The sequence below is a fragment of the Ixodes scapularis genome, unplaced genomic scaffold (genome assembly GCF_016920785.2).
Source record: "Ixodes scapularis isolate PalLabHiFi unplaced genomic scaffold, ASM1692078v2 PGA_scaffold7__128_contigs__length_106722199, whole genome shotgun sequence".
NCBI classification, from domain to species: Eukaryota; Metazoa; Arthropoda; class Arachnida; order Ixodida; family Ixodidae; genus Ixodes; species Ixodes scapularis.
Window position 1 is genome coordinate 52,695,579 of NW_024609882.1, and position 144,179 is coordinate 52,839,757.

The window sequence follows — 144,179 nt, forward strand, 5'->3', positions numbered from 1 at the left end:
CGTCTAGGAACCTTGACAGCTAGTGACGGAGGTTGTCATCGTCTCCGGCCACGACGAGAGAAGGGGAGAAGGAGGAACTCCCCTCTTCCCGAGAATCCCTTTTGTGTGTCGCAGAAGTCGCTATTGTCCCCCTAGAAGATTATAGAAGATGAACCCGTCACTCAAAATTCGTACAAAAGCAGCCGCTTCAGTGGCTGGAACGACTTTAGAACGACTAGGCCATCCTCTCGACGTCAGCCTCGCCGTAGCTTTGCTCGTCTTGAGACGACCTACGTCACGACTGCGTTGGATGTCACGTGCTCTAAGCTGGGCCTTCTCCGAGCGCTTGCCAGAGTGGGCCGTTTATAACGAAAAATACAGCCACCAGGATCAAAATACAAACGTGCGATTGTCATTTACGAATATTGTGGATCATATTCAAGCTATTTTTGAACACGACGGGAATATTTCAAATTTCGTTGAAGTATCCCTTTAAAGGGACACTGACAAGGTATTTATGCTCGCCGAGGTTTTTAGTTGTACGTGACATATGAGCGTTCAACTACCCAGAACAGAATTTGCGGCTCGAAATTCGGTTTCTTTCCGCCCGAAAACCGCCGATCAAGAACTGGCCGGTTCGAGTCTCGCTCACTCTCTTTTTCGCGGTCACGGGCCGTTTTCTAAGGTATCGATGCGACCACCAAATTTAATCAAAGTCGTGGGTCACTGAAGGCACACACTCAATATTAAATATAGAAAAAATATGAAACCCATTTTTTGTGGCTTCTAAAAATCTGTAAATACGTTGATTGCAAAAAAAAAAAAGTTCCACAGACAACCGGAAGCATTCTGTGCGTTCGTCGTTTCGCGTATCGTGGGACTCGCGGGGACGGCGATGGCAGCGGACGACGGGCGTAAGACCTCTATTTCAGAACTGTCGTTCGCGGTACCGGCGAATTCTGTCTACCGTTAAAAGAGAAATTTGGGACCGATCAAAAGAATTGGTATTCATCCCGCACGACACACCCGGCCACCAAGCCGATTTGCGCGAAGACGTCGCCGAGCCGTCGCTCCCTTCTCGTGGCTGAAGACATCGCTCGCGCAAACATCAAGCACGACCTGTCTACTTCGAGTTGAATATGCACGCGTACGATTTCTTCACTAGGTGCGAATGTCCCCAAAGCGTGGTGCTTCCCGACTTCGAGCCGGGAGTGCTTTTGCTAAAGAAAAATCGACAGCAAACTTTCCAACTTACAGTTACGGGGTGAGTTGTTAGTAAGGAAAGAGATCCACCATAAAAGAGGCGCCTCAGTAGCTCAGTGGGCCGTCATGCACTTAACCTTGATGAGGCCCAGCCAGATTGGGGCACTCTAAAATTTCTCCGTGTTGCAGCTGGTGTAAACCAAAAGTGCGTAGAAGTGTTATTTCTGCTCGGGATGCATGCGATTTGGAGATCCCGTACAGATCACACGCTCGTTGAAGAAAAAGGCAAGCCTGCTTGGAGCCATTTTGTCGAAGGCTTTTCCTACACTAGTAACCTGTTAGAGCAAACGTGCATGCCCGGCTTCGAGCAGTGGTCCGTTATGCAAGCACGTTTAAAAAACTACATGGTGAAAAGAGACAAGTTCATAAATAGAAATTGTATAATGCTCAACTGATCCTATGAAAATTTGATTGGGTGGGTTTCTATACATGTGTGGCTCAGGCAATGGCCAAGAAGGCCAGCTTTTAACTCTGTAAACAAAAACGTTAAAAAAAAAAAAAAAAGCCTCAGTAGCTCAGTGGGTAAGACGTCCGGTCCACACGCGGTAGGACCAGGTTCGAATCCCCGTGAAACTTTTTTTTTTTTTCAAACATTTTCCGATGTTTACATATCTTTTTATTTTTTTTTACAATCATCACTGAAGAAACAAACAAAAAAATAACAAACAAATGTTGGGGACGATACTTCGCTGAATTAAATGGTATGGGATTTCCGTTTTGACACCTGCGAGCTCAATGTAATCACTTTCCACAAAATGCAAGGAGCATATAAATCAGGTAGCGTCCGCTTTCCGAGGTGCCCGTATATGTTCTACAGGAATTGCAGCCAGCCATTGGTCCCGATCCCGTTGATCTTTCGGAAACTCTGTCGCACAATGCCACCTTTTTTCGGATGCAGGACATGTGAGCCACCTCTTCACGCAACATCTTGGGTGTATTCTTTTCGGAGCCGATCATGGAAATTCACCACGGGCACTCACTACTTATCTCCAACCTCTCAACGTACAAAACGACTCATCTTGGAGTACGGAACAACGAGCGGAACAAACATAACTGCAAAAGAATCGCACGGCGAGCAGTTCCCGCACGCCGCATCGCACGCCGCATATCGTGTCGTCGTCTGCACCAAAAAAAAAAAAAAAAAACGCACGGTCGGGTGTAGCCACGTGACTTCCGCCACTCACTCTCTTCTCTCCACTTCTCCGACCTCCGTCGGGTTTCGGTTTCGGTTTCGAGCAGTTGCGGCTTTTGGCTTTATTAAAAAAATACGCTACTCTGTTGCAAAATATTAATTGGGTTGTCCTCCGACACCATAACGAAGCGCCTGGCAAAAAATTAAAAAAAATATTGGGGGGGGGGGGGGGGGGGGGTGTCAGTGTCCCTTTAAAGGGGCCCTGCAATCATATTTAAGCGTCCACCTTTTTTGCGGTTTCCACGTCTCTTGGGGTTCGGGCAAGCCAGCGGGCACGGAAAGAGTAACTAAATATCAGTGCGTCATATTTTAACCCGACGACGCGGAAACCTCCTTCACCGACGAGGGCGACCCGCGGTACCGAAAGCGCGCAAAATGTGACGTCTTTGGTCCTGGGCTTACTACTGGTCAAAGCCGCTCAAAGCTTCTTTTTAGTCGAAATACAAAATATAAGTGGCACGAACCGTTTCAAGTATTTATAAAAGTAGCTTTTGTTCAGTATTTTAGATCAAAAAAGAAACGAATGCAGTTCATAAAGTACGGAAACAAGAAATGACCCGCCGATATACCCGCCACCAAACGGTGGAAAAAGCGGCGCATACTAGAAAGGAATAGTGGGATCAGGCGCCGACACCTAAAGGTCCCGGATGTACGCGGCGGCGCTGCGGTCGTATACCGGCTCGAGGATCCGACCGGTTCCAAGCGTTCCCAAGGCTCCCGGTGCGGGCTTGGTTGGCGATTTAGCCCTTTGGCGGTATGGCAGCGCGAAGTGGCTCCCGTTCTGAACTGATCTTTACCCCGTGTTTGCTGTCGTTTGTGGCCATTGAAGTGTCATGCCGAAGTAGTATTTAATCGCGCGGCAAATGTAATGAGAGCCGCTCTGGCTGCCCGCTGCATACAGCCTATCCAGAACACGCTTCAATGGCGCCCTCTCGCGCCGTCGACTCGGAGTGCGGCAGCCGTGAGCGCTCGATGAGCTCACTACTTCTCCTCTAGTTCACGGCCACTGTCAAGCAACTAAGGACGTCATGAGAGAGGTTATTTTTTGCTTGTTTTTGTAATTTTAATTTGCCTATAACTTTTAAAATAAAGGGAATTTCGAGAAAAGAAAAGTTTCACTAAGTTACTACGTTCAGTGCGCTCAGGTTCGGTGCCAATTAAAAATTAGTAAAAAGGTAATTGCAGGGCCCCTTTAAAGGAGCGATGCAACAATTTTTGTACTCAGCGCAAATACCGCTTAAACCGAATCCCTAACGTTAATGACCTATGAAACACGCGTTCGTTTTTCACCCCACGCAATAGAAGTCCCAGAAAAAAATTAAAGAAAAACGAGCAGCGTTCACCCCCTCAACTCGCAGCCAGAACAAGCGGCCACGTGATCTGGAGCCGATTATATGCCGCCAATGTAGATCATAGCCACGCGCTGGGGTTGGCAAAGCGCTGGACACGCGCTGAGTTCCAGACATTGTTATGGCTCGGCTGTTGTCGTTGCAGCGATTGGACACGGGTCACTTCCCGAATGTTTCTCGAGCTAGCAATTATCACGAGCCCAAGTCGAGTGCCCACGCAATGCTCGGGTTCAATCTATAAACCGCATTGAAATATCGTCACTTGGGTGTACTGCGATCCCCACGTTACGTCATCAAATTTTCCAAAGAAGAGATTGAATGAAAACGATCGCTTTTGTCCTTGAAATTACACCGCAACAAAGGAGTTTCTTGGCCAGTGGCATAGCGTGTGAGCATCCTTGAGTCCCAGGTGTGCCAGTAAGCTCGTGTCAAGTGAAAAACATTCCAATTGAATATCGTTGCACCGCTCCTTTAAATCGACCGGAAAATTCGGTTTCTTAACCTATCGCGCTGCGACTTTGTGCAGCGTTGCCCACAGATGGTGTTTTTTTTTTTTTTTTTTTTGTAAAATTTGCTAAGAGCGAACTTACATGAGGAGAAAGTAAAGAAAGGAAAAGGCTGAGATCCTATGGAAGCGCAGCGACGCCACCGGTCAGCAAACAACACGGCGCCGTTTCGCACGGGAGACAAGAGATGGCGCAACGAACGCCGCCAACGAACGAGCATACGGCACCAAGAGCCAGCGTCTTTAGCAGACAATCTTTTCGACTCAAAAGCGGCGCGCGTCCTGCAAACGTCGACAGTCGCAGAAACAAAAACAGGCGCGGTAACAACAAGCAACTGCAGTTCCTTGTCTGCTAAAAACGCCGGCTCTCGGCGTCGTCTGCTCGTTCGTTGGCGGCAGTTGGCGTCGCGACCGCTTGCGCCATCTCTTGTCTCCCGTGCGAAACGGCGCCGCGTTGTTTGAAGACCGGTGGCTTCGCTGCGTTTCCATAGGAGCTAAGCCTTTTTCCTTCTTTACTTTTTCCTCAGGTAAGTTCGCTCTTTGCAAATTTTACAAAAAAAAAAAAAAAAAATGCACCATCTGTGCGGAACGCTGCACAAAGTCGTAGCGCGATAGGTTAAGAAACCGAATTTTGCGGCCGATTTAAAGAGCCTGCCGTCTCCTTGAATCACCCGGCAGAACGAAACATCAACGGCCGGGTCATCGGGCACCTTGTAATGTGTACAAAGCTCGGACACAGACGCCAGCGGCCAGCTTACGTACTGACATCCCCTGTGACTAAATTTCAGTACGTGAAAAGGCTCTTTTTAAACCTGTAGCAGACGATACCGTTGATACACCGGTAGCAGACTAAATACTCGGCGAGCGCTGGCGGCGCGGACGGCCAGCGGAGCAGCGGAGTGATACAAAAGTGCAGGCGAGATCGCGTGACCTATTGCCGGCGTGTGATTGGCTCCGGCCACACGTAGCTTTGGCTGCGCTCGGACGGAAGCTGAAACGAAGTATAACTCTCGAGTGTGCGATTCAAAATTAAAATGAGATACCCAGAAACCCGTTGCAGGTGCCCTGAAGTCGCTGGCGCAAATTTTGAGGAATGTATTTGGAAAAGTATTTGGAGGAGACCAAATACATTTGGTTGTATTTGTATCTTGTAATCAAATGCTTTTTCGGAAATGTAATTAGATTTGTATTTAAATACATTTTTGACGAAGTATTTTGTATTTGTATTTCGATACATATTTGCATGTATTTTGCCCATCCCTGCTCTCTTCGAATGCAGATCGGGAACTGTTTAATTAAAATTTCTTTCGCAGCTGCATTGTAAACTGGCCGAGAGTTTAATAACTGCGACTCTAATGGTGATGGGAGTTATTTTCCGAAAGTTATAAAAAACACCTCTCAAAAATTCAGGATTGTGATCACCATTATTAAAACAATATGCTCCGAGAAACTAAAGGCAAATTCCACTGGGCGTTTTGGAGCGCGCCGGGATCAGTTGACCAAAATATGGACTGGAGCACACGATCCGAACGGAGTCGCGCCGCCTACGGATCCCCAGTGGAACATGACCATTGCTCCAAGATCAGCGGATGCCTTCAAGTCATTCAACTGCCCGGGAATCCCCTTTCCGTGGCCGCCGCAGTCGTTTCGAAGACGTTTTCGCAATCGCGGCGCTAACATGTTTTCGACGCACGAGCGGCAGGAACGGCTCAGGCGCTTCTAGCAAAGATTGCCGGAATGCCCGTAGCGCGGTAAATACCTTATCTTCTCCTTCCAGGAAAACGAACCGGCTGTCGAGCCAAGGGGTAAGCAAGCGGCCCTTACGAATTCTTCTGATGTTGAGACAATCTAGGAGCCCAACCCGCGACGTGCTTGTTCTTCTTCTGAGGCGAGATGGGTGAGATCAGGCGAGATGCCCCACGAGAAAGGAAGTGACATGTTTGCGCCGAGGGCTGGCCCAGGAGTGGCTTCCGGTTGAATCCGCTGAAATCGTGGGAGCGACTTTTCCCGGATCCAGACCGAGATCTGGAGCGGGAGCTAATCCAAAACGACCAATGAAACACGTCGGTCTCGGTCCCGATCGCCCAGTGAAATAGGCTCGCTCCAGAAAAGTCGATACCGGCGCGCTCCAAAACGACCATGGGAATTCGCCATAAGGAAGATGAGAAGACAGAGAGCGCGCTAGGACGCCAAAACGACGGGCTTTGACTTTAAATGAACACTGGGTAGATATAAAGCTAGCTGCATTTGTTTTCACTGCACTCCTCGAACGAATTCAAATGCCTAATCCTAATCCGTTCATTTTAAATTATATGAATTAACTAATTGATTTCTAGCGCGTTCCACATTTGACGGTTTCCGACATTTGCAAGATTTAAACATGATAATAATGATACACCTCCACGCCCGGTAGGCTACTGCAGACTTACTCTAAATAAGAACTAAAATGTTTAATAAAAAAAAAAAAAATATTGCCGTGCCGTTATTTTTTTTTTTTTTTTTTCACTAATACAGTCATGTAAACCGAATTTGTGTTTTGTGGGATCTAAAATGGCGCGTAGAATTGTCTCGAGAGCGAAAGTAGGGACCGATTTCAAAAGGAGCACTCTATGAGTGGCAGCGATTACAACTCTGTGATAATGTGTTAACTTAAGATAGATAACCTGAACAAAATGATTATCTTAAAGGTAGCAACTGCAGACCGCAGCGTTTAACACGCTTCCGCCACTTCTCCCAGCTGATTTGTCGCACAAGTTTGCTTTCATCTCAAATAAGTGCACACTTAATTCAGTTTATTGAGTATTTGATTTTAGAACTAGATGTAACAAGAAATTAATGCAATAATTATCTTGACCGATTGTATATGATATTGTGCTCTACGGTATCTTGCACCGCATAGTTGTGTCAACATCTTCATGTTTCACCATTAATTTAATAGGGCGAACACTTTGAATTATAGCTCGTTTCGATGCTGCGCGTTCGCCTTTGTCTGCTTTAGTCGAAAGGATACTTTCTCTTTATCAGACGGCCTTGCAGCGAGCATTAGTCCAGTAAGAATTACTCCAGGAAGCTTTTCTCTGTTGTTTTGAACACGCGTTTCAAAATTGTCTTGGGTTCCATTAAACCCTCATTATTAATCATTCCTAAGGCGCGAAGAAGCGCTCTCGTGACACGGCGCTCTCTTGTCGCGCGCTCTCTCCTCGGCGCTGTAATGTCGGGCGCTGTCGCGTTGTGCAGCCCTACACAATAAACCTAAAGTTTAGGACTTCCAGCAAAACAAATAGTAATTCGATCCAATGGCATATCAACAACTTTAATATTGTTTCATATTTTCCTTCAGACATATACTTTTTTATTATTTAATCTTAACATATTTTTAAAGGACCTTAAAAGCCACACTTTCCCGGTTTGTGCACGCGAGTTATGCGGCTCTTGGTATATAATATAGGTGGCTAAGTGTAATGATCCGACGGCAAATTAAGTATACCTTATTAAATGTTTAGTAATGAAAATAAACAAAGGGGTTCAATAGGAAACTTGCCGAGCATCATAAAAAAACAGCAAAGCAACCCTCTTTTTAGAAAGACATAAGGCAGGGGAAACACCTTCCGGCATAATAAAGAAACACGCAGTTTCGACGCTTTTCTAGGTTTCGGTTTCTTATCGGAGAGCATCTTTGCGCCCGTGGTCGTGCTGCCCGGTGGTCGCTCCTTAGAGCCATATTATCACCTCCCTTGTAAAATGGAGGAAAGAAAACCGTACCTTTTTTGCGCGTCTCAGCCACTAGAGAGCAGGACTGCTGGCACAGAGATGCTCTCCGACAAAAAACCGAAACCTAGAAACGCGTGCAAAATGAGAGTTTATACGAAACATTCTAAAAAGCTGCCTTGTATTTTTCCGAAAAGAGCTAAGTTAGTGGTTTTTGACGGAACTCTCTGAGATGTTGCCCCTCACGATTATCTTTCTGAAAAGAGTTAAATCATTGGTTTTTGATTACGCTCAGGAATGTTCTGATTGGGACCATGCGTCTATTTTCGGTAATTTAAATAATTAATCAGTAACTTTTAAGCAGCCGACTGATCGTTACAGTTAGCCCTCTATACTATGTCACCCTGGCCGTATACTTACCTACACAAATTGCATAAAGGTAGTTTCACTGCTCTTTAAAACAACTCTGTCAGGCTTAAAACGTTCATTGTGTACTTAAAATAGCAAGCAGGAATATATTTGCAGTGAGGGTAAGAAGAGTAAATGAAGTGTTGATACTAAAAAAATCTATGCGCCCCCCTAAATGACGGTATCAGTGACAGAATTTCATAAATTAAGGAAATACCTGAGAGATGTGGAACGCTTCCGCATATATTATTCAGCGTTTTCAACGCAAAAAAAAACCGCCTTGAATGAGAAGAAACCACACGAAAAGTGTGACACTTTTGTAGATCTACACCCACACACGAAGGTTCATTATTTGAAGGGGTACTCCGACCAAATTCCCCTGGGCTACACCAACCAACTATATTTTTTGAGTTACAGGCGTTTACCCTTTCTGGTATCCTATATTGTATCACAAATTTAAAAATAGGTTTTGTGAACAATGCATGGTAAACGCTGCCAGGCTTTGTGAGAATCGAGGAGGCAATGGTTCTGCGGAAGAACGCTTAAAAACAGCGACCTCGAAATATCGCGGTGTTGGGCATTGGCTGCAGTCTCAGCTCCACGGTGCCTCTGCAACGTGCATTCTACATCATAGAGTTCACCGTTTTTTGCAAAATGAGCTAGGAACATGATGGGATCCAATGGCGTCTAACTGTCAGGAGAGCCAGACGCCATTTGTGTGTACTGACGGCTACTTCTACTCACAGGTTCCTTCGAGCCACTACTTCTACGGTGTAAAACTAACACAGTGAAGCGAACGTTTGTGGCACACAAAGTTCCGGCATGGTAGCATATGATTTTACGGCCAAGCTAGGTATAGGTCCCAGGGTGTACAGTCCTCGGTCATTACTACGAGGCGAGATTGTCAAGCCTTGACGGCACCAAGCGATAAGGCTCGCAACTGCAGTACTCTTGACCGTGCATGAACTATTGACGTCACGAGTGCTATACGCAGTGAGCTTCCCGCTGGCCGTTTTTGAATCGAGGGATAAAAGACTGACGCTCAAGTTATTTCATTTCCGTAGCCCTTAAAAAAATAATAATCGCCTGCGAGAAACATAAACAAAATTTTTAAAATTACTTGAAGCTTCTACACAAAAACGTTTTACAGGAAGAAGACATTTTAGTGCAATATTTACGCCGGTACCCGCAATTTCTCTGGGGGTAGCTCTGCTCTATGACGCGCCCAAGAACAGAAGGTGCTTTGTATATAAAAAAAAAAACAAAAAAAAACACGCCTCTCATTGTACAAACAAAAAAGTTGCCATGTGGAATGTCGGTTTTAAGATAGTGTGTCTGTTCCGCGATAGAATTTGTTCAAAATATATTTTTATATCTGTGGAACAAAAGATGTAGATTAAGTAATGTGTCTCTATTTATAACACTAATGGACCTTTTCCACATACCGACGACACCAGGCGGTGGCTGCACGAACTAAAATCGAGGAAGTGACCTACCTGCGCTACCAATCGATGATGGGAGCTACGCTACCAGTTTCTTCGCTCTCTGAGCAGTGGCGTTTGCCCAACGCGACTTTAAATAGGGTCATCCGTGGCGTCCACCCAAACGTCGTGTTTTCCTTTCCGTCGACGTTCTTTTTTTGTGTAACACAATTATATATATGCTGCAGTTACGTGTTCTACTCGCTGATATACAGCCTCCTTTCGAATTTCCTCGATTTTTCGTTCTGACTTCCGCCGCTTGGCATCGGGCGCTCGCGTTTGCGCAGAACGCTTCTCGGAAAAGGTTCATTGTCACTTTAACTTTTACCCTTTACTCCAAGACTTTTTTTAATATTCCAAATGCGAGTCAGCTCACATTCACCGATGTATTCAGAGGAAGATTTTCTCAACCGACGTAGTTCGCATTAAACATTTTTCGAAAGTTCACGCCTTGAGAGGCGTTTTACGACTGCATTTTTAGTAGCAAGATCAACTTAAGCGTTGCGCCTTACGTCAGTTGCTTTATTATTCTGCCTTGATTTTCTAATTTCCGTACGCGCACATTGTGATTAAATATGTCGTTTTATTTAAAACAGGACCCGCTATTCTGCGAATTGTGTAAATGCTGTAATTGCCACGATAGTTCTAAAATAGAACGTGAACTTGCAGAAAAGAATTTTAGAGCCATTTGGCTAGAAGCAAACAGGTGTTCGCCTACTAGCTTCAGGTTTGTCCAGGTACGTCACATTGTAATAGTTCGCAGTGGAAACAGAAGACTTATAGCTTATTTTTGGTGGGAGTGAATGACACGCAAGTTTCATTATAGCGAATGAAGCACGGGTTAGGGATCAATCTCATTGCTCGGCTCATTCGGGTCGCTCTCAAAAGTACGGGTTTTGCAAAACATTTGCGGCACGTGGCACTGTGTCGTGTGTAGGAGGCGAGTCAGTGCGTGGTCGCGGTCAAAGTCTGCGGCGACTGCGCGCATCATGCAGCTGTGTCGCGGCGGCTGCTGTTGCGTTGGGAGCCGACTGTTTGCAGCTGTGTAGTGCTGGCCGCTGCTTTTTGTTTTTCGCAGCTCGCTTGTTTGTAGGGTTCGTCCGAGACGCCGCTTTATTGTCTGCCTCTGTGTGTGGATCTCAGCGCCGCATATTTCTCTCCAGCTGCCGGTTTCTCCTTCTATTCCACTTGTTTCCTCCGAGAGTGGCCCTCGACCGCGTCTCCCTTCTCCTCTTCTCTGCCGCGCCATGGAAAAGTTCTCTATATTCACAAGGCATTGACGATCTTCCTGCATGGCCACGCAAAGCGACCGTCGAGGGCCGCAGAAGAGCGCGGGAATAAAGGAAACGCTCGCCATTTTAACGTCCTAACAATGTTTTCGTTTTTGATTTTTGAAGGCCTGATTAAATGGCAAAAGTGTAAATTTTACACTACATTTGCTCAAATAATGTGATTGTAGAACACAGGCATAGTATTAGTGTATACATTTAGTGGAGTAGAAAGTAGAAACGCAGCATTCATGTCTTAAAGTTTCCAAATAAGGCTTTCTTTCAGGTAGCGCATTTGGAGTGAGAGAATCATCCTTGGAAAATGGATTGTTTTTTTACAACATATTAACTCTAAAACGATGCGATTAGAAATTATTGTAAACGATAGAAACAGTACAGTACAAACAAGTCGGCATTATAAACGCAAGCGACCTAGTTCTTGCATGACACTAAAATTGCGGTATTTCAAAATTATAACTATTTGTCTGTACGCATAAACGTAATTCACGGGAAAACGAGCGCTTGTTTAATCCATTTTCTATTTGTTATTTTGTTGTCTTATTTTTTAGTTTATGAATGAATCAAAGTTTTTGAACGAGTGTAAGCTTTACTCAAAAACATAAGCTTAAGCAAAAAAAAAAAAAAACATTTGTGGAAGAACATGCGGATAAATGAAACGTATCTAACTTAGCAAGTATAATACATAACCAGGTCAGCCACACAGCAGGACACATCCTATCGACAGCCGTCCATCATTCTTGTTAATGGTGAGTAAATATAATAATATAGTGTGTCACGGTTTTTAATAGACGTCACTAGGAAACTCGAACGTATGCCTGTTAGTAGCCACTCTAAAAGTTTCCACAAAGTCGAACAAAATCACGTGTACGTCAGTTCTATTTTAATATTGTAGCATCACCATAATCCCAGGCAAATAACAAGTATGAAAGAAAATACTTCTAGCGACACTCATGGCTTGCTCAAGCCATGAGAAGGGTGACGAAAATGATGCACATATGCGTCTGCAGCAGACTTAGGAGGTAATCTGTTGCAAGTAGCAGATCACTTGTAATCCGTTACTTCTTCTAGTTTTTGTAATTGTCGCGATATCTTTTCAAAGGAATTTGTAATTTAATTTCGATACAATAATATTGGTAACGGCTTAGTTGAATTCCTCGTTACTTTTTAAAAATATCAGCATAATACAGCAACTGGAGCAATACGAGCAAAACACTCAGCACCATAAAGAGAGCAAGTTTAACAAAATAGAAAACATCAGGAATTAGAAAATAGCCACAAAAAAAACACGATTTTTTTTTGTATGACCGGTCACTAGAAGCACTAGAAAAACGAGTGAGGCATGTACAAATATAAATTTCGGTACCTTGTCAGCTTACAGGTGAACGGAATGCACCTACACTCTTTCTATTAAATACAACATTTTATTTTTACAAGGACTAACTTAATACGGGCGCAAAGGAAATGAGAAGCAGGGTTGCAGAAGATTTTTTAAAAAAATATCGAATTAGCGTTTCTATTCTGTTTTCGATATGTGTACGGAAAAAGTAACGTGAAAGTAATTTGTAACAAGCGTAAAGTAACCCGTTACTTTTCCGCGAAAGTAATTTGTAACGGTAATCCATTACATTTGAGGCTTCGTAATTTAAAACAAACATTGACTACACAGATACTGCCGAAGCCTACAACTTGACTCGTCACCGGCGAGGAGGAACTACACACCGTCACTGCGTTGGCAACACGTGCCGAAGAGCGCAGCGCCCTTCAGCAGCCATCTGGACCTACGAAGCTTTAAGAAGCGACAACAATCCTTGTCCGTCTTCAGTTCGCCAGCGGTGCTTTGCCAACAAGCATCTAACGAAGAGACATTGACTACGCAGGTGAGAGCCTAGCGGAAGCGAACCTTTTTCTACGCTCCTTCCTTCCTTCCATTCCTTTAAAATACAGGAAAACAGCCATGTGAGTAACTTGCGGCTAAAGATTTTAATGAAACTGGAAGGCAATTTTCATCTACGCTTTCAGCTAATCACAAAAACGCAAGAAGCATTAATGGCAAAACAGACGCTCTTGAAATATTTTTTTTCTTCGCTTTCTATACTTTTTGACGTGGTTATCTTTACCGAAACATGGTTGAAGAAAAAGGATCAATCGCCGCATTTTTATAACTACAGCCGTGCCAACTTAACGAGGGACAATAAAATAGGTGGGGGAATTCTTAAATATGTTAAAAAGAGCGACTCTTATTCAGTAGTTTACGCTTCCACGATAATAAACGAAAATGTTGAATGCCTCACGGTACATCTTGAAGGACCATTAGTTGCTGCCGTGTACCGACCCTCCCAAGGAAACAAAAGCAGTTTTATTGAATTTTATGATCGTTCGCTCGGCTTTCTCACTTCAGAATCACTCCCATATATCTGAATGTGTGATATCAATATTAATACACTCTCAGACACACTACATGCGACAGACTTTAATAAACCACGATGTGCTACGGCTGTATAAATTTTATAACGCTGCCAACTAGGGTCAACTTAGAAAGTGCCACATCAATCAATATCTATGTAACAAATTTAAGCGCAAGTAATGCCATGGTCGGAATATTCACCCAAGATATTAGTGACCATTTCCCCATTTTTGCCTAGCCTCTATTCCCAACAATTACAAATAAACAGAGCAAGAATCATTTCAATATCGCAGGATAAGTGACGAAGCACTTCAAAAGTTCAAGGACATAGTTGAAAATAAAGACTGGAGTGCGTTATATTTTGAAGAAAATCCTAACCTAGCTTATAGTGAGTTTATAAGGAAAATGAGGCAACTATATGATGACGCATTCCCCCTAAATATTAAAAAAAACGAAAAAACTAAGCTCGCAATCCAAGAATTGACAATATTCTTTATAAAAGGATAAAAAAGAAGAACAATTTGTACTATCGCTTTACCTTAAATCAAGATAAAAACGTACTAGCCGAATTTAAAAAAAAAAGTATGAAACAAACTAAATCCTGTCATCAAAAAAGCAAAATCTGGGTATTATCTTCGAAAACTTGAAGGCATCTTCGATGACTCGAGAAAAATATGGGACACCCTGAACAACCTAACAAACACGAAAGGCACACAAAATATTCTGGAGGAACTCAGCATAAACAACAATAAGATAAGCGACGTTGAGCTAGCTGACAAAATGAACTAACATTTTATCAATGTAGGAGTACCAGAAAAGCTCCAAATGACAAATCTATGCAATGATAGAGTAAATGGTCCTTGTACTCCCGGGTCAATTATGCTGTCGCTGACAACTACAAGTGAAGTACAAAAACAAATAATGGGGCTGCAAAACAACATAGCTGCAGGACTTTACAAAATAAAGGTGTACCAATAAAGAAGACTTCATCTACAATAAGCAAGATTCTATCGAATATCATAATCAACATGTTTGTTACGGTAATTTTTCCTGGTGACTTCAAGGTCCCAAGAGTAAACCCTGTATACAAAGGGGGAGGCGAAAATCACCTGAAGAATTGTTGTCCCATATCGGTGTTGCCCGTCTTCTCAAAAATAGTTGAAGGGGTTTTAAAAAATAGGCTATTAAACTTGTTCAATAAACATAATGTTATCACCGCAGCTCAGTTTGGCTTTCGAAAAGGAAAATCCACCAAACTGGCACTCACAAACATCAAGGATACAATCGTAGATAATATCGAAAACAAACTACTTACCCTAGGATTATTCTTAGATTTTAGAAAAGCATTCGATACTATTCAATATAACATCCAGTTTCATAAATTTGAAAATTATGGTATACGTGGTGTCGCGTTGAAACTTATATCATTATACCTAGAAATCCGCTTTCAATGTGTTCAAATTAAAAATGTATTATCAAGCAAGCTAGAAAACATGTGTGACGTCCCTCGAGGTGCCATTTTGGGACCAGTATTATTCCTCGCATATATTAATGATGTCATGATCATTCAAGATTCAAGAAAGTTGGTCCTGTTCGCCGATGACAAAAATGTATTTTTCAATGCTAGGACTAAATCTGCTCTAGAAAAATCTGCAAACGAATATCTAACAAAGCTGTCGCCCTGGCTTTAAAATAACAAATTACAACTTAATATGGATAAAACCATGTACATTATATTTGGATCCGTAAAATAAATAAACCCTGCGATGGCTCGATGTCCATTAAATTTGAAGAAATAATTTAGTCTAACAAGTGCAGGATCAAATATTTTGGGTGTTTGGTTCAATGAAGAGTTAAAATGGATAACCCATGTTAGGAAACTGAAGTCAAAACTAAGCAGGACGGTTGGTTGCAAAAAAAAAAAAAAAAAACTAGCAACGATTGCTCCTTTCTAATTAAAGAAATTGTTGTATTATACTTTGCCCTATTCTAAAATATGCTACGGAATTTTGGTAGGGGGCACAACTGGTGTATCTAATTTCGCCAAAATTATTCTTATACAGAAAAGAGCGCTACGCCTGCTCGAAAACTACAAACAAAATAAAATCGAATTTAATAGCTTATACAACGTCAGCAAACACGCAATTCTTAAGGCAAACCAAATATATCACTTTAAACTATTGCAAGCGAGATATAAGAAAAGACTTTGTGAAAAAAATCAAGACCGTTCAAATAATCGATTTACATTTCGACATGGCAAAAGAAGAAAGCCGAGCATGCGCACAAACTACGGAAAAAAATGAGTTATCAGGCACCAAATTTGCTGAACCAGGTTGACAATCATCTCGTTTTTTCTGTTACTTATCTAAAATATAAGCAAGCTGCAAAAAGCATTCTTATAATACACAATATCACTTACTCATAATCACCAAAGTTAAACCTGCTGACCTATATATTATATTGATGACTGAGGTGTGTTATATGTTTAACATTACTTCACCATGTTACTATTCTCGTACGGATCTGGAATACGTCTTCTACTTGTTCTTGTTTTTCCTGATGACCACTTTGGTTTTGCGTAAAATATATGTGTATTTTTCTATTTTTCCATATTTTGTCTCTTCTTGCCATTAAGACTGTTATTTTCAGAGCACCAAAGGGCTGTGACAAGTGTTGATGTTGCTTGTACTTCCAATTTGATCGCCTTATCCCTTGTGGATCTGGAATGAATCTTTTACTGTGCTTTAGACCATGCTCTTGTTTCATTCGCGTGACAATTTTGTTATGCCTGAAATATATTCACCCTTAACTGTCCATATTTTTATGTCTCTTCTTGCTGTTGAAACTGTAACTTTTTAGAAGCAACTCAGGGCTGAAAAGTGTTACTGTTGTTTCTGCGTCCAATTTTATCACAATTTTATTTGACCTGTATTGCTATTTCTGTGTTGCTCGGCGTTTAAGTCACGGAATGTTTTGCTGGTGTATTTCTTAGCGTGACAAATGTACTCTGCGTGCTCCTCTAAACTGTTCAGGAGGTGCGGGCCCCGTCACGCAGAAACGCCTTTTGCCCCTGCCTCCCTACCCGGCATCACCGCTGAGAATCTAAATAAATAAAGAATGACTGAATGAATGAATAAAAACTGTAATCCATTACATGTTTCAAGTAACGAGCATAAGTCTGGTCTGCTGCGGAAGTAATAAAAACGGAAGTTGGAATTTTAACGACATACGAGATGATTCTCTACGTCCCCATTCTTACTGATTTGGAGAACCATAATCTTACTTGCTTATTCAAAGCCTGTGTGGGCATTGGCATACATTGACCGCCCACAGATGAAAAAGAAGAAAGGGAGAAGGAAGGAGCTCGGGACACGAGAGATCAACGGGCTCTCAAGCCGCGCGCTCGACCGTTCCGGCAAGCAGTGAACATCACCTACCCGTTTATCCTTGTAAATAATGTACATAAATATGTAGTGCCAAGACTTTGGTTCCTACATATCTGGTGACCCGGTTACTCCACCATCCCTGACCGTCTTCATCGAAACCAGCCTCACCATGACCACCAATCAAGAGGGCGGAAATATCGCGGCGGTTCGTCTTCGCCTTCCTCAGTTCTGGCCATCTGATCCTCTCTTGTGGTTCGCCCAAGTGGAAGCGCAATTCGCCACAGCAAAAATCACCGGACAACTTACGAAATTCCACCACATCATCGCAGTTTTGTCACCGGAAATTGCGACAGAGGTGCGGGACCTCATCCTCGCTCCACCACCCCAGAACCCTTATGATACCCTAAAAGCTGAGCTGGTGAGGCGAACATCCATTTCTGAGCAACGACGGCTCCAACAGTTGCTGACGTCCGAAGAACTTGGCGACAGGACACCGTCCCAAATGCTTCGCCGCCTCCAGCAACTACTCGGAGACTCTCCGACCACTTTTGATCCCTCGCTTCTGAAGGAATTGTTCCTCCAACGTTTGCCGGCGAACGTCAGAATGGTGCTCGCACCAACAGCGAATATTTCCATGGACGCCTTAGCTCAGCTGGCGGACAGAGTCGCCGAAGTGGCCTCCCCTAACATCTCTATGGTTGCTTCAAGTTCCCACAAATCAGCAACCGACGCTTCAACACATGACGTTCCACAATCTACTGCTATGGAGGACATGCGGCAGCAGATCAACCACCTGGCGTTGCAAGTGAACGCACTCGTAACAGGGGCTGAGTCCAGATCACGACATGAGTCAAGATCCCCCTCAAGACGACGATCTTCAAATCCACCATCACGAGCTGGTTCCCCTCCGCCAGGAATCTGCTGGTACCACTGGAAATTTGGCAGCAAGGCCCAAACATGTCGCGCGCCATGCAGGGCGTCGGAAAACTGCCCAGCGCCCCGCTAGAGGCGGCCAGTCGGAGCGCTCGCCATCCCACCCGCCTCTTTTTCGTAACCGACCAAAACTCCAAGCTACGCTTTCTCGTTGATACGGGCGCCGAGGTGAGCATCCTTCCCGTACCGCCAAGCATCCATCCGAGTAAGAGACAGCCGTGTACATTGCAGGCTGCCAACAAGACACCAATTGCAACTTATGGAGAACGTTCCCTCACCTTCGACATAGAGCTCCGCAGAACGTTTCGCTGGGTATTCCTCATCGCTGCGGTTTCCTACCCCATACTTGGAGCTGATTTCCTCCGTCATTACCACCTCCTTGTAGACATGCTTCGTCTTCGCCTGGTAGACGACACCACTCGTTTGACTGTACAGGGAGTAAGAATGACGTCGCCTCTTCCTCCCCCGTCCATTCCTCATCACTCTCCGACACCTTACGATAGACTTCTTAATGAATACAAGAGTCTGAAGTGTCCTAATAATTTTTCGAAACCGGTACCACACGATGTGACGCATCATATTGTTACCACGGGTGCTCCCACCTATTCTCAACCACGAAGGCTGGCTCCAGAACGTCTCAAGATTGCCAGGGCCGAATTCGAGCATATGCTTGAATTGGGCATCATCCGTCCATCCTCGAGTCCATGGGCCTCGCCCCTCCATATGGTGCCTAAGAAAGAACCTGGAGACTGGCGCCCTTGCGGAGACTATCGCGCCCTTAACAACGCCACTCTTCCGGACAGATATCCAATACCACATATTCACGACTTTTCGCTCTCTCTTCGCGGCTCCACTATTTTTTCGAAAATAGATCTCGTCAAGGCCTACCATCAGATACCTGTGGAGCCGGCAGACGTTCCCAAGACGGCCGTTACAACACCTTTCGGCCTTTTCGAGTTTCTCCGGATGCCGTTCGGACTCAGAAATGCAGCCCAAACCTTTCAGCGGTTCATTGACACCGTCCTTCGAGGCTTGCCTTTCTGCTTCGCATACGTCGACGATCTACTAGTTTTCAGCCAGGATGAGACCCAACACGTCCAACACCTGCGGCAGCTGTTCCAGCGCCTCGCCGAATATGGAGTCAATATTAACCGAGGAAAATGCAAGCTGGCAGCAACAACACTCGAATTTCTGGGCCACGAAGTTAACCAACATGGCATACGACCTCTCACACAAAAGGTGGAAGCTATCAACAATTTCCCAATACCTAAAACCATTCGCCAACTCCGGGAATTCCTTGGGCTTGTCAACTTTTATAGAAGATTTGTTCCCCAGTGCGCCGCAGTCCTGTCACCGCTGACCACACTCCTAAAAGGGAGCAAGCCCCCGTCAACCCCCTTAGAATGGACTTCGACTGCAGAGCAGACTTTCAGGCGAATTAAGGGTGAACTGGCAAACGCTACACTTCTTTCACATCCTCAACACGACAGAAAAACGAACATTATGGTCGACGCCTCTGAAGTTGCAGTAGGTGCCGTTCTACAGCAGTTGATAGAGGGAATCTGGAAGCCTATTGCTTTCTTTTCGAGAACGCTCACATCAGCGGAACAACGCTACAGCACCTTCGGGCGCGAGCTGCTGGCGATCTACACTGCTATAAGGCATTTTCGAAATTTTCTACAAGGCACGCAGTTCTATGTACTTACGGACCACAAACCTCTCACATACGCCTTGCAAGGTGGCAGGGACACATATTCACCTCGCGAAACAAGGCACTTGGCTTACATCGCCGAGTTTACAACCAACATCCGTCACGTGAAAGGCGTCGATAATCCTGTAGCCGACGCGTTGTCCCGGTGTGCTTCGTTTTCTGGCGGACTGAGCTTTCCGCCCGCTGTCGATTTTGATGTCATTAGCTCAGCGCAACAACGGGACAAGGAGCTTCAACAGATGCGTCAATTCCCTGGTCGACTCATATTCGATGAGATTATCTTACCTACGTCTACCAAGAAAATAGTCTGCGACCTGTCAACAGGCACACCACGACCCTTCATACCCACCGACTTCCGCAGACAAGTCTTTGACTCCATGCACGGCCTTTCCCACCCTGGCATTCGGGCTACACAAAAAATTATAACTGAGCGATTTCTCTGGCCCGGAATCAACACAGACGTACGCGGCTGGACCAGAACCTGCATCGAATGCCAGAAGTCGAAGGTCCAGCGTCATACTTACGCGCCACTTCAGTCATTCCCAACTACCACAGAACGTTTCGACCACGTCCACATCCACATTGTGGGAACCCTCCCACCATGTGAGGGGTTCCGCTACCTCCTTACCTGCGTCGACAGGTTTACCCGTTGGCCGGAGGCACTTCCAATCCAAGACATCCGAGCGGACACCGTGGCTCGCACCTTCATCCAGGGCTGGATTTCCCGATTCGGCGTCCCATCCACTATCACAACCGACCGGGGACGTCAGTTTGAGTCTGCACTTTTCCACCAACTACTCTCACTTTTAGGAACAAGCCGCATTCGAACAACAGCTTACCACCCCATGGCAAACGGCCTCGTCGAACGCTTCCATCGTTCACTTAAAGCGGCCCTAATGGCGCAACCTGAACCAAACAGATGGCATACAAGCTTGCCCATCGTACTTCTCGGATTACGAGCAGCTTTAAAGAAGGACCTTGGCTACAGCCCAGCCGAGCTGGTATATGGTTCAACTCTTCGCCTACCAGGCGAATTTTTTGCATCCGCCTTACAAGAACCAGCTCCCGATCCCATGACATACACAAACCAGCTTCGAACGATAATGAAAAACCTCCGGCCCACGCTCCCACGCACACAAGATCGAACTGCAGTTTACGTCTCGAACGACCTCGACAACTGCAGTCACATATTTCTGCGAAGAGACGGAACCAAGAGGTCCCTGCAACCACCGTACTCTGGGCCTCACAAAGTACTTTCCAGGGCAGCTAAAACTTTTACCATCGACTACAATGGACGGCAAGAAACCGTTTCTGTTGACCGCCTGAAGCCAGCTCACCTAGAATTTCTTCCTAATGCAAACGACGCTGCCCATCCTCATATCCTCACCGCTTGCCCAACCACTGACCCCTGCTGCCTCCCTTCAAGTCAATTCCCCCGAAGTCATTCGATGCGAACTAATATACTGCCCCACAACTTCAACCGTCACGAGCCCTGCGCGCCATTTCAAGTCAACCGATATGGCTCCAGACACTTAGGAGCCAAAACGTCTGCGCCTGCCCTCGCTCGCGCCACGAGCGTGATACAGCGCAAACGAAAAGGACCTCGACAAGTTTCGTGGTGTTTAGCACCTACTCACATATGGGACTAGCACAAATAAATGTCTATCTTCTTCTGTTGCGGCGCAGCGAAGGGAGGGGAAGGTGAGTATTTGTGGGCATTGGCATACATTGACCGCCCACAGATGAAAAAGAAGAAAGGGAGAAGGAAGGAGCTCGGGACACGAGAGATCAACGGGCTCTCAAGCCGCGCGCTCGACCGTTCCGGCAAGCAGTGAACATCACCGACCCGTTTATCCTTGTAAATAATGTACATAAATATGTAGTGCCAAGACTTTGGTTCCTACACCTGTTACTACAATGATTAGTGCTGGCTAGTCCCAGGCGCCTGACTTCGACACCCTACCATCAAACTTTGCAGCGGTCCAGAATTTTTTCGGATGCTACCATTTTGGCCCAAAATACCCAACCGTAAGGCAAATCCATTTTGAGGCCCAGATCCGTCTTGAACACATCACAAATCAGAAGACTCAATATCTATAAGCCCTCCTCATTGCGACACAACATTACCGAAGAGCTAGCCTACGTACTTGACACACTAGTTCCGGTCAAACCCTTCGACCAACTGAGGACCGCAATCCTAGACATCAAGATTGAATGGAAAGCAGCAGGCTCCAGTAGCTCCTTCACATAGAGGAGCCCGGTCACAGCATCTCCCAGCTTCTCCGCTTAATTCGTCAGCTTCTAGAAGCCCAGAACCACGACACGAAGAACTACCTTCTACACAAGTTGCTTTTGCAACGCCTTTCACAACCCATGATATTGTTTCCAGCAGCGGCCGAAGACTTATCGCTCGACAAGTTCTCCGAGCTTGCCGACATTGTCGCAGCGTGCTCACGGGTGCGATCGTTGACGCACCTGCCAGTCTGGCCCACGTATGTCATACCACACGTCATGGGGATTTCGTACGCGAAACCAGTGGCGCAATCTACGTACCTATTGCTGTGTTTAGTAGTGCACTGATTTGAAGACGGCTGTGTGAATTTTTGTCTGGCGACAGAGTCCCGCCATCTTATTGGGCGCTGAAAAAAAATGAAAGCCGTTTACAACTCCCGGTAACACCGAATTAGAGCGCAGCTCTTGAGGAGGTGGAGGAGGGGAGGGTACTGAGGGTCACCTGCTCTCGGGGCGGGGGGTGTCACGTGACCCCCGAAAAATTTTTCCGCTAGATTCAGCGGGGACTTTTTCCGCTAGATTTAGCAAGGAATTTTTTCCGCTAGATTTAGCGGGGAATTTTTCAGTTCGATTTAGTGCGAAATTTTTTCCGCTAGACTTAGCGGGGAATTTTTCCCGCTAGATTTAGCGGGGAAATTTTTCCGCTAGGTTTAGTGGGGAATTTTTTCCGCTAGATTTAGCGGGAAAATTTTCCGCTAGATTTAGCGGGGAATTTTTTCCGCTAGATTTAGCAGGGAAATTTTTCAGCTAGATTTAGCGGGGAAATTTTTCGCTAGATTTAGTGGGGAAGTTTTTCCGCTAGACTTAGCGGGGAATTTTTTCCGCTAGACTTAGCGGGGAATTATTTCCGCTAAATTTAGCGGGGAAATTTTTCCCGCTAGATTTAGCGGGGAAATGTTTCCGCTAGATTTAGCGGGGAAATTTTTTCTGCTATATTTAGCGGGAAAATTTTGCCGCTAGATTTAGCGGGGAATTTTTTCCGCTAGATTTAGCAGATAATTTTTTCCGCTAGATTTAGCGGGGAAAATTTTCCTCTAGATTTAACGGGGAAATTTACCCATAATCCACCGCGCGGTTACGCCGACGGCGACGCCGACGCCGCTCAAGCCGGAAACGGGCGCCTAAGAGCTGCGCTCTAAAAACTACCGGAACATTGTAGCACTGGGCTATCTTTTTTAGATTGTGCGTGATATTGTGCGTATACAATGACAACAGGCCCCACAGCCGTCTTCAGATCCGTGCACTACTAAATCGTCTGCGAAATCCCCATGACGTGTGGAATGACATACGTGGGCCAGACGGGCATGTGCGTCAATGATCGCACCCGCGTGCACGCTGCCTCTACAAGAACGACGCCTTCGGGGCATCTCGCAATTCACTGTAACACATGCTCGCGCATCCCGGCCTTCAATCACACAGAGGTTTTAGCTAGATACAAAGATAAAGTGTCGCGAGAATTACATGAGGCATTTGAAATTAGAACCAGGGAGAAGAAATGCATAAGTCACACGTCCCTATCTTTATCTACAAATGAGTTTGACTTATTGAAACGCGGGCTGAGCGGATGAGGAGAGGGTTTTTGTGGCTATATAACGTGTGAATTTTCAATAAACTTCAGTTGAGAGTGCGCCTTGTCTTGTTTCCCTTCGTCTTTGTCCCTGTATCTTTCTGGGCGCTTTTTGCTTGCAAAGAACCAACTGGCCCAAATCTCCACTTTATTGCGGTTATGGTGTAACGTGACCATATGAAGTCCTATGACGTCAAATCGGTGGACATCAAAATTCTCTCTGATTTGGCGCAAAAATCAATAAAGTGTAAGTTGTTCAATCCTTAAAGCAAGAGTTCAGTGTCGACTAGTCGTGTTTGAGCTATCGGAGCTTAAATACCGCAATTAATGCATTATAGAAGTATGACTATAAAGGCTAATGATTATTTTATTTTCAGGGTTCTGCTGTTGGATCTTGGTTTTCAACAAAATAAAAACATGTTACTCATAATTTTCGCCGCGGTGTATTTTTCCTCGGCCGTTCAAAACGGTAAGAAGAGTGAGACTAAAACAGCAATGTTTCTGCTTTTAACAATCAAGAATAAAGATGCCGGGTATATTTCTAATTTCAAAACAAAAATTAAGGATCCGTTTGGCAATGGCAGTTTTCTTTATATTTAGTAATTAAGTGATAGTGTTTTTTTATCTCTTAATAACCTTCTTTTCCGAAGGGTCAATGTTTCGACTGGATTGGGAAGAAGCAAGCGATAAGATTAACTGAACATAAGCTCACTGTTACGCACGTGCAGACTGGTTATTCATGTTACGCGCCACCGAAGTACGGAATATGAAATTATGTCTTGTAATGCAATCCCAGCCTACAAGATTCTGATATTGAAGATACGTATGATAATCAGATCAAGTGAATTCATCCGCTTTTTAAAGCTTCTTGAGTTTTCATATTTTAAATAACGTCGTAATGCGTTTGAGGCCTCATATTCTACAGGGGATGATGGGGTTGTTCACAGTGACACAGTTCGTTTCAAAAGCACTTTAAGCTGATTTCAGATAAGATCAACCAAAGAGTGGCTGGTCGTCATTTTTAAATCAACTGATATTTTTTTTATATGCTATTGTCTAGTGTCTGGTATAAACGAATTCACACTTAGTTTTGACCAGAAAAAATATTTGGGGACAGGAAAAAAAAAACGCATGAAGAGGTGGACAGTTCCATTAACGCGCACTGATGGAGGGGGCACGTTTAAGAGTGAATAACTACAACGATAACAGTAGAAAAATGTTAATACTTTTTTAAACGCTAACTACGGGTGCAACTTGCTTGTGATGTAAAGTTATATTATTTATTTAAGTTTTTCTTTATTTTCCTAACAATTGCCACACATGCCTGCTCGAACGACAAATGGCAAAAGTTGGAGGTCTGTATCTCATGAAATAATTTGATCATTATTATATACGTTGTACACAGTATTCTACTTATATATGGCTATTATGAAAAAAACAACTACTAATAAGGTATCTGAGTGATACGGTATTCTGGATATACTGAGGCAAACATGGAGAAAAAAATCAAACAACAAAAACTTTCGATGCAAATAAAAAAAAAAACACCACCTTCGATCTTTTTTTTTAATTTGGGTACCCTTTCATACTTTTTTCGGCATTCATTTCCATTAAAAACATGGTGCATTATTTTATTGAGAAGAAAGAAACAACTCCCCAAAATAGGGTCCTTTTTCAAGGCCTACACTAGCAGTGCCCTATACAAGAAGTGAATCTGAGTTCCAGTTTCATAAAACTAACTCACATTTTTTATATATTTTTATTCAGATGGGGCTATTGATAACTATAGCAATCGTTCACACAGTAAAAGAGGAGAAACTACTGTGTACAAAGAGCTATCATATTACGAACTAGTGATCCGAGAAACGATCCTGCAGGCATCGGCCGCTGGGAACATTGTTTATTTTACTACGGCATTATATGCTCCTCTCTCCTACCCTGTATATACACCTCTCTCTCTTATATATATCCCTGACTTATATCTAAAACAAAAACATAATCAACCATTCCCTTTCTGCGTGATTAGTGTTCTGTGTCTAGCAACAATCTTTTCCTCGCTAAACTCCCGATTATGGCGGAATAGTTGACGGAAGTAGCAGGCGACACTCGTCGCTAGTTGGGGCAAAACGGCCGATACAATCTTTATTTCGCATTTCCCCGCTCGCTGTCAAGGATGAGGGGGTTCGCTTCAACCAGCAAAATATGGCCGCGGATGCCTCTTTACTGAGCAGTAGCTCCTGTCGCCATCCCACTCGCTGCCTTCGCGGGCGATAATATCAGGCGCAAAGAGGCACACCGACAGAAAGCAGAACTCGCAAATACTCGAGCTGCTCCTAAATACAATAGAGCGTAAACACTGTCGCCATGTTTACCTAGGAAAGGTTAACATGGTGACAGTATTTATGTTTTAGGTAAGGAAAAGCATTGCGTGTGGTATGAGTCGGATCCTTACACGAGTTGCAGGGTGAGACCTGAGAACCTGTCCGCTGCCCTCGTGTACTTCACGAAAGACGAGCTACAATGTTCGCGCCAAGGTCCCAAACAGAAGGACGTGATTTCTGTCATGCTCGACGGGTAGAAAAACGTTCGTGCCAAAGCGCTTCTTGACATGCTCAATCCAAGAGGCCTTTCGTGTATACAAAGACAAGCATCCCGATCCGGGCGTTGTGCTAACGAAATTTTATTCCTTGTGCCCTAAATAGGTCAAATATATAGCACACCAGGAAGTGTGCTTTTGTGTGCGCTGCGCAAATTATTACCTTTCTATGGCCGCTCTAGAGAACGTTATAGGCTCAACATTCACCACTGGTGAAACGAGCTCACCATTTCTGTGCGACCCACTATCAAGTCTGTGTCTCTAAGGAGACTGAGATCACTGCCCAAAAGGCCAGTCTCTTACACTCGAGGAACTTCATATCCTAGAGGATGAAGAGATTGTGCTTACAACATGGAAGGGCGGCGACCTTGTGGGAAAAAAATGAGATCCTGAGACTTTACTAAAAGTCGTTCAAGTAAAGATTGAAAGTTGGATATTTCACAACCCTATCCGACAAAAGCAAGATGAAGATATCTATAATGAAAAGCAGCTGCATGCAACGCGGGAGCTTTGCCTTTCATTTTGGTTTTGCTGAAAACTGGACCATTGTGCTTCCTGACAAAGAAAAACTGCCTAAAAACTGATGAAAAAGGTTACAATATTTACATGTGCAGTGACGACAAGAAAATGTACAAACAGCGGTGCTATCATTAGTGAGGGCCTGGGTGACGACGTCGCTCTCACGTGCTTGGCTCTAGAAAAAGTGAGAGTAGATTGAAGACAACGTTGCGGTATACTCGCACGTGACGTACGTAAGTGACTAAACCGCCAGTCATTATAAGAATCGCTTTCAACTTCTCCAGTTTGCACAGAACGATTGCCCAGAAGCCCAGTGGTTATTTTCTGCATCTGGACATGGGACAATGCATTCGGCAGAGTTGGCGTTCTCGTGAAGCGCCAGGCCACGCTGAACAACCTGAGAGGACGATCAATAAACCCAATTCAGAGGGCCAGGACAATGGTGATCGTTCCATTTGAGAAACTAGGTGCATCTTGCGTATCTGGACGAAAATGACCTTGTTCGGTATCGTCAAAAAAAAAAAGAGTGGCTGACGGTGCTCGTTTTTCCTAGCATTCAGTCTTGGCACGCGTGGCGGCTGGGCAAGTCATCAACAAAAGGAATCTGTTACATATATGTAACATGGACAGTCGGATCTGGTTTGAAGAAACTTTATTAAATGGGTAAACCGAGGAAAGCCTTAGTGTAAAGTTCCTAATTTGGTGCCCCGAAAACTGCTCATTTTGAATGCAGGGACATCGTATTTATCACAGTTTTCTTCGCGGGGTATTTAACCTACTATTTTACTTGGTGATAGTTTATAATCTTTATTTGATTACCATATGAGAATCGCGAAACGTTATATTCACGCAGGATAAAATAGCTCGGCTTGCCACGATCCATTCGTTCTCCGACAGTATCGAAGCTCTCATAGTCCGGCGCTGTGGCACCGCTCGCCTGCAATGGTTTTTCGCCGGAAATACATAACTAACCTAAACAATTTTGTATTCTATCTTTATTTTTCTGCGTGGCAGTAAATTTGTTTCTTTTATATTAAATGTAAATTCTACTGGAAAGTAAAACTTCACAGTGCATCATCTTTTCTCGAATCACTACTCTCTAATATGATACCTCTTCGTACGCTGTATGTAAAATGCTGTATATATTTTCTCCTCACGTTTAGTGTGTGACCGATATCTCTAGTCGTCAGTGACCTCATCTAAATAAGAATATAGGAAAACTGTGTGTTAGTTTCCTGAAACTGGAACTCAGAGTCACTTTTCGTATTGGGCACTGCTAAGTGTAGGCATTGTAAAAGGGCCCGATTTTGGGGAGTTTTGTCTTCTTTGTCGATTAAATAATCCAACATGTTTTAATAAAAATGAATGCTGAAATACAGTACGACAGGGTACCCAAATTTTAAAACAAATCAAAGGTAGTGTTTTTTTTTTTAATTTGCATCCGTATTTCTCGTTGTTTGATTTTTTTTCCTGTATTCCTAAATATATCCCGACTATCATATCACTCAGATACCTTCTTTATTTTTTTAAATAAATGACATATATAAGTAGAATACTACCGGCAAATTATATGATAATAATTAATTTTATGAGATACGGGCCTCCAAATTTTGCCATTTGTCGTTCGAGCAGGCATGCTTGGCAAATGTTAGCAAAATAAATTAAACTTAAATAAATATTACCACTTTATATTACAAGGATGCTGTACCCATCGTTTGTTTTTAAAAAGCATTAAAATTCTTCTAACTTTATCCTTTTAGTTATTCACTTTCAAAGGTGCCCCCTCCATCAGCGCGCGTTAATGCAACTATCCACCTCTTCATGCCTTACGATTTTTCCTTTCCCCAAATTTTTTCTCTGGTCAAAACTAAGTGTGGATTCATTTTTACCAGACAGTAGAAATGTTATATAAAACTTTAGTTGATTGAAAAATGCTGACCACCCACCTTTGGTCAATGTTATCTAAAATCACCCATTAAAACTTTCTAACAACCCTGTTATTTTTTTGCAGCGCTTATTTCTAAAGTTTCTTACGAACATCTGACCTGTCTGAACCTTATAAGCAAAATAGGCGAAATTGCCTGTCGTCTCGTTGGGGAGCAGGTGAGTTTAATAAAAAGAAGAATATTAAGATTTGAATAGAGTGATATGTTCACTGGAGCACTGCTATGACCTTTGTTAATAAGAAAACATGGCCAAAATGTTTTCCACCTGTGGCGTTTGTAGTGTATAAGAAAATCAAACCTGCTCAACTTTCGTGGCAGCCATTGCTATGATTCACCTGTTTTGTATATTTGGCAGCGTATGAACCCGGTCTATCTCGAATGACCAGTAATGACTAGAAGCCACTTTTTTATTATTAGTTACTTTTCTGTTTCTGGACAGAGCACGTTCGGACGGCTGCTAATGGCTGTTTGTCGGTATTATCAGTAAATTGTCTCTTTATGTAAAAGGTCAACCTTCAATGGCTATTATTTACTTTATGTTTTCACATTTCTTTATAAAGCAGATATTAATTGGCCACACATGCCCATTTGTCACTCATCTGACTTATCTATTTGCTCACGATATTGATCGGCTTCCAATATATAATATCGAAAAAGAGTCACAATTTTGATGTTTTGGTTGATTATTGACCATGTTGACTTTCTAATGTCATTAAAGGCAATTACACCCATTTTTTGAGTTCCTCGGCTTTCATAAACGAGGTTTGCTTCCGATGGCTCATGATGGCTGTTTCGTTTTATTTGGCGATCCATAGCCTGTTTAGATTCCATTTGCTATTTTTGGCTGATTGTTTACTCATTTTTGTTGTTACTATGATTGACTCTAATTTGTTTCTAATGGCTACTCACTGTTTATTATGAACTATTTTTATTATAATTGGTTATTAACGGTTACTACCCAGGTAGCACCGAGTTTTGGGCCAAAACTTGGCTTTTGTCTGGGAGTTTAGGGCATTGAAAAGCCCGGAGAAGCCAAAGTAGAGCCAAACCTCACCTCCCTTGGCAACAGTTTGGGTATTTTGGCCCTAATTCGCCAAAAAAATGCCAAACTTAGGCTTCACTGCCTGGTAGTTCGGCTGTCATCTGGCATCTTTGGGCCGAAATGGCCTAACAAATGCCAGACTTAGGCTTACTGCCCGGTAGTTCGGTAGATATTTGACATTTTTGGGCCAAAATCGCCAAACTAATGCCAAAGTTAGGCTTCACTTTTTGATAGTTCGGCTGTCATCTGGCACCTTCGGGCCAAAATTGCCACAGATGTGCCAGAGTTAGGCTTACTACCTTGTAGTTCGGTTGACATCTGGCATCTTTGGGCCCAAGTCGACAAACAAGTGCCAAAGTTAGGATTCGCTTCCCGATAGTTCGGCTGTCATCTGGCAGCTATGGGCCAAAGTTGCCAAACAAGTGCCAAAGTTAGGCTTCGCTTCCCGATAGTTCGGCTGTCATCTAGCAGCTATGGGCCAAAGTTGCCAAACAAGTGCCAAAGTTAGGCTTCGCTTCCCGATAGTTCGGCTGTCATCTAGCAGCTACGGGCCAAAGTTGCCAAACAAGTGCCAAAGTTAGGCTTCGCTTCCCGATAGTTCGGCTGTCATCTAGCAGCTATGGGCCAAAGTTGCCAAACAAGTGCCAAAGTTAGGCGTCGCTTCCCGATAGTTCGGCTGTCATCTAGCAGCTACGGGCCAAAGTTGCCAAACAAGTGCCAAAGTTAGGCTTCGCTTCCCGATAGTTCGGCTGTCATCTAGCAGCCATGGGCCAAAGTTGCCAAACAAGTGCCAAAGTTAGGCTTCGCTTCCCGATACTTCGGCTGTCATCTAGCAGCTATGGGCCAAAGTTGCCAAACAAGTGCCAAAGTTAGGCTTCGCTTCCCGATAGTTCGGCTGTCATCTAGCAGCTATGGGCCAAAGTTGCCAAACAAGTGCCAAAGTTAGGCTTCGCTTCCCGAGAGTTCGGCTGTCATCTGGCAGCTGTGGGCCAAAGTTGCCAAACAAGTGCCAAAGTTAGGCTTCGCTTCCCGATAGTTCGGCTGTCATCTAGCAGCTACGGGCCAAAGTTGCCAAACAAGTGCCAAAGTTAGGCTTCGCTTCCCGATAGTTCGGCTGTCATCTAGCAGCTATGGGCCAAAGTTGCCAAACAAGTGCCAAAGTTAGGCTTTGCTTCCCGATAGTTCGGCTGTCATCTGGCAGCTATGGGCCAAAGTTGCCAAAGAAGTGCCAAAGTTAGGCTTCGCTTCCCGATAGTTCGGCTGTCATCTAGCAGCTACGGGCCAAAGTTGCCAAACAAGTGCCAAAGTTAGGCCTCTCTTCCCGATAGTTCGGCTGTCATCTGGCAGCTACGGGCCAAAGTTGCCAAACAAATGCCAAAATTAGGCTTCGCTTCCCAATAGTTCGGCTGCCATGTGGCAGCTACGGGCCAAAGTTGCCAAACAAGTGCCTAAGTTAGGCCTCTCTTCCGATAGTTCGACTGTCATCTGGCAGCTACGGTCCAAAGTCGCAAAACAAGTGCCAAAGTTAGGCTTCGCTTCCCGATAGTTCGGTTGTCATCTGGCAGCTATGGGCCAAAGTTGCCAAACAAGTGCCAAAGTTAGGCTTCGTTTCCCGATAGTTTGGCTGTCATCTGGCAGCTCAAGCCAAAGTTTCCAAACAAGTGCCAAAGTTAGCCCTCTCTTCCCGATAGTTCGGCTGTCATCTGGCAGCTACGAGCCAAATTCGCAAAACAAGTGCCAAAGTTAGGCTTCGCTTCCCGATAGTTCGGCTGTCATCTGGCAGCTACGGGTCAAAGTTGCCAAACAAGTGCCAGAACTAGGCATACTGCCTTGGAGTTGGTCTGATGAGGTATTTGATGTACGCGGGTGGTCTTCATCTTAATTAAATTGAAATCAAGTTTTATTTGGCTGGCCACTTTATCTTATTTTATTGACCCGACTTTTTGCGATGCGATCTAGTCGCGGAGAGGCTGAGCCAATCAACGGTGTTCGGAGCGAGAGTTTTTGAGAAGCGACTTGCCAACGAAGACGTTGGACTGGCTCATCGCGCACGCCAGAGTGACCATCTAATTATTATTTTTTTTGGGGATGCGATTTAGTCGCACCGCGCGACTGCTTACATCCCCGGTGTGAATGCGCCTTTCCAGAAAGTGCTGCCATCGAACTAGCGCTGCGCGAGACTGATGTGCGCACGTCTCCTCAACAGATATCATTATTAGGCGGCACATTGCAAAAGCGAGCGTGGCCCTGTGCGTGTCTTGTATTGCGATTGAGCACTGTCAAATCCTAGCGATAACAAAAAACGGAAACGACCGGGGCTCCGTGGTGCCGCTCCCGCATCACACTTGGGGAATTAAAATGAAATCTCGGAACTTGTACTATTTTAGCCTGTTGGTACTTTTTAAACATTTGGAAAGTGGAGACATATAAGGGACGATACAGACGGGACAATCTTTCAACTTCAACAACATTTATTTTCGGCTTCAAGCTCAAAGCCCGCCCGCTCCGTGGGAGTACCGGAAAGTGAATTCTCGGGGGAAGGAGAGGAGGCGGAGGAAGTGTACGCGATCCCCCTGTCCTGCGGGGCCAGGTACATCGGGCAAACGGGGCGATGCCTCGACGGCCGACTCCGAGAACATCAAATGGACGCCGAAAGAGCTGCTTCTCAGCACCCGATCGTCATTCACTGGAGAAAATGTCCCGGCTGCGCTCCTAATTCACCGGCACAAAAGCCATGGGAAGCCACTGCGAGCGAGTCGGGAGAAAAATTATTGAGGCCTATCGGATGGCGACAAGCCCGCGCCCCTTCCATTTCGCTCTCAAGAAAGGAGATTATCGTTTTGAGGCCCACAATGGAAGCCGAACGTTGACAGACTAGGCAAAGAGACAAGGTCACCGGCAGAAGCGGCCTTTCCTTGCATTCCGTTCCATTTCATTCCAGAGAGGGGGGGATACACTATCTCCCTTGTAGCTTTGGCTGTACAGCAGAGTTTGTTATTTTGTTTTTTATAAGTTGTTTTCGTTTTTGTTTTTACTCTAAAGCGTCGAAAATGCAGAGGGAGCTTAGCTGCGTTGTTGATGCCCCTTCGACCTCGCCTTTTGCAAATCCTTCCCACCTGCTTTTTTGTGACCCGCTTGAAGCAAATCAAAACGGTGGAGTGAAACGCGTGACCTCTCTATGTAGGACGCGTAGGACAAAAACGTTTGGAAGAAAATATGTCACGTGACTCTCTCTGTCACGCTGATGGGATCTCTGGGGCTGCTTAGAGTGCCTTCATGTTCGCTTTGAGGGACATGAAGGCACCCTAGGGCTGCTGTTTTTGCCGTTCGCCTTGTTATGGAAATAGGCGGGTCACGTAGGTCCGGTTTTCGAACTGCGCTCTTCAGTGTTCTGTTGCTTTCGTGCGTTGCAGACGCGGCCGTGTTTTTTCGACGTAAACGGCCGGAATACGTCCATGCCAATTTTTTGGTAACAGGCTTTTTTTTTCACCGGAGATCGTGGAATTTTTGTGATGTGTTTTTTGGACACGCTTCGACAAAAACTGCTCTTCGCCGACGACGAGATGTCAGTTGAATGTGCGCAACCTTCTTTCTCAAGTGTGTTTGTGGGGTGCCTGAGTTGGATTATGCATCTATCAAGGACTACATGATATCGCTCTTTTATTAGTAAGTACGCTGCAAGCATGCTTCTGATAGTAGTCCTGCTTTCCTCTCAATCTCCGCGGTGTTTTTTGTGTGATTAGTTTTGCTTGGCATGAGGACAGTGTTAATTCTGTTTTATAATTTGCTTTTCGTTTTACAGAGAAGTGTGACTTTTGTAAATATGTCTAGAATACACTGTGTGTAATGATAGTGGTTTAATAAACTTCTGGGAGCGATCGAAAAAATTTTGTTTGTCCGTATATGTGATTGGATGTGCAACAAATGATATGGAACGTACACATACTTGCACGACGTTCGGCCAATACGAAGCAGACGCATCGTAGAGTATTCGGACAATATTGCGCGAACGCTAGGCCGGGGCAAAACGGCTATACGGCAATGCTTGCCGGATATCAAACCGTGGTGGAAAACTGATCGTTTGAGTGATATTGGAACCGAGTTTTGGCCGGTACTGTCACGATACTGCAAAGTATTGCCGTGCTGCTTTGGAACGGAGGTGATGATATCTGACCATCATGTTTCCAACGCTTATTCAATATAATTCTCTTCTGAGGCGCGTGAAAGAGCACTTCTGTGACACATTAGAGATATTCCAAACTTGGGCAGGCCGCTTGGCTTTCTTTGCCACTATTGGCACTTCAGTGGGTAGCCAGAGAAGAGCCACACTTCGGCATACCCCGAATCGCCAAATTAAGATTTACTGCGGCAGTTATGGCTCAAGTATGGCACAACTTTGGCACTCCTGTGGCGGACCAGAGAAAAGCCAAGCATTGGCAAATCTAAAATACCCGAATTAGGCGTTGCTCTGGCAGTTATGGCTGAAGTATGGCACCAACTTTAGCGCTCCTGTGGCGGACGAGAGAAAAGCCAAACTTTGGCACGTCCAAAATACCGAAATTAGGCGTTGCTCTGGCAGTTATGGCTGAAGTATGGCACCAACTTTGGCGCTCCTCTGGCGGACTAGAGAAACGCCCAACCTTGGCATGCCCCGAATTCCCAGGTTAGGATTTACTATGACAGTTATGGTTCAAGTATGGCACCAACTTTAGCACTCCTTTGGCGTACCAGAAAAGAGCCAAACTTTGGCATGCCCTAGGATCGCCCAACTAAGGCTATAGTTAGGCTCCGTACTTTGGCACTGATGAGTGCCATGGTGCAAAAACCTAACTGCGCCAAAGTTGGGCCCTTATGTTTGCCAGACCTTTGCCCAAGTTGGGCATTCCTCTGGCGTGCTACCTGGGTAATAGCTATTTGGGAGTATTTAGACCTACTTGGCTTTTCATGGAAACGCGTTGCTTCCAATAGCTGATAATGGCGTACTGTCAGTATTCTAATAACTCCGCATGTGCAAGGACAAGGAGGGTTTTCAAGGGCATTTTATTTCCCTTAATTTAATATAGAACTGCTTTCAATAGGGTGAAAATGGCTATAAATAACTGCTGTGACCTATTAGGTTGCTTATGGATCTGGTCGGTTTCCAATGTATGGTAATGTAAACAAGTCACAAGTACGAGAATTTTGGTGGATTAGGGAGCAGGTTGACATCCAATGGCTATTGATTGTAATTTGACACTTGTTAGGTATTTGGTTCTTTTATAAATCAGGTTGGCTTCTGATGGCTCCTGATGGCCATTTATTTTTGTTAGGTTTTTATAAACTGTCCATTTTACATAGACTATTACTGACTCATTGTCTACTAATGACTGTTTTAATCGCAATAGGACCGATTTGGCTAGTATTGGCTACTAATTCATAATTATCGGCCAAATTTTATTATAGTAGGCCGTTAATTGCTACTGATGACTATTTGTGAGAATTTTAATTATTTGGATGTTCATGAAAACTGACTGCTTTCAAATGCTACTAATAAGTATCTGACTGCATTTAGAGTCAGTTTGAAAGCACGAGGACAAGAACAGCCTTGAACGAATTTGAAAGCATATTAGACAACATTTTGGTTAATCTTTCCTTACAGAAATAGCAGCAATGTCACCAATTTAAATATACATTAATGGCCTCAAGCCACAGGTAAACCACTGCGGTCGTTCCAGTTCACATTTTATGAATAACCTCATAAGTGAATATTGACCACCGCATGTTGTACCATACCTAACTGTTCTCTAATCCAAATGTAAAAAAGAGGTCCAAGAATATCACTAAACATAACTAGGGTGTAGCAGGATTGCTTGGTTGTGGAGGAAGCTCCGGCGGCGACTCAGCCAGGAGCGAGTAGGGCTCTAATTATTGCTCAGAACCCACTTACTTGTTGCTCTCCTTATCCGAGCAAAGTCCAAGAGAAGGCACAACAGTTTAGTTCAAGCTTTACAAAAGGCACCCACACAATCCATTTGAACAAATTCCAATTTGGCTTTATAGAAGTTTTCTTAATGCACAATATATATATATATATATATTGATAGACAAATAAGCATAATATACGAGAGATAAAAGTCATAAAAATAATTTAAGGTATAATTCCACCAAAAGACGCGCAGATATGTCGAAATATTTATTTATTACGTTGAATGATAATGTTTTGTAGAGCGGGCCAGGCAGCAACTGCTCGACCAGGATGTCTGAAATTTTTGTCGTATCCTTACAACTGCTGTTCATGTTCCTTACTTCATCATGGCCTTCACTAGCAGGGGAAAGCAACACAGTCATTGAAGGCAACATCACATCGGCTACATCTACGCAGGGTTTGATGGAAACGTGCCGGCTATCGTTTGGCTACTTCACAAATACTGGGCTAAATCACGTGTTTCTGATGGTGCCTATCCCGCTTCAATATATTTTATCATCTTCAGCCATTAACGCAACTTCAACGCCACTTGATACAAAAGCGGCAGTAACCTTCCACGTTGTCTGTAGGCCAGGCAGCTCCTGTCCATGTTCCTGGCAGCATTCATGGCATTCACTGGCAGGAGACAACACAGACATCGGAGGCAACACCACATCGGCTACATCTAAGCAGGCTTTTCTTGAAATGTGCCTGTCATTGTTTCGCTACTGTACGAATATTGGACTAAGTCAGGTCTTTCCGATACTGCCGCTATTTCTTCATTTCATCATTTCGTCTTCAACCACCACCGCACTTTGAGCCCATCGGAAACAAAAGTGGCAGCAACCTTCAACTTCGTCAGTGGGCCAGGCACTAACTTTTGAAAATTTCGTCAGGCGCGTAAATTGGGACATTGACTGCCAGTCAGGATGCACCCCGGTGGCACGTCCTTTGATGATCCATCAAATTACATCTGAGTGTCATTGATAGAATGTCCCAAATTTTGTATGCGGTGGTCTTTGGTGAAACATTCTGGATGGAATATGTTATCGTGTCGCTGACTGAGCTTACAGAACAGCTTAAACAATCTGCAGCATGGCCAGAGAAAGTATTACATACTCTTGACTGTGTCATCGGATTACAGCAAATCCACCGAAGTTGAAGAACCAACCACAAGGACAATGCAAAATCAAACCTGTTTTTTTTTAATATGTCTCATATCAAAACATGCTTTGAGCAATTCTTTGAAAAAGTTAAATAAACAAAGCGGCACAGCTAAAATAAATGAACTGAAATTGGCTGTTATATTAAAGCTCTTCGTTGCAGAAGTTTGAAAAGGGGTTGCCAAAATTTATAATTCCAACTTCAAGCCCGTGTTAATAGAAAAGTAGTGCAGTTTATTCTGCTCCTTGTGAAATTCACCCTCTCAGCTGCCTCTGATTGGCTGGCCACCCGTTGTCACTGCTGTCTTCCATTAGTGCCTCACCGCCTTGTAGCCTCGCTTGCCCGGCTCACCTCGCTGTTTTTCAGGCTAATTTTCTTCATCCCATGCAATACTCCTGAAGCTAGAATGCTGTCCGTCAATTGTGGGATGATTTTTAAAGTCTTTTTTAATGTTACATTTCAGAATTATTTCACTATCGCTCAGTCCAACTTCCAACGCATCACCGTCGTGAAGACAAGCGAAAACCATTTAAACCAACTGTAAATCCCACCTTCCTCGCAGAAAGTGTTGGCATGTGGATACCTGTGAGAAAGGGCAGGTGATAGACAAGTGAATTGTGTTGATTAAGTGCTAATATGTTGCTGGAACATTTACTAATCATGCTTTGTGCACAAATGGCTTTAGTGTGAATTCAAAAATTGTGATTGCGGGGAACCTTGTAGACTAATGAATCGTTCCAATGTTTGACAGATTGCATGCATTCGCTAGAAATTTTTACAATTATAGTTGCCGTACTTACACTATTGTAAATAAACCCCCACTGCATTGCCCATCAGCAACAAATATATATATATATATATATATATATATATACAGGGTGTCACAAAAGAAAATTTGCACGGTCTTTTTTACCACAAAAATAAACTAGGCATCTCCGCCCAAAGATAGCAGCGCTACACTGTTAGAAAATTCAATCAATCTACGTGGAAAAAACCGAATAGAACATGTCCCATTTTCTGAAAATGCATATAATGTGCTGTTTGTTTTCAAAAACGGGAACTGTACCATATGCATTGAAATGTGCTATTTAAGCAATAAATATGAGCTTATCCGTATCAATAAAAAAAGCCTTACAAGGTTACAGTTTATAGTCGGTTCAACTGGTATAAGCGAATTGAACGCGCCCAAAAGCGCCGGATATCCAGCAATTTTTATGGAACTCTAGCAGATCGCGGAAGTACAGCGGCCGTGAGCCGTGTTACGCCGCGCGCAGGAAGACATCTCTCTCCCGCGCATGCGCAAGCCGCTGCCGGCCAGCGTGGGCCCGCGGGCTGCGGAGTGCTGCTACCCGTTCGGAAGGCGAGTTCGACGTTGTTTTCGCGTCGTCAGCGGCGTTCTACGGTGCGTAGACGGCTTCGTTTTCCAAGGTACGTATACGTTAAGTTGTTCCTAACGCACTGTTAGTTTACTATCTCTAAAGGTGTCGTATATTCCAAGTTCGGGATGCCCATCGCGTAGCGTCTCGTCTTTCCAGCCGCATAAAGCTAGGCCTTTTATAGTTCCTGATTCGGGGAGGCATACTGCCCGACCCTACTTAGTAGTTGGGCACTAGGAGAACACGGTTTCCGCAATATTCCCGCATTATTATGCCAAGCCGCTGTCAACATGCGTGACTTCAGCGCGTCTAATTAAACAAGTTTCGCCGCCAACTTCAGCCTCACATGGTTCAAAGTTCAGCGCTTGAATGGGGGGGGGGGGGGGGGGATGGGGCAATCGGAGAATGAGGGAAGATCGGATTAGAAGACGTGAACATTGGTCACTTATGTTTTAAGGAACGAAGTATATTCCTAAGGTAGAAAGCGTAATGTATTCTCAATACAGCGTTCGATAAACGGAGCTTGTTTTTAACTTTTTTTTTTTTTTTAATGCGTCTGAAAGCATAGTGGAGCTCTGCGTTCCTCAGCTGCTTGACCGTGTGAGCGATCTTGGCAGCTTTCCGAATATGCGGCCAAATAAAGGTAGCACCTGCTTGATGCAGAGAAATAATGCAGGCTTTTGCATCTTAGGAATAGCTACACATTATCGTGCGACATTTTGAGTCGCCCAGTACACTTATCCGCGCTGTGCCAGTAATCAATCATTGTCTTGCTAATACTCGTGTGCGCGCCGCGGATGCTCCGTCACTCCGAATGTTTTGTGGACTAAATTGATGCCATTTTTTCGGGACGGATATTTCCGAAATAACTTGGGCTACTGATAGACGAATCGAATATACTTCGATATTACCCCGGTCGAGTCGAAACCTCTATTGTAATAGGTGGTATTCGCCGGACGCCACATTGGAGCACTCTGAACGCTGCGCATGCTCAGAGTGAACTCCCGCTTATGGCCTGAGAAGGACACCCTTTTTATGTAGAGTAATGCTACACGCACGACGTCGTGCAGCTTTACCGGAAGTTGCTGTACGCACGACGCGCGTTAATGTTCTTTCATTGGACGACCCGAATCCTGGCCATAGTGGCAGAGCTTCGCTCTGCCAATACAAATTACTGCAGAGCCCTCAGACAAATATTTTCGCCCATCATGACCTAACCAACCTCGCAATTCACGAGCTTGCTCGTGAATTTGCGACCAGACTCGCGCATTGTGCATGCAGCCTCGCACATTCATGAGCATGCTCGTGAATTGTTATTGGGGTTTTGTGTGTCAAGTTCCCTTTTTTTTTAAGAGGATTAAATTTGACTTGTTTTCATCGCTTATCAAGTTCATTCATCGCAACGGAGTGCTGTTTTGCCTTGTGAATTGAAGGAAGATACTGCAGATATCACCAGAATAAAGCGATAAAACTCATGGGTATACATGCTATCCGGAAGAAACTGAAAATCTCCTCCCCGGATAAAAACTGAAAAGGTGTGCCATGTTTGAAAATAGTCTAACTCCCGAAGTCCTAGGTATTAATGCTCTCAAACGCAATTGCAATCATAAACGTTTGGTTCAGCGTTCCTTTATGACTAAGAAAATCGATTTTTTTCAGGCAGAATCATCTTCGACTGCCACTGGATGGCACCAGGTGCTTCGAAGGCATCAGCTTCCTCTCTGCCATGGAGCTGATGTACTGTTGTCTCAACCTAAAGTACCCTGCTGAGCTGCCAGCAGCGTTGAAGTTTGTTTAGAGGTAACTGTGAATGTGCCTCAGTTATGAAAATGTGCACTGTGAATTTGCTTTGGAAAAATATATCGTATGGACAGTTATAATTCCTACAAGTGCTGGAATTGTTAAGTGGATATTGCATTTCGTGTAGAAATAAATAGGCGATTTATTTTTGTCTGGGAAGCAGCAATAACTGATAAGTAATTTTTGACAGCGTTAATGACATAAAAGGCCGTTGGCAATGTTATCGTGTCCTTGCCAACATCCTACGCAGTTTGGCGTACCTTTGAATGGTGGTGTGCTCCTCAACGTACTTCCGACAAAGCCAATTTGGCTCAGAATTGGAGATTTCGAAGACTGTAGACGACTTATTTTTCGCAAGACCCTAATTTTCCCAAATCGCCTACAATTTGCAAAAAAAAAAAAAAAATGTTCCGCGAACAATTTTGGTAAAACGTAAACACATTAGGATCTATATTGAGATCCCGCCCCATCGCGAAAATTAGAACCCGCGAATTATTCCAAGTCTCCAACTTTTACCTCAGTCGCGAAATATTGAGCCCGCGAAAAAAAAGTCGTTTACAGTATAGGGTACAAGTCAAAAAGTTCAAATACTGTTTTCCTTTGGCAATGTGCAATGTTTCCGAAACTTATAGGAACACACCAAGTGTTCATTACCTCATAAAAGTGCTAACTTGACGGTGGCCGAACGACAACTATAACATGGCGCTTAATGCAACAATTTTGTGCGCTACGTCATAGATTGATGTAATCTCCAGAGGTAATACAGTCGCGTGCTCCTTTGCTGAGAACTGTACATATACAAGTTTTTTTTTTTTTTTATTCTTACAGATTTGTTTAAAGAAAGCCATGTAAGCTACACTTATGCGGTTTGTGCGAGTGAGTTATACGCCCAGGGGGACATTATGTGGGTGGCTAATCTTTGCGATAGGCCGGCTAATTAATTAAAATTTGTTAACTTTTTAATTAGTGAAAATAGACATATGGTTCCAATTAAAAACTTGCTGAGTGTTATCGAAAACCATTAAATCATTAATTTTCAGTAAGACTTTCAGCGCGTGAGAAGTGTAGTAGTAAAATAAAGGTTACCACTTGTGGAGCACGTACAAGGCTAGCGGTTGCGGTAAGGCGCCCGCGCGATTTTTCTGTTTCTTAGCTAGCCCCAGCCTTGTACCTGCTCCACGAGTAGTGACTTGGGCGCACTGTTGCGCTTCTCATGCGCCCAAAGACTATAAAAATTACTGATCTAGGGGATTTGAACGACGCTCAGCAAATTTTTAATTGGAATCATACGACTACTTTCACAAATAAAAATATAATTAAAGAATTTCAATTAATCATCCGACTTATCGCGAAGATTAGCCACCCCTATAATGTCCGCCTGAGCGTATGTATAACTCACTCGCACAAACCGCAGAAGTGTACCTTTCATGGCTTTTTTTTAAACAGATCTGTAAAGAAAAAAAAAAAATAAAACAGCATAGCAGACGCATAACGATTCCTCGAACGTATTGCAGTATTTCCATGTAAATATTAAGGGTTTCATTCAGCTTGGTCACACTGTCGCTGAGGCATTGCCAATTACATTAAGCAAAGTGCAGTGTTGTACACGTTCCTCAATAAAAGGAACGCAAGCTCGTTCCTCGTTCCTTCCAATTTTTGGAACGCGTTCCCGTTACAAGTTCCATGTGTAAAAAAGGAACTCGTTCCCGTTACAGTTTAAAAATGAAACGTATCGTTACATATACGTTACATTTGTATTTTGCTGATTACCATATTGAGTTAGATCGAGGAAATTTTTTTTATCTATCCCATCAAATGGGAACATAATAATTTGAATGGCGTGATGGAAGAGCACAAGGAGAAGAAAACAGGCGGAAGCAGGGTTTCATTTTTTTTTTACATAGTCAAGTTTAAAATGCTCAGCTTTTAACCGTATTCATGTTTGTGGTGGACGATTCAGACCAGCCAAATGTACTGTTACGCCGTATTGCACGAGCGTTTCACAGCAACCTAACAAAGCCCCTTTGTTTGGGAAACTGAAACGCTTCTTGAAGAAAACGAGTTGGAGGTGAATTCTGGTGCATTTTTATCTCGTGAATCTGAATATTTAGTTTGTTTTCTTCCCCGAATGTATAACTAAACACAAGAAAGCACGAAAAACATCTGACTAGTCGTGACGTCCTAATAAGATCTTTGTGTCACCAAGCGCGTGCGGCTGGTGTGGGCAGCGCGTGCGATTGCAATCATGCCAGATCGCAGATTCTCCTGAATTGACACAAGCCATGACCTCTCTTTTTGTCCTTTTGTGAAAATAGCAAGAGTGCACGTGCATATCTTTGACAGGCGCAGAAGATGAGTAAGACTGAAGATCCCGAAAACTCCTAATATGACGTCACGCCCCGGGAAGGAGGGCCGGGCTTCAGCGGTATTTTGAAAGTTAATATCTGCAGCCTTCGTGCACCAACTTGAAATATAATTTCGATATTCGCGATCCTGGAAGCCAAATGAAGACAATTTCCGTATTTTCCTTAAATACATAACTGTTTCAGTTGCCCTTTAGCAACAGTTTCTTGTCGGTGTTGCTGTCCGAAAGACGAGCAAGTGAAGAAGAGGGTAGAGCTTTTGGAAAATCAGTCTTGAAAACTACAAGTCCTTCTTTGTAATGGTGGGATTCGTTGTTCAGTTTAAAGGTGGGGGACAGGGGGAGGATGAATAAAGATTAATTTTTGTGTATCTTTTAAGTGGCCAATGTTCGGGATACAGGGTTCTGTTCGATGTCTGGTAACCTGTTCTTTTGTTGTAACTGTAGGTCTCTTTCCTGAAGTTCAGTGATGGCTGTAGTCGGTCTTAGATTTCTGAGTGTGTGAGAATTCGTGGAAGCAAAGAAAGTAACTGAGTTTAAACTTCCCTCTTTCTGTATAGTTTTCTTCGTATAAAAGTTTTGCTTTTTGTACCGCAGTCTCGGACACTGAAAAAAGAATCAATGTCCACTAACTCTCCTGCACCCGACTGTTACCGAACGAGATCCTGCTCTTCGTAAAGATATTGTTTTTATACTTTTAGAATTTCAATTGTCCTTCTTAGAAATAAAAAAAAAATACACCACTGGACGAAAAAAAGGAACGCCGTTCCATTTTCCGTTCCAGTAAAAATGTAACGCGTTCCCGTTCCAGTTCCACCAATGCAAAATGGAACGGCGGCGTTGCTTCGTTCCTTCTAAAAGGAACGCGTTCCAGGAACGCCGTTCCTTGGAACGCCGTTCCGTACAACACTGGCAAAGTGTCTAACTTTCGACAGCAATTCGGGAAAAAAAATGTTTTGTAGAGCAGAATATTAGCCTTAGGGTTTGTGTTTGTTTAGCACGTTCAACAGCAACCTGGAACATGTTGAACCATGTTTTTGTTAAACTTTGCACTAAGAAAGGCAAAGGTCTAATGTTAATGTGCTGCTTTCTAGACACCCTTATTTACAATTCGCTTGGCGATTCGCAATTCGCTTTACAATTCTTTACTCACATTAATTGAATGTGCGGCAGTAACTGCGTGACCTGCTGGGGAGAACCGTTTCTTTTTAAATCATATTATTACGTTGTAATATAATGAAAGAATCAATATTAATCTGGTATTCAGATATATTGTCATATAGAACCAATACTATGACTTATGCATCGTACGGTGCGTGCGACTTATATTTTAACCCGCCTTAGTATCACTCGGTTACAAATGCATGAGCCCTTGTTCTGCAGGGGCACATAAATATATTTGTGACCGGGCTATGCTCATCAGTTAGAATAAGTAGTATGAACCAAAAGACATGAATGTTCAGCGTTCTAATATTACCCAAAATATTCTGCTTAAGCACTTAAGGCAAGCTTTTTTCTAATATTGCATTGACTGGTGCTCTGAATTATTTTTTTAACCGAAGTATTGTTGTGTACAACGTTACTAGGCAGGCGAGCTGGTTAATGACATTCTACAACCCGAGATGGAGGCTACGAAGACATACGTCTCAATTGAGACGGACGTGTTTGTCCTCCTTTGTAGCCTCGTTGTGTGCTGACACAAGATCCAAAATGTGTCCAGTTATTACTAAAAACTGGTGCCAGTGGAGTGAAACGTTTTTTTTTTCTTTTTGTGCGTGTGTACAGCCAAAATCCGTCTTGCTGCAAGGATCAGACTTGGAGGCTCATGGTGAGTGCATGGACTGTCCAAATTAAGGGCGTTTGTCTCGGCTTGAAAGTATATTATAGACAAGATTTAGAATTCGTTCAGATTGGACTACTAACCGATAGAGAAGTTAAGGAAAGAGTCAGGAACTCCTTAGCTTCTGTTAGACATCTTCCTCTAAATAATATTACCCATTATTTAAGTGCTCTTTCTTTCAGGAAACTCGTGGCAATGAACCCACAAGAGGGGTCCCCGCAGTCTTGAAGAAAAGTTGCTCTGGTGCATCTGAATGAGCAGGGAGCCCTCCAAGAGTTCTCAAAGTTCCAAAAGAAGTGGAAAGAAACTTCGGTGCTTGTTTAGATTAATTTTTCTTTTCTATTGTTAATATTACTATTTGTTGCCATAGGCCAAGATGGTTCTTTTCGAGGTGTAGCGTCACCATAATTTTTTGTGACCTTTTTCTTTGGGAGACTGCTCACTTTGATATTTTTTGATGTCTGAGCTGCCCAAATATATTTGCGGCACGAAATGTTTTTTTTATTGTGTATGTGTTCTAGTCATTTAAAAGAAAAATAAATGTAAATATTTTTGAAGCAGCAAACTGTTCAGTCTTCTTCGCAATGGGTCCGTTGCTATGGTTTTGAACCAAAAGGACCAAGCGTGAACTTAGTTTCATAAGGATGTTTACAAATGTTTATATGCCCTTATCCCCGTCACTACATGTACAATGCTCTCTAAACTTGACGTAGCATGCGAGCACTTTGTCATAGCATTCCTGGCTGTTCTATTGAGTATATATGTCATTAATTCATTGTTCTGTTTTCAGATAGTGCTCGCATTAGATACGACAGTTCAAATTTTCCATACAAGTTTGGGGAGTATTTCCGCATTGCAGGTAATTTTATGTTGCAAAGACTTGCATCGAGTTACGCCTGCAAACTGTCAGGACATCCCTGTTTTGCATGTCACATATAAATTTTTTCAAGGAGAAGCTTGGCATGTGACATACAAAGCCCGGATGTACTCGTGAATAGCGGTAGTAACATAAAATGGGGCGAGTACTATTACAAACAAGACTGAACTTTTTCCGTACGTACAAGAAATGTAACCTGTATCATTTTGGACGCATTGGAACATGTGATATACTTCGTAAAAATGGTACATGTTCTGGCATGGCTTGCAACCGAACATGTGCTGCTGTATGCCATGAGGGTACATATCCTGTAGCATACAGTACTTGTTCTGTGATGATGGTGTATGGAACTTGTTGTGGCTGCCCATACAACAACAACATGTCCCGTACTAAAGAAGTATGGAACATGTGCTGTAGTGCGGTAATACGGTACATGTTGTGGCAACAAGGTTAGCATGTATGTGTCCCGTACTTTGACAGGAGTTTTCCTTACAGTGTAGAGGTCACAACCAGACGTTAAAGTTTCAGCCCGATCCGATAACTTAATCAAAAGTTATAGGTGATTTTCTGAAAATTTCAATGTCAAAATGGCGCCCATTTTGCCTGTTTTCGGTTTCTGGTGCCATAGAGCCCCATGTGTTTTAAAACTCCGTCGGCCGCCATTTTCCCATTGAAATTTTCAGAAAATCACTTATAACTTTTGATTAAGTTATCGGATCGGGCTGAAACTTTGGCATCTGGTTGTGACCTCTAGCGCTATTTTTGGGTGGAGAATGAGCGTTAGGCGATGCCTATTTTTCTTTTTGCGGTAAAAAAAAAGTGTAAATTTTTTTGCGACATTTTGTATATATATATATATATATATATATATATATATATATACATAGAGAGAGAGAGGCACATTTCACGCCAAAAAAAGTGAGAACGGCACGGTATGTCTTGCGAAAGACCAGCGTCCAGCAAGCTATCGGTGCCTTGGGACGTGCATGCACGCGCGAGGCGCATGAGATGCCCGGGAGTTATTCAAACTAGGATGCTCACGTGAGGGGCGCGACAACTGAAGTTGCCCCGTGTCGTCTCATTCTGTCTGCGACAATACTCAGTTTCACGACAACCTTCTACGAAATGGAGGCAAAAGGAGGACGGGGAGGGTGCGAATCTTCATCACCGCCTCAGCAACAGCACTGTCCGAAACCAATGTTATAAGGCAGGGTGGCCAGATGCGGCCGAGCGAACAAGCAGATAGTCGTCCACAACCAAGTCCAAAGAAAGCGGCGTGACCTTCGGGAAGAAGCCCAAAACAAGCGGAAGTTCAATTAATTTACACATTCTTGAAAATAGTTTATTAATAATAAATTAGAACAATAACTAGCTCAAATACGAAGGCGAATAATCAGCGTGGCATGCCACTATCCACAGAGCGGATAGTGTCATGGCACGCTGAGTAACATGCCAGCTAGAGCTCCAGTTCTGGTGTCGTTCTTGGAGGCAATGACTCGGTGAAGCCCATGGTAGTCAAACGTGCACTGGAAAGTGGCCGAAAGTTCCTCACGTATTCTTTTTCTTTTTTTGCCTTGTGCTGAACGAGGCTGGCATGAACAGCGCGGATCTTGCACTTGCAGTACTTGCACGCAGCTTTATTATCATCTCCGGTGACTGGTCGTAGCCAGTCACCGGAGAACTCTGTTTCATTTTCCCACACTTTACAATATCTTTTGCCATATTTTGATAAATTCGAAGCCATTTTGCGCAAAATACAATGGCAACTAGACACGACGACCGCAACTGCAGACCGGCAAGATGGGCAAGGGGGAAACAGAGCTCTGGGGGCAAGGTGTCAAAACATTTTTGAATAGATTGTAATAGTTTTGTACTTTGTGACGGACGTTAACTTGTGCCACCTAACCGCTGCGCCAAACGGTCATGCTGTTTTTCGGGGTTTTGACGACAAAGGCGCTGTCATTGAGCACGACGAGCACTAAAATAACAATATTTGCAGTTAAAACGCGAATAAGCCCAAAAAACGCGACAGGCGACAGGAAAAATTTACCAGTGACTCAGTGAAAAAAGAAGCCGAATCCGCTTATAATAAGCGGAACTGGCGACCCTGTTATATGGCTGTCTTCCTCTCAACGGCGACTGAACTCACGCGATTCCATCGCTATTGAGGTTATATCAAAAATAAAAAGCGGATATACACGACTTTATAAGTAAAGATTATACTTAAACAGAGAAGCGCACACCACATCCGTATCGGCTTCTGATTTTCGTCACCTCACAGTGCCATTGGCGCTGTGCCTGTTGGCACCGTTGTCGTCGCTACTTTGTTTCCGTTCGCTGCTTTGTCGTTTCACAGGTTAGAAATGGCTACTTCATGGACGTCGCAATTGGAAACTTTTCTTGCTTTACCGGATCGTTTCTGGACACCGTTGGGGACCACCGTCCTGTGTAGGCAAGCCCCACAGATTGTTTTGAACTTTTATTTGAAGTTACGTCGAGAATCGCCAAAGGCGTCGTAAAACAAAGTTCTCTAAAGGATCTCGACGCTGACCGACGTTTCAAAGACGACTTTGCCTTGAACAAAGGAAAAGTTGGTTGTGTCAACAGAATGTGTGCTGTCAGTGGCTTCGCCGCAGCTATTTAGAAAGAGCAAAGTCCTGAAAGCATAGTAGCTGCTCGACTCTTTCAGCCTCCATATGCACGGGAACCTCGTGCACGAGTACTTCCGACGAAACGAGAGCCCTCCTCTGGTCCAGGTAAGTTTTAGGAGTCTAGTAAAAATTTACACGGCTCCGTATTGCTGCATTATCATAACAATTTCATCACCACATTTTATTTATAAGGCGGAATTTTAAATATATAAGTTCCCGAGCACCTTATGCACTGGGTTAAGAAGGGCGATCCGATAATGTCAGAGTCGCACGTACAACGTCGCTTCTGTAATAATCCTCGGCACAACACCTTAAGTATACGGTTTACCTTGTTCAGAGTGATGTCCCAAAATTCTAGCTTAAGTATCCAATTTGCCATAAATAGCAGTGACACCAGAAACCAAACGTCTGCAAACATTGCCATACTATTTATAGAATGCCAAATAATGACGTGTTTTTATTGTTTTCGTATCTGTAGTTGCTAGGCAAAGTGAAGGAAGCTGGGTTGGGCGGCCTCAGCCGTGCATTCCTCTGGAGAGCCCAGCGGAAGCATAGATTTTAGTATGTTCGGCGCAGCAGGAAGCCAATGCTCTTGGAACGTGCGGAATTGGTGGCATGGCGAGCAAGGTATCTACGCGTCATCCACGATTACATACAGCAGGGACGACATATCTGTTACCTTGATGAGAGGTGGCTGAACGTTGGCAATATTAACAGAAAGGTATGGGAGGACACTTTCGTGCAGTCTGCATGGGTGCCTTCTTTTTGTTTTCATTTATTTACCTTGCGGACCCGTGTCCGGGTATTACACGAGGAGGGTAGGTTAAAAGACAATTGTTTGAACACAGAAGTAAGAAGGAGAAGACTCACAGTGGAGGTCAAGAATTCGTCTGGATAGGAAGAGCGCCTCATCATCGTGCACGCTTGCAGTGAAGATGGGTTCATCAACCGTGCTGTTGAAGTCATCCATGCTAAAACAGGCACTGGCAATTACCACCAAGAAACAGATGGAAAGCGTTCCGAAGCGTGGTATCCCTATTGCAAAAACCAGCAAAAGCTGGTCCTAGCATCCCAGCTTCCTGCTGGGTTATTGCTCCAGCATGCCCAGCTTGCCGCGCTGGTCCCAGCACAAGCTGGTCCCAGCATTCTAGTTTCATGCTGGTCCCAGCATCCCAGCTTCATGCTGGGTTACTGCTCCAGCATGCCCAGCTTGCCGCGCTGGTTGGATGCTGGGTCGTGTTGGGTGAGTGCTGGGCCAGTGCTGGGTCATGCTGGGTGAACTGCCCATGCTGGTTAGGCTGGTGTACTTCCCAACCATTTTAACCAGTTTAAATGAATACACAGGATAAACAAGCCAAACCTTTCAGAAAAGCCAGCTCGGCATTTAATTTATTATTGTCGTATTCGCGGTCTGCTCACATGAGCTCAGATTCTACACATCCACTGCGCTGACACAGTACTAAGCGGCGCACAGATAGTAGTTCTCGGTGCAAAACAAACAATGCTATTAAAGCTAGATTGCTTAACCCTCAACACGAAAAATACTAGAGACACGCCAAAAACAAGCAATAACAATACAAAATACTACACGGATGAGAGAAGCGAACCTGGGTCCCGCCCGCAATGAGGGAGAAGCGTCCTCTTGCGTAGTCGGCAGAGGCGAGGAAATCCGTGTGGCTTTAATGGCTGTCGCGATACTCCTCGGCACCCCCGTCATTCACGAGCTCACAAACGTTAGAAGACACGAAACGACGCTTCAGTCGGGGCATCCGACTTCTTCCCGCGCTGAACGGACTGCCGCTCGCTGTCTCCTTAAATCCCGCTTCGCTTGCACCGCCGTTCAAGTAGTCGCCAAACAACGCGCACACAGCCGTCCTTTCGAAAATGTGCCCAGGATAGCCAAACGTGTCTCAAATTCTCCGCTCCTACCACACACTCTCTCTTTTTTCTCGCACACAAAGGAAGCTCGCAGGGTGCCTGAAGCGCCCGGTCGTCTACCAAAAACGAGAGGACAAAGAACAGGACGTGGCATCTCCCCACCCCAGCCGACCTTGGCGCGCGGGCTCCCGGCAATGCCAGTTCGACAAGCTCTCGCCGACCTTGGCGTGCGCGCTCCCAGCAAGACCAGCTTGAGCCAGCTTGGGCCAGATTCAGAACCAGCTTGAACCAGCATGACCAGCTTGAACCAGCTCAAGTACCAGCTTGCCCATCTGCAGTGCCAGCTCGAACCAGCTTGAACCAGCTTGCCACGCTTGAACCAGCTTCAGTACCAGCTCGAACCAGCTTGCCCAGCTGCAGTACCAGCTCGAACCAGCTTGCACAGCTGCAGTGCCAGATCGAACCAGCTCGAACCAGCTCGAACCAGCTCGAACCAGCTTAAAAACCAGCTAAAACAGCTTGCCCAGCTTGATATCCTTGCTGTTTCTTTCAATAGGGATGTTTCAAGTTGATACCCAACCTGAGCTCAACAGCGTGATTGTGACGAACAGTGCGTCCTACCACTTGGTCAAGTTGTATGCCTCCCCATCAAGCCGCGCGCGAAAGAAGGAATTGTGGTCCTGGCTCACCCCACTCGCCGTTCAGTAGTGCCCGAAAATGCTGAAAGCTGAACTGCTGGAGCTCATCGCCAAAGAGAGGAGCCTGAGACCCGGCCTCAACATGTATCGCATTGGTTCAACCGCTCAGACGCCTGGAAGCATTGTACTTCGTCTGCCACCGTACCATTGTTAGCTCAATTCTTTTGAGCTCGTCTGGAGTCAGGTCAAGAGGCATGCGGCAAGCCTGAATACGACGTTCAAGCTTAAATCTTTGAAACTCTCCTCCCTGCTGCCATCAACCAGGTGACTCCAAACAACTGAGCAGCTTACGTAAAACATACCCTGACCGCCAAGAAGTGGATGTGAGAACTCGGCGGCTTGGGCAGATATGTCGTAGAGAGGGGGTTGGTGTCGTCTGCGAAGAATCCACCAGAAATGACTCAAGCGGTGACTCAAGTGATAACCTGGCCTGTGAATCACTTCTTTGCTATTGGATACTTTTCCAAGCAGCAGTGCTAATGGGCACCAGAGGAAGCTGTCTGGCCTCACTAATTTTAAACGGCTTTTTCAGAGCCACCAACATATTCAAAACGAAGCGACTCCAGGCGCAACGCCACCCGTGTTTCTAGTTTCCTGATTACTGCATGACTTAATCGCGTATGTGAATTAAATACTACAAATAATTTATTCCCATAAGAGCCTGGTAAAATAATGACTGAGTCGATGTGCGTTTCTATCTCTTGAAATTGAGCCAGATAGAAAACCGAGACTGCGCCACTTTTCACTGAAACTTGGGCGAATATTTGTGTGTTTCTTCCACAACGAATCAAACAGGAATGGGTTTATTTGATACGTGAAAAACTACTGAACAGGCGGCTGCGGTAAGTGGTTGAAAAGTAACTTGATAAGCGCACATTTTTTTTGTGTTTCTTTTTACGTGGATTTGACTCATTTATTTGAAAAAGCTGAAATACTCAACCTAGAAATATATGCGAGCACAGTACTACCGGGTGATTCAAGGAGACGGCAGGCTCTTCAAATCGACCGGAAAATTCGGTTTCATAACCAATCGCGCTACGACTTCGTGCAGCGTTGCCCACAGATGGTGCATTTTTTTTTTTTTTGTAAAATTTGCAAAGAGCGAACATACCTGAGGAAAAAGTAAAGAATGAAAAAGGCTTAGCTCCTATGGAAACGCAGCGACGTTACCGGTCTTCAAACAACACGGCGCCGTTTCGCACGGGACGCAAGAGATGGCGCAACGAACGCCGCCAACGGACGAGCATACGGGACCGAGAGCCAGCGTCTTTAGCAGACAATCTTTTCGACTGAAAAGCGGAGTGCGTTCCGCGGGCGGCGACAGTCGCAGAAACAAAAACAGGCGCGGTAACAACAAGGAACTTTCTTGTCTGCTAAATACGCCGGCTTGTCTGCTAAATACGCCGGCTCTCGGCGTCGTCTGCTCGTTCGTTGGCGGCAGTTAGCGTCGCGACCGCTTGCGCCATCTCTTGCCTCCCGTGCGAAACGGCGCCGTGTTGTTTGAAGACCGGTGGCGTCGCTGCGTTTCCATAGGAGCTAAGCCTTTTTCTTTCGTTACTTTTTCCTTAGGTAAGTTCGCTCTTTGCAAATTTTACAAAAGAAATTCACCATCTATGGGCAACGCTGCACAAAGTCGTAGCGCGATAGGTTAAGAAACCGAATTTCCCGGTCGATTTAAAGAGCCTGCCGTTTCCTTGAATCACCCGGTACATACACACATGTAACACTACTTTCAAAGGTAACTCTCAAGTTGAAATTTGTTTTCTAAGTCAGCCAACTAACCACAAACAAAAATTGAAAACAAAGTGATAAATGTCAACAACTCATGGGAGAGTGATTTTCTCTGTAGGAGTTGGGAAGGGGAAGAGAATTTACCTTCCCAACACCTACCAAGAAAATCACTCTCCCGTGAGTTGTTGACCAGTCTTCTGCAGCGATCCCTATCGGCATGATATTTGGAACTTAACAAAATAATATAGGAAGCAGAACCTTGGAACTAAAATAGCTTATGTAGATCTACTGCGCTTGTTTCTAATAGTAACGTAACTGAAACAAAAAAGAAAAACGCGAGAGTGTTTTGTATCCTTGCAACCCCAAACATCGCGATAGCACCGGATGATGGTGAAAATATTTGACGTTATTAAATCTAAAAAAAGAAAATTGCTGCCATTTTAACTATCGGCACGGTGAATGTCTAATCCGCCGATCAACCGTTGAACCCACTGCGCTTCCCGCAGACTTGCACGGTTCGGGTGAGCGCTGGTATTAACACCCACGTGATGCGTAAGTGTGACTAGCGCGATAATATTTCTTCTACCCAGTTCGTGTTTAGCACAGACTTCTCTGTCTGCAACACTACACGAAGCGGAAAAAAGATGTATAAATGTTTTTTTTTTTTTCAATTATATTTCTATTTTGATTAACTCCTCTCCGCGAAGAACATGGCGTTTGAACGATCCCAGCCGTTTAATCGACCGCTGTCGTTCTAAAACACCCATTACAGACTCGCGGGTAAACTGAGCGTATGTTTCTTCATTAACTGTTCCCGAAGCAGTCGCTCCTCTAGCGGAAGAAACTTTTGCGGCGGTGGTCGTTTATCTGAAGTTGATAGGTTTCACAGCAGACGACACTTCGAAAACAAACGACAGCGGTTCCTCCGGCTCTCGCATTTGGCGCAGTGGCACAGCCACTCCCTTTGACTGCTGTCACGTGCCTCGCTCGAAAGCTCCTATTGGGTCGAGTTGGCCGTGGCCTCCACAGTTCGCCATTTCATTGTGAAACGGAGCATAGAGACTACGATTTGTCTGCACTGGTAATGTCATTCCCGTTGCCATCGCTGCTAAGTTTTCAAAGCACGTCATCGGCGTAGTCCAACGTCTTCCTTCATACGATACTTTTTATTTAAATCGCAATAGCGGTCGAGGTGGTGGCATATGTATATTAGTGAAAAAGGCTTTGAATTGTGCACTAATACAATCTTTTTGTGCCATTACGAGTGATTACGAGTTTCTGGAACTCGAATTGCAAATTACGACACTTGCTCTTTGTTATCGTCCCCCGAACGGTGCTATCACGCCCTTCCTAGATTACTTGGAAACATTTTTCTTGTTAAGTGAATAGAAATAATTTCGATTTTATTTGTGAAGGAGATGTCAATATAAACATGCTAGCAAATGGCTCTTCAAAAATAAGGCTGGATGTTTTGTTGAATTCCCGTGTTCTTTTTTACGTCACCTATCTTCCTACAAGAGTAACACACAATGCAGCATCTCTAATTGATATTTTTTTTTACAAATATAAGCTCAGACCGAACTAAATCGGGAGAATTTGCCTATAGCTTAAGTGACCACTTACCTATATTTGTATGCACAAAAGTACATGCACGTAGAAAAATTAAAGAGTTGACACGCTTAATCCGACAAATGAAGAAAAAAAATCTCAGCACAATTTGTGAAAAAATTGCCGAGGTTTCTTGGGATTCCGTTTTCAGATAAAATAATGGAAACAACGCTTATGAAGAATTTCTTAATATCTTGAAGCCCATATATGCATCTAGTTTCCCCCTCGTACATATAAAACAAAATACAAAAACACGAAAGCCCTGGGTAACTGCGGAGCTTTCAGCAAGAATAAGAAAGAAAAAACATTCTATTCAACGTTTTTATTAAGACTAAAGATCCAAAAATACTTCAGGAGTTCAAGTCATATCGAAACCGCCTAGATAAAGACTTAAAAAAAGCGAGGCTAGATCATTTTCTCAACTTATTTGGTTCTGCTTCTGGGTGTATTGATCAGATGTGGAAAAGAGTTAATTCTGTTTTGAATTAAAGGACTTCCCGTGACTCTCTTCATAAGATAAAACTAAATGGTATTGAAGTGTCCGGTAAACCGCTTGCAGATGGATTTAATATTTATTTTGTGAACGTTGTGGATAAACTGACGTTAAATACCGAGCTTAGACATGTTTCACACAATGATAGATCAATTGTTCTTGAACATGTAAGTGAAGAGGAAGTCGTCGATATATTTAGAAATTTGAAAAAAATATTAATGCTGAAGATACTGAGAGCATGCAGGTAAAGCCATTTAAACATGCTGTTTTCTCTTGCACCATGCATAGCGCATATTTTTAATGTTTGCCTTAGTCAGGCGGTCTTTCCGATAAAAATGCAGGTTGCTCGGGTCACAGTTCTTTTTAAGAAAGGTGACAGGAATGACATGGGAAATTACAGACCAGTATCTATTCTACTAGTACTCTCAAAGGCACTCGAAAGAGTTATTCTTAAATGCTTTAATAAATTTGAAACAAAACATCACCTGCTAATTGATTCCCAGTATTGGTTTCGTAAAAACCTCAGTACGGAGCTTGCTCTACTTGTGCAGAAAGAGCACATTCTCTCCGAATCAGAAAAAGGAAATCTAGTCTTAGGTCTGTTTATAGATTTCACAAAAGCCTTCGACAATATTAATCACGAACTTCTCATACAAAAACTAGAGCGATATGGTATTCGGGGAAGAGCAGCATCCCTTGTTCGATTCTATTTACAGCATCGTAGCCCAATCGTTTGCTTGGGTGACTCTCTATCGGACCCTTTACAAGTTTCTTCTGGTGTACCACAGGGGAGCATTTTGGGCCCCTTTCTTTTCAATATGTATGTAAATGATACCGTAAGTATTTCTTCTAGTGCCAAATTTATTAATTATGCGGACGATACCAGCATACTTTTAGCCGGCAAATTACCCGATGAAATAATTGACCTTACGAATTCGACTCTACTTGGGCTAGAAGACTGGGCAAAAAATAATCGTTTAAAAATAAATATTGAAAAGACAAAAGCAATTTTATTTCGTGGTAAAAACAAGAATATAATCACAAGCAAAGCAATTACCTTAATATCTGCTCCTGTCGAGATTGTGCCCTTTTTCAAGGCATTAGGCGTCATATTTCAGGAAACATTGTCTTGGGACAATCATATAAATTCAATGATGATTAAACTGTCCCAGATCCTCAGCGTGACATATTGGAATAGGTATAGACTCCCACGTAACATTATGATCATAATATATATTTCACTATTTACTTCGAGACTCAACTATTGTCCTTTAGTCTGGGCTTCGTCCACGCAAGAAAATCTTCTGAAAATACATATATTACAAAAAAGGTTTCTGAGAATGGTAGAAAAGGTGCCTAATGATTATCACACACAATCCCTATTTACAGAATATAATGTAATGCTTATAACAAAAATGTATGATTTCCGCCTCTGTAAGCAATATAAACAAGAAACAAGAAATAACATTTGCCTTTTAAGAAACTTGGCAAGACTAAAACCACATGTTGCAGTACACAACGCGCGAAAAAATGAGCCTTGGAAAATAGAAACCTGTAGAACACTATACGGCTTCGAAATGATACAAAACAAATTACCAAGATTATTAAATAAATTACATGATAAAAATAATCAGCCAGGACATATTTATTTTAAGGAACTACGTAGCTTTTTCAGGATGCTTTAAACTCTTATACTGAAAAAATAAGGTGGGGGGGGGGGGGGAGGTGATTTGGTTTCCAGGAACTTCTCTTTTTTAATTTTTTGTTGGTCGTTTTTTGTGTGTGTGAATCAAACGACTTGTCACTATATGATAATTTTATTTCTATGATGTACAGTTTATTATGTGTTGTGTCGAAGCAGATTCACCATTGCGTGTCCATTTTTATTTTTATTTCTAATGTGTACAGTTTATTATCTTTCTTTTGTATTTTTATTTTTTTGTGTGAAAAGATTCCTCACAATGTTTCCACTTTTATTTCTATAGTTTATTATCGTATCTTGCCCCGACGCTGCCAGTATTAGGGCCTTCGGCTTTGTCAAGCTGTCTATGTGACAGTTTTTTCTGCAGGCGTCCTGCATCATGTATTTTTGGTGCAAACTAAAACATTATTATTAATATTATTATCAAATCTCACGCTTTGCAATTGACAGCATCATCCGCACCTGACACACTTGCTATGTGATCGCGTTGCACGTCACGCGTAGGGGCCGATTGCGTACTTCTACGGCGTACGTTCCAAGCCTTACTTCTAACTCCGGAAGGCATCTCCACTTATCCAGATTTTGGCCCGCGGAAGCCTCGCTTGCCGTCACAGTTAAGGTCCCGCGCCGTTGCAGACAACACTGGAACACTACCCCCTCCGATGGGTTGGACTTGCATCCAGCAGCGCAGTTCGTAGTTGCTTGTGAATAAAGTCTGGCCATAAACGAGCACCAAACACGTAAACTGCCTGGATCACGCATGTGAATTAAAAAAAATGTAGTTGGCGCTCCAGCATGATCTCGACACTCAGTCAAACGATGTACGACCATGAATCGTGCAAAATCTGCGAGAAAATGACGCAAGGAGTGAGGCGTGAAATATGGCTGTTCCAGCGGCCAATCCGGAGTAGTTCTTATAGAGAAGTGCCGCCAACCCCCGGAGTCGGGCGCTTCGTGCTCTGTTGACCACCGCACATTCGGGCGAATTTGCGAAACGCAATCAATAATACGCGTTCCCTCAAATTTAAAAAAAAGAACTTGTAAAATCCGATGATGGCTGAGGTGGCTGAACCGAAGAATTGCTTGCGTGAGCTGAGCCAAGAACGATTACGCTCGGTCGGTTATCAAGACTTCGGAGGCACCATGTCAAAGGAGAGTAGATTTGACGAAAAACTTGGCGACTTTCACCGCTGTTCCCGACGGAAAGGCTTTCGTGTCCGCGTACCGGGAGAAGTAATCTGTGGTCAGGATTATCCAGCGGTTCCCCGACGTCGACGGTGGGAAGGGCCCAAGCACCCATTCTAATATGTTGGAATGGCGTAGTTGGGGCCGATATTGGTTACAGGAATCTCGCAGGTGTCGTCGGAGGTTTCTTATGCCATTGGCACTCGTGACATGACCGTGTGTAGAGATGAATAGTCTTGGGGAGTTTTGGCCAGTAGTACTTGTCGCGAATCAGGGCAAGTGTCCTATCCTGCTGTAGCCGAGATGTCCAACCGTTGGGTCATCGTGGCACGCTTGAAAAAGTTCTTCTCGGACGCTGGTAGGGGTAACAAGTAGCCAGGGAGTTTTGCTGGTTCCGAAATTGTTTCTTAAGAGCACGCCTCACCGCATGACAAAGCTCGATAGGTCCCGAGAAGAGGCCCGTGCGACTAAGCCTCCTCAACCTTCCAGGTGGTCGATCAAGCAGCGAAGTTTCGTCCGTTTTGTCGCGTTGAAGTGCCCTCATGTCGGTAACGGTAACTACGCCAAGAAAACGTTCGTCGTCATCGTCGTCGGCGCCAGCAATGAGAGGTTTGACTGGAGCCCTAGACCAACGGTCAGCGTCATTATGCTTGCGGCTGGACTGGTTGCGTTGAATTAATGCTGTGGAACGCTCCAGCGGGCGAGGCTTCCTGACGGATACTTAAGGTTGTCGAACAAGCAGAGGGCGTGGTGGTCTGTGATCACGCGGAACGGGATCCCGTACAAGGACGGACGGAACATGGTTGTTGCCCAGACGACAGAAAGACATTCTTTGTCGGTTTTTAAATAATTTTGTTCTGCCATGGACAGCGCCCGGCTTGTGTAAGCGATTACTCTCTCTGCTCCTTCTTGTCGCTGAACGAGTACCGCACCGCGGCAGGTATTGCTGGCCTCCGTGTGGATTTCTGTCTCTGCTGACTTATAAAAATGCCCGAGGATAGGAGGCCACTGGAGCCTTCGCTTGAGTTCGTCGAACGCTTGTTCTTGCTCCTCTCCCCACTGGAACTCCACGTCGTCCTTCGTCAGATGCGTCAGCGCTGCAGAAATCTCTGCAAATCACGAACGAAACGTCTGTAGTTGGCGCACAGCCCAAGGAATCTTCGGACGGCCTTCTTGTCTAATGGTTTCGAAAATTCGGCGACAGTAGATGTCTTTGCAGGATCAGGGCTTACACCCTGATCACTCACGACGTGTCCCAAGAATTTCAACTCACCATAGGTGAACCCACACTTGGAAGGCTTGAGTGTCAGCCCAGCAGTCTTGATAGCCTGTAGCACGGATCGCAGTCGTATCAGGTGCTCATTGAATTTACTTGCAAACACCACAACGTTGTCGAGGTATACGAGACAGCTCTGTCATTTCAAGCCGGAAAGGACGGTGCCCATAACGCGCTGGAAGTTTGCCGGTGCTGTGCACAGCCCGAACGGCATTACTTTAAATTCATACAGTCGGTCCGGCGTGACGAAGGTCGTCTTCTTACGACCTCGTTCGTCGGCCTAAATCTTCAAGCACCCGCTATTCAAGTCCATCGACGAAAAGTATTGGGTGTGGCGCAGCCGATTCAGAGAGTCGTCAATGCGCAGCAGCGGATAGACGTCCATTTTTGTTACTGCGTCGAGCGTGCGATAGTCCACGCAGAACTTCATCGTTCCGTCTTTCTTCTTCACCAGGACTGCTGGGGAAGCCGACGGACCGCTTGAGGGCTGGACGATGTCGTCATGAAGCAGTTCCTGTACTTGCTTCTGGATAATTTCCCTTTCTTTCACGGAAACTCGGTACGGTAATCGATGCACAGGAATTGCGTTGTCATCAGTATCAATTAGATGCTTCGAAACCGTCGTCTGGCGCACCTTTTCGGACGCGACGAAGCACTCCTTGAACTCGGCAAGGAGGTCAGTCAGCTGTCGTCGGTCGGGAAGGGGGACGGTTGGGTCGATGTCGAGCTTTGAGGATGACGCTGTCTCGCGTTGCGACGAAGGTGAGTCTTCAGAGATTCCGGCGATTGCGGCTGTGTCCTGGAGCTCCTCGATGTGTCCCACTGTGGCACCTTTTGTAAGGTGCTGAGCCTCTTGTCGGAAGTTCGTTACAAGGGCAGCGGTGCGTCCATCTTGATGCTCCGTTACGCCTCTGGCGACACCGATCCCTCTGCCTAGGAGCAGTTCAACATTACCCTCCAGCAGGGCGTCTCCGCAGATTGCTGTTTCGATTCCGACGCACACCAGCACACTCGAGCGCGGTGGCAACTTCACGTGCTCGGTCAGTACACGCACTGTGGCTGAGGCAGCCGACGTTGTTTCCTGATCCCCGGATATCATAAAAGGTTTCCGCAGTGTCAGCTCGTTGGCTTCCAGGTCGGTGACGGCGCTGTATTCGCAGAGAAAGTCCATGCCGAGTTAACGTCTTTTACACGGTCTCGTAGAACAACGAACTTCACCGGGCATGTCTCACAGTGAAGCTCGACGCCAGCGGTACACCTCCCGACTAGTGTGATGAGGTGCACAACGGCAGTTCGTATCTGTGGGCCATCCCATAGCGTCGTCACTTTCCGAAGGCTTTGGGAGAGCCTCCCACTCAGGACGGAGTAGTCTGCTCCGGTGTCGACGAGAGCTGTCGCATTCTGGCGGTCGATAACGACGTTTAGGTTATTCTTTACCGTTACAGGGGCGTCGTTTTTACGTGCGGCGTCGTTAGAGTGGGGGCCCGCTAACGTTCTTGGAGGATGTCTGCGTCGATTATCTCTGGCAGCACCACCTTCAAGCGTTGCCGCGCTTAGTTTCCCCGACGAGGGGCGAAGGGTGACAGGCTTTCACGGCGGGGCCTGTGCATCGGTGAAGCTGGGCGTTGTGGTGAGGGCAACCGGTATCTTTGGCAGAGGGCTTTCGCTGGAGATGGTGCACGATATAGATATTATTTCATGTCTCACGGTCGTTATCCGCCCTTTTAGCGTGGGGTGTCCCGCGCGAACCCTCGAAGCCCGATCTGCCGGTAGGGACATTGCCGGTACACATGATCAGCTTCCCCGCAGTGGTTACACAGCGGGCGTCGGTCAGCCGTCCTCCAGACGTCCGTCTTCCTCGGGGAAGGTTGCTCTGGGTGGACGTACGGCGGTTGCCTCGGTGCTGAAGGCTGATGTCGTGGATGCGGCCCAACGGGCGGTGGTCGTCGGGCCATTGCGGCGTAGCTCAGCGCCTGTTCTTCGGGAGCTGGAACGCTGATGGGAGTCTCCGGCTGGAAAGCTCTCTGTACTTCCTCTTGAACCACCTTGGCAAACGACTGCGAAGCCGGGCGGTTGGAAGCCGGCAGTAGCTTTTTGAGCTCATTCCGCACGACGTCGCAGATGATCTGCTGCAGGTTTTCGATGCCGCCACCATCGACAACGGAGCGAGGTGGTGAGACAGCCAAAACCGTTGACACACCGGCGAGTCGTTGGTAGTGGACAGCTCTGGCCGACCGCACTCGCTCGATGTATGTCGCCTCGGCCATGAAGCCGTCGACCGTTGCCGGGGGGCTCCGGACAAGGTCACTGAAGATTTCGCTCTTGACGCCTCTCATGAGGAAGCGCAACTTCTTCTCCTCGGTGGCTTGCGGCTCGGCGAGTGTACACAGTCGTAGCACGTCCTTCAGGAAGCTGGTCACGCTTTTGTTGGGGGCTTGAGTCTGCGTCTGGAGCAGGTCCTCCGCCTTCTGTCGCCGGTGTTGACTCAAGAAGGTCCTCTTCAATTCGGGGGCTGTAAAGACTCGGGCTTGTCCATGTAGTCGATCTCCGCTGGAGCCATGCGTCGCCCAGGACATCGGGCAGAGTTGGTAGCGAGCCAGGGTGTCTCTTCTCAAACTGTTTATTTACATACTATGTACAGTCTGCCGTTCGGCATGAGAACAACGTGAGAACACGCAGAGGGAGCGTAAAACCGCTCTTTTTATAGGGTCCCCCTTCCCTACGTCCCTAGGCCAGGACGCCGTTCCCCAACTGGTCAGGCACCGCCCACTCGCACGCACACGCACACACAGAGGATAAGTGCTCTTCCGGTTCCTCCAGGCTTGTAGTGGCAGCCGTTTCTTTAGTGACGCTTGAGATTTGGCCTTGCTCCTGGAATCTAGGTCGAGGTGACACCGAGAAGCTCATTCCCAAACGTCCGGGCACCGCCTATGAGCACGCCCAAACGGACACACCGGTTAATCATTTTGTTGGCTCTAATGGTGAATTCGGGTGGTCGGCTCTCTCCTCTGACCTCGATTCAACAGAGCGCCCCCTCCTCGCCGCCAGAGCTACTCGGGATCCTTTTCAGCCGATCACAACTGCTGGCTTCAGAGCGCTCCGAGATTCTCAGACCAGTCATGGATGTAAAACTTCTTAATTTTATGAATGCGTTAAAAAAAAAGATTTTAGAGCGTACGGTGGATGATTGAGCAAAATTTACGCTCGCAACGTGATGAAATAACGGTTTTGTGACGTAAATTGTTTTACTCATCGGCATGTAAAAAAAAAAAGAAAACAACAGTATGTGAATTGATTCTTGCAGAACGGAACGAAAGCCAACGCTTAGAAACAGTTGTCAACTCACCGCGTTTTCGACAGTGAAAGCGCTGCGATAGTGGTCATGCGTACGACTGAGCGGGCGAATATAAAATGGGTAATAAACCGCATTTTTCTCACGGCGAAATGTCGTGCAAACATCGAAATGTGACACAAATCACAGTGCATTATATTCGGCTCTCCCTTTATGTTACAACACAAACCTTTGAACGCACTTTTACCAAACCTCAAAAATTTCTTGAAGCGACTACAAACTCCGGTAAAACAGCGGCGAGCTCTCCTAGCTGTTTCGTCGTCGGTTAGGCTTAGCGGATTCACCGCCGTGAGATGAACGATCTTGTGAAAGCACTGGGAACACTTCACACGTCGGCTTTTTCTGTTACGGTCGCAAACGAATGTCGTCCCGTGCGTTGTAATCCCCGCACCGTCGAACGCACAAGCACTTTGTAGAACCACACATCAATCACCGTCATGCCCTACCCCGGACACCACCACAGACCACTGCTCTGCCGGCCATCGTCAACAAAACCACGTGATCACCGTCCAGCTACCACGTGACGCCTGCGCCGCTCCGCACTCCGACGGCTACAGCCGGAGTGCCAGAGAGCGCTCTGGGAGGGAGAGGCGCCCTCGGAATGAACCACCCGATCAGGCCACAGCACTCTCTTTCAACCATCCGATTTCGCGCACTCTGGAAAGAGCGCTCCAGAGCGTGCAGAAAGAACCACGCGAATTCGCCATAAGAGAGCACGAACGCTCGGAGGATACCGTCCCCCTCCCTAATCGGGACGGAGAAGACCTTGGACGCCGATATCCGGGCAGTTCCCGGTCACGGCTTATCTCCTTCTTTCGGCTTAGCAGGGATTACCGTGGTCATTGGTTCCTGCTTGGACGCCTCAAAGAGAACGCATCTCCGTTTCAGCACCCAACTTGAGCCGGTATCGACGACAGCTTGTTTTTCCTCTTTTGTCGACGGTACCAGGGCAGCGGGGAAAATAATCCCGGCTTGAGATTGTCAGCGAAAGGCGCGTCCTCGGGAATGTTACAAAAGGGGTGGCGATCCGCGTCCAGGTCCGGCCGCGAAGGTCGTTCGTTACAGGGCACAGATATCTCATGAAGTGAGCGAAGCCTCGTGGTTTTCGAACCAGTGCCTCCCGGTGCCTTCCAGGGAGAAGTACAAGTTCTGCAGACGTTGCTCGGCGTTCCATCCGTTGTGGCGGGCCACGCGCTCGTAGTGAAGGATCCAGTCCTCGACATCTTCATAGATTTCGCCATGGAAGGGCGTCGGCGATTGGGGGGCGACGGGAAACTATTCGACGGGGGCGGTGGCGGCGGTCTCGTTTTGCTGGCGTGGAGTGGTCATCGCTGGATTCGCTGACTTCTTTCGCTGAAGGTCTGGCAGTAGTCCGCACTCTGGAAACTTGCCCCGGTGGCGGCGGCTTGATCGGATCTCGGGTCCCTCCACTGGTCTCCCTCGTGGGTTCAAGGTCGGGCTTGCACTGCGGGCCCTCTAAGGAGTATGCTGCATCAACATGCGGTACCCCGCACCTCCACCAAAATGTCACGAATGACAATTGATGACGCGACGAGAACTTAAACAAACTAAACATTTTAGGGGCGAGCTTGTGTCCAAAATAAAAAGGGAAAAGTAGATAACAATAAAACGTCCCGGGCCGTCGATGGCGGCGTAACAGCAGTACCGAACGCTGGTGCGACACTGACTCCGGCTTGCCACTCGGAGTCCTTTTGAACACGCGTGGGCTTCTGGAACATTCAGCGTAGAAAATTCGGAGTGTAGAGCTTTCTAACCTCAAATCAGCAAGACGGTTCTCGAATTTACCAGAGCATCATATTACAGCGACAACAAAACTGTGTAGCCGCATCCACGAATCGTACCCTGGCCTTCTGCGCGGAAGACAAGCGCGATAACCGTTAGGCCAAGGGGGCGCTGTCTACATGGTCAGCTGCGCTCGCGACAACGTTGCAATTGTTTCGTTTTCGTCGGGGGTAGAATTATCCGGTTCGATTATACACTAAAAGAAATAGTGGGTTTATAGGGGTACACCCCTTATCCCATATCTAACACCCCTAAACAACAATTTGATTTTCAGTCTACAGATGTAAAACCGACGATACAAACGTTCAAGAGCGGCTTGATAGTCCACCGATACAGCTTAATGATATAGCTAATGTACGCATTAAAGGTATCGGTTATACAATGAAAGTTTGCTTGGCCCTTCTGTAAAGCCTCAGTGTTTTTTTGTAGTCGTTGATACGCGCATTATCAATTTAGGACGTTATATCCAACACTTACCAAGCCTCTCGTAAAAGTCAGTATCGCCAGCTCGACGTCAGTGTATTGAGCATCGAAATGTAATTTCGGGGTGTTAATATGGAAAAAGGGGTGACCCCCTAAACATCCCGTAGTTATAAAAGTGTATGTCGAACCCCCCCCCCCCCCCCCCCACACACACACACAGACACACTTCCGATTTTCAGAAATTTGAAAATGGGTCGCAGAATAAGACGCAAAAAACGAACATCACGAAGAACCTGCTCAAAAAAGATCTATGTCATATGTTTGTCCATATGAGAAGTCTCATATAGCCTCATTTTGGTGACGAATCCACAGAAGGGCAACGAAGCTAAACCTCCAAACATAGTAACAGAGAAATCGCAACAGTATAACTTGCTATGGACGAGTTTGTAGAGTATACTGCTGTCAAGAATTGAGGAAAAACTGATCGTACGAAAAAGAGGAATGTTTGCGTTGCAAGAGTGGCTCCAGGTTTAAAGTACAAGTTCATTTCAGGTTGATTGCCCTGCCCGCTTTAGTGTTGGGTTTTCCAAAACACAAAACAAAACACGAAACAAGTCTAGTTTGTAAATGAGTGAACCTGTAAAACTTCCCCTGCTGCGCGCTTTGGGGCGGCTTGTAGTTTTCTGATGTTTGAGTATTGACCCGGACAGCTAAATGCTTCTCTGGAAAGAAAAAAGAGAGAATGAAGAGTCAGAGAAAATGAAGGACAAAGGGACACATCAGAAAGTAGGAGCAGTAAACTAGACTGCCTGGGGTTAAGAATCCGTCACTGTACTGTGCGTACTGGCACGATTTGCATTCTATTTTTGTAGTAAATATTTAAAATAAGGTAGCGATCAACGTACCTAATATGCGGGACACTACGGCCATTCGGGTTTGCTATTTTCTACAGCTGTGTAGGCAGTGTTTGCGCATTGAGCAGACCACGCGGCTTCCGACATGTGCTTTGTGGAAGGCTGTACCCACAAATCAAATGAGGCAGGGCTGCACCAGGCTGCACTTTCTACACCATTGTAGAGAAAGTGAGTTTAATAAACGGGCCTACTTTAAGCAAAAATGCCTGATTGGAGGTTTGACGCATTTTTCTCGTACATGTTAAATAATACCGTCCAGTGTATTAAATATGTCTTTGGACGATCCCCAAAATGAGAGATAACTTTTGTTGTCGGGCATTTTAAGTACATAATCCATGCACGCGCCGATCTCGCATTTCATGTAACAGAGCACGCGCAAGGAACCTAATAGGTTTTAAATCTTTGTTTTGAAAATATACTTCTCAAGACCGTAGCAGGTTCAGCGCGTGAATCTAATTTTTACATTTCAACATATGCCGAGTTGTAAACTTACATTGATCTTGTTTTTTGCAAGTGCCGTTGATTTCAAATATTACGCCTAAAGAAGACAACCGGTAGGTGAGTCCTGTTCGAGCGCCTGCCTGGTACTTGTACGGGTACTTCCTGCATGCCTATGCCCACAGGTTTTATGCCTGTGGTGCACACGACGCACCACGCTCGGTAGGAACATGTAATCTTCTGGAACTATAGTGGTATAGTTGCGTAGCTCACTACTCTTAGAAAACAAATTATGAATATGTTTCAAATTATTGCAACTCTTTGGGAAATATTTGGCTACTTATTTTTGATTCCAAAACTTATCGGAACGTATTCAAAATTTCGAGGTTTCGGTTTCGATTCCTGATGTAGTTGTGAACCTCCGCCCATGATACCGACGGGCCTGGACACCTGGGTCACTTGGCGGGTTTGGACTTTGCAGTTCATTGTAGCTTGGCAGCGCCGTTTCTGATCAGGGTTGTCGAATGCCCTTCTTGTTCTTTCTCTAACAATGTGCTCGTGCATACAGAATGTGTTGTCTCACGCGAGTTGCTATCGTTTGACGAAATAGTCGCACTCGTACCGCTCGTACCATCAAACTTTACGCGTCTTCACCGCACGTCTGATTGTACGTCGAAGGTTCTTCAAGTGCAGACACACGAGGTCGATGTACGATTAAGATCGCCATCAAGAAATCCTGCCGGGCATTTTACGGCCGCCGACTGCTACCAGAAATTCCGATAAGCAGTGCCTGACTGTCAGTGAAAGATACTTGTGGGCCAATCACATATCCTTGGCGTACGCAGAGGCACAGTCGGCTGTTCACCAAAAAACACTGACTGGTCAACAGGACCCCTTGGTAGATTGGGTAATACGGTTCTCGGTCAGGATGCTTAAGTTGTTTGTCATATCGTTAACCTTTTGTAAAATTGGTTGCCCTTGTTTTAAAAAAAAATCTTTGTGTCTTTTTTGTTTCTTAGCACCAGAGGATGTTTTGCGTTGTACCTCAAATATTTAAAACTTTATGGTAGTGTTAGTGCTTTGATTAGTACGTTTTTCGACAGCGTATGATGTCATATATTTCTGTTCCTCAGTGAGGATATCGAAACTAACCCTGGGCCTCTGTCCAGAGCTCAAAAATCGTTAACTAATATCGTTTTTGATGGTGTTCAGACACAGCAAACAGGCCAGGAGAATATTCTTCTGGATGTTCAAGAATTAACAATACAACGGCGTGTAATTGAAGAATTGGTGCACACTCTCCAAACACATGTTAGTTTGGTAGAAACAAAGCTGTCATCGGCAAAAACGGTCGGCCTTACAAAAGGCACAGTGTTTGCACCACAAATACCTTAAGCTGTTACCGAGATAACGGAGGTGAGGGCGAGTAGTGATGACGAAAAGAGCAGAGCGCCGCGGTCAAATCGTCTTTTCTTTTCTTTTTCCTGATGCGAATAAGAAAATTGTTACGCAATAAAAAAAAGAAAAAACAAAGCTTTCATAAATGTGTGTCTCGGAAGGTTAGGAATTGAGCTCTCATTAATCGAAAGAGCGCACTGCCTCGTTAGGTGCAGTCAGGAAAATATGGACCACCAATCGTAAAATTGTTTACTTAGAAAGACAAACAAATTATACTTTCTAACGCCTTAAACTTTAAATGTGCAACCTTTTCTGTGAGTGAAGACTTTCAACCGTCGGTGTGTCTTGCTCAGCGGAAGCTACTAGCATTTGCAAAACCTCAACTGCTTTTCAAGTTGCGTTTCAATAAACTACTTATCAGGAATAAATTCTATTTTATGTACCTGACACAGACTCTGTTAGCGAGTTAAACTTCTCTGAGCAGGATCGAGGTTCGACTAAACATAGCAGCGGAGCTTGAAACCTAGCGTCAGCTTTTTTTTGGAACACTTGGCCTTACCGCCGCCATTTCCAGTCGAGCTTCAGTCCTGTCTTAACGTTAGGAGAGGGGCAGCAGGTACAATGCTGCTGCAAGCCTGGATAACATTTTGTTATTTTTACGTAATGCAGCGTAATGCATAAACGTGAAGACTCAACGTCAGTTGCGGACTCCTCTGGCGTGGGAATTGTTGCTCTCACCAAAATATGGCTGTCAAGTAAAATACGCAATAGTGAATTTTAACGGCCAAACAAATTTTAATCTATACCTCCAGGACAGAGCAGAAGGAAACGGTGGCGTCGTGTTGGCCTCTGTGGCTCAAGATTTACAATACTTTTATTAAAATCGCTTCCGAACTTGAAATATGGTGTGTTGATCTCCACTTTAAAAAAAAAAATATATATATATATATGCGTGTTATGGTCCCCCCCCCCCCCCCAAACAATTGCCCCTTCTGTCGTATATATTCACTATGCGATTAAAACAGACATTCTTCACTTTCCATATACACCAAAATATTGTTAGGTTATTTTAACGATTCATTCATAGCTTGGTCAAATTTAACTTCCTCCAGTAGCCGTCTTTTTTCCGAGTGCGGTGAGTTTGCTAATATCTGCCTTGATCTTTTTTTTCTTTTTAATTTTTTACGCAACCTCCACGAATCACGACATCAACCGCTTCTTTGTTAGACCTTATTTTATTGACATCACCCGACACCATCTCTTCAATTGCTCATTTGCCTGGTCTTAGTGACATTTCTTTATTGTATTTTGTATTAAACATTCTAAAATGTTAAAAATCAAAGGAAATTAAGAAAATATTCATTTATGGCAGAGCCGACTTTGATAGAATAAAGAATCAAATGAGTATATTCTTATATAAATTTATGCCTGGCTTTATTCAGCGATTATTTGAAATAATCAGACGATATCAACCTCATTTCAATCTCATTAATGAATTTGAAAAAGGTAATATAAACAAAAAATGCTTCTTTCTTCTAAGTGGTCTTACGGCGATCAACCCTGGGCAGCATATCTTCTTGATGCTGATTTGTATAAAAAAAATCGATAAGACGAATTCTTTTTTCTTATACTACTATACATTACCATCTATGCTGATAAGTAATCCCCTTCAATTTTGGAAAGTTCTCAATTAACTACGTGTGCCAATATAACGCTCAGGGATAGTAACGAAGTGGATGTACCAGATGACTTGTGCCTTTTTATATAGAATTATGTGTTTGCTGATACTATTTGAATGCCGGCTAGTTTGAGCAATCCAGTTCTCCAAGTATGTAATTTTCTGCAAATGTTTTCAGTTACTGTAGACTGCGAAGATGTTGTGAACATTATTGAAAACCTTAAAACATCAACTACTGCTCTTATTGATAATATTAATACGAATTTATGAAAGAATATTAGATTTTATTCCAGCATCATATTATACAAGCTATTTACCCAGTCACTTGAACCACATATACTATTAAAAGGATAGAAGGTGGGGAAATAAAATTCCTGTGCAGAAGAGCGGTGATAAACATAATCCTATACATTTTCGTCCTATCCTCTTAACTAGCATTCCGCGCAAAATCATTGAGCATGTAATTTTTTCTAATGTTATTATCTTTTGGATTCAAACTATTTTTGTCAGCTCTGAAAAACACGGCTTCCGTAAATATTTATTAATTTGAAAAACAAATTCTAACGTTCACTCATGACCTTCACTCCACTCTGCACCGGATTGCTAGGACTGACTGCATATTTTAAAAGTTTTTTAACGCTTTGGACACAAATTCCTTACATGCTTCTTTTTAAAGTTCCTAGCCTAAACATAAATTACGATGCACTCGCTTGAATAGAATCGTTTCTCATAAACCGCACCCAATTTGTTCGGGCAAATGGAACCAGTTCATCACCCTCGCATGTTAGCTCCGGTGTCCCGCAAGGTTCCGTCTTGTACCAGTCTTATTTATTATTAATATTAACGCCCTTCCTGTGCCTGTATCCTCTTTCGTGTGCCTGTATGCTAACGGTTGTGTTTATTTATGATAAAATGCTTAACAATTCTAGGACCTGCGACGTTCAAATTCATATTAATACTGCACTCATTGATATCTCCATTGGCTCACAGAACTTAGCATTTCTAAATGCAGATCTATTAGAGCGTCCAGTCAAAATAATACCTGTCCTTACCATTAGGTGAATATTTCAAATCTTATTTCTGTTTCCTCTATAAATACATTGGCGTTTATATACACAAATACCTCTCCTGGAATATTAATGTCGATTATGTCACTTAAAGCGCTAATCAATTACTAGGCTATCTCAATATAAACATTTCGCAAAACTCCTGAGTCGTTCAAGCTTATTTTAAGCAAATATTATTCGTAAAAACCGGAATACTCAGCCTCTATCTGAGACACCCATATGAACCTTGCATCTGCTGTTGAGGCCCTTCCGATCCGCTCCGCTCGCTTTATTATTTCAGACTATCATCGCACAGCCAGCTTCACCTTTGTGAAAGCCTCTACACTCTTACCTAAACTTTCTTTTTTGTAGAATATTGTCTCGCTTGTGTCGTTCTGACAAGATTTAGGAATCAGTCAACTAGGCAATCAATCAATCAATACTTTATTTTCATTCACAAGAAAGATGGCAGTTGAGACAAAAAACTGCAACAAGTGCAGCTTGACGAGGCCCCAGCTCCAAGATGGCAGTTAGAATACGACATCAGTGAGACATGCAGTATTACACAGCAATGCAAGCAATATATATATATATATATATATACACAGGCGTACCTTTTAGCTCAAAGTACAAAAAGATATATCAAACATTCTTGTTACTTACTACACCAGTGAACAATTCACACTTGCATAACAATAGCAAATAACTGACATTCACAGGGTAGATAGAACATGCATTTCTACTTCAAAGATGAAACGTGAAATCATGCAAAACCCACACTTTGTGAAATTATGTTTCTAGAACCATCGTACATATTATCACGAAAAAATCACCGATTCTACGGAGACATCCCTTATTTAAACACCCGATGTAATGCCTTTTCTCCCCATACCTCAATTAATTGAAATCTTCCTCCGTTCATAGTCTCAATAACTGATGCTGTATATCTTAAAATTGCGATTACACATATTTTTGTTATTCATTCGCCATTTTTTTCCCGTCTTTGTTGATATGTTCATATTTTTGAGTTGAAACACACTCCTCTATGTAATGTATTCGGGCCCTTTGTAAACATAATCGAAATAAAAATGATATTTAAAAAAAAATTGAAGCTTGCCGGTGGGGCGCTCGGGACACACGCGGCGGAGCTTTCACGAGATACCAACTGAACGGTTCGGCGGCGGCATCGGGCGATGTGAGCTATATTCCGTTTCACCTTCAGTCCGAGCGCAGCGGACACTAGGAGTAATCCCAGCCAATCCAGCGTGGAGAGAGTGTCATGTGACCTTGAGCTCCCTGTTTCTCTCTGCCCAACCGGCAGGTCACGCGATTTTCTCCCGGCGCTGGATCGGCTGGGATGGCCTGTGGCGTCCACTGCGCTCAGACTGAAGGTGGAACGTAGTATAGTCTCATTCCGTTTGTGAATGATTGCAAATATATTTATGAGTGAAACCTTACGTCTGGTCTCCACATAATTGGTGACTCGGACCTGATTACCCCAGTGATGGAAACGGAGGCATCACCAGCTGCCGCCCCTGTCATCGGAGCAACAGCGGTTCTGTCTCTGCCCAAGGTCTGGGCGCAGGATCCGTGCCTTTGGTTTGTGCAAGTCGAAGACAAGTTTAGATTGCACAGAATCACCTCGCGGGCTCGACAGTGCGAGCTGTTCGTCCACGCCCTTCCTCCTGAAGCCGCTACCGAGGTGAGTGACATCCTACTCGCCCCCCTTGGCGAAAAGTCATACGACATCCTGACGGACGCACTGGTCAACCGGCTCGTCACCTGGGAACAGCGCCGCCGTCAACAACTTCTGAGCTCCGAAGAGCTTGGTGACAGGCGACCGACGCAGTTCTTACGTCACCTTCAACATCTGTTAGGTGACAAATCTTCATCCCTCGACAGTGCCATCTTGCAGGAATTATTTTGAATCGTCTCCCGAGAGCCGTTCGAGTTTGACTAGCAGCTGCTCACCACCTTACACTTGCGGAACTGACTGAGTTATCAGACCGGATGATGGAAGTTGCGGGACATACAATTAACGCCGCACAAACAGCACCCTATTTGACATCGGAACTTACCCACCTTCGGAACGACTTGCAGAAGGTGACTATCGAGGTAGCCAACCTTCGCCTGTAAGCCCGTCAACAACCCGGTTTGTCACGGCGTCATTCGCGAGAATGCTCGCAACGACGGTTTTCTCCATCCACCCCTTGTAGGACGTCACCATCCCACGGTCGGATCGAACACTCTGCCGCTACTATCAACAGTTCGGATCCCAGGCCTTCCGCTGTCGTGTTCCCTGTTCCTGGTACCAGGAAAACCGGAGGGTCGGTCGCAAGTGGCGGCAAGTGGCCAGACCCGACCCATCAGCCGCCATTTCCATGTCAGCGTCCGAATCACTGGTACACGATTTTTGGTCGATACAGGCACTGAAGTAAGCATCATCCCGGCTACTACCTTCGAGCGAAGAAATCGTGCCCAAACATCTTCACTCCAAGCGGTCAACGCTTCCCTCATTGCCACCTACGGACAAAAATCACTGATCCTGGATCTCGGTCTGAGGCGTCGTTTCCAGTGGTTGTTCTGGGTGGCAGACGTAGGGTACGCGATCATCGGGGCAGATTTTTTACGCAACTTCAACCTCCTGGTTGACATGGCGAACAAGGGGCTCATCGATGCTACCACCCACATGCACGTGTCGGGTGTCCTATCACGAGCTCCGGCCCTCAGCCCCACCTTGGTTAAACCTCCACCTGGTGAGTTCGCCCACCTTCTTGACAAATACCCTCACTTGACAAAACAAAAACAAAAAAAAAAACATCGATAAAGAGCCGAAGCATGATGCTACTCGTCATATCTTCACGACCAGTTCATTGCCGACCACTTCACCTTGGATCAGAAAAGCTGCGCATGGCTCATGAGGAATTCGAGCACATGATTTGACTTGGAATTGCGCGTCCATCTTCAAGTCCTTGGTCTTCCGCCCTCCATATGGTTCACAAAAAAACCGGCCCCTGGCGCCCGTGTGGAGACTACCACATTCTTAACGCGGCAACAGTGCCAGATCGTTACTCCATCCTGAATGTTCAGGATTGCACAGCATTCCTGAACGGCACGACCACCTACTCGAAAATTAATCTCGTAAGGGCATACCGCCAGATCCCTGTGGAGCCTGCCGACGTGCCCAAGACGGCAATCACCACTACGTTTATTCTGTTTAAAATTGTCACGATGCCATTTGGGCTTCGTAATGCAGCCTAAACGTTTCAACGATTCATTGATCAGGTCGTTCGCGTCTTACCACTCTGCTTCGCATACTTCGGTGACCTCCGCGTCGCGAGCAGGAACTCAGAAGACCAGAAGAACCACCTGATCGAGCTCTTCAAACATCTGCAGAAAATGGCATCGTGATCAACATTGACAAGTGCCAGTTCGGAGTGCCAGAGCTAACCTTCCTTGGTCATCACGCCGACTCGCGCGGTATCCGACCGTTACAGGACAAAGTCAAGGGCATCCTTGATTCGCCTTGTCCTACAACAAAGCGCGCTTTCCGACGGTTCCTTGGGCTCATTAATTTCTACAGGCGTTTCCTCCCACATTGTGCCACCCTTCTACATCCGTTAGAAGCACTACTGAGTACAACCAAAGGACAAAAGTCGCCCCTCAGATGGTCTGCGGACGCGACGCTCTTCGAAAAAGTAAAGAAAGAACTAGCCAGTGCTACACTTCTGGCGCACCCTTCCTCAGATGCATCAACGTGCCTCATCGTCGACGCCTCGAACGTCGCAGTTGGTGGTGTCTTGCAACAGAATATCAATGATATTTGGACACCCATATCATTCTTCTCGCGAAAACTGCAAGACGTCGAGCAGAGGTACAGTACCTAAGCACTTCAGGCACTTTCTCGAAGGCCGCGCGTTCTTTATTGCCACTGACCACAAGCCACTGATCTACTCAATGAAGTCGTCGAACCAGAACCATTCACCACGAGAGCTACGACATCTTTCCTTCATCGCGGAATTTACTTCCGACGTCCGTCATGTGAAGGGAGAAGACAACAATGTAGCAGACACCTTGTCTCGCTTGAACCTTAATGCGGTAAACACGGAGAAGGAGCACTTCACCTCCGCCGAACTCGCCGCGGCTCAAGCAGAAGACGACGAACTTCATTCCATGGGGCTGACTGACACATCACTCGTGCTCAAGAAAGTCAATTTTCCCGACAATAACATTACATTTATATGCGACACTTCAAACGGCAAACCCCGCCCGTACGTGCCACGTCATCTACGTCACGCGGTATATACGTCTCTTCACCCTCTCTGTCACCCAGGCATAGGAGCAACACAGGAATTAGTTACATCCCGTTTCGTACGGCCTAAGATCGACGCCGACATCCTAGATTGGGTGCGGTGTTGTCTGGCCTGCCAGACAATAAAGATACAGCGCCACACACAGACACCACTAGGAAAGTTCCCTTTGCCTTCGGCCCGCTTCGAGGATGTCAATGTGGACATTGTAGGCCCACTTCCATTTTCACGCGGCTTTACCTACCTACTGACCTGTGTGGACCAATTTACTCGACGGCCGAAAGTAATACCACTGGACAACATCACCGCGGAAACGGTAGCTCGAGCATCCGTTTTCAACTGTGTCAGCCGTTTTGGTGTCCCTTCTACAGTCACCAAAGACCGAGGACGCCACTTCAAGTCGGTCTTGCTCCAGCAACTCACATCCCTCCTTGGCTGTGTGCGGACACGTATTACAGCAAACCACCCTGCTGCGAATGGTCTAGTTGAACGCCTCCATCGACAGCTCAAACCCGCTCTGCGAGAGCACAACCTCTCCCTGACGCGTGGGTCGACAACCTTACTGTCGTGCTCCTGGGTCTCCGCTCAACCATGATGCCAGACCTAGGTTGCACCGTGTCTGAGCTTGATTATGGGGCACCCCTTCGTCTCCCAGCCGAAATGGTAGAGCCTTCGATGTCAACAACCACCATAGACCCAACATCATACGTTCAATGACTTGGGGATGTAATGTCATCGTTACGCCCGACGCAAACGCGAAAACCCATTGTGCGCCAAGTCTTTATACACCCTGCCCTCGCCCAGTCTACGGATGTATTCATTCGACGGGATGCTCCCCAGAAACCCCTTTAACATCGCTACGACGGACTATACCTTGTTGTGGATAGAACACCGAAGTTCTACATGGTGCTCCTAAAAGGTCGTCAGGAAACAGTTTCCCTAGCTCACCTAAAACCCGCTATCGTTTCTCCTTTGGACACAACTTCCACAATGTCGCAAGAATAAGCTGTCAACCACTGCATGCCTCCAGCGGAAGTGCCACAGGCCACTTGTCCAAGGAGAGGGGGGGGGGGGGGGGGGGGGAGGGCATTTGTGGGAGTCAGTGTTGCCAACTCAAAAATTGAAAACCCGCTGTCGGAATTCCGAAAACAGTTAAATACCGCTAAATCCAAAACACATCGCAAAACTGACTTTTTAACATTTTGTTTGCTTTAATTCTTGCCCAAATATATAATAACAGTACAGATCATATCAATGCTATCTGAAAGGAAGCTTTTTTTTGTTTTAACTAGAAATCTGTCACGCCACGCCAGAGTTCACCCAGATGATCCGAAGTCGAAATTGCGGAGTGAGCTCATATGAACATGGCAAGGGACCCTTCAGCAGTGCGTGACTGGTCAGAGTCGTCTGCGTACCAGAGAGAGGTGCAGCGGCTGAAACATGCTTCTTTGTTGCAGCGTGCAAGACTAAATCCACGTGCTTCAAAGACAGTTCCGTTCTGCAGTATTGGCACCTGGCTCGTCTGCTATCACCAGGAACATCCAGTAGCCAGCCTTTAAGTTTGGGGTCTTGTAGCCAGTCTTTTCTAATCTTTTGAGCGTACTTCACCGGGCCCATTTCACGAAGCAGACAATAACGTCAAAGGAATATTGGAACCTTCATGCTGTTCAAACGTGCGCGCACAAAACAGAGAGGCATGTTCCGGTATTCGACACCTTAAAGTTTTGATGACGTCACAGGCGTTACTCTATCAAACCAGAACATTACTGAGAGTAAGCAAAAGCGACAATGGCTAATTATAAATATGACAGGTGCATAGTTGACAGTAAATTGATATGAAACTTCTATATCTTTGAAAAACCACCAAGATTACATGAAAACAGCTAAAAATCCCGCCGCACGCGAAACAATAATTTATCCCGCTAAACAGAACTGAAACCCGCTAAGTTTAGCGGGGAAACCGCTAAATTGGCATCACTGGTGGCAGTTGTGCCACAGAGACGACGAAGAGGTCGGCAAGATCGAGCGCTGTGCTAGGGACACACGCGGCGGAGCTTTCGCGAGACACCAACTGAACGGCTCGGTGGCGGCATCGGGCGATGCGAACTAGTCTCCTTCCGTTTGTAAATGCTTGTAAATATAGTTATGTCTGAAACCTTACTTCTGGGGCCGCTTGCTAGAAAGTCTTGGCTCATGTCTTGCCTCAAGTCTTGACTCAAGCGCCTGGCGGTCTCGCCTGAGACTGTGACTGAGACCAAGACGGATCGGGCACGGTCTCCGGTGCGGTCTTAGCCAAGTCCGGACTTGAGTCTGGCACCAAGACCGCCAAGAACGGAGTGAGCAGTACCTAGAGAGAAAATCCAGGCAAAAATTGAAGAAGTACCGGAGAAAACAAAGGGTGCGTTCCAAATCTACTCGAATGGATCCGAGTTACCCTCCTCGCGGATCACGTCACGTGACAAGAAAAATCAAGTAATGCTGAACGCGGGTAGGTTTTCAATCGCAAAGGTACAAAACCTTTACCGTAGAGTGAGACCAAGTAAATTTTGGAACACGACCGAGGATTTTAGACGTGGAAGTGACGAGATGTCACCCCCTGTCCAATAAGAAAGCGCCTTCTGCTACGCTGCGATCGGTTTGGGCAAAGAGAAACGATGACAGCCGCAAAACTGTGGCACTTGTCTCTTACATACCTTGGTTCCGTGCAAAAAATTAGAAAGAAAAAAAAAAGAGTAAGCGATCCGCTGTTTTGGGTAGTGTTTAGTGCGCACCAACGCTGTCATATTGCTTCATATCGCGATCGTCTGTCACCAACACTGATCTCTATGTCTATTTGCTGGATCGCGTTTGACCAGCCCCGCCTATGGACGAAAATGCGGCCATGGTCGGCCATCTTTTTGGTAGAGTTATATTATCTCTAGCCATCATAATAATATGGCGGACACCGCAATGACGGCAGGGTGCAATAAAATAGCCGAGGATCTAGTACACTGTACCGTGAGTGATATTTCGTGCTTGATTGAAGTTGTTCGACGAAGCAGGTTTTTGAATCCCGGCGTGAATGGTAGCCTCATTCTTGAGGACCTGGGGAAAGTTCTACGAAAGCGCAGCTCCGGGGGAAAGCAGTGCAGCTCGCACCGAAAGCATACTCCGTACCGGCGTCTGCTTTCGATGCTTCTTTCGATGCGACTGTCGATGCGTGCTGTGCTGCTTTTTCCCGGCGCTGCGATTTCGCAAAACTTTCACCGGGTCCTTAAATATCGGGCTACCGTTCACGCCGGGTTTCAAAAATATATTTCGTCAAACAATTTCAGTCAAGCACGAAAATTTTACCCAAGCTATTTTGATGGCAGCCTGCCACCACAATTGCCACAACGCTGTCTGCCATGGATGGATGATAGTGCCTGCAGCAGCTGTACCTTGGCTAGAGGTAAAATAACTCTTCCAAAAAGATGGCCGCCAGTGGCCGCATTCGCGGAGCGGGCAAACCCGATCCGGCAATTGTCATAGAGATTAGTGGTCACCACCCTCGCCGACGTCCAGTCCGTACGCCGAATAAAGTTGTCTACAGAAATGCCTGCGTGTCCTTAGATGCCCAATCTTTAAAGAAAAAATAATGCGCTGGACGTATTTTCTTCGAAGCGTTTGCAATAAAAGTTGATAATTATGTTTTGATCATGAAGTTAGCAGACGACCGTCTGCGTTTGCTGCATGCAGACATGGATGTCGCCGGTCCGTCACGGATGCCTCCCAAGGTAAAGAATGCAAATTGGTCCGAAGATGATAGGTTTCAATTCGTTTACGAAATCGAGAAGCGCAAACGTATAATTAAGAACAGATTTAACGGCAATATGACGAAAGCTGCTAAAAAGAAAGCATGGCAGGAGATCGCATCCGTGATGAATTCGCGGCATCCATCGACGCTGCGCAGTGTGCCGCAGATAAAAAAGCAGTGGCAAAACCTAAGATCTCTCAGCCGCGCTGAACTGACCCTCTCGAATAAGGCAGACTCCACGACCGGTGAGTTTACTACATCTATGTTTTTACTGCACATAAAAATGAAGCATACATTCTGTCTGCTGAAGAAAATTTTTTTTTCACTTTCTCATTTTCTTGGCAAAATTATAGAAGCAATTAAGATATCAATCTATTAATTCAATCAGATCAAAACAATGAATGTGCTTGCTGCATTCAGACAAAATTTAATGCCCAAACAGAATATAAAGAGAACCCTGTCTTGCACAGGCGCAGGGCGCAACGACTACCGACTGACACCGCTGGCTGAAGCTGTGGTGGCGGTCATCGGTACTACTAGCCCCAACCTTCTGGGTATCGGAGGAGGCATTGACACCGACCAGTGAGCTGTCATGTTACTTATATTTGTACGAAGTCTAGCCTTTTGAAATTCACGCGATTGGCGGTTCTACTAGCAAAGCTAATATTGTATTCATAATCATATCTGGGGTTCGCAAGTACTAAATACTGGGCCACTCGAAGAAACGTTCTGGTGTGTTCTCTCCAGAGCAACAAAGAACCGTGTACATCCAAAAACTCTAAAACTTTGAGCCATGTTACCTGAAGTTAAAGTCGAGCTAGGCCTGTCAATGAAAGGCCACTGCACTCGTCAATGATGATAATAAAAAGAATATAAATAATAATAATCATAATAGTAATTATTGGATCAGGAGAGCCACGGCACTGCAGAAAGGCAACAGCCCGTACAAGGTACGCCCACAGTGCCACATCTAGTGATGGTGATTATGCGATGATGTAATATCACGACCTAATCTTGTGAGATGCAAGATTAAAATGATGGTGATTATGAGCCTACATGTACAAGGGGAGGACGACGCAGTCTTCTGAACACCGCAAGCCTTGTTGGCCGAGTCTCGTACGTTTGGGAAAGAAAATGATAGCGGACTCAGGCTGGTACACTGCTGAAATGGTAGAAGGTATATCTTAAAAAGGTGTCATGCAATGCGAACAAGACAAGGGTGAAAAGACGGTGAGAGTGCAGGCGAGCTGGTGGTAGCTAATCAAGTCGTATTACACCTGAGACTGCGGTGGAAGAAATCGGAAGAACTTTCAGTAGAAGGAACAGACACAGACAACGTCTCAAACTCAGCTAACTGGTTTATTTCTCAAACAGCTTTTAAGTACCCACGGAACTTTTTCCCAACCACACTCTACAGATAAACTCCTTTGTTGCAGACATTTCGAACCGAATGGAACACGCGCAAAAGATACAAAACAACCCACACATGAGACGAGGACTTAACAATGGGGCACTGCGGATCATCGCAGTGACCTTGACAGAGATATGTCCCGAATTATCCTAACAGTCACGTCAAAGCGCACAAAAAAAAAAACAAAAAAACACACAGGTGGCCTCTAAACCGTGGCGACGCACCCAGACAAAAAAAAAAAAAAAAAAAAAATTTTTTTTTTGGGAAAACAGGCCAAGTGATCTCGAAATTGCGATGACAAGCACATTAAACAAAAAAAAAAAATAGATGTATATACACATATACATTGTCTCTCCCCTACCTTCTTCTCGTAAACCGAATGCGTTCGTTCAAAGTCTGAGAAACTTTTTGGAGTTGCGTCCAAGTTGCATCGATGCTTGGCTTATGCAGTTTCCGATAGAACTTATTCTTATTGTTTCTTTAACGACCCTCTTAATGTCATTTCGCTCTTTAGGCAGAACTTCTGCCTATGACCAATGCGGATTACAATTATTGCATTCCTCTATGTGCTTTGCTATTTCGGAGTTCGGCGCATGCGTGCGTACATTTCTCTGGTGTTCTAGTAACCTGTCATTAAGGCATCTTGAAGTTTGTCCCACGTACCTAAATCCACATGTCAACGGAATCTCATATACTACACTCTCTTTGCAAGGAACTGAAGGTTCCCGATGGGCCTTCTGACAACCCTTGCGGTCCGACAGAAAGGGCGTCAACCTGCTCAATTTTACATCTGAAGAAAAAACTACGTCCACGCCGAACTTTTTTGCGAGAGCCTTTAGGTTGTGGGAAATCCCGTGGAAATACGGGATTACTGCTATCTTCGAAGAGCGAAATGACATTAAGAGGGTCGTTAAAGAAACAATAAGAATAAGTTCTATCGGAAACTGCATAAGCCAAGCATCGATGCAACTTGGACGCAACTCCAAAACGTTTCTCAGACTTTGAACGAACGCATTCGGTTTACGAGAAGAAGGTGGGGGAGAGACAATGTATATGTGTATATACATCTAAATTTTTTTTTTTTTTTAAATGTGCTTGTCATTGCGATTTCGAGATCACTTGGGTGTGTTTTCCCAAAGAAAGGAAAAAAAAAAGTGTTTTTTTGTTTTTTTTTGTCTGGGTGCGTCGCCACGGTTTAGAGGCCACCTGTGTGTTTTTTTGGTTTTTTTTGTGCGCTTTGACGTGACTGTTAGCATAATTCGGGACATATCTCTGTCAAGGTCACTGCGATGATCCGCAGTGCCCCATTGTTAAGTCCTCATCTCATGTGTGGGTTGTTTTGTATCTTTTGCGCGTGTTCCATCCGGTTCGAGATGTCTGCAACAAAGGAGTTTATCTGTAGAGTGTGGTTGGGAAAAAGTTCCGTGGGTACTTAAAGGCTGTTTGAGAAATAAACCAGTTAGCTGAGTTTGAGACGTTCTCTGTGTCTGTTCCTTCTACTGAAAGTTCTTCCGATTTCTTCCACCGCAGTCTCAGGTGTAATACGACATGATTAAGCCAAAGGTGATTGTGTTGCTACTACACCACCATTACAAAATATATTACACTCTAAATATTCCAAACTCCAGGAAGCCATGAATTTTGTTTGATTTATCAGAAATTTATCTAAATAATGATGATAGATAAAAATATGATTCGACTTATGATTGGCTTCACGTACACAGATGATATTTCATGCTTCCCTTTACATAGGCCTACTGATCATAACCAGGTATGCTACACATGAATCATTCGTGAAATGTTAGACATAAGTTTATTCATTCCTCAAAAATGTTCAGTGTTGGGGGCTGTTGAAACAGAACATGACAATTCAAAACAAAATTCAGTTTGTTCATCAGGTCAAGAAGTTGTCTAGTGTGAACTATTAAACGGGGACACATGAAGAATGAAATCGGGCACTGCGCCGCACTTTTCGTAGAACTTGTGCCGACGTTGTGACGTGCCCATGCTATGCCTGTGCCACTTAAATTCAATGCCGTTGTCCTGTAATTCATATTTTTTGTTCTTGCAGCCCTTTTGTTTAGTACACTTCTTTCCGAGCATCGGTGCACTGCAGAGGGAACACGCATGGATCAGTTGCTTCTCCGCAATGTGCCGGTGCTCGGTGTATGCCATGCTATCAGATCTCAGCGTCTGCGCAAGTTGCTGTAGAAATTTCCGCTTGTGTCCCGTTGAGTGCTCTTATCACCGAGCGCCGGTGCATTGCGATATGCACTTCCTCGTTACATCACGTTATTTGTCTTCATGTGATGCAGGTGATGACGTTGTAGGATACAAAATGATTAAATTCAACCATTTAAGGAAATCATGTGACGCCTGTTTGGCGTGAGCCTTGTCGGATTAGCGTAGTTCCGGCGCTCCTTAAAGTCAGTGGGATATTTCGCTGTCTCGTGCATTAATTCTCCTTTTCTGTGTTTTTTCTTTTTTTCATTACAAAATAATGAAGTCTTAAACAACACTAGCAAAGAGAAAACGGAACAAATATTAGGAATGTCGCGAATGCAAAATATTTAAGCTGCTGTTAAATTTATGTTGTCACCTCTCTCGTCCGGTCAATTGTTACTTAGTTAACGCTATTTATTATCTTAATGTTGGAATAATCTTTGTGTTCACGGGTGAAACAAAGCATGAGTCAGCGCTAGTGATACAATTGGGTCGCCTATACTTCGTTTCACTTGAATTCTAGGCGCAGCAGACGTTACGAGATGATGAGTCAAAAGAGCACCATCGTGGCGTTCGTCGTGGTTCTGCACGTGTTTTGTTAATGATTAACCAATCACAAACATAAAAGTCCTAATGACTAGAGCTTTTGGCGCTTTTTTATTGGTCGTATCACACCGTAGTATCGGTTGCGTCTTGAATTAAGCTGATACAATGGATAGCTGAGTATTTTTAGTGTTAGCATGCAATGATAATGTCGAAGTTTCTTGTTTTTTTTTTAGCAATTCATTATACCGAGATATAAAAACTTGGGATGCGGGCGAAGCAATAAGTCACGCCCACGACTCAAACATTATGCATTTGCGGTCGCCTCGGTTTATAATAAATTCCACCGCTGTCGAAATATGTATACCTATCATTTTCACGAGATCGCCACCAATCTGCTACAAAATCAGTGTAGGCTGAAATTCCACTGACTGTGCATGGCGTGATGAATAATAAATGACAGGAATATTCGTTAGTGGATTTTTAGGGAATGCGTAAGCATGATCCTTCGTAACGCTACACAGGTCCCCCTTTGGGAAAAGCTAACGCTGTCCCCTTCACTTTTATCTTTTGTCTTTCTCTTGCTTGCACTATTTTTGCTGCCCTTTTTCTGGACTTGTTACGTGGCCAGTGTTCGTGTTTCTCAAAGGGGAGCGGTTGTGAAAACGTATTCTCTGAGAGTACACCAATGCATCTTACTGTTTTTGTTTTGTATTCTTTTCTGCACACTGCATGACAGAGTACGTCGACGCCTTTGGACACGGTCATCCATATCACTCGGGACAAGAACCACATTAATATCACTCGTAAAGGGAACAGCATCAATCTTTTTAACTACACACACACACACATACACACACCAAATATCACGCACCGCTACTACGAGAAACAAGAGCGAAGAACTACCGCGACGGCAGAGTGGCAACTGAACACGTTCACATTCCACCGCACCTCGGCGCAACACCTCTTAGATTATAACGCTATAGCGCTGAACCAAATAGCGTCATCAAAGAAGGCCAACTCTGGGCACGTTTTGCACATGACGATAGCGAGACGGTTCGTCTCACACTTGACTCAAAGCCGAGCGCTGACGCAGCACTTGTTTGCAACCTGTGTCCAGCCTTGGCCTTCCCTGATGACGTCATCGCATCCAGCACCACGGCTAGAATGTGTTAGAATACGTGGTAGTGCACGATATCAGTTGTATTTAGCGTCTTAATTTTACAGCATCAGAGTCTACAGCTGTAAAGCATTATAATAAGGACGTCGTCTCATACACATCGGTTCATATGCCACCTTCAATCAAGGGAAGTGAATACCGAACAAGCAGGATCGTTGTTGAATACTTGATAATGTCCATAATCATAATTTATTGTCTGTGTAGTAAGTTTTCTAGAGCTCTATCAATTTTTTTTACTGACTGCAGTAAACGAAAGTCGAGCAAAAATTATGCGAACCTGTATAAGCTTGAGCTACTGCGTACAGAAGAAAGAACCACCGTACAATACGTACACTCTAAGAAAATAGTTGGCCTCAAGGGACTAACGGCAGCATTTGGTCCTCTGAACTTCCAGTAGCTCCACGTAAGGACCATCTGGGTCAAGCTAGGTATCGTGCGCAAAAGCTGGAGACTAACTGCGCTCGACTGGGACTAACCGATAGGCGTGCGCAAGCAAAAGCAGCCATTAGTCCCTCTCAGACAGGGTGCATCTGTATGATTTAGTCCTCGAAGGCAAACGGGACGTTCGCCAGGAGGACGGATGATATTTCGCTTGTCTTGCGGATCGGCGAGAGTCAGCCCAGCACGGCTGAAAGTGTTGACAAAACTCGGACGATACCGGCGAAGTTGTTTAATGAGCCACGAACGTTGAGACATTACATTGTAGAGCTTCGCGCGTTGTGCGATTGCGAATTAACGAATGTGTTGACTCTACTTAACCGAAGTATCTCGTCAAAAATGATTTGTTGACATGTCACAAGTCCCATTAACGTAATTTCCATTCGCGCAAATAAAATGAGCATTAATCCAAACGCAACACCTCCAGATACCAACACTTTTTTTTTCTTAAATGAAACTTAAGAGTTTGTAGAAGACGCGATTTCAACACCGGAGTCTCGCAGTGAGAATAGGGAGTTTTCGTAGACCGCGCTGCTTCCTCCGCTAACCGTTCCGCAACGAAGTTGCTACTGTGCCTGCGCGCCGGTAGCCTTGACTGCGGAGTTCCCGCTATCGTAGCGGGTTGCGGAGGGCCTTTCGGGACGGCGAAAACGATCTACGAAAACTCCCAAATAAATGGTCACTTCAATCGCAAAAACTGAGTTACTGAGAACAGGTCGAGCGCCTCGTCTCTGCATCTCCCCGTAACCAACCTTTCTTAGTAGTCCAATGTCGAACTCAAAATCCGCAACGACACACTTGATGCATGGCACGTTCCACTCAAAAAGCACATTCAGGGGCAGTATCGAGAGGCTTTCATGTCATCGTCGTTGATGTTTCAGATAACATTCCAGATGAACAACGAAGAACGAACCGCGCCCGGACGTCATTCATGGTAACACCCTGCTAATACAAAACAAATGCGAACTATAAAAAAAAAAGCTTCCGAGAAACTTGAATAGAGAGAGAAAGAGAGAGAGAAAAAGAAAAAGAAAGTGCTTGCTTGTACGTCACTTGACCGGCGTGTTGAAAATGGCGACCTTCGACCTTCTCCCGTCCCTCGGGCATTGGTGTGTCCGTGTGTCGTGTGTAGTAAAAGGGGGACAAGAGATTTTCGGGGAAAAGAGATTTCCCTTCCCCCTCCGACCAACCCCCTACCCCGCATTCCTCGCTCACGCGGGGGTAGGGCAGATGGGGCAGAGAGGGTCCGTCGGGAAAATGGGAAGGGGTCTTTGTTTGAAAAGAACCTGTTTTTAGTACAGCCTTCGTCAGAACTCTGAAGCTGGTCGCCGTTTTTTCTCGCGGTGTCGTCTCCGATCATGGTGGGTTCCGGTTTGGATTCTCACTGCTACACTGCACTTGATCTGTTCTGAAGTCACAAGAAAAGGGAACTCGATTAAGGTATGCCGAAGTACTTCTCTTCATGGTATATTCATTAACTGCGGCTTCAGAAAGTGCTTTATTTTGAGCGCGTTCTCTAGCTTCCAAAGCACGCGCCATGATCTATTCTTTTTGGCACTATGGTTGCTTGTTTTGTTACGCAGCACAGAACCTGATATTCAATCGTATCGAGCAAAACGCCAGTTCTACCGATGGCTTATTTTTTTGTGTTTTGCAGACCTTGGCAGGATCGCTTTACCGTAAAGGCCTGTTTACACATGCAGCAGAGAGCTACAAGCATAGCGCTGACCTAGCGCTAAGCGGGGGGGATCGGTGGCCGAGTGGTCTAGCGCACACCAGCTCGGAGCACGTGGAGCGAAAGCTCGCGCTGCAGAACCCAGGGATCCTGGGTTCGAGCCCCACCCCTGCCCGTTTCGATCTGGATGAGCATCGTACCGGCGTGCGGTCGTGTATCACTACTGCGTGATGCACGTTAAAGACCCCAGGCTAGCGGCTGTGCCGCACTGGCTAAATTTCTCATCTACAGCTGGGAGACTCGTCGCCCCTGTGAGGCAGACCAAGTTCTAGGCTGTATAAACACACACACAACCCATTTTTTTTTAGCGCTAAGCGCGTGCTGACGGGAGCTTTCACCAGCTTTGTATCGCACCGTCAAAACTGTTGCTCATGGCAGACGAAAAGCAGCTCACGACACGTGAGCAGCGCTACTTCAGCGCTTCGCTGCGTGCGAGAAACGGCCTTAATGGTGACATTCAATCGATTGTAGAGACTTTCGCGTTGATGGCGGGAGCTCGTTCCGTCACTTTGAAGCATAGTTTGAGCACGCACACGCTGGGTCTGTAATTCGCAGCGAACGGTATAATAAAGATATAATATTGCGGTGGTCTGCTGTCAACAGATCGCATGTTAGATGTGAACCATTGTAGCACTTTTGTAGCCTATTTGTTATTTTAATATGTGTGTGTAATATATCATACATTTGTTGAGCGATCGGGCATTTCACGCTGCCCCTGTTGCTCATAATCCAAATTCCTCGCCAACAGGCAAGACGCTGCAGGTGCCCCACTAAACGGTGCTTGGACCACGACCGGTTTGGACAGCCGTTCCGGTGTTCAAGCCATCGTCGACGCAAGTGCACTCTTCGGAATTTGGTCTTATCGTGAAGCCTACTGCTCAGGAACTCCGAGTTCAGTTATCCTTGAATGGGATGTGTATCTACGAGGCAATAAAGCTACGTTTAACCTGAACTGCACAATTTCATTCAGGAGATTTGTGGCTCGGGATCAAGTGTAAAGGATAAACCTTTAGTCCCAGCGGTCTAAATCTAAGGGCGCAACGTTTAGACCCAGGCGTCCAAGTGCAAGAGCCTAACAGTTCGTCCTCGAGGTGCATTTGAAACGGTGTAACAGTTCCAGCGGTGCTAGTGCGAGAGACTAATAGAGGGGCGCAACTGTTACTCCCCTTCCCGTTAGTCCCCGAGGGGACTAATGGTTGTGGCAACGCACTTACTCCCTTCGGGGACTAAGTCGCGCTACCTTTTTTCTTAGAGTGTACAATACAAAAAAAGAACCACCGTACAATGTTACTTTCTATATGCTATACGTTATAATATATTAAGTTATACTTTATATCTTTAAATATCGATTACTGTGTTACTGAGTGTTTAAACAGGGGTACATGGACAAGCAATCACCGACTGTGTGCCCCATCTTAATGGCGATAATTTAGCCTAAACTTGTTCGGTGAAACTATAAAAATGGAATATTTTCTGTATCATCAACACGAATGTTTAGTCAAACCTACATATTATTTTATCATATTTATAGGTCTTATAGCATGCCAATTTTCTTTCAGGGATATGACCGACTGGGTGAATCGACCTGCTTAATATTTTGCTCGGGTGGCGATTATCCAATCACGTTGCCAGATGGTACATGTGATAGAATATTTGAGCCGGTAAGGAACTACATATAAAAAAAGATTGTTTATATATTTCACCGTGCGATAATTTAACGCGCGGTGAATAATGCCTTTGTTTTTAGATATCGTACACCCTGGTCACCTCTGGGCTGAGAGTGGGCTGGGAACTACGTGGTTCTTGGACCAGTCTTAGGTTAAACGTTTGCCACGTGGCCACCTTCCCGCTCATATTTACAGAGGGAGAGAGAGAGAGGTGCTGAATAGGGTGACGCTTGATTTGTCGGCGGGCACAGGTTCTTTCTTAGAGACATCTTAGGGGTGAACCGAGCATAAACCGCTTCATCTCTGTGAGCATTTTCATATTATAGCGAACCTCCCACAATTAATAAACCATTGAATCGCGAGTGTAAATTAAAGAACATATGAACGTCTTTAGAACAAAAGTGAGGCGTTCAAGGGGTATTCACACGGGGGAGAAATCCCGGGGATTGCTCCCCGGCACGCGCAAATCACGAGACGAAACGCGAGGCTTTTGCGCATCGCAAAGCCTGACGTTTTCGTCGCGGGAGGCGCGTGCCGTGGAGAAATTCCCGGGATTTCTTTCTCGTGTGAATACCCCATAAGTTACGTTGAGCAGAAGCCTAATTGAGCAAGAATGTGCATATGAAGATAGCACGAGTTTGGAAGTTGGTTCGATCGGTAATATACTTGAAGTAAAACAACTGGGAAGCACCGACATATGCCTACATCAAAAGGGCTTATGATTGATTTTTTTTTCCTATAGGCAAGTTGGCAAGCTTACTACAGTGTGAACCATGAACTCCCACCTAAGGAATTTCAGGTTTGTATAATGCTCATTTTTTTATTATATGGCTCGTGCGATCTGCTAGTTTTTGCTGCGTTGCTCTATCACACACAACTTCCCTTCGAAAAAGATACCGGCACATTGGTAGTTCAACCCAGCGTTACAGTGCAATAATTTCCATACAAATTTCGAAAAACACTTTTCGTCTAGGTTCGTCAAACTCTTAGGTGATAGAAAAAATTAGCCATCATGTTTAAGTCCTTATTTCCAACTTATTTTGCAGCGCCTTCCGCCCTTTGGAAATCACAGCGAAAAAAGCCCGCGCATGCTCCTGATCTCGCTACCCCACCGTCTCCATCGGCACGATAGATTCCGTCTTCTATGGTCACCGTCATCTTTATAACAACGCTACTTCTTTGCGAACGAATACGTGAAAACGTCGTCTGAAGCCGGCAACGAAACACGCAATTTTCTGCCACCTGCGAGCGTTAACGCGGCAAAGATAGCCAGAGCCGAAGGCGCCCTTGTGAAAGTAGGATCTGAGATGTCAAAATGGTCGCCTGCGAACCCTTAGTCGCTACGATAAGGCTTAAAACATGCTTGGGTGGCTAATTATAATCAATTTTTCCCATGAAATGCTTAGCAGAACGAGGGTTTACTGTGCGAAGTGCGGTCTGTTTCCAAGTCTGGCTTCAGTTCCATGCTACACACTAAACATTTTCACGCCCTTATTGGTGTAAATGGCATGGGTCACAACTCACCCCCTTATTGGTGTACAAAAACGCCCTAGAAAAATGGTGTTATTTATCACACCCTCAAAAACCGGTGTAATCCCTTACACCCTACATAGAAAGGAGTGATTCTGCTCTACACCTATTTATTAGGGTGTGATGGCAGCAGTACACCCTACCAAAAACGTGTACTGCAGCTAGAAGAGCATGGTGGGTAAACCCCGAGACTACTGACAAAAAAAATTGGGAAAACACAATACTGCCTCAAAATGTCTTGAGACGTGTTGTGTTGTCCCGATTTTTTGTCCTAGTCTTGGGTTTTTTTCACCATGATCCTTCACCAGCTCGCCTGCGCAGTAACTCTCACTTCATTCAGCTACAAGAAGTTATACTAAATGTGTAACACAGCACTCCATCAAAAAGTATTTACGGAGAAATGATTGCTAACAAATTGAAACATGTGGAACACTTTATTTTTTGAATCCAGAAAAAACGTGCATGGACCTCATCTTCTTCTTTCGCGAATTCGCGAGAAACCCATGTCAAACCTCAAATGCTGGCATTTGTGACCTAGTGTTAAGTTTTTGTGACAAAGCTACAAAATTCTTAGAGGCTTAAAATAAATGCACTCAAACTTTAAATAAGGCTTTCCTTCGCCTAAACCTACTTTAAAGCTTTCTAGCTCTGCTGACGTAGGCAAAACACGACAGGCTGGCAGAGACGGAACGACCGGGAGTTGATTGAGGCGTAAGCAGCAGTTCATGCTTGTAAACAGTAAAATGGTCTATTGAGACGGAAGCAGGACTACTACCAGAAGCATGCTTGCAGAGTACTTACAAATAAAGCACCGATCTCATGTAATCCGTGATAGTTGCATAATCCGGTTCGGGCACCACAGAAAAATTCGCAAACACAACGTCCAGGATGAAGGCGGTTGCTCACATTCAACGGAACTCTCGCCGTCGCCGATGAGCAGCTCTCTGTCGTGATAGATGCACAATCCGACTAGGGCAGCACAAAACTACGCAAACACAATGTCGAGGATGAAGGCGGTCGATCACAATCAGCGGAAGTCTCACGAGCGCCGACGAGCAGTTAGTTCTTTGTCGAAACGCGTCCAACAAGCACAGCACAATTATTCTATGGACTCCGACGAAATTCACAAATATTACCAAAAAATTAGTATGAACGTATTCCGGCCGTTCAAGACGAAAAACCACGGCTGCGACTGCAACGCACGAAAAACAGAAGAACACTGACGCCTGACGGAAGCTTTTTAGAAACCGGACCTACGTGGCCCCTATACTCACCGTAATTTGGAATACGGCAAAGACTTCGGCCCCAGTGAGCCCATCAGCGCGTCGGAGCGAGTCACGTGACATTATAGTCCAAGCGTCCCTGTCCCACGGAGAACGGTCACGTGTTACACACCACCCCTCTGATTTGCTAGAAGCGGCCTTCGCACTCGCTCATAGCCACACGAAGACACAAAAGAAGGTGTGGAGGCTTATCAGAAGACGAGGTCAAAGAGGGGTGGACAAAGCAGCTAATCTCCCTCTGCGGCTTTGTATAAGCCACCTGGGCTGCCCAAGGAGGGTCGCAAAATGGGACACGTCAGGACTTGCTTCACGCAGTGGCGTGCGTGCTCTGATGCCGACCGCGAAATCACGAAATAAATAACACAAAACAAATTCAAACGCATGAAACAAGAGATGCAATTTCACCCGTACGAAAAAAGAAAAAAAAAAGGAAAAAAAAGCGTCGGGAGGCTAGATATTTTGGTGTCAACTAAGGATCGCGTACTATAGCCGGGGTGTCATAAATTCGGCACTTTCGATTGTCTTGCGGAATTGTTTCGTTAGAACTACACACAAAAATAAAATCTCAGTGAAGGTGCTATAAGTAGTGCGAGGGCCAGTCAGGTGAGTTTGTAATACACGAAATGAGGGCGCCACGGCCCATAGTTTGTTCAGTGGTTCAGCGCAGGAGGTCTTTCTCTGGTTAAAAGTAAGCAGATTCCGTTTTGCTTCATCTTGCTTTTCTTTTCTTTTTTAACGTCGGATTTTAGGCGGTTAAGAAATAGACATACCTCGCCGGCATAGGCCATTCATGCGGGAATCTTGACGCTCAACCAAAAACGGCATCGCCTACGGTATGTCAGGATGGCGTCGCCGCGACCCATCCTTTTTTTCACAGATATTGGCTGGACCAAAATGGTAACGGCGCAATTTTTCATATTTGATCCTATATCGGCGCAATGCTGTGTGCTGTTTGGGTTGTATATTGACACGTCTTCGTTCATCTTTTGCGAGTGGAGATGTTTTGTTTTTAAGTCGAAGTTGAACTGATGAAACTGACGCACACGCGACACGTAATTTTCGGCTCCTCTCGGACGAAGAGTTCGATCGGAGTTGCAAAAACTATACTCCATCACTTCCTAACCATACGCGACTTCGTGTAGCGATTAATTATACTGGATGTTTATACCGCCGTACATCAGCAACAGTTTCAGCAAAGCAATAAGCATTAACGGATATGAAATCATGGGTGTATTAGACTGGCATCACCATAACGCCCCTTTCACACCGTGTTAATACAGGGCGTATAATTCGCCCATACACCCTTTTTACACGATTTCAGACGCCATCGCAATAAGCGAGGTCGTAAAAAGGGTGTGGAAGGGATGAAAAACATCAGCACACCCTTTTTACACCCACCGATATTCAAATATCGTGTAAATGAAGTGTAAGAAGGGTGTTTTTCCTAACTTACACCCTTTTTACACGATTATGGGTGTTATAATGTTTAGTGTGTAGCTCTGCCGAGTTGGTAGTAAACGGAATTCGGATGAACGGCCCGGCTCGATCTGGCTTCAGATCATACGTTCGAGTGTGTGTCTTTTTATTTTTTTTTATTATAGCAGAAAAACTTTATTGTGCGGAAGGTCACTGGGATATCTCACAATTAGGTGTGTACTCGAATTTTTTCGTTGCGCTTTTAAATGGGGAGAAGATGAGCAAAATAATGCAAAATAAGGAACGCAGATGGTTGATAATCTCCAACGCCTCATATTTTGACGAGCCTTACAGGAAACGCATGCTTTTTGGCCATCCGAGAGCTCTACTTCAAAAACAAGTAGCTAAAGTATTTTACTGCCAACGTGTCATTTCAGTTCATAATTTTGCTTTCGACTCGTGAAAGGAGAAGTGAGGAGGTTGTCGAAATCGCGTGTTTCATTAGATATTGTGTATCAGTTTTTTTATAAAGCGTTTTCTTTTAAATAATAGTTTAGCAAAACTTTAAAGATTGCATTGAACAGTCAATAAATATGAATCGCGTCCTTTGAATACCTGTGCGTCTCCATCAGTGTTTTCGGCTGGGATGCGCGCTTCTCTTTTTACGATAAACGACGAAGCGCTCCAAAGTTACAGTCTGCTCATTCGGCTGGATTTATGAAGGCCCCTCCTTGTCTGTTGTTCGGGGGACCGTCCGAGGTCGTCCAAGATGTTCAGTCGGTAAATAGTTTTCGTTGGGTCTTTCGGTGATATTACGTTCCCGAACTTTCGGGTGTTAAAGTGAATAGGTCACGGAATCTCCGGGACTAATAACGGTGTTTCCTCTGTGCAATGCTTTCACGTTCTCTGGTCCTTTATATTTCTTCTTTCTAACTTATTAAAGTACTGGATGGTATTCGAAATAATCAAAATGAATACTTTTTTCTATATTAAGGTATGTTTTCTTTTTACTTGGCGGCTCGTTATTGCTGCATTTCACTAAATGCATTTAAACTTTTCTTCTGCAAATAAAAATACACCTGAATTATTTATTTACAGAACAAAAACACCACAAACCCATCACTATTCATGCCGCCATTTAAAAAGTGTTAGTCATTAAGGCATTTTCAGAAGGCGATCTAAATGCTTAACAAGAATCTTCCCACTCTTTCTTTTGCGCGCAAAAAAAAAAAAAAAAGAAAGTAACTGAACGACACATTAGGTATATTTTATTAATTCAATCGCATTTGTGTGTATACACACGCTGTTGCGGATTATGCAGAATGAGGGGTACATCAAATGCCGCATACGAAAGGGCACATTTTCAAAATACGTACAAAATCAGACAATGAAAACTAAATATTTACTCTTGAACATAACTGCATTTAGTTCTCCTAGAAACAGCACCTTCCCACATTGAAACTAACTCTCCTGCAAGTAAAGTATGCTCGACTGGTCAGAATAACGAAATAAAATGAAATTCACAGTTTATTTTTAGTTCCCGTTCATTTTGGAATGCACAGTTTATTTTCGTTCCCGTTCGTTCACATAATATGGCATAAACACGTTTCATGTTGTTTACAGAGCTTCGATGTCTAAGAAAATTAATTTGCTTTAACGAATTTCTATAAGAGGTATTCAAGTGGGGGATCCTATATTGCACAAGCATATGCTGTCAGATTTAATAAAAAAATCTAACCTCCGCCTTAAGCGGAAATTTATTTTCATATTTTTTGCTCCGATAAATTGCCACATTTTGCTAGCCTTAGCGACGAGATTATTTATGTGATAATTTTATTTTCTACTTGATAAAAATAAAACTACCAAGTATATATTTTTGCTCCATACTCAAGTACAATATTTTAATCTTTTATGTTGTTGTGGATGTTACTGAATTTTAAAAGAAAAGGTTTGATGAAAGGAGCAGGCAGGAGACGGGCGATCCACAACGTTATATTTCGGTGGTGTCCAGAGAGGAGCTGATCCTCGCAAGTGTTTACCTTACGCATGTCTTTTTTTTCTTTTTTTCTATTCTTGATACCGGACGTGCCAAGCTGTTTGCCCAGTCTCTAAAAATATGCCCCCTGTAAGATAGGAGGTAGGAAAAATGATCAAAGCACACAAACATCTGGGTGCCTACCAAGTTGGCTTTTTTCTGTCGTATGGTCAATGTCATGTAACACTATTTCTTGCACATACGCTTCCTCAATATGTACCGGCTTTAGAATTTTCAATGCGACTGTGCCCTTCTTGCCGTTGACATGCAAAACAAACGTGTCCCTTCTTTTTTCGACTTGTGGAAAAGGTTCAATGATTAGTGGGCGCAGTGGCTTCTTTTGCGCCTTTGGCACAAAAATATGTTCGGCGTCTTGGAGGTCTTGGTTCACATAGGAAGACTTCAAAGTAACTTGCCATGTTGGAAGCGGTCGCATATTGCTAATAGTTTACCTGAGCTCTTCGACATAGTCCAACTGTCTTTGTTGAGGCAGTTCTATTTAAAACTATTCTGATGGCAAGCGAAGTGCAGTGCCGTGCATAACGTCGGCGGTAGGAAATCTGATGTCAACCTTCAAGGCTGTCTGGATCCTAAGAAGCGCAAGAGGGAGATGCCGAACCGAATCCGAGAGACCACCCTAAGCTGCAAGGGCCTATTTCAAATGGCAATAGAATCGTTTGAATATCCCGTTCGATTTTGGGTGGTAGGCAGTCGCTCTCAAGCGGTTGGTTTCCAGCAATTGAGTGAGCCCGTAAGAGAGTGTCGATTTAAATTGTCGACCCCTGTTGGTGACAATTTCTGGTGAAAAACCAAAAGGGGATACTCATGTAACGATAAACGCCTCAGCGACGGTGGCGGCGGTAATATTGAGTGGTAAAGTTGACACAGGCTATTGTGTAAATCTTTCGACGCATGTAAGAACGAAGCGCTGTCCCTGAGAAATCAGTAGGGTTCCGACAAGGTCCAGAGGCGTCTTGTTGAAACGGCTGTCTGGTTGGAGGAATTGTCGACTTGGTGGTACCGGATGCCACAGGACTTTCGCGCACTGGCATTCGGTGCACGAACGCACCCCATCACGAATATAGAATTTTTTCCGGGGCCAAACGTACCGGTATCACAGTAACTCCTATGATTCTGGGTGCGTCAAGCAGTCAATTGCTTCGAAAAACTGCCGTCGCAGCTCACGTTGTACAAAAGGCCTAAGCGTTCCCGTTCACAGATCGTAAACCATAATGAGGCCTCCTGGGAAGCTTACATCTCGCAGTTGCTGTGGGGAGGATGAATTGCTGAGGGAATGTGATTTTTCGTTGGTGGTCTATGGATGCGCCAGCTATTCCAAGTTTAAAGCAGAATGTTGAGTGTTGACGGCGTCAATCCGCCTGAGAACATCAGCGCGCACCTTGCAAATTCCTTTAATTTTACGAATGTCCGTTGTGAATTCCGCCAGGAAGGCTAGCTGGCGAATCTCGGGTGGTGTGTACTGAGACCCGGAATTGCAAATGGCGGGAGTTAGACGCTTGTGTTCAGTCCATATGGTTAATGGCCATCCCTCGACGAAATCTCGAAAGTGTCGTACAGCCAAGTAGGCAGCCAACAGCTCACGCCGATAAAGCTGTAGCGCGTTTGCGCTGGCTAGAGCTTCTTGAAAAAGAAACCAATTGGCCACCACTCTCTGTGGGAATTTTGTTGTAGCACCACTCCCACGTCTGTGGCAGATTCGTCGGCCATCAGCAATGTTGGGGCGTCGTGCTTATAATGTACAAGCATTGCTGCTACGACAAGTGAGTTCTTCGCCTAAAGCGCCTTCTGCATCTTCCTTCAAAGGAAGGGGCGACATTTGTCGGTCTTGTTTTGTTAGGAGAATCTCAAGATTATCGCGCAGTTTTGCGCAGTTCGAAATGAAGTGTCGGTAAAATTTACCAAACCGTGAAACTGGTGAAGCGTGTTCGCTGAAGTTAGTAGCGGAAAATATTTGGTGTCTAGTACCTTTGAAGGCATTGGACGAATGCCTGAAAGGTTATGCCAATAAACAAGAAATTTCAATTCTGGAACTCCGGACACACTTTTCGCGGCGTTGATGACACTTCCGATGTTGCGCAATCGTTTGAAGAGGAGGTATGAATGGGTCATGTGTTCTTCAGGCGATTTGCTGGCTATGAGCAAAATGTCCAAGTATGCGAAGACGAAAGGTAACCATCGTGTGACAGTGTCGATAAACCGGTGGAATGGTTGAGCCGCGTTTCTGATGCCAAAGGGCATGCCGAGACATTCAAAAAGTTCATACGTTGTTGTGATCCCAGTTATTTTTCTTTTTTTTTCGGATATCTTCTTTGGTTACGAGGATCTGGTGGTATGCTTGTGTCAAATAAATGTTTGAGAAGATCTTCGCGCCGTGTTGGTTCACCGTGAAATCATGGAAGTTGAGTAGAAGGTTCCTGTCCGGTGGATTGTTTTTATTTAGGGCACTATATTAGCCACATGGCCGCCAGTTACGATTTTTCTTCGCACCATGTATAATGGAGACACCCAGTTATTAGACGAGGGCCCGATTACACTAATATCTAACATGTTTTAAAACTCTTGGCGAGCATCCCATAGTTTCTCTGGGGCTAGACGGTGGAGATGGCAGTAAACAGAGGGTGCCGTTGTCCCGATGTGTTGTTCTACGTGGTGCGAGACGTGTTTTGTTCAATCAGGTGTCTGGGTAAGGATCAGAAACTTACTCAGCTAGGCCTTCAACGATTCTTCCGGGATCGTGCACGATGAGGTACAGAGTGCATTGCCGACCGCTACGGTACCATGGATGGAAAGTCGCGTGGTAGAGTCTATCTGCCGCTCGCTTCCAACATCCACGAGGAGCTTGTAGTGGTTAAAAACGTCTGCGCCTTTTATTCATTGACTGACATCGGCCACCAAGAAAATCTACCGGAAAACACGCTGGAGGCTGAGGTTAAGGATTATCGACCGTTTTCAGTAGACTGGGATGGCATGTTGTTTACTGCGGGCAGAAAATTGATCGGCGTTAAAGAGATGTCGGTATGCGTTGCTTGAACAGCGCTGATGTCGGTTCCGGTGTTGACAAGGTACCGGTTCTTGGTGACTCGGTCACTCACTTAAAGCAGGTGACTTTCTTTGAGGCCGTGATGACTCGTCGACTCTAGAGGTCAGCCAGCCTGTTTCCCTGCCGCAATGGCGGTTGTTGGAACCGAGGTGAAGGTGGTTGTAGCAGACCCCAGAATAGCTCGGTGATTGCGTCCTTTCGACGCGTGCCTGACGAGGTGTCGGAGGCGAGCGACTTGACTCACAATGGAGCACGGCGTCTTCTAGTATAGCTGCGACGAATCTCAGCCAAACATTGACAAATTTGCTCGAATTTGGCCTTGAGAGGCAGGTTGTTGGCGGCCGATTCAGAGTCAAGGGCGATTGGTTGGTGTGGAGCCAAGGTAACATTGCCGACGGATAGATTGGTCGCCACTACCACCGCGTCGGCCAGCGTGGCAAGTTCGCTGGTCAAACGTTGTTTCTGTAGCATAAAACATCAAAATAGTGGAAGGAAGCCGTTGCCAAACCAGCTCCCGGAAGAACACGTCGTCCAGATTGTTAGCGCGCACTGGAAGGTGGGTCATACGTCGCGGCAACTGGATTGGCTGCCGGTCACTGAGCTCTTCCGCCCAGAGAAGCTGCCGCAGGCGGGAGCGTTTCGTAACCTCGATGCGCTCGCGCAGAGTAGTCTTTAGTTGATCAGCTGGTCATACGGTGTTGCTATAATCCGCGACAACTTTTCTTGGCAATGCAGTGGAAGGTACAGGCCCGCGTCCCTTCTCCCATTTTGAGTTTACGCAGGCTCTCCTCCTCCCCCATTTCCGGGGAGAGGAGGAGAGCCCGCGCACACTCAAAATGGGAGAGGGGACGCGGGGCTATACCTTCCACTGCATTGCCAAGAAAAGTTGTCGCGGAGTATAGAGATGGATTTGGCCAGAACGTCGTAGACGTCATCGGCGGCAGCTGGTGAATGCGCCGAGACGACGCGGTGGCAATTCAGACCTTGAGTGGTGACACCTCGGATGTGGAATTCCAGAAAACAAACTCGCGGATTGCGTTCCCACTACGGTGTAAGGTGAACTACGGCTGCTGCAACAGTGGCTGGTGGCAAGCCCGATTGCTCTCCTTGCTGCATTTCACCCGTGCTAGTTGGCTATCACGTCGGCGTCAGCAGATGTGGTCTAAGAAGCAGGCAGGGAATGGGCGATCTAAGGGGTTATATTTAGGTGTTGTTTTTCACAGTCTGAAAAATACCTATCTCACAGAACCTTCGCGTCTTGAGGAGGTTTGGAGTCACTAGATATATGGTTTACTTTGTCATTTTTAGTAAACCGGCTAACACACACACGTGGCGTGACGGATAATCAAAGCAAGTGGTTCAAAATCAATTGCTTTGATTATGTCAGCGTCATGTGTCCCCTAAGAAACATTATTTGGGTTCCTAGCCAAAGAGCTGCTCTCGCTAAATAATGGGGCACGTGGGCAACGACTACAATGAGTGGAAAGGCGCCCGAAGGTGTAGCGTGCGAAGTGACGGCATGTTCGTGTGCACGATAATTAAGACACCTCTCCATCTGTCGGATATAAGGAGAACCGCATGACATGGATAACTTATACATGACTGCCGTAACCTGGATGGAAAGGCCGTCCATCCAGGTTACGTACAGGCTATGTACATGACCTTGTATCTTTGGTGCGGTGTCAGGTTTTGAAAAACTTCACAGAATAACTTGGATTTTTGATCCTGCTGAACAACCAAGACAGCCCATTGGGTGCAGCGAAAAACGCGGTTACTTCGTACTGAGCGGCCACTCTCTAAAGATTATACGTGACGGCGTGTATATGATAATGTAAAACCGGCCTCGCCGTGCACCTATCGCGGATTTGCTCTGAATCGCTTTCCCTTCACCATGCTTCCTACACACTCAACCAGTGTGCCCGAAAGGAAACGGCTCTCTCCTGCAGTGCTACCTGATTCTCGAAACGTTCTTGAGCACTGTCCCTGCCAAACCTCTTAAAAGCCAACACTAATCGCATCAATGCTTCTTTTTACTATTTTTGAATGAGAGAAGTTGAATAAAAATATACGTTTTTTTGAACCTGGCTCATACATCCAGCAAATATGGTCCTTCTGTAGACTTCACCTGAGGTCTGGAAGCTGAAATGGCTTTCCCCTCTCTTCTTACGTGATTTTTAAGCGACTTTCACAGCATCCAGACACCTCGAGCACAACCCTTACATCACTAGTTAGTCTGTCAGCCGGTTTATTCAGTATGAAAAAGTCATTCGCATATCTGGGGACTCTGAACCTGCTCAAGTGCCGAAGTTTCTCTTAGAAGCCTTTTCCGCAAACACGTATAAACAATGTTTCAGAAAACGCGCGCCACACAAGAGGTGCGTGTTTGTGTGGCGCCTGTGTGCTTAAGCAAAATGTCAAACACTACAGAAGATGTTCGACGTTAATGCCACAGAGGCTCTGCAAGGAGGTAACACCCATACGTTCATTGAAATCTGTGATATACAAAAACAGTGGTTGGCGAGACACGCAATGGATGATCCATCGGTGTATCGTAAGGTAATGCGTGAGCACGACCCTTGCAAAACGCCAGAGAGGCCCCCTTTTGGTTAACGCTAATGCTGACCCCTTCACGCTTCTGTTTTGGCTTTTTATTATTAGCTTCCTCATTTTTTGTTTCCTCTTTTTAGATTTTGTTACGGGGTCAGTGTTAGCGTTTACCAACGAAGGATGTGTGTGACGTTTCCGAAGGGTCATGCTAAGGCATTCCTTAAAGATCCATCACTGGATCTCGCCTTAATTTTTTTCAACCTTCGGGGTTCTAGTTTGCCAGGATTTCAACCTTAGCAGCGGTACCCGCTGCCTGCAGCAGCTTTCGCGGTTCACCGTTTTGGCAGCCCGTCTCTTTCGATCACACTCCGACTTCTTTTGCTGCCTACTTAAACCAGTGCTAGCTAGTACTTGGTTCAAACTCCACTTCTTAGCACAAACCAAGGCATAAGCACTCCGCATACCTTCAAGTTCAGACTCACCCCAGCATCTGCGTGTGCTGAGGCTTCCGCCCAGTCAGGTCGTCTCCCTCTCGCGTGGTCGCGCAGCGCGCGCATCGGGTTCTGCGCCGAGACGTTCTCTCCATCGTGCCCTTGTCCTTCACTAATCTCCTTGTCTCTACGATCGCGCGCTTCCATTTTCACTGTTTTGTCCGCCGACATGCGCCATAAAATTTTCCTCTCATGTAGGTACTAAGGCCTTTGCATTAAAAACGGTCTTTAACGTTGACATATAATGCACATCGCATTCCGTGTTAACCCTCTCTCATAAAACCAATGATGCATTTTGAGTTTTTGCGCGATGAACAGGCTGCACAACTCAAGTGTGGTCGAAAGATTAACAGGAAGTTACCCAGGTGAAACATGCAAAACCTATGGCATGTGGCTTATCTTATGTCGTGACACAGCAAGGACAATGATCGTGTTGCAAACATGCCGCGATCACGCAAGGTGCCCCGTCGGTGCACACTGCCACTCACTGCATTTGTTGCCCATATGCCCGTCATTTAGAGAGAGCACCCTTTTTGGTTAGCGAAACATACAAAATTTCTAGAGAGCTACATTAATCTTTCGAAATCAAAGGGAACAGCGATATCCAAACGAGACTCGTTACTTGCTTTATCGGAAAATGGGTATTATTTTCTTTTGTTACTGAATGAAATTGAAATTAGTTATGACTGTCTCTTTTTCCATGGATATATTGCCGCCCGCAGAGCCGAGAAGGCAATGCTTGGTCACGGTCTTCTAGAAGATTCCCGGTCATTCTCGCAGCAGACGTAACTTTCCCTCTGCTTTGTTATTCTCGAAAGTTCCAGTTCATCCTCGCCTTGAGCGCGCGACGCTCGAACCTTCTTCGCCGAACTTTCGAGATAGTGACGTACGGTAGATAAGCAGCTGCCCGCGGCCTTGTCCAGTTGCTTGAGAGAAGAGCAACATTACTTCTCGGCTTGTGTTGCTTCTTTTTTTCGTGGATTTGTTTTTCGTTTGGCCCGAAGCTCGAGTTGTTCTGGATGGTGACGGGGTAGTCTGAGCTGGGTCGATTCCGCAGTGGCGAGGCTCTCCACGAGGCCGCGGTTTCAAACAGGTTGGAGGCTGAACGGTCGCCATAGCCGTCAAAAGTGGTTCCCATCCATCGGACTGCCACATGGTAGAGGAGCTGCGCCCGTTCAAAGGTGCGGAGCTTGGCCTTGGCGGGAAGGCCAAAAGAGCGACAGTCCCATACATCGACGAAGTGCTCGAGGAGCTGTAACTCAGTGATCTCAGATTTTCTGGTGTAGGAGGGGTGTCGTGACGCAGACTGGGCGTGTCAAAACACCTCGGCCAAGTTTCTCCCAGGGGAGATCCGTAACAGGGAACAACCTCTGGTTTTCCCTGGGGTAGTGGCTAAAAAGAATTGTTGTGGGTCATGGCGCTGGGCTCACAGGGTGCAACGGCTGGTCGTTACTCGGGGTACTGGCAGAGCCGGGGCTCAGAAAACCCGGGTGCGAAAAGCTGGGTTGCGATGTTATTCTGAAAATCGTTACTTGCAGTTGGCGGACAGGCGTAGGCGAAAGACCGTTGCGGGACGTTGGGCTGCCTGCTAGGGCTGGGCTGGGGGCGCAGAGACTGGGGCTGCCAAGACTGGTGGGGCAGTGCCAGGGTGACTCTACCGATGTCTCCGAAGAGCTGTTGTGGTGGGGGCTGTGGTTGGCTCGATGGAGCTCTGGTGTTTGCAGCAAGAGCGCGGCTGATAGCCTCGGGGATGGCGGCTCCAAGGCTCTATGTAGTGTCGGCGAGGATGGTCAGATGGCTGTGCCTTTGCTGCTGGCGATCTTGGCCGAGAGCAGCCTAGACTTGCTGTTGGTGGCTTTCAAATTGAGTTTGAAAGACATTACTGTTACTGTTTCTTCATCGTCAGACTTCTGGTAGGAGGAGGGATGGCCCCCCAGGTAGCACGCCGGATATATGCCCAACTTGGGCAAAGTTCTGGTGACCGTAAGGGCTCAACTTTGGACCAGTTAGGTTTTTTCCATGGCGTTCATTGGTGCAAAAGAACGTCGCCTAATTATAGCCCCAGTTGGGCGATCCTAGGGCATGTCAAAGTTGTTTTTTCTCTGATCCGCCACAGGACTGCCGAAGTAAATGACATACTGGAGCCATAACTGGCAAAGAAACGCATAATTTCTGCATTTCGGACCTGCCAAAGTTTGGCTTTTCTCTGGTCCACCTCAGGAGTGCCGAAGTAAGTGCCATACTGGAGCCATGACTACCAAAGCGACGCCTAATTTGGGTATTTCGGATATGCCAAAGTTTAGCTTTTCTCTGGTCAGCCGCGGTTGTGCCAAAGTAAGTACCAGACTTGAGCCATAACTGCCGAAGTAAATCCTAGTTTGGGGATTCGGGGCATGGCAAAGTTTGGCTTTTTTTTTTTTGCTAGCCACTGGAGTGCCAAAGAAAGCCCAGAGGCCTGCCGAAGTTTTGAATTCTTCTGGACTGCTACGGAAGTGCACTTTCATGGCTCCAGAAGAAATGTAAATTAAATAAGCGTTGGAAACACGATAGTCAGATTTCATCATCTTCGTTCCCAAGCAGCACGGGCTACTTGGCAGTGTAGTGCCAGTACCGGCTGAAAGTCGGTTCCAACATTGCTCAAATGTGTAGTTTTGCACCACCGTTCGATATCCAGCAGGTATTGTCGTGCAGCGTTTTGCCCCAGTCTAGTGTTAGCACAATATCGTGCGAATATTCTATGATGCGTCTGCTCCGTTTTGGCACGACGTTCTGCAAGTCTGTGTTCTATAGAATGTTTCATATCATTTTTCACATGTCAATAAAATACACAGACGAACATATTTCTTTCAAACACTCCCAGATGTTTATTAGTCACTGTAATTATACACTGCTTATTCTAGACATATTTACAACAGTCATACTTCTCTGTAAAATAAAACAAAAATTATAAAATATAATTAACACTAATTTCCTGCCAAACAAAACAAAACAAAAGTAAAACGCAAAAAACGCGACGATTGAGAGGAATGCAATACTACTATCAGAAGCATGCTTGCAGTCTACTTACTAATAAAAGCGATATCATGTAACAATATCATGTATTCCTTGATAGATGCATAATCCCACTCGGGCAGCCCGAAAACACAGTCGAGAAAGAAGGTTGCGCACATTCAACTGACGTCTCGTTGTCGGCGAGGAGCAGTTTTTGTCGAAGCGCTGTCAACAAACACAACACAAGGGTGCCATGAACTCCGGCGAAAAATATCACCATTAAAAAAAATTGACGTGGACTTATTCCGGCCACTTACAACAAAAAAGCACGGCCGCGTCTGCAACGCACGAAAGCAACAGAACACTGAAGAGCGCAATTCGGAAACCGGACCTCCGTGGCCCACTTATTTCTATAACTTGGCAAACGCCACAAACAACAACCGCAGAGATCCCGTCAGCTAGACGGAAAGAGTCACGTGACGTTTTTCGCCCTAGTGTTTTTGCGCCCTGCGTATTGATGTCACGCGTTCCAGCTCCACCATTCCGATTTCTTAATGCGGCCGTCGCGCTCGCTGACAGCGACACGAAGACACACGAGCAGGTGGGGAGGATTAGCAAAAGGCAAAGTCGAGGGGGCACGAACAATGCAGCTAAGCTTACTCTGCATTTTTGACTGAATGTAAAAACTTTCCATGCCTTGTACCGGAGGCTTGGAATGTCACCTCTGGTTAAAGGGGAAGCGGGGGGGAGGAGGGGGGACGAGTAAAAGACTGTGAGGGAAAGGAATGCCTGGCTTTATGCTGTCAAGTGCTTAAAATTACTTTTTAAAAAAAGACAATCGTCCTTGCCAGGATTTTAACTTAGTTCCCTGAGTGTGACGAGGGCGCAATACCACAGAACCATTGTCGTTCTCGCTTTTTGTCACTGCTAGAATTTGACAGTGCTCACTCGGCCATGTGAACATGCAAAGAGCTACGCCCTCTTTTGTAATGTACCGCCTAATAATGATATCTGTTGAGGGGACGTGCGGATATCAGCCTCGCGCAGCGCTTGCTCGATGGCAGCAATTCTGCAACGTCGAACCAATCTCACTGCGCGTCCCAATATTGGCGTTTGCACCAACGCGCGAATACAACAATCCGGCGAAATCTGCGTTTGCAAAACCTGGTCCAGCCGCGGCAAAATATTCAGCCCATTTTTGGCCTGGGGAAATCAAGACATAACCATAATGAAATTGAAAGTTACGAGCACAATAAAACTTCATTCCTATTCAACTAACTTGCGGACCCTCCGCCTACATCCAATACCTTATCAGCATTACTGCAAAGCATTAGACCTCGTTCTGGCCGGATGTCGCCAGGCAAGCCTAACTTTGGCGCTTGCCTGGCGACTTGGACCCAAAGATGCCAGATGTCATTCGAACTACAAGGCAGTAAGTCTAACTCTGCACATATGTGGTCATTTTGGCCCAAAGCTGCCAGATAACAGCCGAAGTATCAAAAAGTGAAGCCTGACTTTTTCATTTGCTTGGCGATTTTGGCCCAAAGAGGCCAGATGACAGCCGAAATACGAGCCAGTAAAGCCTAAGTCTGGCAAAAGTTAAATTTCGGGGTCTTACGTGCCAAACCGACGACGGGAATCTGGCACGCCCCAGCGAAGGACTGAGGATTAATTTCGACCTCCTGGGGATCTTTAGATGTGCAACCGAGAGCTCGGTTACACGGCGCCTCCTCCGCAAAATGCCTCCGTCAGATTGCGGGCACCTCGGCCGGCGCCTAAGTCTGGCACTTGCTAGGCAAGTTAGTGCCGAAATACCCAGACTCTTACCAAGGGCGGTTTTGTTAGGCTTTTCTTTAGGAATCTTCGGTCTTTCAAGTGCCTAAACGCCTTGACAAAAGCCAAATTTCGACCCAGACCTATGTGCTGCCTGGGACATTTTCCTTTCCGAGTTTGTGAGATTCCTTCTTGTGACTTATGTTGGGAAAACTTCGCTACACGAATAAACAAAACAAGTATTGAGGTAACGTCATTTTAAATTGCACGTGGCAGCCTGAACGCGGAATTTTTTAAGGTCTATAAATCTGCCAGACAGCCACGCTTTGCCTGAACAACAATTGTGAATCTATATGTAGTTTATCACCTCACTTGCACATATCCGCGTCAGACGGACATCGCGTCATCGGAAGGGTAGTCGCCACTCCTATTGCGAATAAATTTTAGTCCGGACATCACTGCAGAACGAGCAAATTGTTGTTTTTTATCTAAGAAAAAAAAGAAATAAAAAACCCTTTTTATAATATTTGAAAAAAACAAAACGCAAAATCATTGTGTGTAGCAATATAGAAACCAGCACCGGCTGCCATGAGCGAGTGGTATTCATAAAGATCGCTTTCGGGAACGTCGCCCTGCCCCTGAGGAGATGTGTTAGAGACTTTGCATACTGGCTGATCGTCACGAATGGTGACCACGTCGCATGTCGTGCTATCAGGGGACGTCAAATTTTCTGCTATGTATAATGGGGGATTCGTCGACTTGACAGAGTGAAATAAACCTGAAAATCTTTCACGTGACAACGTTATGCGACGCAGTGGAGTCACCTGACGTGCGATCACGTAGCGTTATGGTGTTATGTTACACCGCAAATTGACATCCTGACGCCACGCTCCATCATTTCGTCGTGTATGGCCAGGCCACGTGACGCGTTGTCTCATGTGTCTATTTGACTGGACATCATAACCTCAGACTACATTTCATATCTTTTATGCCAGTGGTCTCCAAACTCCGGCCCATGGGCGAAATCGGGCCCGTGGAGGTCATCCGACCGGCCGGTGGCAGGCCGCGGTTCTTTATATGAAGCGTGGTCCGCGGCCCGTTTCCAGCAGTTCCGTTGTTACCGGCGCAAAAATAAGCGCCTGTGAAAAACGGCGCCGGGACGCGCCGAAATGTGCACCAACCGCGTGAACAAGGGTGCCAGAAAATCGAGAGAAAACTTCCTATCCCAATATGCGTCCTTTCGTCATAATATTAATTTGCATTTGTCTTCATTAGGTACACAATTTTTAATTCTCTGTTTCCCCTGTGTAACGCGAATGTCAAAACTCCTTTACGTTCCCATGTACACTGTGCTTAGCGTCCCATGCCCTATATTTTGCATATTAAGAGCATCAGTTTGATAACACTCATTAGTGCTCTGCCCCATAGGAACCTGTCGAAATTACTATGTGATTTGATTTATGCATGGAGATATTTCTGCGTCACGCGTATGGAGTAATGGCATAATTTAGCTGACAAACAAATTTCAAGATAAAGCAGTTGTATTTTTCCACCTGATATTTGTCTTTTTAGATCTGTGCCGTAGCTTTCTTTTTCCTATAAATGCCTATATAATATACTTGTTTACGTTTTCTTATACTATACTTACTTTATGTTGTGACCCTCGAGACAGTGACATTTTGTTTTTATCCTACCATTTAGCCAAAATGTTTGGAAACCCCTTTTAACAAAAAAGAAAAAAAAAGACGATCGCTCCTTAAATAATGCATTTAATGCATTGCGGGGCTTCTGAGAGAAAGGTCGCTATCAATTAAAACACACACACACACATATACACACACACCGTTTTTCCTTTTCCTTTTTATGACGACACATTTGGGGCAATTTTTACACTTAAATGAAACTTGTGCCTTTGATTGTAACTAATCTTTTTGAATATAGTGATGTAGACATTGCGACCGGGATATAGAAAATATTGGTGATTTCTTCTTTTTTTTCAAAATATATAAAAACATTTTTCATTAAGAGCTAAAAGCGAGCCAAATTAAATTCATATTTTGAGTATTTTTTTTCGTGCTTATCGCGCTGTCAATGGAAAACTGACCTAGTTTATATAAGTTACGTCAGATATAAAAATGAGCAAGTATATGTGACGTGATTATTGAAATTTAATGATTCTAACTCGTTTTATAGATTTTGCTTTGCTCTTATATTTTTGTAACTTTTCAAGAACCTCCAGGAGTCAGCGGGGCATTGCTTTTTCAAAAGTATTATCATAATCAAGGTCGTCTTATTAATTGGTAGGTTTAGTTGCAGTGCTAAAATAGCGTAATCGTCAAGGTTGTGGTAGTGGTCAGGATGGTCTAACTGTAGCTGTTGAGCTGTTGTGCCAGTGGGAAAAACTGACGTTCTTCGAATATTATACAGGCTAATGTTAAACCTTTATGGAGGTGATGAAAACTGATTCTCTTCCTCCATCTTCTGTCTTAATGAAATATCTAAGTGTGTTAAGTGCGAGAATAACCATAAAGATAAACAATTATTTATCTTATTTAGAGCATATTGAACTTCAAATATTTTGTTGTACGACTCGTCGCTCTTTCTTAAAATAAGTATTTTAAGTATAAAATAACAACATAAAATAAATATAATATGCTCTAAGCAAAACTATTACGTATAATAATTATTACTCTTTAATATCGGCCAATGACCATGTTGAAATTTTTCTTTCCACAGTACTGCGATGAAGAGTGGGCTACAAAACTTCAACATTGGCTTGAAGCATGGCAAAAACGGAATGAGACAGTGTATAACTATATATGCCAGAGATGTGCGCTATAAGCTGCTGGTGAGATGGAAAGCACACATTCTTACAAAATGTGCGGTTTAATTTATTTTGTTTTCCTTTATAATTTTGTCAAAATAAGAAAAAAAATAAAAGTCGATATCTGCAGCATTACAAGACTTATTGTTTAAAAAAAAAAACAATTTCACTTTTCATACATCATCTCGACAATTTCAGTAAGGTTACGCTGCTGTAGATTTACTGTGCCCTCATATTGAAGCATGTAACGTGACTGAGGACTTTTAGAAGGTAGGTATTTGTTATGATGTAAACTAAGCGTTCATTGGGGCGAACTTGTTCCCCAAACAAGAAAGGGAACAGAAGATAACAATAGAGCGTCGGGGGCGTCGATGGCGGCGTAACAGCAGGATCGAACGCTGGGGCGAGACTGACTCCGGCTTGCCACATGGAGCCCCTTTTGTACACGCGTGGGCTTCTGGAACATACGGCATAGAAGGTTTGGTGTGAAGAACATTCCAACCTCGAATCAGCCAAGACGGTTCTCGAATTTACCAGAACATCACATTACAGAGTCAACAAAAACGTGCAGCCGCGGCCAGGAATCGAACGCTGGCCGTCTGCGGGGAACGCAAGCGCGATAACCGTTAAGCCACCGGCGCTTTTTTTTATTAATGTTTTTATTGCCGGGCGTTGTATATTGACGCAAGTTAAAGACTAAAACACATCAGCTGACTCACTAACGTCACAAATACTAGAAATATTTGAGGGAATGGAGTGGCTCAAGAAGTGGCCGCCACTCGGGTTGGGGCTGCTGGGCCCTGTACAATTCTTTCAGGAAACACATATGCTCAACAAAATACGTGTGTGCAGCACGTCCGTCAATGTCTGTGTGGCGCACGGCCATGCAGCACTTCCATGAACTGTGAACGCCCATCAGTATGATAATGTCAAGGGTCACAGAGCAGCCCCCTCCAACAGCTAAAAAACGTATACCGCATCCCGTGTGGCGTTAGTGAGAGGTCCTTTTTGAGGATTTTTTGCAAGACGTCCCAAAGGAACACCGCATCCCAGCAGTCCAGGAAGACGTGTTCGATTTTTTCTTGCTTTTTGCATAACAAGCCATTATTTGACCACGCTACGTACGGACAAGCCCTTTTCGGCTAGCCAAGCTTTAACGAGCAGCGTTTGAGTGTGCAATTAAAGAAAAATTACACCATCTTCCCGAGGGGAACAATGGGGTGATGCGGAGCATCGCGGATCGTTATTAACGGTGTTAGTAACGTTGTTAGTAACGTTGTTAGTAACGTTGTTAATAACGTTGTTAACTTGCGTGTTATTACGTTGTTAACTTGCGTTGGTACATCGCGTGAACGTTGTTGGAAAGTCCGCGATGCTCCGCATCACCCCATGGTTCCCCTCGAGAAGATGGTGTAATTTCTTTTAACGTGCATCGCGCAGTAGTGATTACACGAACGCATGCCGGTACGAAACTCATCCAGATCGAAACGGGCGGGGGCGGCGGGGATCAAACCCAGAAGGTTCCCAGCGCAAGCTTTCGCTCCACGCTCCGAGCTGAGACACGTCAGCCCACTCGGCCACTTCCTCCCCCCTGAACGCGCGCAGCGCGCTACCGCTGCTTATATTCACACTTGAAGGATAGGAGACTAGAGGAGGAGAGTTGCGCATGCGCGCGCGGTGTGAGTAGAAGCGAACGCACGCGAAGTGCACGCAGCTGGTAGAGAGAGAGAGCGGAGAGAGTAACGCGCAGCTGTTGAAGAGAGGGAAGGAGGAGAGTTGCCCATGCGTAGCGTGAGTGCGGACTACGACGCCGCGGGACATAGACCCAAGCAAGAGATGCTCCGCATCTAAAAAATTTTCGCGCAAGTCAGGCACCACCATTATTTTGACTCGCATCAGGACATCCTGCCTTGGGCATTCGCAGTAGAACGTATGGTGCAACTGAATCGGAAAAATTAAATCGATCATTCAAGTCGTGAGACAACCTTATACGCGAAACCCCAGACCAGTACTCGTGCCAAAACAACGTGGCTAAATAGCGATAGTCTTCAATGACTTTCTTGAAATACCCGCTTTCACGGCCGCCTCGGTGGCTCCGAGGTGAGAGCGCTGGCCTACGGATCCCAATGTGGTGGGTTCAAATCCCGGCCGAGGTGCCCGCAATCTGACATGAGGCTTATTGCGGAGGAGGCGCCGTGTAACCGAGCTTTCGGTTGCACGTCGAAAGATCCCCAGGTGGTCCATATTAATCCTCACTCCTCCACTGGAGCGTGCCAGATGCCCGTCGTTATTTTGCATGTAAAACCCCCAAATTTGACTTTTTTTTTACCCGCATACACAAGTACGTAATTCGTCGCTTGACGAAACGATAAACTCAGGTAAGGCTGATGATGATGATGGTGGTGGTGATTAGGAGTTTATTGGCACAGCAGCAACGAAGGCCATAATGCGCCAAACTTAACGTATTTAGAGCATACTATAACAAAAGTTTACTTTGAGGCTACATATTTACAATTGGTATAAATATCCAGTTTGTTTTAAAAAAAGTCTAAGACACGGCTGAAAGGAACTAAAGGTTTGTCGCCAAGTAAAAACGAGGGATGAAATGGGAGATGATCCCTGAAAAGTTCGAGACAACATGATGGACGGAGTGGCTGATGGGACGAGCAATGCCGCAAAATGTGCAAAACAGACAGAAGCTCTCCACAATGTTCACATAGTGCAACATCCTCACCACGATGCAGATACTGATGTGTCACACGGGAGTGACCTATTTTTAGACGACACAGAAGAACCTCCACACGACGTTCTCTGTTATAAGAGCTCTCCCAAACGCCGAGTAAGGGGTTGATAATGCGAAGTTTGTTGTTGCTCTCTGTATCCCATTCCAGCTGCCATTTGAGAAAAATAGATTTTCTCAGAAGTGGTTTCAAATCTTGGTAGGATAAGCAATTGAATGTTATAGATGAGCCTCGGGCAGACGTGGCCAATTTATCCGCCTTTTCATTGCCCAAAATCCCAACGTGGCTGAGCACCCAGCAGAACTTGATGTCCCGACCGCGTCGCAGGGAGTTGTTGATCTTACCATTTAGATGTTGCACAAGGAGGTTCTTTTCTTTAAATTCAATCAGGTTAAAAGCAGTGGGATAACGGCGAAATATACCCCATGCCTGGTTCTGTTTCCTGCGAGTGACTGTGCAGTCCTCATTCCACCAGGGTTTGCATCTCTGGGGTAGGACGCCGGATGTTTGCGGAATAGAAGATGCAGCAGAATTAATTAGACATTCAGTGACAAACACCGTCGCCTCCTCGACGGACATACTGCGAAAAATCGATGGATCTAGTACGGAATTTGAACCAAAAAGAGCCCAGTCAGCCTTCTCTAACTTCCACTTTGGAAGGCGGGTCGAAAGCGAAGGAGGGGGTATTGAGCTTTCTAAAATTATGGGGAAATGATCGCTGCCAAATGGATTATCTAAAACTTTCCATGAAAAGCACGGAAGTAAATCTGGTGATTATATGGAAAGGTCTATTGATGTAAAGGTGTTATGAGCAGCACTAAAAAACGTTGGCTCCTTTTTATTCAGAAGACAGAGCCCGGAGGATAATAAAAGTCGTTCTATAACTCCACCACGGGAATCCTGACGAACACTACCCCACAAAGGGTGGTGGGCATTAAAATCACCTAGAATTAAAAAAGGTTTAGGCAGCTGATCTATGAGTCCTTGTAGCTCGTGGAGCTGCATTGGAACGTTGGGTGGCAGGTAGAGAGAGACGAGGGTGATGAGTCGGTTAAGGAGAACGCGAACTGCTACTGCCTCGAGTGGTGTTTGTAGAGGAACCTGAGCACACACAACCCCGCTCTGCACTACTACTGCGACTCCACCAGAAGGGTTAGGAGAAAGGCGGTTCTTCCCAAAAAACCTGGTGTCGGCGTAAGACCTGTGCGCGTTCGTCATTCAGATAGGTTTCCTGCAAACAAAGTGCCACAGGATGAAGCTCATCAAGAGAAAAATTAACGTCATCAATATTACGAAGAAGGCCGCGACAGTTCCACCGCATGACACCTAATTGATTAGTCATAGCAGTGCTAAAATTAAAATAAAATTTAACTTATAAACTGCAAAAATGGCTAAAAACAGGTTACTAGGCTTTAAAATCAATTTTTATGCGCGGAGCGTTTTTCTTTTTCGTGCAATCATTCTGCTTCCCACTAGAGGTAGTGGGAGCAGCGAGGGAGGACTCCGATCCCGAGAGGAGAGCCTCATCGTCGGATCTGAGCCCGCATTCTTCCATGGGCTCTTCCGGTGGTGTCGTCAGTTGACCCTTAGGGGCCAACTGCTTCGACGTCTCACCGGGCTTCCTCGGGGCAGTGGTTCGGGGTGGCTGGCCCTGGCCCCGGGGGAACACAGAAGCAGGGGGGCCATCCCCTGCTCGAGGGTGGATGCTGGCGGGCCAGCACCCTCCCTGGGCTTGGAAGATGGTGCCGCTGGCACCATTTTTGCGGGTTTGGGTGGGGACTTCGACGAGACCCGCAGATCGTCCGGAGACGTCTGTGTTCCCGCCGATGCCATTACTGGCCGTGCAGGTCCCCTACGCACGACCTCGGCATATCCACCTTTTGCCAGGAAAGAAAAACGTTTTCTGGCCTCATGATAGGGAATATTTTCCTTTGCCTTTAGAGTGAGAACTTCTTTCTCTTGCTTCCACAAACGACAGGAGCGAGAGTATGCCGGGTGAGGAGCTTCACAGTTGGCACATTTCGGATTATTGTAGCAGGTGTCAGCAGCATGCTCTCTGCTGGAGCACTTGGCGCAAGTGTCGGCTCCCCGACAGCTCCGTGACCCATGGCCGAACCGTTGGCACTTGAAGCACCTCTGAGGGTTCGGCACATAGGGCCGTACACGGCACTGTAGATAGCCTGCCTTCAGAGTTTCAGGTAGTGTGGTCGAGTCAAAGGTCAGGATGATGTGTTTGGTTTTTCTTTCAACACCATCTCGGCGGATGGTGATGCGGCGCGCAGCTACAACCCCTTGACGAGAAAGGCACTCCACGATTTCTGCCTCGGATGTTTCAAGCAAGTCATCCTCAGAGATGACTCCCTGTACGGTGTTTAGCTTGCGATGCGGTGTTACGCTAACTTTGAAGTCTGCGACGGCGTTCAAAGCTAGGAGAGCTTCACTTTGTTGTTTTGTATTAATTTCAACAAGAAGGCCACCCGATGCCATCTTTTTGGCATTAAAATTCATTCCAACAATACCTTCAAGAACTTTTGATACGAGGAAAGGGGATAACTTTCAAATTGGCTTTTCGTCTTCCGAGTGTAATACAAGGAACTTTGGGAATTTTAGGAATTCAATACGTTTTGCGGGATGGTCTTTTGCTTCGGTGCGGACCCTTTTCAGAGCCCGATCAGTAGTTTTTTGCCTGGAAACCATAAAGATGGGAGGAAAGTTTAGTGCCCGGGTGCATTGCCCACCATGGAGCCCAGCGAGGGGGTAGGTAATGTGCCATAACAAGAAAGGCTTGGCTGACACAATTACTCTACCAGTGCTGCCCGGGCACTATAACCGAGTGTGGATGCAGGGACAGGACCCGTTTCCACTCAAGGTTAGCCCTTGCCGCCTAAGAAGGTGAAAAAGAAAGGAAGAGAGTGCAGAAGAAAAGAGAAAGAGGTGGAAGGAAAAGTGAAAGAAGGAAGACGAGGGTAGAAGAGGCAACTGACTGAATCATCCTGGTCGGGCCAAGCCAGGACACCCGTCTACGAGAAGCAGGGGTCGAAGCGGTGTATTGCCTTGCCCAGGGGGCCCCGAAGGGTCCAAACATACCCCGGGCTCAGCTCAACCACCAGGGTCCCCTTTTCCCCGGACACGGGTACGCCACGCACAGCCAGACGTGGGTGGGCAAACCCACATGGCTCGGAGTTCGTAGTGACGCCACTCACCAGGCACCTACAAAAGTAGGTGCCCCCTGCGTGCGGGTATGGTGGCCCACGTGGCTGGGGTCTGTGGTGACGCTGCTCACCAAGCACCTAGCACCCAAGGTGCAGGCGCCCCCTGCGGGGCTCGGGGTCCGTGGAGACGCCACTCTCCAAACACCTGCTTTCACAGGTGCCCCCTGCGGGGTCAGGTAAGGCGCTGTGTAGCTTCACTTGAATAGCTGTGCGCAAAAAATGTATCTTTCCGGTTTCGTAGAAAAATAAATCTATCAGCAACCTATCTGACAAACAAATTAGAAAAAGCCTAGACCCTCAACCATTACGCGACGAAAAGGTTTGTTCTGCTGGTTTGCACCCAAACCAAGCTCCAAATAAAAACAACAAAAACTCGGTGTATACGCTGAATATTTACACGCGAGCAATTTAAGACTTGCAACCCCCCCCCCCCCCCCCCCCCACACACACACACACACACTTTTTTGCCGTTGCGCGCCAAAGCGTCAGCCTCACCACTCCAGTACTCTTCCTTACTGCAGTCGTGATTCAAAGGTACCCCAAGATACCGAGACGGGGAGTCGGCCCACACACCACGTTCAAACACAACCGGCGTGGAAGGCCAATCACCGTGGCAAAAGCCGATACATTTTTTTCAAAGTTAAGAGAACTACATGTATGTTGGCAAAACGTTTCTGTTAACTCTACGGCTCTTTCTGCACTGTCTTTGTCAATCCTTGAACACAACGACTGAGGCCGGACAGGACGAACCTACACAGATATCTGGGATCATGTCCATATATTTCAGTATTTCTCTGTCTTGGGATATAGACGCTTTCAGCGCGCGCCAGATTGAGCCGCCATAGCCGACCTTCTATTGTCTTACCAAGATGCCCAGGCACTGAAGCGGGCGTTAACAAGCCTCCAGAGAGACCTACGCTTTGGGAGAAGGAAGCAGTAACACCTAAAATGGCAATAACCTGTCCTACTGTGGTAATGACAAAGTGAAGCGAACGGAATAAGAGGGAAGAAAAACTAAAGGTCGGTTATGGCGGCGCCCATGCACAGCTGCCTGAAAGCGTCTATACGATTCGCCTTCACTGGCTCATTTGGCAGATTTCATCGAGCACACTCTATAGAAAATGCTTCAAACAAAAATGCTTCAAACAAGTGTGTGTCATTCAAGGGGGAGTACTTTAAGGGCGACCAGGATTTCAGGTCTTTCGGCACGCGTTCCTTTTACCTATATAAAGGATTCCAAGTAAATTTCCAAAAATAAGGCGTTGGCAAATATACACGTGCTATTCGGTTTAGATTTTTTTTTTTTTAGAAAAAGTACTGTTGGAGAAGCCGGCAGGTGCAGCGCAGAGAACTATGTTCTCTGTGTTCTTTGATGCTTGAGGCCGGTTCAAACACTTGCGTTTGAATGCGTTTGACTGCGTTGCGTCGAGAACCGAAAGCGACTCACCGCCACATCTGTGCTTCGTATGAAGCGTGGAATCCAATTCAAGGAATCGTCTTGGCACGCGATATAAGCAGCAGGGATGTCCTGGTTTCTCACTGACGCAACGCAGTCAAACGCAACTGTCTGAACCAGACTTCAGATAATTTAGCATACGTATTTCGCGTTCGCTGTAGGTGAAGGCACGGGCTCGAAAGCGGCAATTCTGCACTGTCCTCTTGGCGCTAGCGCGAGCGCATAGAACGCATATTTGAAAGACACGCGCTTGAGCAAAAACAATTGTAGCGAAAAGAAGAAAACTGAAACAACGCTTCGGGGAGGACCGGCGGACAAGCTTCGCTAGAATCACCTGCGCGCGCTCAGTGTACTCAACATTTACACAACCACCGCTGAAGTCATTCGGATATGTAAAAAGAGAAAAGAAAATGCATCAGCGTGTTCAGAAAGTTGTGATTGCAGAAATTGGTTTCGATAATTAGTACAATTAATTAAACAGGCTTCTGTATACTTGAAGTGTAGGCAAGCGAGAAAACGAAACTGATCAAAACGTGACGTGTAGCGATTATTCAATTTTATTTATAACCTGCAGTTCATTTTTGCTGTGGATTACGTTAGAGATACGAGCGCTTTGCTAAGGGCAGTAGAGGAACATAATATATACGGATAAACCTTGCAGAGTCTTTTCGTATTTATGCAAAATATGACAGTGGTCACCATCCTTATCGGTCACAGAAAAAATACAGCAGTATATAAGCTGGTGGTCTCGACCAGCCGTGTGTATAGGAATGTAGACCCTATTGAAAATTCCATCAAGCTACGTAATTTGGGACACTGACTGCCAGTCAGCAGCCTTGGTGGAACGTGGTGGACCATCAGACGTCATCTGATGGTCCATCAGATGACGTCTGACTGCCACTGCCAAGGGAATTTCATCAAGGGCAGCATTTATATAAGAGTAAAGCTATACGCACTCATAAATATCGCCAAATGCCTCGATAAAACAAAATGTTCGAGAAAAAGAAAAAAAAAAAAAAAAAAAAGCAGGACCACCGCGGATCGAACCCGCGACCGCTTGCGTACAAATCGGAAACACTAACCGCTATGCTACGCCACCGCTACAGAAAGGCGATTTGACTATTCGTTTTATACGAGATGCTTCGGCTGCAAATGCAGTTGAGCCGTCAGCATGTTATGGAAGCACTCGTACATCACTCGCCGTACTTCAGTTCTACTCACCTGCCATGTAGAGTACTTTCGCGTCGTAGAACGATCCTTTTGTTCGCGCATCATCGGCCCAGTAGACCTGGTACACCTTGTCGTCTTTAACTACACCGGTAAAGTCCCTTACATCGTCGGAACTCACAACAGGCTGGGTCTTGTCGAGTAGAAATTCTACTAAAACATAAGACATTGTAGAGCCCGGGCAGGATCGACAGGTTGGAGCAAGCGGGCAAACAAAACGAGTCGAGAGCGATCGTTCATGAAAGCTCGGCGAAGCCTCCATGGGCGAAGCGAAGTGCGAAGTGTCGCGTTCGACGCTTCGGCGGCTTCGGTGGGCTTCTGATCAAGGTTGTCGGTCGGTTGCTTGTCACATCTCTAACGTCAGCGGTTTTATGGGCTCACGTCCCGAAATCGTTCTCTCGTGCATAGATTACTTTTCGTATTCATAGATTTGACGAAATAGTGGTATCCGAACGAACTTTACGTCCTTTGACCGTACTTCTGTCTGCACATCAAAGCTTTCTGACGTACAGTCAGAGAGAATAGATGTACAGTCAGAATCACCACCAGGACATCCTGATGGCATTTCGCGGCGGCCGACTGCCACCAGGAAACCATCAGAAAGCCGACAATCGGAGTCTGACTGCAGTTTGACTGTCGGTCAGAGTAACTTGTTGTCCAATCAGACATGCTTGACGTACAGTCAGGCACAGTCAGCGGTCCACTAGAAAACATTGACTGCCAAACAGCGTTACATTGATGGATTTTTCCTTCGGGGAGTGTCATTTTCTCATGTTGTATCTTGTGCTGTTTGTGAACGCGTTCATGTATAATACTGTATGGTGTCTGTATGTCGCCTATGTGTGAACTGTCGTGTGGAATATGTAGTACGTGCATGTCTGGCGAGGCGCTCAGACCAAAGGCTATTGGTTTCTTTCTTCTTAGTTTGCGCGTACGTTAGGTGGCGCGTGTTGCCGCCCAATTCAAGGAGTCGCGCGTTTACGTGTCTACTTATTTGAGTGAAAAACATGGAGGCGTTCCATGGCTCCACGTAGCAGCCAGAAAGGGTTCGGTCTGGTTCGGTTCTCGGCCTCTCGTCCAAATGGGATCAGTCCCATAGCCAGTTGAATGGGTGTTCCGTGCGGTGAATAGCGCCAAGTGGTGCACAGACGCGGTGGGGATTACCAGGGAATTAAAAGTGGATAACGAACGTTAACAGGTGAGCAGGAGCGTTGAACGATCGGAACCGACGCCGCTTGAATCGGTGATGCCTCGCCTCGCCGCTGTCGACCGAAAACGCCGGATCACTTGCGGCAAGCACAGCAAGCACATTCTCTGTTCAATAAAGACATCATTTCATTTGTCGCTATACGATTCCTTCTTTGAATGTTTTCTTGCCGCGAAGTAAATGCAGCCGGCCGCGCGAAAGCAGTCGCGGACAAACCCCCTCGAATGCCCCCCCTCACATCGTCGCCCCTACTCGTATTAGGTGCGGTGCCGGTGCTTCGAGGCGCGTTTTGGAGTGCTTTAGTGCACACGGAAGGCAGCGAACGGGCGTACGCACTTCAGAATTGTATTTGAGCAAAAAGCAGTCCAGCTCGCTAGGCCTTACTCGTATTGCTCCACTGTCGCTTGCCAGCCGCCAGGTTGCTCTTGGAGCTGCTCACTGTGACTACCTGTTGATTGCATGCCGCGTGACTACCCATGGGGTCTTTAGTATTACTAAGGGGGGGGGGGGGGGGGGCAGCGATATCTGTGACAGCTTCTGACTGCCCCAGATGTAGAACCCTGCGACTACACTGTTGTTGAGAGTGTAAGTGCCCCGTACGCCTACATTGTAGGCATAGCGGGGCATGCCCTAGACCATCACCAACACCTTGCTGCTCTCGAGGCGGATTTCGTGCGGCAGACTCTCGACAGTGTAGCCCCCATTTAGGGTCAGGCTGACTGTCCTGGTGTTGGACTACGCCGTCTCGAAGTCCTTTTCGTGGAAGAAGTCCCTATTGATTTCGTTGACTTTTTCGTAGCGCTACATCTCCTTTTTTACCACGCAGTTTGGGACGTCGTAGGGCACCCAGTGCAGCTTGAGCTTCACTGCCATGCTGGCCGGGTTGAGCATGAGGCACCGCCCCCCCTCACGGTTAGTTCTTTATCGTCAACTAACCTTTGTTTTGCCGCCAAATTAGGTCACTGGCGCGCGGCCTTCTTGGTCAGCTCCGCGCGCGGTATTATTCCCCCCTTTAAAAAAAAGAAATCGTCCCGATGCAGCACAAAAGGAAAACACATATCCACAACAAAAGGACAGCAGAATCGAGAGCCACAGTTCACAGTTCATAGTTCATAGTTCATAGTGTACTCGTCGATGAGAGCGAAAAGTTCTATCGTTGGTAATACGGCTTCAGCCGGACAACGTGCACGACCTCGTGTCGCGGCTGACGTCTTGTCGATGGTCGTGTTCTGTCGGGAATAACTTCGTAGTTCAGATCTCCCAGGCGTCGGATGATCTTATAAGGCCCAAAGTAGCGCTCCAGCAGTTTTTCTCTGAGACCGCGGCGACGACTCGGCGTCCACACCCACACTCTGTCTCCGGGCCGGAAGTAAACGGTGCGGCGACGAAGATTGTACCGGCGAGCGTCGACAAGCTGTTGGTCGTGGAATCGAAGGCGGGTAAGTTGGGGTGCCTCTTCTGCTCTCTGACTGACGGCATGAGCATCGTCGCATCCGTCATCCAATGGCTCATGTGGCAGCATCGCGTCAAGCATGGTCGTCTGTTTTCTACGATGTACCAGCTCAGATGCTGTAAACCCCGTTGTTCCTTGAACTGCGGTGTTGTAGGCGAACGTGACGTATGGTAATACCTCGTCCGACGTCTTGTGTTCCTCGTCGATGTACATGGAGATTATTTCGGCGATCGTCTTGTTGAGCCTCTCTGTTAGCCCGTTCGCCTGCGGATGGTACGCGGTGGTCTGACGATGGCTGGTGTGGCTGAGCCGAAGGATCTCTTGCGTGAGGCTGGGCCAACATCGATGACCCTCGGTCGGTCATCAAGACTTCGGGGCGCCATGTCGAAGGAGAATAGATTCGACGAAAAACTTGGCGACTTCCAACGCTGTTCCCGACGGCAGGGTTTTCGTCTCCGTCTACCGGGTGAGGTAATCTGTGGCAACGATTATCCAGCAGTTCCCTGACGTCGACGGCGGGAAGGGCCCAAGCAAAGCCATTCCAACCTGTTGGAATGGCGTAGTTGGGGCCGATATCGGTTGTGGAAATCCCGCAGGTGTCGTCGGAGGCTTGTTACGCCGTTAGCACTCGTGACATAACCGCGTGTACAGATGAACAGTCTTCGGGAGTTTTGTCCAGTAGTGCTTGTAACAAATCCGGGCAAGGGTCCTACTGCATTCAAGATGTCCAGCCCTTGGAACGTCGTGGCACGCTTGAAGATTTCTTCTAGGAGGCTGGTAGGGACAACCAATAGCCAGGGAGTTTTGGTGGTTTCGAAATTGTTTCTGAACAGCACGCCTCGCCACAGGACAAAGCTCGATAGGGTCCCAAGAAAAGAATTTTGCAGAAATGTTGTTTCGCGGCGTTGCGATGTAGTAGGAGTGCTCTGACGAGCTTGGAAGATATTGGCATTGTTCGCCTTCGGCAACACCACCTCCCGGAATCACCGCGCCTAGTTTTTCCGACGGAAAGCGATGGGTTACCGGCTGCCTCGGAGAGACTGGCGGAAGGGCGATGGCGAGCATCGGGGAGGCGGTGAACAGAATCCTCGGTCGCTCTTCATCTCCTGAGTCGACTCAGGAGATGAAGAGCGGCGGAGATAGTCCTCGATGTACCGAGGTCGCTCTCCGAGACATGGTGAAGGGTCGTCGGGCGCAGACCCTCGCAGGCCCAGCTCGCGGTAGGGGCATCGCCGGTAGGTGTGGTCCGCCTTACCACAGTTGTACCAAAGCGGGCATCGATCGGGCGTTCGCCACACGTCGGTCTTGCTGGTGCAACTTTTTTTGGGCGGACGTGCGCCCGCTCTTTCTGGCGTCGAGAATACTGCGTCACTGGAGGTTCACGTCGGGGTGGCGCCGTATGCGAGTGAGCAGGGGTCGGTGGTCGTCGTGTAGCTGCGGCGTAGCTCAGCGTTGGTGGTTAGGGAGCGGCCCTGACGAGAACTTCTGGCTGCAGCTCCTGCTGAACTTCTTCCCGGACAATCTCCGTGATTGAGGGCGAAACCGGGGTTGCGGCAACAGGTAGAAGCTTCCTGATTTCCCCCCGCACGACGTTCCGGATGATCTCGCGGAGGTCCGGGCTGTTGCAGCTGGAAGTCGAGTGGACAGCGACGCCGTGAAGTCGCTGGTAATAGGAAGCGTGCGCTTGAAGCGTGCGCTCGATGTTAATTGCCTCAATGACGAAGGCGTTGACGCTTGCCGTCGGGTTGAGGACAAGTCTACCGAAAATGTCGCCCCTTACCCCGCGCATGAGGACCTGCAGCTTCTTTTCGCTCGAGGCAAGTGGGTTAAAACGAGCGCTAAGGCGCAGGACGTCTTCCACAAAACCCGTGACGCTTTCGTTGAATCCCTGGGTTTGAATCCGAAAAAGATACTCTGCCCTCTCCCGTCGGTGTTGAGTGGCGAAGGTCAGCTGCAGCTCGGCCACACAGATGTCCCACGACGTGAACGAACATTCGTGGTACTCGAACCACTGCTTCGCGGTGCCCTCCAAAAAGAAGTAGAGGTTTGGAGGTGCTGCTCACTGGTCCATCCATTATGGCGGGCATTCAATGGCGAGCCCCATCCTCGTGGCGCTCGCCATTGAAGGTCGCCGGGGTTCGTTGTGCTGCGGGAAGGTAGACGACGGGTAGGGTGGTCTCGGTCTGCGCTGCCTGGCTGTTCATCGTCGGCTGGGCTTTCTTCGATGGTTCTGGGAGTTGACCACGCAGTGGGGGCAGTCTCTGGAGGCGACGGCTTGCTCGGGCTTCGGCGTCTTCGGCAAGGGGTAGCCTGCCGGGGCTGGATGCTACCCCGCACCTCCACCAAAATGTCACATATGACAATTGATGGGGCGAAGAAAACTGAAGTAAACTAAAAGTTTAATGGGCAAACTTGTGCCCAAAACAAAAAGGGAACAAAATATAACAATAGAGCGACGCGGGCGTCGATGCAACACCTCCTAGAAGACAAGGCCGTAGCGCTCTTCTCGTGACGTCGCAAAGGAAGGCCATCAGGGGCACGCGTCGAAGCGAAGGCAACGCGCGTGGATCGACAGTCGTAACGCGTTTTTAGTCACATACGCGTGCCATATTAGCTAAAATGAAAGCTGCACACAGCAACGGGTCTAGAAAACATTTTATTACACGAGCAAAATATTACACCGCTAAATAATCGGTACGAAATGGCACGAGGTATGCGTATAACACGTCTATAGAAAAATGTGATTGTTTTAAGTCGAATACATTGAGTCATGCAATTATTGTTGTAGGAATGCATATTTTATACAGAAATACTTCGACAAAAAGGCGAGACAAGCAGTGAATTGGAAACAGCAAAACAGAACAGTTAAATATCAGGTAGACCTAGTCAACGCGGACAAGACAAGACAAGTGTTTCTCACGATCATGTAAGCGACGTTATCGCGTGCAGTCACTGAATTTTTTTTTCTTTATTTGTTTTGCGGATATTTTCCGTATGGGGGGCAGAGATAAAGGCACAAGTGCCTGACGGAGCCTCTACCCCCCCCAACAGTTCAGCCGTGGCAAAAAAGATAAGAGTGTCACATGCAACAACATTGCAACTAAGCAGAAAATACACATGCACTCTGGAAGCCGCAATCACAGGATCGCACAAGCCAGGCAAAGCGCACCGTCAACGACAACATAACAAGGCAACAAAGCAGAGTGAAGATTAGAATATACGCAGGCAATCAGTTGAAATAGTAAAACCGCTTGCGTGACACATCACATTATGAACATATGAAAGTTGGAGATCAGCAAAGTAATGCATGCTGTACGCAGAAAAAAAGACAAAATGAAATAAAACAACAACAAAGAAATGTACACTCAAGTAGGTCACTAATATAACAAATTTGACCAAAAGAAAATAGTGGTCTAAATTCATACACAGAGAGATCACGAATAAGATAAGTTCAGAAACAAGAAATGGAAAAAGAAAACTTCACAATGAAAATGTAATAGCACCACCAACCAGAAGCGTTCTGCATTTACTTTTGAATTTATAGAAAGTTGTGTTATAGTTTATGTTCAATTCTGTATTGTTAAGAATTTTAATGATTTGAAAAGTTAAAGTTTGTCGGCCGTAATTTGTTCTTATGGTGGGTATTTTTATCTTTGGATCTCGAAGCATATATGCGCTCACGCTGTTTGTTGGGGTGGTGTGCAGTTCGTTCTTATGTATCCATTGTAACAGTTAAGGTAGTAAACCTGGTCAGCCTTGAGCATATTATATTTTACAAAAAGTGGCTGTGTGCTTAAGTTTCTTTTATCACCTCTATAGTTTTCACATATACGTAGTATTCTCTTTTGTAATATAATTATTTTATTGTAGTTCGTAGCTGTTGTTGTTCCCCAGACAAATATACCGTAAGTAATTTTAGAGTAAAATAAGGAATAGTATAACATTTGTTTTAACCAGGTAGGTACTAAGTTTTGAATTTTATATAAGCTGCCGGTAACTCGAGATAATTCAATTTTAAGTTTATTGACATGAGTATTCCACAATAGGTCCTCGGAAAACCATACACCTAAAAATTTTTGATTTCTTACTTCCTCTAATAAAGTGTCTTCAAACGTAATATTGATAGAGCTGCAATCTCGTTTATTTACTGGTTTAAAAATTACATACTTAGTTTTACTTGTATTTAAACTTAAACAATTGCTTTGTAGCCAGTTTGAGAGGTTCACGAGATAGACATTTGCAGAAGTTTCTAAACACTCTTTTGTAAAGCCAGAGAAAAATATATTTGTATCGTCTGCATACATTATCAACTGAGGAGAGCCTGGTATATTTGTTATATCATTAATATATACAAGGAACAACAGAGGCCCTAGGATAGAACCCTGAGGAACGCCGTTTTGTATTTTCAATTTATTAGATGATTGAGTATTAGCATAAACGTATTGATAGCGATTTGTAAGATAGGATTTGATTAGTTTTAATGCGACACCTCGAACTCCGCAAGTTTCAAGCTTTCCTAGTAGAATATTGTGTTGCACAGTGCCAAAAGCTTTTCGTAAGTCTAGGAATAGGCCAAGTGTATACAACTTATTCTCAATATTTTCAACAATTTTGTCTTTTATTTCAATCAGTGCTAGTTCCGCAGACTTCCTTTTCTGAAATCCATATTGAGCCTGGGTTATTGTTTTATGCTTCTGAAAAAAACTGGTTAGCCTATCATTAATAACTCTCTCAAAGATCTTCGAAAAAACTGGTAGAACTGAAATTGGTCTATAATTATTCCTCCCTTGTACACGGGAATAACTTTGGCTATTTTTAACTCATCGGGAAATTCGCCACACGCAAGTGTGATATTTATTAGATGGGATAATATTGGGCTAACAATCCTCACGGTGTGCTTGATTGGTAAGATTTTTATTTCGTCATCCCCAGCGGCAACATCATTTTCTAAACTATTTATGATTCTATCAATTTCCAACGGCGTCGTTGGAAAAAACATGATTGATTCCAGTTGATTTTTTCCGGGCGCGCATTTCTCCAAATCTGCATTTTCCCCTGTATACCTTCCTATGTTAACGAAGTGCCGATTCATTTCATCTGCTAGTTCTTTCCCGGTGACGTTTACATTATCTATCATGATTTCTTTCACACTAGAATGGTCTTGCTTGCGATTCGTTAAGTTGTTTATGATGTCCCATACTTTCTTATGATCATTGTGAATATGCAGAAATTTATTTTGATGGTAATCACATTTCGCCTTTTTTAGGTCGGAGTTTAGTTTGTTTCTGTATTTTTTAAATTGTGCCAACATGTGGGGATCACGACACTGAATAAAAGCATGATATATTTTATTTTTTTATTTTATCCTTTTATATAGGTCGCCCGTTATCCATGGTTTTTTCATTTTTCTACGTCCTGTTTTACTTCGTCGTAAAGGAAAAGCTGCATCATAGCACTGTTTAAATTTAGACAAGAAGCTTTTATAGGCATCTAAAGTGTTATGCTCTTCGTAAATGTCATTCCAGTTTTCTTGCTCTACAAGTGTGCCAAAATGACTTCGCCTTTCTTCATTTATGGTCCGATGTCAAAAGATTTCTGTACAGTTGTTTCTTTCCTTACCTAAGGACGATCCTAAGCAGAAGATAGGCGAATGGTCACTAACATCGTACAAAAGTGCACCTGCCGTAGTCTGACCGTTATCAACGTTTGTAATACAGACGTCAAGAGACGTTGCAGTGTCAGCGGTCACCTGGTTGGTAGTGTTATTACATTGCTACAGGCATACTGATGAGTGACATCGCGGAATTCTCTCGCATGCAGATCGTCAGAAATTGTATCTATGTTTATATCTCCGAGAATAAAAAATGACGTTGTTACAGTTCCAAGATAACATAGTGCACTATCAAGAAAAGCCATAAATTCAAACATATTGCCGGAAGGCGGTCTGTACAAAACAGCTACTACTACGTTCGATATGTTAACAAATAAACTTTCAACATTTTCGTCTATTCTGGTTAAATCATCAATTATTTGGTACTGGAAGTGGTTTTGCAAATAAAGGGCTATGCCGCCACCTCTCTTTTTTTCTCTGCATAGACTTTCACACGAGTACCCCTGAAGTTGTGGTGGTATGTCTTCTTTTGTCAACCATGTTTCCGTGAGTGCTATAGCATCAAATTCCAAACTTAGAGAGTGTAATAATAGTTCAAGGTCTTCTACTTTATTTTTAACACTCCTCGTGTTAAAATGTATAGTCGAGAACTGTCCCTTGCTGTTTTTATACTTGTTATTGAATGCTTGACAATCATAATAATAACAATCAGGTCGCATATCGTCATCCATTTTCAGTTTCGTATGCACTCCGAACGTGCTACCATTTTTTTTAATTCGTTATTTTGTCGACATCGGACATGTTAGTGATTCGAAAAATGGTTGCGTGCTCGTCCTTTCGCGCAAAGATCTTCCCACCCGCAGACCAGACAAACTTCCATCCAACGCTTTTCTTTTTGGCAACCGCGGTGCCCAGTAGCTTTTTCTTTGAGCTGGTTAGATGCTCATTTACGTACACAGCGTTGCCGTTCCCGCCATAATCAAGGTCTTTTGTGTTCAACCTTTGCTTTTTGCATTTTTGCAGGATTGTGTCTCGTTTAGTACGTTGCACAAAGCGGACGATTACGTTTTTCTCTCCAGGCCTGAAAGTGGGGACGCGGTGGCAGATGTCGATGTCCGAGTCAAGAATCGGCACGTGAACAAGGTTCCCGATTCGTTTAACGACATCGTACACGTCTCCTGTTTCGGGCAGGCCCTTGATATCAATGTTGTTGCTCCTCTCATATTGCTCAAGTTCGTCGATTTTTTCGCTCAACCAGCGATTTTCGGAGGTAAGCTCTTCGTTTTTTTGTGTAAGTTCCTGTACTTCTTTTCGTAGTTCCTTCATTTGGTTTTTGATTTCATTTACGCAGTCGCAAGTGTCATTGCAATACTTAACGCTATCTTTTATGGTCCTGAGCTCGGCCCTCAGCTCGCGTCTTAGGTCTTCGAGGGCCCTGCCGATATCCTTGCCGTCTTTACTCATTTCGGCGGGAAAGAACTTCACCCGTCAGTACACTTCAATCAAAGAACAATCGACGCTGTGTTCGGCAGCAGTGCAAGATTTTCTAGGGTTATACAGCAAAGTAATTAACTCTCACCTGCGGAAAACAGAGATGATTAGGCGATTTCCAATGTGCGCACTGCCGCCGAACTGAAGCTCTCTCGGGTGTGCTTGCTCCTTATGTAGTTGACAGTGGCGCCCTGGTCTCGGCGTATCTCGTCACCTGGTGTTGCTTGTGGCGAGCAACTTGCATCATACCCCGGCCACATGGCAAAATTAATGTAATTTCGATCGAATGACATTATGGGGTCGACAAATCCGCTTGCGGCGCTCGTATAATCACTCAAGACCGCGAGCTGATTAAATCCTATATCACTGAATGAAAATATAAACTCTTCCGTGTGGCAGGGGTACTACACTTACTACTTGGTCTACTAATTTACTTCTCCCTATGGGCTCGAGCTGCCTTAGAACAAAACACAACTTATTTGGTATATAATAATACTATTACCTTAATACAGTTAAGATTCTAGCATAAACGCGGTAAAGGCAATAAAATAACTGTAGTATAAATAAATACAGAACCACAAGCAACGCACTTTCAATAATCACACAAACTTGTTTTTCACCTTCCAGTGAAAACTAGAATAGCGCGCATATTTACAAATGTCGACGCAACTGCACACGAATAACGACAAAGAACAAAATTGCAATCTATCACGCGATTAACAAAAAAAAAAACGATCGCAGCATTTTTCTTGCGTCCTACATGACCAAGAAATCCCGTAAATAAGTTGTTTCTCACCTGTCGATCGTATCCATACGTCCCACAATATCCGTGACGAACACATTTGAACACGAACTCCAAGAAGCCTCTCTCTGTCGAGAGAGGTCTATCGATAAATCGACAAGAGTCTTCGTTGGCTAGTTGCCACACGTGTCACTCAAACCGTAGCAGGAATTGTTTCACGAATCCACGTAAATGCCGTAGTATCAAGCGAACACAAAAAAACTACCCGAGACTACGGTGATGACAGAAATACGACGGGAAACAAGTCTCAAAAGTACCACACACGAGAGCAGCGGCGACGAAAAGCTTAACGTTGTCGACCCATCTCTTGCTCGTGTGCGCTCCCTGCGACAATAACTGGATTTCTTTTCGGTTTCCTTCCCTTCTGAGATGTCTCTCGATGATCAGCGTTCCTTTTCAGACAGTCAGCAGCTCACACACAACGTAGATTTACCAGAATTGGAGCCATGATGATGTGGCATCGGCAGCATCGCAGCCGGTCCTTTCGAAAAGAGTGGGGTGCTGCGGAACTGCACGTAGTCCCGCGGTTACGGGGATACTCATAAATATAAATTTGGTACTCTCAACCTTGGTAACGCGTTGTATATTACGTTTATATTATATATATAATAAATTGTACAAGACTGCGCCTTTAAAACGTATATTAATGTCGGATAAACGCGCATGAACACCACCGAGCCGAGGTACATTTTTTTCACGTCGATAGCGTATTCTCACGTAGTTGCGCCATGGACTTCCTTCCTCCGCCATTGTGACGTAACCTCTCAGAGCGCTATGGCCTTGTTCTCTAGGAGGTGTTGGTCGATGGCGGCGGAACAGCAGGATGGAACGCTGGGGCGAGACTGACACCGGCTTTCCACGCGGAGCCCCTTTTGTACACGCGTAGGCTTCTGGAATATTCGGCGTAGAACGTTTGGTGCGTAAACATTCCAACCTCGAATCAGCAAGACGGTTCTCGAGTTTACCAGAACATCATATTACAGCGACAACAAAAATGTGCAGCCGCAGCCACGAATCGAACCCTGGCCTTCTGCGCGGAAGACAAGTGCGATAACCGTTATTCCAAGGGCGCGCTGTCTACATGGTCAGCTGCGCTCGCGACAATGTTGCAGTCGTTCCGTTTTCGTCGGGGGTGGAATTAACTGGTTCGATTATACACTCTAAGAAATAGGGGATGTGTAGGGGTACACCCCTTATCCCATATCTAACACTCCTAAACAACAATTTGACTTTCAATCTACGGATGTAAAACCGACCATACAAACGTTCAAGAGCGGCTTCATTGTCCGTCGGTACAGCTTAATGATATAGCTAATGTTTGGATTAAAGGCTTCGGTTAGACAATGGAAGTTTTCTTGGCCCTCCTGCAAAACCTCAGTGTTGTTTTTGTAGTCTTTGACAAGCACATTAGCTTTTTAGTACCTTATATCAAACAGTGATCCAGCCTGTCGTAAAAGTCAGTATCGCCAGCTCGGTGTCAGTGGATTGATTGTCCAAATGTAATGTTGAGGTGTTACATATGAAAAACGGGGTGTACCCCTAAATATCCCGTATTTATAAGAGTGTATGTCGACTCCCCCTCCCACTCCCCACACACACACTTCAGATTTTCAGAAATTTGAAAATGGGTCAACCTAAGTTCGTGTAAATATGGTATTATGAGTACGGAAACCTCGACATTGATGTTTCTCAACAATGAATGTTTCTTATCTGTTGATTGCTGGACGTGGTTCTAGTGCCCAGGATCCCTTCTTTTGTTGGCATCACGGGGAGGCATATTCCGCGGTCACCCCCTCCGCTGGCAGCATGAACGGATCTGGAGGAAGAAGTGCTGGAGAGCTATCTTCCTAGGCCATAAGACGCAAAAAAACAACAACAAAAAAAACGAACATCGCCAAGAACCTGCTCAAAAAAGACCTATGTCATATGTTTGTCACTATCAGAAGTCTCATATACCCTCATTTTGGTGACGTATAGGCTTTTGTTGATGAGTTGACTTGCATTTCCTTAAAACTTGCTTATACCAAGTTGCATAATCTTTCTTCGTTATATTTAAATTAGCAAGATATTAGTCTAACACTTACGGTACGCTTACGCAAACGATATTATTAACAAAAGTTTTAGAAACATCCGATAAATGTTTACGGAAAGGCGGTTATACACTGACGGTGTTATTGGTAAGAACGAATTGATGTAGGCTGTTGTTTGAAAATGATGAATGTCAACTTTGAACTGATTATAAATCTAGAAACAATATAAAGATGAATTGAGGATGAGTTTTTTTAGGTTAGGATGGAGCATGATATCTATTGTAGACAAGGCAGACAAAACATTCACGGTGCAATGAAAAGAAAAGTAAGGAGAGTCTAGCTTGCGTAAATCATACGCAGGCTGTATGGTGCCAGTCGTGGGGTATAAAATAATCGCTGTGATTTTAAAGTAACTCGAGGTTAGAGGTGAGTATGGTCTGACCAGTGCATCAGCTTGCAGCATGATAGACTGTTTTGAAGCGAACAAGGTATTTGGAAAACAGGTATTTTAGAAAGACCTCGGCTAAATAAAATACAGTCTTATGTACACTAACATAACTGTAGCTTTACCAAGGATGTGATTAATGTGGGTTTCCAAGGATAGGTTATAGGTCATGAACACACCGATATGTATATAGGACCTTGCACAAATCTATGCTACTGAGGTAGTAAAAAAGGCGATATGTAAGCAGATGCAACTATCATTTTTAGCATTTTTAATGTGAAGGTGCATGCGCCATTTTCCCCACAAATTAGATGCAGCTTTAAAGTAATTTTGAAGATTGAAAATATTGGAGTCAGTACTTTTTAGATAAACATCACAGTCATGTGCGTACACTTTAAAACTTGATGAAAGAGACAATGGCGTGTCGGTGATACAAATAAGTTGTAGCAAGGGTCCTAAGGTCCTTGAGAAACACCGGATGTAAGTGCCTCACAGGGCGAATTGGATATTTTAAATTTACGAACTGATAGTTGTTTGTTCGGAAACATTTTATCCAGGCTTAATTGTTAAGGTTTTAGTTTGCTCAACTTCAGGAAAAGCAGGTTGCGTGAAACGTTAGCAAGTCTGCACAAGTTGAGAGAAATGCAGTCTCCCTAGGACATGTGCTCAAGAACTCTAGACAAATCGTAAATAAAAAAAAAAGTTGTTTACCACATAAGATACATTATACGAAATAACTGGTTTAATAAACAAAATAGACTTTAATCCCAGAGTTTATTGAGGTGGAAGTAATAATCAAAATAAATGCTTAATAGTTCTTGAGAGCGTGCTTCTCGCCTGATTTGAACAGTGGAATGACTTTGCCAAAGATAGCCTTTCGGAATTCCGCGAGTTAGTAGATACTGCTGAAATATATTGCACTGAAAAGTGGCGCTGTATATATTAGTGTTATTAAGAAATTTAGCAACATTATAATCTTGCAACTTCGAGAAAAAACATTGATAATATAAATGAGCTTCACAAATACATCAAAATAAGAAACGACTCGGCACCCAATAAACAGTGTTTGGGTGCTACATCACTAGAAAATCAACATGCACTGAAAGCGATTTCACTCATATATCATTCAGCACTTCTCTAGACACATGCTTGGAGACAGCAATATTATCTAACATAAAGTTTGAATGCTATCTTTTTACTTCAATACCCAAAACTCTAAAACCTCTTATGACTTGATGGCAACAATCGAAGTAGTGCTTTAGCCAAAAAAAATGTCTTACCACTTGTATTTTCTTTTAACAAAAACGCTTGTGTACTCATGTTCACAAGATTTTCCGTAAGTTGCGAAGCCATCAACACAGTTTACAAGCAATGTGAAGTAAGATTTTTTATGCTCAGTAGAAGAGCGTGTTGGTTTAAGCCATGGATGAAGAAAGAATAAACAATTAAAACAGGGACAACACAACTACATCTTTCACAAAGATGTAGTTGTGTTGTCCCTGTTTTAATTGTTTATTCTTTCTTCATCCAAGATTTTTTTAAGCTGTAAGTTTTCTTTAAGCTACGGTAAACCGTGTTCATTCCAGCCTTGAAATAAAAAAGTGAAAGGCGACGAAAATAATCCCTGGAGAAGGGGAACAAGAGGGCCAAATGACAAACACAAACCTCCAAACACAGCTAGGTGACTGGTACGCGACTGAAAAAATCCGCCTGGTCCGGGTATCGAACCCGGGACCTCTCCATGACAGGCGGAGCTCTACCAACTGAGCTAACCAGGGGTTAAACGTCAGTAGAACAAACTGGTTTTATCAGCAGCCACCAGTCTAACACCAACAAGGGTGAAGCTTGCAATTTAAGGTTAGGAGAACAATGCAATTAAATGCAATGGTGCAAGCGAGCTGGACTCTTTAACATTAAAAACGAGCGTGTTGGTAAATACATAAACAACCGGAAAGAATAAACACAAAGTTCGGGACGCAAACAGACGATACAACTCTGAAAGAGTTGTATCATCTGTTTGCGTCCCGAACTTTGTGTTTATTCTTTCCGGTTGTTTATGGACTCTTTAGTTCACCTTCTCCAGGGATTATTTTCGTCATTCTTGTCCAGCTCGCTTGCACCTTTGCATATAATTGCATTGTAATGAAAAGTGATTTGAGTTTGTTACTTAACGTAGTCCTCATCTTTTTATTTTAAATTACTAAGTGTGTTAAGTGCAAGATTAGCCATAACATGTAATGTTTTTTATCGTATTTAATTTGTTTATCTTGTTCGCAATCTTCCTCATTAACGTCAACCTATAAGAGAAAAAGCTTTGAAAACAAATTGAAAGACATAAAATATTGAAACCTACTAGATTGCTGTTTACGGCGTCGAAGTTAGCTTATCCCTTAACATAATCAATATCTTTTTTTTTTATTTTAAACGCTCTTCAGTTTGAATAAAGCAAAAAATGATTCGCAATACCAGCAATATAGGTTATTGAGAGGCGATATCTGGCTCAGTACGAGGAATAACGTCCAACACAATCTAACATATATATATATATATGTACATATATATCATATTTCAAGTTGGACTGATCGAGGCTGCCATAAAACTCTAATATACGTTTTGAAGCTATGTACACAGAAAATTTTAAAATACTCAAACAGAACATTTGCCATACTAGTCAATACCGGGGAGTTTGAAATCCATAAAAGAAATAAAAGCATGTTAGAAATATTATGGAAAGGGCCTTCAACGCTTGGTGCTTTTCTGTGAAAAAAGTTGCCGTAGCATGTTACGTACGGTAGCTGTCACCGAAAATAACTCGTTTATGGCTAAAACGTAGATGTATGCATATAAATTCAAGAGTGATGGAAACGTTAATCAACCAAAAATCAGTAATGACCCTACCCGCAATTAGCACAACGCCGCCAGGTTTAGGTACTGCACCGCAACGATAAAATAACAACGGTATCCGCCTGAGAATAATTATTAAGAAAGAAAAGGCAATGCTCTTTCATAGAACTCTTTGGGGTTTGATGATTGAGACAGAAAGTTTTGTAAAAAATATCTTCAGTTGATCTCGTTATGCTAATTTGATAATGTTCCCGGAACATTATTATTTCGAGTATCAGTGTGGTTGACAGCCGTTTTCGTCAGGGTACAATTGTTAATTTAAAAATATAATCTCTAGCAGCGCAATAAATTACACACTTATCACCAATATACACCTCTTGTAGCAATAATAACATTGTTTGCATGATTTATCTAATTCTTTCAGTGTTTTCTTTTTTTTTTTGGCATGAGAGATGGCCATCCTTTTCAACGGATATGTCGCGGCAACGTTCCATTAAATGTTCCTTAAGAAACACTGTCCTTTAATTTAAGAGCAGAAAACTTAAGCATAGGCCGATACAATTAAATGAAGAGAGTGGGAGGGAGAACAGGGCGGCCGACTATAATAACCGTTGTGGAAAGAATGTCCCTTCTCCCCTCTTTAGCCCTCCTAGTTTCCGTCTGTTCCCAGTCTAACTGTCTTTGTTATATAAGTTGTATCTGACCCTAAAGCGAAGCGGCACTTGCTGGCGCCGAAAGCTCGTTAAAATGTATTTGCACGAATCATGTCCTCAGCAGGAACGGCGATATACATTCGGTTAGGTTAGGTTAGGTTTTATTTTCGTTAGATTAAGTCAGGTCAGGTTAGGTTAGGTTTTAGTTTCGTTAGATTGGGTCAGGTCAGGTTAGGTTAGATTAGGTTTTAGTATAGAAACGTACGGATGGGCCAGGCGGCGCGCCGGAGCGATACTAGGTGCGAATCGCGCTGAGAAAACTCGCCCTAGAGCGGCGTACCGACTACAGGCCCATAAGTCTTCTCTGTACGGAATATAAAATACTGGCCAACATTTTAGCGAGAAGGCTGGATCTCGCTCTTGGCGGCGTGATTGGAGAACATCAAGCGCATGGACTCCGAGGCCGCTCAATTGCACGAAACCTATACGCAATGCGCATAGTCAGGGAGGCAACAGGCGAAGGGCACCACACCTTGGCCCTCCTTCAGCTCGACCTCAGCCCGGCGTTCGACAGAGTGTCCCACTGCTTCCTCCAGGCCGTGTTTAGGGGATGCGGCGTGGGTGACACCATGTGTGACTGGGTGGCGCTATGCTACAGGAACATTTCGACGAGGTTCTTGGTCAACGGCGAAAGATGTAGCTCCATAGGGATGGGCCGCTCCGTCAGACTGGGCTGCCCGCTGTCGCCAATTTTGTTCGCCCTGCAGCTCAAGCCGCTGTGCCCGGCCATCAACAGGGATGAATCTATATGGGGGCTGCAACTTGGTGAGCAGTGGGCGAAGCTTCTCGCCTACGCCGACGACATCACCCTGATTTGTGCCTCCAAAGCACAAGTCGAAGTTGCTGTTGGGCACGTCGAGCTCTTCTACCGTGTCTCGGGAGTGGCAATCAATCGACAAAAGTCCGTTGGTGCCTGGCTCGGACAATGGGCCACAAAACCTACAGAATTCGCAGGAATTGTATGGAAAGAAACTCTAGAATCGTACCTAAGAGCTCCAATTATAGAACTTGGACCAAGCACGGAGGATTGGCGTCAGAAAACGAATGCTATCCAGGCCAAGCTGTCTCTTTCGCTTGGCCGGCGCCTATCCTTTTTTAACAGGGCGTACGTTTGCAACGCCGTATCGTACCCAGCCGTTTTGTACAGGGCTCAGGCTGCTTGCTGTCCCGGGTCAACTGCCAACCAAATCCACCGGAGCTGGGTGCGTTTCATTGGAGGTCGACCAAGGAAAGGACTCGGCGCAGCAACCTTTTTTGAGCTTGGCGGGAGGAGAACTGGGCCTGGTGAGCGTGACAGTCAAGCTACACGTGCAGCGCTTCCTGCTGTTTAGGGACAGGCGCGACCATCTTTTTTTGAGCGCCCTTCACCACCTTGGCCTTCTGTACCTCGGAAAGTGGATGGCAAGCACCACGGGACGTATAACCAAGGGAGCAGGTCTGCGTTTCTACGCCGAAATTGCCAGCTCCATTGAGCTTTTTTAGAGCGCAGCTCTTAGGGGCCCGTTCCCGGCTTGAGCGGCGTCGCCGTCGCCGTCGGCGTAACCAAGGTCATCCCAAGGTCACTTGACCCCCAAGGTCATCCCAAGGTCACTTGACCCCAAGGTCACCCCGAGGTCACGTGACCCATCCCCAAGGGTCACGTGACCCTAAGGTCACGTGACACTTAAGGTCACGTGACTCCTCAAGGTCACCCCAAGGTCACGTGACCCCTCCCCCAGGGTCACGTGACACCCAAAGTTACGTGGCTCCCCAAGTCACGTGACCCCCAGGGTCACGTGACCCCCGATTTCGTCATCAGTGACGTCACTGATGGCGTCACCGGCATCCGCATCGTCAGCGTCATTATCACTGATGACGTCATCAGTGACGTCAATGATGACGTCACCGGCATCCGCATCGTCATCGTCATCATCTCTAATGACGTCACCGGCATCCGCATTGTCATTGTCATCATCACTGATGACGTCATCAGTGACGTCACTGATGACGTCACCGGCATCCGCATCGTCATCGTCATCATCACTGATGATGTCACCGGCATCCGCATCGTCATCGTCATCATCGCTGATGACGCCATCAGTGACGTCACTGGTGACGTCACCGGCATCCGCATCGTCATCGTCATCATCACTGATGACGTCACCGGCATCCGCATCGTCATTGTCATCATCACTGATGACGTCATCAGTGACGTCACTGATGACGTCATCGGTATCCGCGTCGTCATCGTTACTGATGACGTCATCGGCATCGTCATCGTCACGTGACCCCCTAGGTCACGTGAACCCCACCCAAGGTCACTTGACCCCCCCAGTACCCTTCCCTCCTCCTCCTCAAGAGCTGCGCTCTAATTCGGCGTTACAGGGAGTTGTAAACGGCTTTCACTTTTTTGGTTCATTTCTTTTGGGACTATCTGATGACGGCGAGTCGCAAGAAACTGTACCGGGATACGATGGAGGTACTCCTCCTAGCTCCCCTCCATAGGACGGTTCCAGCCCCTCAGTGTGCGACCGAAATCTTCAAGCAGGTCCACAAGCTCCCAGTCCCGGCGACAAGCAAGGACTTCTTCGTCCGGCTTCACCTCGGGGTGCTGCCGGTCAAGGTGTGGCTGGAGGACAGGGGGCTTTTTGTCCCATGGTCAACCAACTGCGACTTATGTGGCGGGAATGAGACGCTTCCACATGTGTTTGTGGAGTGCTCCAACGCCTATCTCTTCTGGGACGAGATGAGGAAGGATCTCGGCGTGGACTTTTCAATAGACTGGCACGTCTTTAGATACCTGGACGTCGAGGGGACAGATACGGCTTCGTCCATGGTGCTCCCGTCCATGGTGCTCCTGGGGCTCCACGCCATCTGGCTAGCCCGCTCGGTTATGGTAGATTGCCACACCGATGCCAGGCCGACGTGGGACTATTTTACCTCCCGGTTGAGATGGCTTCTATTTATCGCGGCCGGAGGAATGGACTAGGTATGCCAGGAGAGGAGAGCAATTGAGGAAAGGCTGGAGGCTCGGCGACTCCGACTTGAGCGAATTCGACTCGGCGAGGGCCGGAGCCGCCCCCACCGCTGCTAGCGACCGTCACACCATCTAAAGGATAACGCGCCGGCGGCCACATCCAAGACCGTCACCCCTTTCCGGCACACACATTGCAACCAGCCCCCCCCCCCCCCTCCCCTTCTCCCCTTTCCGTTCCAACCGCTAACCGATTTGCCGAACTCTGATGCTCATACCCTGTAAATTATTGTAAATAAACTGTGGGAAAAAAAAAAGAGTGTAGCGTAGTGGTTAAGACGTCTGCCTCGTAAGCAGCGGTCCTGAGTTCGAACCCCCATGCAAGCGTGTGCTTTTTTTTTTTTCTTTTTTAAGTGGGCCGTTCTCGGAGGCAGTGCGACCGATGTGAGCACGGACGCCGGACAAGGCTAGACCCTAAGGAGCTTCGCCCTTAATATTTTTATGGTTCTTTAAACAAAATACATAGGTGGTCGAAACATGGGCAATAACTTGAGAACGACGTTCGTGTGAGACTTAGAGTGACTGCCAACGTTCGGATGTCCCTCTGCGACAATTAGGATTTTTTTTCCAAGTATCTCTTTCGTACACATGTGTGGTTCTATCTAACGTCATATTAATGAGCTGTATTCAGCCATTTCAATACTTATATTCTCGGAGACGTCTTTCGTAGGCAGTTTAGCAACAACGAAAAAATGTTTGGGTGCCTCAATAACGTAAAATTGGTTGTGCAACATTTTTTTTGTACTTTCAATAAATAGTGTTAAGAAGTAACCCCTGACGTTGATAGCTTGCGAAAACATACGTTAGTTTTCCCCTCCGCACAATAGCAGATAGAAAAAAAAAAGAAAAGAGACAGCGGTCGATCCGCTCCTCAACTCGCGATTTGAACAAGCGGCCACGTGATCTGTCGCTAATTGTGTACCGTCAGTGTTCAGAATAGTCATGCGCTAAGGTTTGGAAAGCAAAAGCTTGGGCTGAGCTTCAGATATTGATAGAGTTGGGTTATTATCATCTTTAATTGAGCATAAGCCGTTACCCGAATGTTTGGCAACGCTGATTGTCATGAACCCGAGCCCTCGACTCGGGGTTATGAAAATCGCTTACGACACGGTGTCACGTGACTCTCAATGCAGAATCGTGATGTAATGTTGCGTCACGCTGTCAATAAGGTTAATACATCTAGTGACTTCCTCAAAATAAATCGATTTGACGCAGTGAGTCACGTGACGTCACGGGTCACGTCACGTTATTTCATAGCATGTATTGACGCCATGACGTCACGTGACAACGTGACGCGTTTAATATTAGTGACAATACAAATTCGCCACGAAATCCTACAATTTATTATACAGGGTCCGATCGACAAAAGTAAACCCTACTTTTCGGCCCGCGTAAAAACACTATGCATCGCAGAACGCTCAAACTCCACCAGAATGTTACCCTAGCGGTCGAAGAAAGATGCCAAAGTTTCAAAACATGAGCTTACCTGGATAAAAAGATAAAAGAAAAAAACGAGAGATCTCTACGGGGAGGCTCCGACCACGGAGAGACGCAGACGGAGGCCGTCTGCTTTGCGTTGCATTGCATAGGTGGCGCCACCACCGGTGTTCGGGTTTGCGAAGAGCAAAGCAGACGACATCTGCTAAAGTAATTAGCATGAAGAAATGTTATGCCTGAGCAATTGCACCGAAGTATCACAAATTAGGGCGTGTAATCTTTATTTGCTTTGCAGTGAAAAGCAGTGCGCAAGTGAAACTTCAGAAATGATAGAGAACAATTCCGAATTTGCCGCCAAGCCCGGCAGATGCCCGTGATAACCCGCAAACCCGCATAGGTGGTGGAGCCACCTATGCAATGCAACGCAAAGCAGATGGCCTCCGTCTGCGCCTCTCCGTGGTCGGAGCCTCCCCGTAGAGATTTCTCCTTTTTTTCTTTTATTTTTTGATTGAGGTAAGCTCATGTTCTGAAACTTTGGCATTTTGCTTGGACCGCTAGGGTTACATTCTGGCGGAGTTTGAGCGTTCTGCAATGCGTAGTTTTTTTATGCGGGCCGAAAAGTAGGGCTTACTTTCCTTGATCGGACCCTGTACCTTGCACTTCTTTATATGCCGATTAGATAGAAATACATCTGCCCAGTTTTTTATTCCCATATATTCAATTTGTGATACTAACAAAAAAGAAAAAAAAATACCTTGAACCGTTTTTAACCGGTTACCGTTATATTTTTTTTGCTTCGGTTCCATTTCAGTTCCAAGATGGCGGCGAAGATTTCGGTTCGGTTCAGTTCCGGTTCGGCTAAAAATAAAGGTTCGGTTCCGGTTAGACACCCTGTCGGAAACAAATCTTTGCCCTTGTGTAACAAACGTTCAACTGCTGCTCTCAATGAAGTGACTGTGTTGTGACGCACGAGAAAGATGTCTGATGGCTCAGTATCAAAAGAGGACAATTGAACCATTTATTGATTCTTTTGGGTTGATGATGCGTCGTATTTCGGAACATGAGTGGCTGGTTAATTTGATGAAACAAAGGCTGATGGGTTGATGATTTGGTAGGGTTTTGTCTCCGTAGCGTGATGATTTGATGGACTGTCGTATATTGGTACGTCTGAAGGATTGATGCTTCAAAGGAATTATGGTACGTTAGTTTTTTTTTTTTTTTTTTTTTTTTTTTTTTGATGGTGCGATGGTTTGACGATCTGTCGCGTTTTGAGACTTCTGACGGCCAGATGGCGCCATGAATTGATGGTGCGTTCTTGTTTTGGTCAGGTGGCATGATCATTTTATATGGTATTTTATTTCGCGACGTCTGGCAGCCTTATGATTTTGCATGTTGATTGCTCGTTCCATTTAAGCTTGAAGGCCTATAATATTTTACGGCGTCTGGCGTCCTAGTGCTCTGATTGTTTGATGGACCGTCAATGTTTTGGTGTGGTGGCATGATGATTTGGTGGTCTGTCGTATTTTGGGTGATTTGAGCGCCTGACGGTTCGTTAGTTTTTTCTTTCTATTGCGATAAGGTTTAATAGTCTGTCCTATTCTGGAACGTCTGATGATGATCTATAAGAGAACAGTTTGTTAATGCTTTTAGGGCTTGATTTTTTACGGTTTACTGTGTTTTGAGACTTCTAACGGACTGAAGGTTTGATGGGCTATTTGGTTCGTTTTAAGTAGTAGTAAAAGTGTATACGATCAGCTCAATAATCAATCAATACTAAAGTTTCCGATATCGATATGTTCCCGATATCGGGGTGTCCGGTTTCAGATATCGATACTATCTATGGAATCGATATGCGCGGGTTATGCGGGTGTCTTCTCACATCGATCCTATCTATTCGGTTATCTAAATGGCTAACTGCGCGCCCGCCGCTGGGTCTGACGTAAGAGTCGCGACCGGCCAATTAGCCAATCCTATACTAACCTATTCAGATATTAGAAACGGATGTTTCAAATATCAGAAACGGATGTTTCAGATATCAGAAACGGATGTTTCTGACATCTGAAAAAGTTTTTGATTTTCAATAATCGATAATTTATAATCGATCAATAAATTTATTATCGACCGATGATCGATCATCGGCCGATAGTTGATCATCGGCCGATAGACGATCAGTGCCACGCAGTTGTCACGTTACAACTGCGAATTTCAGTTACTCCGAAAAAGGCTTTTAAAATACTTTCAGCTCGGCCGGTATTGAATCAGCGACCTTTAGTTCAGTAGCCCGACGCGGTACCTCTGCGCCACAAAGTGAAGTGAATATTCCGTACGTAGACTTTGTGTGCAATCGTGGGTAGTGGTAGGGTTCGCCGCTCTGTTACGCTCTGTCAAGTTCAGTTTATAGTTGGTGATGCTTCCACAAGGTGGCGCTTGAGGTCGCCGTCGGCACACCAATCAGCGTACTCCCCGCCTACCTCGTTGACTCGTGGGAAAGTGTGGGGACACGCCGCTGGATGGCGCCATGTGCAGTCTGGTTGGTGATATTCCCACAAGATGTCGCGAGTCGTGTGCGGCTAATCGCGGCGTTTGTGCGGTGTTGCCACACCAATCAGCCTAAGGCATTTCTCTCTTTATATATATATATCTTCTCCATAAAGACTCGGCACATTAGTTATGGAGGTGACACGACCGATCGTCATGCATCAAATAGCTGCCATCGTGCTTTCCCTGCCCATCATCTACATTATTGTCTTTGGACTTGCCACGTCTCAACCAAACCCTTACGGCCACTGCACACTCAAGACAAGTTTGACGGAAGACATCAAAGTTCATCGATGTTCAGACTTTGTTTTGGCAATACCTGCCTGGATGAAAATGTACTATCCCGAGAAAGTTGGCGTAAACTTGGACGAAAAGCAGACTCGCAACCTAAAACAATGTCTTCACGAGGCCGACGTTCGTGACTTGCGGAAACATGACCTACAGTGCGAAGACACTTGCAATATAAGTGAGTCAATGTATCTTCGTCGATGTCCATTCAATGTGTATCAAATTAGACGAGTGTTCGATGGTAAACCCTCGATGTATGGGATAAATTTAGATCACGAGGCAACATTGCGTCTCTTGGACTTTTTTGAATAAAGAGTAATAAAACACTCTACGTGTGTGTGTCTCAAACAAATCTGCAGAGTCTATTGAAAAGACTCATTGCAGTGTGAAGAACAACATCGTATACATATTTTTTTTTTGTTTATTTTTCAAAATCACCTGCCCTACCCAACTGTTGTGAGAGGAATCATAGCCTCTCCATTTCATAACGTATTGGAGATCAGGCGCACGTCGTTTTCTCAAAATCTTCTCGATGATCCAGGCCTTGTTCTCGGGGTTGGAAACACGTTGCAACTCAGCTTCATAGAAGGAACCGAGAACGAGCTCTTTTCTCACCATGTCGACGAGGTAATATGTTGTGGGAATACCTGGTCGGATTCTGTCGACGATAAATACCTCATCTGTGAAGGACTGTTTGTACTTTTTTAAAAGAAGGTGTCGTTCTTTGGATATGCGGACATGGTCCCCGATCCGAAATTTCGGTTTCTTGGGTGCTCCCGACGGAGGAGGGAAAAGATGAAGAAATCTGTCTGATTCTCCTCGGTGACGTCGATGGGTCGAGCACCCAGCGTTGGATGGTAGCTGTGGTTGTAGGATTTTACGATTTTGGGAAGGATCTCTATTAACCGCTTCGTTCTTGCATACTCAAAGTATTTATAGATCCGACTCATAATGGTTTTTTGTACGCTTTCTACTATGGAAGCCTTTTGCTTTGAAAACACAGAATACAATTTAACTCCCTTCTTATTCAGATATGACACGACTAATTTCCCGTAAAACTCACGGCCTTGGTCCGTGCATATAAGCCTACTTTTCTACATCCTACGAAAGACGATTTAAGCGCTCTGACGACCTCTTCTCCCGTCTTTCGAGCGATCGGAACGGTGGAGAGAAATAGAGAAAACGTATCGATCACAAACAAAATGTATCTTTTTCCATCATTATATTTGGCAATTTTTTGGATTTACACAAGGTCCGCCTGATAGACGTCTCGAAGTCCCAGGGACGGTGTTTTGCGGTATAGACGAGGGCGTTTGGTTTCCCTAAACAAGGTGTAAGCGACGGATCCCTCTAAAAACTTTTCCGCCGTTCTTCGTCCCGCATGTCTGGCAAGTCTATTGACTCCAGCGAATGATGCGGGATGGGCTTCTCTGTAGTACACCGCTTTGCTTTCCTTCTCTGACGACGGCATCTCGACTTCCGCCGGTAAGACTGAGCGCGAAAGGCTGACTGGTCCAGGAAGTTATTAATTACGGCGGAAACTGCACCTCTCACCCAGGAAGGTTGTCTATTGTAGAGTTCGTAGCGTAGTAGATCGGTTATGTTGGATTCCTCGATCCTTTTTCCGTGAACAACCAACTTTCCATCGGGGGTGTAGGCAATCACCGACGAAATGCTCTCTAAGAGCCACTGAACCTTCTTTCTTCGACGCGGAAAAAATGAGGAAGAAATTAGCTCGTCGTTGAAGTAATCTTCGTCTAAAATATGTTCCATGCCTTATCGAGCACTCGTTTAGATGTCCATGGAGCAGGATCAGCACAGGCATCTGCAGCAGCAACAGCGAAGGTCGAAGGTGAGTGCGGCGATGATGAGGATTCTTGCTGCTCCGAGGAACGCTTCGGCGAAATGTACGGAGAGGAGGATCCTGGTCGACTGGTCGATCCTGCTTTGACCACTCTTCCTTTAAAGCGATCGTAGTTTACGATGCTCGTCGGCAGATTTTGTCTGACCAATAGCGTCGCCACACGTTCGCAATGAATGGGAACTGGCATCTGTTTTGCTCGCGAAATTAGATAAGAAACCATATCAATGATATTTGACTCATGGAGAGGCTTCTCGTCAATTATAATCTCTAACATGCGTGGGTCCCATGCAATCACCGGTTTTAACAAATTTAGAAGTGATTGACCTTTCTCCCTATAGGATTTGCTCAAAATATTGACGACTGCATCGATGTCGCAATCTTCCGTGACATCATTCGTCTACGACATTTGTTCTCTCGTAAAGGGAATCGTTTCCTGATGCATGACGTTGTTAATATTCGGATTGTACGGACGTAAACTTTTATGAAGCATCTGAATGATTTTTTTCAGTTTGACGTCATCCGCTTTCCCGTCTTGTCTTAAAATATCAGGAATATGCTCTTCTTTGTAAGGGATGAGATGGTATTTCTTCATTTCCACACTCTGATGGCCTTGGCGATAGCTCTTCCTCCGAGCGTTGATAACAGACCCAAGAGAGCCGGAAGGATCAAAGGTAAAAAGCCTCCTTTCTGTATCAATACACTTTTTATATTCTCGTGACCTTTCTTTCGGTTTCCCAATGATCTAATGAGGGGTGAAAACCTCTTTACCTTCCTTTTTATAATTGGTGTGAGTGGAACGTTTCCTGTGCAAAGGTTTAAGCAAATTTCGCGAATGATGTTTAGATGTCCCTTTTTGACGTCACGAAGAAGGACTTTGTCTAGACGATTTAGCTTTGGACAAGAGGTGCAAAAACCGTGCATGTCCCTTCAAACGATTCATGAGGAAGTGCCGTAGACGACTTCTGGTCCCTCGTCCGGCAAGATCCTTGTTCTCACGCAGAAATTATCGGGGTAAGTTTGTGTCATGTAGATCAGGATGTAACTGAATGGTGTTTTACACGCGTCCGAATATATATACGCGGAAGGACATGCCCTCTCTTCCCTCCAAAGAGCTGTCGAGATAGTACCTGGAGTTGATCGACTATCCTCACCGATCGGAATATCGTTAGAGCCGTAGAATTTAAGCTGATTGTAAGAAAGTATGAATCTTGGTGAAACATGTTCTGAGTAATGAAAATGACGGAGGCGTTATAGTGGTGAGCAGCGCCGATGAAATACTTGCATATCTCCTTCAGTTTTGTCCTATTCGAGAGAAAGTCGTCGAAAATAATTAGCGAGTTTGTTTCGGGATCCAAATTTCGTGGAATATCCTTAGTGAACAAAACGTCCGGGTGATCTTTAAAAAACGGTTGCTCGTAAACGTACACGTAGAAAATGACGTCCAACTTCTTATCAAACATTTCCTTTCTATAATGCAACAATTTACGAACATACGTGCTTTTGCCTGATTTCGAAGAACCAACCATTGTTATAGACGCGGGCGTCTCAAATTGGAATTTATTGAGAACGACTGTCATGACGGCCGGTTCGCAAATGTGAAAGGCAGTGTATCTACACCTTTCTATATACGCCGGATACATTTACCACTTTCCTACAAAAATAAACGATGAGACGACCCGCCAGCTTCCTCGCGCTGGCTTGTCATAAACATAAACTCAGAAGCAGCCGACCCTGGTGTCGAATTCCCACTTGGCACGCGCAGCCGTTCGTCAGATCGTAAACAGATTGCTTTAAAGCGAAGAGCGGAAACAACAGAAACCGAATACGACGCACGGTGTCAAATTCGCGAATGTGGAGGCTGTCACGTCCAGACATGTCTCGTGGTGCCAATCGTTTCGTAAACAGGTTGCTATAAAACTGACGGACGCCCACCGTTTCTTCAGAGCGTGCCACTACACGTGAGGTGAGGGGAAAAAATATTTGAAACGCTTTTATTTTGTTTTAACATACATTTTTATTACAGGAGCCCACTGCCGCCACCGCTGACCCAATGATGGAGAACGTCGTGGACAAGCTTAACTCCCTAAAATCGCCGTCAAACTTTTTAAGATGGATCTGGTTCCGTCTGATGTCAAGCTGCCTGTGTTAGACAGCGGACATTTGGACACACGTTGCGGGCCGTCCGTCTTCGTATCCCTCCAGCTGCCAGACGACATTGTCAAGGTATTTTTGCCTAAACGCTTTTCAGAGCTCAGTGACGAAGAGCTTGAAAGTATGCGTCACATGACGGGATTAGTTCTACAGAAAAGCAAGGGCGACGGACGGTCACCCATTATTGTCTTCTCGAAGTTGGACATTTAGCTGTCTTTTCTTTTATTTCTCGGAAATGGTAACCTGTCATTTGTGTAACGTACGGGAGAGGCAACAATATTTCAGCGCAGAGGCATTGCAAGTTCATCTGGCTCTAGTACACAATGTTCCCTATTAAGATTGCATTCAATTTTGTGAAGGCCTCTGTGCTTTTCGAAACTTTACGATGCGCTATGATATGCATTTGCACGAGCGCGACGACGAGGCTCACGACGCCTCTACACTGTTCCGTCATCACTCATATGCAATGTCCAACGTGTTTAGACATTACGGAATGCCGCTGCGTTTTTTTTATCACGTTAACCGCAGAACTGACACGACTTAACTCCGAAGGCGAATTTGACTTTAGCGTGCATTACTTTCACTCTTTTGTTCACACGATCTTGGCCGAGGGTAACGTCGCCAGCGCCCTGCACCCTTACAAAAAAATTTAATGAATTTCTTTTGAAAGTTTATGGAGTCTACTCATTGTGTCTTTTAGAGTCTCAATAGAAATGCAAATGAGTTTTGTAACGAATCCGTAAGGAGTTTACGAAAACTATTGGCCACCGCGTTCCAATTGATGTTTCGACGAAGCTACCGCATAAAGTTTCTAATGTATTTCATATGAATATAATTTGAAGGTCTATTGACACCATTTTGAGTCTGTGTTGAAAAACAATTGATTTTTTGTAACGAGTCCCTAAGGAGTTTACGAAAACTATTGGCCACCGCGTTTCAATTGAGGTTCAGCCGTGCCACTTCATAAGAATTTCTAATAGATTTCATTTGAAAGTCTAGATACACTGCTTTGAGTCTGTTGAAAATCAAATGTTTTTTTCTACCACGTTGTACTTGAGGTTTTGACGTGCCATCTCATTAGGTATATTCCGACGAGTCGGAATATACTTAATGAGATGGCCCATCAAAACCTGAATTGCAACACAGTAGAAAATAACATTTGATTTTCAACAGAGACTCAAAGCAGTGTATCTAGACTTTCAAATGAAATGTATTA

General features: G+C 45.3%; 2 protein-coding genes across 2 annotated transcripts in view; both read left to right on the top strand.

Annotated features, from left to right (window-relative positions):
• The first annotated feature begins 23,884 nt into the window (after positions 1-23,884).
• LOC120846092 lies at positions 23,885-106,457 on the top strand. Its single transcript, XM_040217763.1, has 5 exons — positions 23,885-23,936; positions 28,594-28,685; positions 86,382-86,483; positions 87,232-87,288; positions 106,353-106,457. The coding sequence occupies exons 1-5, from the start codon at positions 23,885-23,887 to the stop codon at positions 106,455-106,457; spliced, it is 408 nt and encodes a 135-aa protein (XP_040073697.1).
• Positions 106,458-140,743: 34,286 nt separating this feature from the next.
• LOC120846091 overlaps positions 140,744-144,179 on the top strand; it is a 12,460-nt gene continuing 9,024 nt past the window's right edge. Inside the window, exon 1 of the mRNA XM_040217762.1 lies at positions 140,744-140,800. Coding sequence (XP_040073696.1) covers positions 140,744-140,800 — 57 coding nt within the window. The remainder of the gene's footprint in view (positions 140,801-144,179) is intronic.

Bases quoted from the DNA above. Each gene is read 5' to 3' on its own strand.
- LOC120846092 (XM_040217763.1), top strand. From the start codon at position 23,885: ATGTTACTCATAATTTTCGCCGCGGTGTATTTTTCCTCGGCCGTTCAA. The intron at 23,937-28,593 runs GTAAGAAGAGTG...ATTTTTTTGCAG, and splicing joins TTCCTCGGCCGTTCAAAACG to CGCTTATTTCTAAAGTTTCT. The intron at 86,484-87,231 runs GTAAGGAACTAC...TTTTTCCTATAG, and splicing joins GTGATAGAATATTTGAGCCG to GCAAGTTGGCAAGCTTACTA.